Source organism: Eurosta solidaginis, chromosome 1, assembly GCF_040869045.1.
Source record: "Eurosta solidaginis isolate ZX-2024a chromosome 1, ASM4086904v1, whole genome shotgun sequence".
In the NCBI taxonomy this organism is placed as follows: Eukaryota; Metazoa; Arthropoda; class Insecta; order Diptera; family Tephritidae; genus Eurosta; species Eurosta solidaginis.
In genome coordinates, this window is record NC_090319.1 from 288,172,121 (window position 1) to 288,316,299 (window position 144,179).

Here is a 144,179-nt window from a genome sequence, read left to right on the forward strand (position 1 = left end):
TACAGTTGACAAAGCTAGACGGAGGGCCAAGAGACACGCATATAAACATAAATTCAGCGCGTCCCCAATTACCATCACCGCTAAATAGGTTGAGGATGCCATCGGTCAAGCTAAACCATCTAAAGCAGCGGGCCCAGACGGCATAGCCATACCGAAGCTTAAAAGCCTAGGAAAAGAGGATTACAAATATTTAGCATATGTCTTCAACCTGTCTCTGTCCACCTTTGCCATCCCCGAAAAATGGAAAATGGCCAAGGTGGTCCCACTACTAAAGCCTGGGAAACCAGCTAACATAGGAGAGTCATATCGCCTGATATCTCTCCTATCGCCAGTAGCCAAGACGCTTGAAACCATTTTGCTCCCCTACTTCAAAGCAAATTTGCAGCTAGCCTGTCATCAGCATGGCTTTAGAAAAATTCACAGCACAACCACCGCGCTAAATGCCATTAGCACCCAGATAAATTGCGGTTTAAATCAAAACCCCCACAACAGAACAGTACTCGTTGGGTTAGACCTATCAAAATCTTTTGATACGGTCAACCATGGCACGTTACTGCAAGACCTGGAAGGGTATACCCTTCCCCCATGTCTTAAAAGGTGGACCGCAAATTATCTGGGTGGTCGGCAGGCATCTGTGCAATTTCGAAACGCAACATCAAAACCAAAAAGAATTAAACAAGGGGTCTCACAGGGTGGTGCCCTATCCCCACTTTTATTTACCTTCTACCTATCAATGCTACCTTCGCCACCAGAAGGAGTTACTACCGTTTCCTACGCCGATGACTGCACAATAATGGCCACAGGCCCAGGCCCTCAGATCGGTGAGCTTTGTAACAAAATAAACGGCTACCTCCCTGATCTCTCCAGTTTTTTCCCCTCGCGAAATCTGACATTATCACCGAATAAATAATCGGCGACATTATTTACAACATGGACGTCCCAAATGTCGACCATTTTGAACATCCACGCTACCGAGTGTCTTCCCCCCAATATCTTGGGTGTGACGTTCGATCCAGAGTCGTAATAAAATCCTCAAATCTCTTACTTGAGAAAAAAAAAGAAACGCTCATTACCACTTACAAAGCAATTGGCCTACGCGTCCCCGATATGGTCGCCAAGCCTAAAGACTACTCACTGGAAGAAGATACAGGCCTGCCAAAATACTGCCCTCAGAACCGCCACGGGTTGTCTTATGTCCCCAGAACACCATCTACATAGCAGGTCCTCGGTGAACTCAATAAACAGGCGTCGGACCTCTATGTCAGGAATTGCCCGGTGAATCCCGTACTTGAGAACAATACCCCAAACTTGCAGAGGAGGAACGCACACTCCCTAGGGAAACGCGAGTCACTCTAGCTCAACTTCGATCTGGATTCTGTAACAGGTTAAACTCTTACCTATCCAGAATCAACCCCTACATACAAAATGTATACCCTGCTTGCAATGTGTCCCCAATGACACCAACCATCTCTACAATTGTAATGTGGGCCTCTAACACCCCTCTTATTATGGTCCACCCCTGTTAAAACAGCAAGTTTCCTTGGACTCCCGCTAGAGGATATTGATGATAATTTGTGATCGGTCACACCTATTGGATGAGGCGAAACACTGCTACAACAACAACAACAACAACCAACAACAACAACCAACAACAACAACCACATTAATCCTTCTAAGCCCTCCCACCCTATGGTTCCATGAGGAACTTCGGGTCGCCAGAGCCTCGCCTGCTAAATATGTGTATGATAGATTCATATTTGTAACAGGATTCCCCTCGCGTAGGTAAGGGTGACAATTGGGTTGCGGCAGCTTGGAGCTATAAAGCTGTGTATTGCTCTTAACAACCGCTTGAATCCCTGTAAATTCATTTGAAAAAGATAAACGCGTAAACGATTTAATTAATTACATGCTTGCCATTGTACACAATTTAAAATTTTAGATTGTGCTACTTTTTCTTTATACATATGTACAAAATACCTTCCAAATAAATAAACGACAGAATTTTTTTTTTTCTGTCGCCTGATTACTTTCTGAATTTTACTACTGAAATTTGACTTCTACAATTTGACGTCTGAGACTTCACTTCTGAATTTTGACCTCAGAACTTTGTCTTTCTGAAAAAAGGGTTTGACTAATGTTTTCTGAAAAAATGTGTTTCTGAATTTTTGTTTTCTGAATTTATGGGTGGCACCGGTACCCGCTACCACCGGCCGCCATTGTAGCAGCTCGCTTGATATCCTTACTGTCAGCGAAAGCTAGATGTGTGGGCCGGTGGCCGATGCTTCCTTTAGCTTCTGACTCCCTGCCTGCAGTTGGCCTCTGCGTCGAACTTGAGGGTGGGTGACAAAAAATAGATCTTCTTACATCAGATCATCTCAGGTTAACGGGTCAAATTCAGAACCTCCGTATATCATAAATTTTATAGACCTGTTTTGTTTTTTCGTCCTTCTATTGTGTGTGGTTTAATTTTTTTCACCCAAAATGTAATATAAAAAAAATTGCTATCGTTAATACTGCAGGAGAAGAGTTCTAAAACAATTCCAAAAATATCTGGAGATAGGATCCATCATCTTTTATTGCCGAACACTTATCTGAAACTTTTTTTTTTGACGATATAGCTTGGCCGTGTATTAACAGTCGACCACTGTCGTAGAGCATTACCTGTAAAATTTTTTCGTTCAAAGGAAATTGATAAACTACAAACGTTTCAAAATAGAATAAAGCATTCTTCATTTCATGATTTTTATCATAAAATAGCATTAAATTCAAGTTCCATACACTGCTTTCTGTATTCTATCATTATTGAAAACGTATGAATTTAAGTACTGTAATGCCGCTTTTACCTGCATTACAAGTATTTTCTACTTGCACCCCACTGTAACCAATGCACTGTCCCCATTACATACGCCACCACTGTAACAGCCGGCTGCAAGCGAATGACTGGCACTGACAAATGCAAGTAATAATGTGCAAGCATTTCATTCGGGCACCGATCATCTAGCTAAGACTGCGCTTAATTCTCAACTTCTTCATATCCACTTATACTTAAGTACAAATAATTTACATTTCATGATCATCGAGAGCTCAGACTTCAGCAAGGTAATATCCGCACCACATAGGGCTGATCACATTCAACACGGCGTCTACAGACCACAACCACGTTAAAGCAAAGCTTGACGACAACCGTAACCTAACCAAGCATTGGCTTCTTGATTACTTTGAAAGCGGCAGCCACCAATATAAATTACAGCAAACAGTAGCGAAAAGTTTAGAAAAAATATTAATTATATTTAAGAAATGTCCAAAATAATGATTTTAGCTTTTATTATCTGTTATTTACTTCTATTTTAGTTTTTATTGACAAAATAAAAAGGACGCCACTCACTGTCGCTTCCCAAAAATAGAATTAGGTTTAATCTGGGTACAACGGCTTTTGTGATTGATTGTCGTGCTGGTCTGTCGCGCCGGAAATAACAACGCTCATATGAACATGTGTAAAAATAATATGACAGATGTGGCGGCTACACCACCGCCGTGAATGTAGTCAGCCCTCATGCGTGTGAGCGGATACCATTACCTTGTCTGGTACTTTCAATCCTGTGTGCAGTAAGCGACCTTGGTCACTTTTTTTTTGTGTGTCAAGAGAATAGTGAGCGAGGAAATGCATTTTGCACCTCACAGTTTCCCCCGACACTGGTGCGTCGTCTCCCCACTTACGGGAAGAAACCACCGAATAAATTGGGTTTTTGCAACTAAATTCCGGTTCACCGGAATCCACCAACTGGTCAACTAGTGACGCGTATCGGTTTCACCAACCTCCGGTTGCTTGGAAATCGATCCAGCGATCCACCATCCGTCTTCACCAACTTGTCAACCAGTGACTTGTATCGATTTCACCAACCTTCGGTTGCTTGGAAATCGATCCAACGATACACCAGCCGTATCCGCCAGCTGGTCAACCAGTGACTTGTATCGGTTTCACCAACCTGCGGTTGCTTGGAAATCGATCCACCGTCCATATCCACCGTCCCGCCGTAATCCACCAGCTTGTCAACCAGTGACTTGTATCGGTTTCACCAACCTTCGGTTGCTTGGAAATCGATCCACCGTCCGTATTCACCGATGCGCCGTAATCCACCAGCTTGTCAACCAGAACTTGTATCGGTTGCATCAACCTTCGGTTGCTTGGAAATCGATCCGTCGTCCGTATTCACCGATTCGCCTTAATCCACCAACTTGTCAACCAGGGACTTCTATCGGTTTCACCAAACTTCGGTTGTTTGGAAACCGATCCAACGATCCACCTCCGTATTCACCGATCCAACGATCCACCTCCGTATGCACCGATCCGCCGTAATCCACCAGCTTGTCAACCAGGACTTATATCGGTTTCACCAACCTTCGGTTGCTTGGAAACGATCCACCGGCCCGCTGCAACCCACCAGCTACCCACTTGTGAAGTGCATCGATTCCACCGACCTCCGGTTGTTTGGGGAAATCGATCCACCGACTCACCAACTTTCGGTTACAGTCCAGCTTCCATTCCTCGGCCAGGTCTACCTCTCTGCTATGGTGTGTGTGTGCTTTACCAAAATACCAACAACAAATTGACGTGTGTTCATTTCAAAAGGAAATAGGTGCTGTTTTTCGAGGTGTCCAGCCTTCGATGAAACCCACCTAACAGTACTATTTTAAAGAGGGCCCTTCTCGTATACTTCCAAAATACAGCCTGGAGCCAAGGGCTGCCGATATGACAGCGGTCAAATTTTCCTCCACCTTCTATCATTACATTACGGGTACCAAGCATGTTCAATCCTAGGAAAATCAGAAGACCCAGTAAAATAAAACACTTATTAAATTTTGTATTAAAAATTTTACTTTATTGGGATTTTTTTCTATTAATTTAATATATGGAAATGAAAGAATAATGTTATCACGATATTTTTACACATTTCGATGATCGTCATAATAGCTACGCTATTAACACTCACCATGAAGTCGCGGTATCGAAAATACGCCCCAAAATAGTTTCAGATCATGTGGGCGCTACTGCCTGTACCTAAGGAACGATATTTCTACTTACCAACGATATTTTATGGTAGCCCCTTGTTGATATTTTCCTGCGTCAGGTGTCATCAACGATTAAATCAAAATTCGTCATGTCTCAGTAGTGCTTAAATTTTGTTCTCACGCTAGGACTAGGTTGTTTGTACGCTGAAGGCTTGAAGAGAAACATCAGAATTATGTATTACTATTTTTATTGACAACTATATATTTTCACCTAATATGCAAAAAGGTGCAATAAAGATCGTCACTGAAATGGTAAAGGCTCAATTCTGATGTGTAGACATCTTTGCTCACACTAAAGGGGAGTGCTGAATGTAAGCGTAAGCGTAGTCTTTGTAAGTGCTATGTTATGTGGGGGATATAGTATGAAGAATGTTAATGCAGACTTAGTGTGGGCTCTTGGTATACTGTCTGAAGTATTACATATATATTAGTGAAGGCGTAGTTTGGGGTATTGGTATGCTGTATGGAGTACTAGAGAATACGTAAGTGTAGTTACTACACTGCATCGCAATGCGGGAACAAGGTACGTGGTACAGTTGATATGAGCGAAATCACACAGCAACTCATGGCAAACACGTCACCTACATATAAATTAATACCTCGGAGCATATACACAATTTTTATGCATGCAACAAAATAAGAGATGTATACACTGCTGTTTCGTTGGAAATAAACAGCAAGAGATATAATGGCAAACATGAGCAAATGCGTAATACACAAGTGTTTACAAAAACAAGGCACGTGGAGGTATTCAGGTTTAAGGTGAAACTCATTTCTTTTAAGGATTGTGTTGGTTGTAACATCTTTGCATATTTAGAAATAACAAATTGCAAACAAGGTAAAAAAAAGAAAAAAAAACATAGTAAAATAAAATAAAAAAAGATAAATAAAAGTTAAATAAATAAAACTAAATCGATTTTTAATCGACGAGTTATTCGTTAGTTATCGAAAATTTTTGGATTTATCATCGATTACCGATATGTTATCGATTTCTTATCGGACTGCTACCAAATTCTTATTGGGGTGTTGTCGAAAAGTTCTCCAACTGTTATCGATTACTTACGGAAAGGTTATCGATATGTTATCAAAAGGATATCAATTTGTTTTCGAGAGCTTATAGATTCATTTTCTGAGTTGTTATCGGCGTTTTTTCGATTTGTTACCGAAAAGTTATCGACTTTGTAATCAAAAATGTATCAATTTGTTATAGAAAAGTTATCGATTTCTTATCGGAGTGTTACCAATTTGTTATCGGCATGTTATCGATTGGTTAAAGACGACTCAGCGTTTTGTTATGAAACCTATAAAATTTCAGAATAAAGTCGATGATACGCATGTAAACCTTTGATAGCAAGCCGACAATAAACCAATAACACGATGACAAGCTGATAACAAATCGAAAAATCGACGATAATAATTCGCTTTCAATAAAAACTGATGAAAACAAAAAAATGTAAGGCGCAATAACAACATCTGAAGAAATTTTAGGTCGAGCTCCGCTTCCAATCCAACTACCGAACGGCATCTGCAAGACTGAGAGCTTTTCGTGGCAGAAATACACTCGGAGTGCTTGCCAACCCCGCTTAGAAAAATTTTATTCTAAATGAAAAAACCTTGTTTCTAAAATTTTGATGTTGCTTTGCCTGGGGCGTCAACCCAGGTTCTTCGGTGTGGTAGGCGGAGCACGCTACCATCACACCACGGCGGCTGCAATCAATAAAAAACTGATAGTAAAACAATAAATTGTCGGTACCGGTTGTTACCGATAAGAAGCCGAGGAAGCGCTTCTCAAAAAGCATTGGGGACAGTTACCTCTGTTTTGGTCTCACTACAACCCCTGGGAGAGTCCTAGTTAACTTAAAAACATTAGTTTCCTAGACGTACATTTGTGATGATAATATTACGCCTTTTTGCATTTTGGATTATAACTTTAATGCATCAAACACTTAAAAGAAAATTCGTAATCGGATGTTTGTGAATATAATCAGGGCCTTTCAAAATGGAAGTTCTATCATATTTTTTTCATAATAAACGCAGAGCTACATAAATACTGAATATTTCTTCAGCGATTCTGGCAGCGAAAATTTCGTTTAAGTAATACCGTTTTCACACAGAAACTTAATCGAATCACAATTCTATTTAATGAAATAATTATGTGTCCATTTTCATACAGGGCCTTTTGCTCCATTAAGGGAACATCTGTCAGCAGCAAAAAATATTTCGTTTTTACAAAAAATAATTAAAATAGGAAGCAGCCGCTTCCTTCTTAACTATAAATACAATCAAAATAAAATGCGTGAGGAACTATCCATAGATAGAGCTGGGAAAGGGGTAAATACCCAAATGGTAAATACCAGGTAAATTGGTTATATGTATATTAGGGCGGGTCGATTTAAAAATCGCTCATTGCTCTGTGAAAATCGTATTCTAGGGATCAAAATAGGAAACTTTGCCGAAGGAACCATACCTCTAAAACGAATTCTGATGTCCCCCCCTTTGGGTCGAACTTTTGGGTAGGGGCAATTTCAATTCTACCTGCTGTGTCTTGTGGTGGCTTAAAAAAAACAACACAAGCAATTTTACGATCTGCAATTGTGTCACAGTGATACCTTCATTTTTTAAAACGGTTGAATAAAAAACCCACACAACTATGTTTACGACATGCAAATGCATCACAGTGATGCCTTGGTTTTAAAAGGGGGTTGTAAAAACGCTAATTTCTAATAATTTTTTTTAATTTCTTTTCTATTACTAAGTTAAATTCATTTTTTCATTTACATATGTTCTGACTAAATAAATTTCTAAAGAGAAAAATAAACTCCAAAAAGAAAAAACATAGGCATTTCAAAGTGGGATTTTTCAAAATTTGCCCCTACGACCCAAAGGGGGGGGAGGACATCAGAATTCGTTTTAGAGGTATGGTTCCTTCGGCAAAGTTTCTTATTTTGATCCCTAGAATATGATTTTCACAGAGCAATGGGCGATTTTTTTGCCTCCCCACAAATCGACCCGGCCTAATGTATATGGTAAAAATGGGTAAATACCCAAATATTTACCCAAAAGAAGTGTAAAAATAATCTTTTAGAAAATATGGGAAACAAACACACTAATTCAATCCAAACTGTACCCAATTTGTCCGATATTGGTGGATAGTTATCCATTACGCTATCGGTTGAATTAGTTTTAATCTGTAATCCAGCGTTTTTAAAAAATAATTAGCCAATAATGCATGCCGTTGCAAAAATTTAAGTTTACCCAGTAAACATTTTAAGTCAAAAAAGAGTCGGAAAAATATCTAAATTGGAGCGTTTGCAGTCGGTATGTGCTAATTTGGGAGGCCGAAACAAATGTATTTCCCTTCTTGAAATGGCAAAAATTAAATTTTCTTTTACCCTCCTAAGCGTTTCGACGCTTATCGGATTCCTACATTGCCCACTTATTTTGGATTCGTTTCGGATTCTTAAATTATGAGCGCCGTGAGCATGTTTGAGGGGTAGCTTTGTTTGCGTAAATATTGTATTCATTCTCTTACAGTTCTGGAGTTCAATATGGGTCCGAAAAATGTCGGCTTCAAAAATGGTATCACCTTAGAGCCTTTTATGACTCCAATTTGATGAAATTATGAACAAACGAAAAATATTAAAATCGGAAAACTAGGCAGCTCCGGAATAAAAACTCAGAAATTTTTCTGCGATAATTTATTCTAAATAAATAATTAATTCAACTAAGACTTATTTCATTTCTATCTTATCCTCATGGGAGTTTTATCACAACAATTTTCTCTCCTATGTTTTCCGCTTCGGATATATGTCAAAAATCCTTCCTAAAAGCTCTGAAGTAGTGTCATTAAAAGGCTCAAAATTAGCAGTATATGACGCCAATAAGGCTCATATATGATATCGGAAAGAGGCCTGTATAAGACTTATGTTAGAGGCAAAATATAAGCATATAGCATTCGCTTCAGGCTCCTAAATGAGCTAATAACGAGTGCAAACGATCCAAAGTTTGGACTCCTTTTAGACTAATTGTTGACTCCGAGTGTTTGCTGGGTTGTTTGTTTAAAATCAAAACGAAAATTTATTAATTTCAAATAACGTATAAATTTAATTGCTGAATTTTAATTCCAAGCAGCCTCGAATCAAATGATTTTTAAATACCCAAAAAAAGATACAAAAAGGAATATTCCGGGTATTTTCCTGGTATTTACCCATAAAAATGGTAAATACCCGGTAGAATGCCAACTCTATCCATAGATGTTGCACCTAACCAACTATGTGTCTATTTTCGAAAAAGCCATATTATCTTTTTCAGCAAATGCAGCGAAAATTAAATTTTGAATTTTTTCGTGTTTTTCTATTTTCTGTTACCAAGCAAAACCGACTGGATTTTTTACACGATTAGGCATTCAATAAAGCTGAAATGAAATAATTAAGAATTTGTATTTTGTATGGAAGATTGAGTTCAATTAGGGCTTTAATGTAGAAAACTTGACTAATTATTTCATTAAGCTTCTGTGTGAAATTGGCATAAGGTGTTTAGTTATTATCAGAAGCCTTTGAATTATTTGTAATTTTTAAGTATATAAACTTATAACCCATTAAAAGTTTTGATATAATAAAACAATGAAAATTGCATTGATTTTAAATATTTAAATTTAATTATTAGAAACTGGCGTCAGAATTCTAACCCTTTGTCGATATCGAGAACAAAGTCCCCTTTTTGTCGGGAATGCTATAATTCGCGCCAGTTTTCACAAATCTTACTAACCTTCTACCTTAGGGATATACTTGTACATTAAAGTTCGATTAGTTTTTTAATCTTTCTTCAACTTTTTGTAACTAACATTGGGATTATTCGTTCAAATGTACAAACATTTTTTTTGTAGCTCTTCGTTAGTCAAGGCCAATCCATACCATGTTCGTTAGTATTCATTTATTTCGTTGTTGAAAGCTTGAGTTCAGAAGTTTCTATATTTTAAAAAAATGCTTGAAACACAAATTCTAAAATAATTTTTTTAAAGCGTACTTTACAAGGCGAATTCAGTACCAAGTGTTGTTATCCCAACAGCTGATTGCTTTTTCTTGATTATTTTCCATACAGCGCCTTGTACTTTAATATGTCAGTTAATCGGAATCAAAACAAATTTTCTTTTGACTTGGCATTATTCTGCACGGTGAATTGGTTTGAATTCGCTTTGCCTCAACCTGGAAAAATTCGCCTTGGTACTTTGTCATTACTAAAAAACTTGTAGGGAGTTCTAAATTTACAGAACTTTCCATACCAGTCCAAAGTCGATTATCAAAAGCTCTCTTTCGAGCACACTTCAATATTAAGGCCGGTTTTATATTAGTTGATTAAGCTAAGCTTAAAATACGTTTACTTAGGCCCTAGTAAAATGTTAACTCCAGTAAAACTACAGAGCAGTTTTTCGGTCACACTTTAAGGCAGCCTACCCAAGCTTTTTGTGCATTGGTTTTTCATTATCTATATAATTTTTAGATACGGCGACAGATGTGTTTTGTTTACCCAACAAACATGGAAAAAATATTTTCACAGCCCCCCGGAAAAATATTATCTAGTTCTGAAGTTCATATTCCTTCAATCACTATCCAACCTTTGAGAATATTTGAAAAATGTATATTCTCGAGTTAAGCTCCAAAATCATTTTCAAAATTATTCCGCAACCTCGGAGAGATTTTGAGATGTTTATGTTTATAGTTCTCACATTAATACCCAGCACGTTTCTCCATGAAAGTATGTATTGCAGTATTGGAATCTTACATTTCCGTCCAATTGGAGAAACGCACTTGAACACTTTTTCTCAACTTGAGTAGCAGCATTTTTTGCTTTATAAAAATGACCTTTTTGTTGAGAAAGCTATTATTCTCAAGTTAAGCCACTTTTTAGAAACAATATTTGGGATTTAAGGGAAGTGTTTAAGTGACTTAAACTATGAACATTTTTCGTTCGTTTGCTTCACTAGCCATTGAGTGTGCTTGTAATTCTCAACTAAAATAAATAAATGAAAGGCGAGATAAACTCCGAAGAGATTTTAGGCCGAGCTTCTCTTCTAATTTGCGTCGTGCTCCTTTTTAATTTTTCAAACAAATTGGCGGGACGGGAACTACTTGTTTTATGTCGACTGCGGACGGCATCTGCGAGGCAGATGAATTTTCACTGAGAGCTTTTCATGGCAGAAACACACTCGGAGTGCTTTCCAAACACTACCGAGGGGCGACCCCGCTTAGAAAAATTTTCTTCTAATTGAAAAACCTTATTTCTAAAATTTTGATGTGGTAGGCGGAGCACGCTACCATCACACCACGGTGGCCGTAATTCTCAACTGGTTAGTGAAATATTCTAAAGACATAGTTTAAATTTTTTACCCCAAAGGGCGGTTTTTCAAAGCAAAACAAGGTGGCTCAACCCGCAGCCAATACCTTGGAGCCCCCAGTTCTCGCCTCCAATGAATACATACAAGGTGTAACAGGCGCATGGCGACCTCTCTCTAAATAAAATAATATACAGCCCACTTAAATAACAAATAATATAATAACAAAAAAACTATTCGCCCGTCGAATCGCAAAAGCTTAGACAGGAAGTATGCTAGTAATGCTGATGGATTGCCTACGGGGCTTTTCAAAGACGGCGGCGAGGGGCTGGTAAGGAGCATGCATCAGCTTCTTTACAAAGTATGGCTGGACGAGTGCATGCTTGACGATTGGAATCTAAGTGTTCTTTGTCCAGCCCATAAGAAGGGGAATCCTGCAAACTGTGTCAAATATCGCGGAACCATCCTTCTTAATATCGCATATAAGGTCCTGTCAAGCGTATTGCGCAAAATATTGAAGTCCACCGTGAATCGGCTTATAGGCCCCTATCCGTGTTGCTTCAAGCCTGGTAAATCGACCATCAACCATATTTTCACTATCCGCCAAATCTTGGAAAAAGCCTAAGCATTTTGACATCATGGGCCTGTTGTTGTTGTTGTAGCAGTGCTTCGCTCCACCAAATAGGTGCGACCGATCACAAATTGTCATCAATATCCTCTAACGGGAGTCCAAGGAAACTTGCTGTTTCAACAGGGGTGGAACATAATGAGAGGGGTGTTAGAGGCGTTGGTTCCACATTACAATTAAAGAAATGGTTGGTGTCATGTGGGGACATATTGCAAGCGGGGCATACTATGTCGGGGTTGATTCTGGATATGTAAGAGTTTAAACTGTTACAGTATCCAGAACGAAGTTCCGCTAGAGTGACTTGCGTTTCCCTGGGGATTATGCGTTCCTCTTCCGCAAGTTTTGGGTACTGTTCTTTGAGTACTGGATTCACCGGGCAATTCCTGGCACAAAGGTCCGACGCCTGTTTGTGGAGTTCACTGAGGGCCTGCTTGTGTTTTTTTGCTTCAGACGGCTGAGTTCTCAGGTGCCGTATTTCCTCATAATGCTTACGGAGATGACTCCTTAAGCCCCTGTGCGGTGTTGGCTCATCAATCAGATGTCTGTTGGGATGCCCAGGTTTCTGGGTATTCAACAGGAACTGTTTGATTAGCATCTCATTTCTCTCCCTGATGGGGAGTATTCTCGCCTCATTATGTAGATGGTGTTCTGGGGACATAAGAAGACAGCCCGTGGCGGTTCTGAGAGCAGTATTTTGGCAGGCCTGTAGCTTCTTCCAGTGGGTAGTTTTTAGGCTGGCCAATTGCTTTGTAAGTGGTAATGAGCGTTTATTTATCTTTTCTCCAAGTAACAGATTTGAGGATTTTATTAAGACTGGATTTTCGGTACAATTATGGATGTTCAAAGTGGGCGACATTTCGACGTCCATGTTGTAAATATATCATGGGCCTGAACAGCCGCACTGTAAGTTATGCTTTTTCCAAACAGAAAAAGAAGCGGAAAATATTGGTTTGATGGTGAATGAGGACAAAACGAAGTACCTGCTGTCATGAAGCAAAGAGTTGCGCGCATTTGCGCCCTGGCAACCAGGCCAGTGTTGGCAGCCATAATTTCGAAATAGTAAAAGACTTCGTTTATTTGGAAACAAGCAGTAATACAATAACAACACGAGCTTTAAAATCCAGCGAAGAGTCACTTTGCCAATAAACGCTACTTTAGACTAGGTAGGCAATTGAAATATACACCCCTATTCTGCATTTCGATTACGTTCCCGTTCTACGCTCCGCTTTAATCGAAGTTGGGTATTCTGCATTACGACGGAATCGTAACGGGAAGAGCAAATGATTTTTCGAAATCAGCTGTTTGTACGGAATGTGTGAACATTGGAACAAAATAAATTAAAGAAAATTTGTAAAAAGACACTAAAAAACGTTTATATTTTATTATCCACGCCATTTTGTACAAAAAAAAAAAAAAGCCGCAGTGTTATATTTTTTTGAGTGAACGTGCTTTCATAATTGTAAGTGTGTTTTTGTCGTTATTTTGGCCAATTCCCTTTCGTGGGCACCAAGTTTTGTTAAAATGGATTCCTGCACGAATGTAGTTGACATTTCGTGAATTTTATGGATGCTACTTTCATTGCACTGGCCTAAAATACTTTATAAAGATTTATTTATTCTTTCCGCAAGGATTGTTTACGTTTTCGCTTCACCTTCCTCTACTCCGGCAGCTTGCTTTGGCATATAACTGGACCCGACGAACAGACACAAATTATAGCTGTCTATTATAATGGAATCAATAGCCGGGGCATTATTTGTGGAGTTGGAAAGCAACGCATACGAAAATGGCCAGGCGAGTGACGAATTGTAAGAAATTGAACTTAAAAGTGATAAAGTTTAATGACTTATTTTCTTATTTAGGTCCAAAAAAAACTTTCGACTTAATATGTGTTAGGTACTTTTGCGGGGCAAATATGTCCAAGGACTTGGACATCGACATGTTGTTTTTGACCTGGAAACATATAAAAAATAATCACCATCTATCAATCTACGTTTCTTAACAAGTTTTACTTACATTTTTGTTAAAATTCTGTTATAAATTAATAAAAAAATAAAAAAAAAAATATTTTTCCGCCAACTAATTTGCAACTTAGGAAAACGAAACTACGATCGAAATGCAGAATACACAAAATCGAACCATTCAAAGTTGGATCTAAAGAGATTGGAACACAGAATACCAAAATTGCCAAATCGAAAAAATTCCAATCTAAGTCGAAATGCAGAATAGGGCTGATAAAGTCCTCTCTTGGCAAACGAAAAGTATGCTCTGTAAGTAACCTATCGTACCCATCATGCTATGTGGTGCAAAAGCATGAACAATGACAACATCAGATGAGGTGGTTCTGGAAGTGTTCGAGAGAAAATTTGTTGGAAAGATTTAGGCACGTCTACGAGTTGGCGACGGCGAGTACCGCAGAAGATTTAATGATGAGCTGTACGAGCATTACGCAGACACCAACATAGCCCAGCGAATTAAAACACAGCGGCCACGCTGGCTAGGCAATGTAATGCGAATGAAAGATGATGCTCCAGCTAAGAAAGTGTCCACTGGAAAGACCAGGTGGAAAACGATGTAAATTCCCTTGCTGTGACCAATTGGCGCCAATTAACCCAACGAAGTAAGTTAATGTAAAAATAGTGTAAACAAAAAACAAGAACACAAATAACTGTTACGTTAACTAGAGTTTACCCCTACCAGTAGTGGGATTCACTAACTTATAACGATGCGATTTGTCGAGATTTTAATTACCGATTTTGTCGCTTGCCTTATCGATTGTACTATTCACTAACTTAGTTTTAACGACTCGAAATAAATGACATTTAAATTACGTTTTCATAATAGAAATGTAGATTGGCAGCACAGCTTAACGAAAAATAAAAAAAGCGAAAAAAAAAACAAAAGGAATGCCAAAAATAAATAAATTCCGTATACTAACTGCTTTTAGGTCATTATTGTGCAAGTTTTTAACTATTTTAACAAAAGTGAGTAAAGGCGGTAATAATTTCCTTTTTCTCTGTTGATATCGCAGTTATTCTTGTACCCCGAAATTGACCATCAAGTTGAGAAATAATATCATGAGCGAGCCAAGTCTGGGGTTAGTCAGTACAGCTTTCCAAACTCCGTTGCATTCAAGTGGAATGGGTTATCTACTTCTCTAAGAAGGTGTCTGTCCACTGGCGATGGACTTAGTAATTCTTCATATTGTGATAAAACGTACGCCAAGTACTCAAATGCCATTTGATTTATAAATAAAGCAGCTTTTAGTGTTTGAAAGTATTTAATTAAAGTTCCGATTTTCTTTTTTAACTAAAACTGCCAGAAATATTAATTTCGTGATTTTTAACGCAGCCAATTTACTTGCCGTTTATTTAACAACACAGCTGATCGTCGATAAACAAGTATCGATACAAAATAGTTACTGAATAACGAAATCGTTATAGTTATCGATTCGCAAATAAAGCGATGGCAAATGTGGTTAAAAAAGTTAGTGAATTCCACTACAGATCGGCCACGTAAGCTCAATTTGGGCTTCAATTAAATTTGATTGAAAAACTGCATAATAAGTTTACTTGAGCGTAGTTTAACTGACAAACTGAGTTGAACTTGTACTGGAAAACCGGGCATAAAACATTTTTGGGAATTCATATACTCACACACACATATTCGGCTTCTATTTTTAAACTAGCATAGAAGTACAAGAAGCAAGGATGAAAGTTTTGAAAAAAATCCACAAATTCATCGCGACAGATGCAAAATAATTGATATGAAGCATTCGCCAACTGCACACTACTATTTAAGTGCTTGTAATTGTAAATATATAAATAAAATTGTACAATATACATAAACATATATGCTATTAAATAATTCATTGCAACATATATCTGTATATTATTTATACAACATGTTATTATTTATGTATTATAAGATGAAGAATATCTATATTATCTAAATGAATGTTTATATATCGAAAAATTCGTATACGAAATTGTTAGATATCCATACTAGGGCTGTGAACTGCATCCGAATTTTTCAACTATCCGAATAAACCGGATATTCGAATAACCGGATAGGTAAGCAAAAAATTCGGCTATCCGGATATCCGGATTCATAAATAGGAAATTCGGATATCCGCTGAACGGCTATCCGGACACGTCAACGGCAAATCCAGATATCCGTATGTCCGGATACTGGAATATAAAAGTTGAATATCTGCATATCAGAAATGAACGAAGCAAACATCGAAAAATTATTCACAAAATATGTTTGTAGATTATTAAATTAACGTCAAAAATTAAAAAGCTACAATTTTACAAACAAGTGAAAATAAGAACAGTGCCATTTATTTATATTGTGAAAAAACGCTGTTAATTGATTTAAATGCCCCACGAATTTATTGTTATTAATGTTAAATAAACATATATGGTACATCAATTTGTTGCTTTAACTTGATATACAAAAATACGGTTATTAACCGGATCTTCATAAATCCGGATATCCGGAGTTTCACAAATGAATATTAACCGGATATCCATACCATCCGGATTTTATCCGTGTCAACGGATATCCGTATGGACATCCGGATATTCGAATATGCAGTTAGTCCCAGCCCTAATCCATACCTGTACTTAAAAAAAGAGCAAGAGAGCTAAATATGTATGTAGTATTTATAAGGTGTTAAGTAAAAAATGCAATAATTAAACTTATGTATATACCATAGAAATGTATCGTATAGTATAGCATACTTTATTTGTAATTCAGCTTTAATGGCAATTATTATATAATAAAAATGTGGTAAATATTATATTTATATTCAATACAATACATAGACTGTAATATACATATACATAATTGTGATTAAAAAGTATAAAAATGCTTGCTTTGTCATTTAGATTCATTAAATATTTTAATTATATTGTATTTGTTTGTTAATAATTCACTTTTCAGTATATTCCAAATTCTACAGCATGTAAGTAGCATAAATAGATAATTATTTATATTTTGGAAATATTTAATAAACTTGTTGTTGTGTTTTTTTTTTGTTTTTTCTTTTTTTTTTTGCATGGAGAACACACATCAACCAACCTAACAGCTAACGAAGTGCATTCGACAATCCTGTTTTTATTAAACGGTTTTTTTTTAAGAATGTTTTTGTCATCAAGCGGAAACCACCAGAGGTAGTGTTTTTTTTTTATTGCTAATTTTTACTATAATTGTTCTGTCATAGATGTTAAACAAATAGTTCAGTACTATTGGTCCTTTACTCAAATAATAAAAAAAATAAAATAAAAGTCTATCCAATGACCACCTAGTTGGAGAGACATACGTTTGAAAAACTTAACGTGCGTATGAATTCTTGTTGTGATAGGGCGTTTTTGAACCGAATTCTGTTATAGGGGGTTCTTGAAATAAATTCTTAAAAACTCTGAGCCAAGGCGAATTCAGTACCAGCTGTTGTTGTCCGAACAGCTGATTGCTTCGTCTTGATTATTTTCCATACAGCGCCTTGTACTTTAATATGTCAGTTAATCGGAATCAATGAAATTTTTCTTTTGACTTGACATTCTTCTGCACGGCGAATTGGTTGAATTCGCTTTGCCACCACCTGGTATGGATTCGCCTTGCTCTGAGCTATGACATTTTAGAAATAAATTTTGAAATTGGGTACTATTCAAAATCTAAAATAAGGTGTTTTTAAAAATAAAATAAATAAATACCGAGATAGGGTCTTATTGCCTTCAGAAGTAATTAATTTCTGTCATCTAAATTAATTAATTTTTCATATTTTTTTTCCATAACAGTCAGTTTGTGACTACACATTGGCAACTCTAAAGAATTTTGAAAAATGCTCCTAAAATAACAAACGTCTTTTTACGTCTATGATATATAGAAACCAAATTTTAAAAAATCAGATAGAAATAAACAAACATTTTAACAAAATCGCTAAGTTGCGCCTAACTTTTCCGAAACCGACTGCTTTTCGAACTGGTTAAAAAAAAATTTTTTAGGGTTACATGGTGGTTAGGTTAGGTTAGAGTGGCCACCGGTGCGAGCACCAGTGCACTTAGGCCCAAAAGGTTCCATTGTGATACCACGTGGATCTCTCCCCTGCTTAAACCAACAGGTCGATTCAGCAAATGTCAGGAATTTCTTAGGTTCCAACTTAGCCAGATCGCAAAGATCGTCAAAGAAGGGAGATCCCAGAGATTTCTTCCTCTTGCGCCACAGCGCAGGACAGTCGCACAGAAAATGCCTGACTGTTTCTATCTCCTCTTCATCTTTGCAACTCCTGCAGTAATCATTATAAGGAGCACACAGCCGTTGTGCATGCTTCCCGATTGCTATGTGGCCGGTTATAAGTCCAACCACCAGAGATATGTCCCCCCTTCCAAGAAGAAGGAGACTTCTTGTACGTCTCGCGTCCCATTCAGGCCACACGAGCTTAAGGGAATGACATGACAAACACGTTAATTAATTGGTTCAGCAGTCATCCTCTACATCAAACTCGGCAATATTTAATTGCTTTCGGTTAAATAATTTTTTTTTTGCTTCTTAAAAACAAAATTTTGTTTAACTTTTTCTCCTGGCCAAATAGGTCTAATTCTTTAAGTAAAATCGAAAGACTTACTTTAAAAAGTTTGGAAGCTCTGCTTCTGTGGGAAGCTAGATTTTTAACTTACTTTGTTAGACTAAAATTGATTGCGCTACACCCAAAAAAATAAAAAATTCTGAAAAAAAACTAAATAAAATAAAACGATATTTTCATCAACATTTTTAAAACCTTAAAATTTTCTTTAACTTTTTTGAAATCGTTTTAGCTACTGATATTTCCTACCCCGGAATTTGTATGTGCGAGTTACAGTAGTTATGGCCAGAATGCATACTAGCCACTCAAGGGTTTTCGCTGCCGGGATGATACGACCATGATTGGCTTACATGTTCAACCAGCAGACTCGGTCAACAAAAATGCGAGAAAAGCGCTTAAAACGCTTTTTACTCGATTAACAATGGCATTTAGCGATGAGCGTTTGGAAATTTAAATTTTTTTACACTGTGATATGCATTGACAGTTGCAGATTTGCTTTTCCATGTACAAAAAATAAACAATAATGGATTTCAGAATTTTGTGTGTTTGATAAAAAATAATTTGAAAAAAATGCTAGGCAAGTTTGCAATTTAATGATGCTAGAGCATTTGTACAAAATCCTGGACTCCCTTAATATATTTTAATGTTGTGGTAGCATAGACGTGCATTTTGTTAGTGTATTGTAAAAAAGTATTCTATACAAAGGATACAAGTATGTAATGCAATGTTGCAAGGCCATTTGCACGTAACCCTGGATCTCCTTTATTTTACTTACAAAGCGATGCAACTCAAAAGTACCTCTATTAAATTTTCTAAGGAACTGGAAAAATTATTCATTACTATGAATTGGACTAAAATAATTAATTACTTTTGATAACTGTTGAGGAATGTGATTATAGCTGCCCATCTCTGTGCGGCATATGCTAGTAGTTTGGATTTAGCTCTGTATTGATTAATGTCTTCACAATTTCTGGTGCAACCGTGCTACTCTTTAATTTTTGTTTACTGTCATGTGTGTGTGTGTTTACCAGTCTAGACAAACTTTTATCCAATATAAAGTATCAATAAGTTATATAGATACTACTATAAATATGAATATTGCATGCCACATATGAAATGTTTAGGTATACATACATACATTTAGCCGTTCGTAATTTGGTTGCACTTTCGTTTTTAATGTTGCACTTTGCCAGTTAAAAGTGCGTGCACACTAGGCGACGCGACACGTACCGACACGTTCCACAAAATAATCGCGGCATTTTTGCCTAATGGCCAACTTGGCCGTTCCATAAGAATACATGCAAAGAATATTCTGTCGGTACGTGTCGCGTCGCCTAGTGTGCACGGACTTTAAGAGTAAAATGTATGTTTGTCTTAAAATTCCACTTCATTCTAATTGAATAAACTTTAAGACACGTACGTTATCCAATTATAGAAATCAGGTTTAATTTAAATTCACATTGTGATCTTTAATTAACATTTTATAAATGCAGCCTTATCATTAACTAAACTTTGCTTTAGCTTTAGCATTTTTAAAGCGATTTGTTAATTATTTGATGTGATTAAGCTTTAATATCACAACAAAAGAAACGTATGCTAGATTGTTTTAGATCTATTTTTAAAATAGATCACGATGTGAATTGAATTAGAGGCCTTTAATATTAAAAAAAGGATTTACGATCCAATAAATAGAACCATATGTGACCTGGAATCATGAAACGACCCTATTGTGCGAAAATAGCGTTGTTCACTTTTTGAGTGATTCTTATAGGAAATTTAACGCTCTTTCCAATGGAACAGCAATTTTCTATTTTTCTTAGTTTTTTCACAAATCGCATTTAAAGCCAAATCGGACCACAAATACGATTTTTCGAAATATTTCGCTCCATGCGCCACCTATCTATTATTGCATTGTCATCGGGTTCTGAACTATATTCCAAGTTTCAAGCTTGTAGCTTATCGCGAAGTTACTTAAATTTTAATTACAAAATTCGTACACTACGGCCGGCCGCTACACAGAGTCATGCTAAACAAAAACTTCAAACTCGTTTTTCTCAAAAACTTGTTTTCGCACAATAGGGTCGTTTCATGATTCCAGGTCACATATATTTTTGTAATACAACATAAAGATAAAAGAGTTTTCGATTTTTTCGCAAAATCTGAAAACTTCTTCGAGTTGTATTATTTAAGTATTCATTTGAAAACTTTGTGACAAAATAAATGACTATCTTCTAGGGCTGTGAACTGTATCCGGATTTTTCCACTATACGGATAAACCGGATATTCGAATAAACGGATAGCTAAGCAAAAAATCCGACTATCCGGATTCATAAATGGGAAATCCGGATATCCGGATACTGGAATATAAAAGTTGAATATCTGCATATCAGAACTGAATGAAGCAAACATCGAAAAATTATTCAAAAAATATGTTTGTAGATTATTAAATTAACGTCAAAAATTAAAAAGCTACAATTTTACAAACAAGTGAAAATAAGAACAGTGTCATTTGTTTATATTGTGAAAAAACGCTGTTAATTGATTTAAATGCCCCACGGATTTATTGTTATTAATGTTAAATAAACATATATGGTACATCAATTTGTTGCTTTAACTTGATATACAAAAATACGGTTATTAACCGGATCTTCATAAATCCGGATATCCGGATAGTTTCACAAACGAATATTAACCGGATATCCATACCGTCCGGATTTTATCCGTGTCAACGGATATCCGTATGGATATCCGGATATTCGAATATGCGGTTAGTCCCAGCCCTACTATAATCATTTTATGCAAAACGTCGGCTCTCTAAATTTATATGTTTAAAAAAATGTTCAAATACTTTTTTGTTAAAGAACGGTTTAGTATATATACATACATACATATGAACGTCGTTCACATCGTCTTCTTAATTCACAAAGGCCTTACCAACACTTTTTTCGAAACTACATACGTTTTACATATATATCTGCAAGCAGTGAAGGTGAAATCGTAAATTTTTTTAGAGTTCCTGTAGATTGATTTGGGGTATTTGCGAATTAAGGCAACGTATTGTATATGACCAGAATTTCAAATATTTTGTTATTTAGTTTAATAATACATATTAATCTGTTATATTTTACATATATGTATATATACATAGGAATACATATATATTGTATCTATAAATATTGAAATTCAACTTTAAATAAGTGCGATTTCACTAATCGTGTTTGTTGCTTTTCCACTTTTCTTGCTTAATTTTTTTCGTTTTTCTTTGTCTTGCTCTACTATATGCAATGTATGTATGTACGCAGTGCATATTTTGTATGATAAATAATATTTTTTCATGGGCTCGATTTGAATTGTTACGTGTTTAATTGTTTTCTTAAAATAATTCTGGTTATCTACTATATGTGGTAGTAGTAGTAGTAGTACTTTTAATGTATAATGTATAAGCATACATCTTAAATTCCTATATGGGAAATAAAGAAAGATAATTTGTATAATTTATATAAAGTAGTAATATTGATAACTTTTATATATGCAATTGAAATTATGTATGTAGAATAAAAATCAACAACGAAATAGAAACAAATAAGAACAACAGAAAAAGTAAAATTTTAACTGAAATTATAAATTAACATTTAAACAGTACACTCACACATACAGGTTTGTTCGCATCTATAAGAAATACTAAATTGATTACAAAAGCTACACAAACACAGCACACACTTTGTATGTTTTGAAAGAGCTCATAACAACTCACGGACAACACACCGATATAAAAAACGACCTGTACATGATTTGAAACCAATGAACAAATCTGTATATGTGACCCGGTCTATGAAAAGGTGGCTTATGACTCAAAAAAGAAATTGCGGGAAACAGCTGTTAACAGCTGTTTTTTTTTGTAATCATAAGCCACCTTTTCATAGCCGTGGTCACATACATATGAAGAAATATACATACAGTTATGTGAAATATAATAAGGACAGTATCATGCTCCTTATGATTCTGATGAAGATTCAAAAAGGTGAAAAATTCAAAGGGTGTTAACTCAACTAATTTATTGCGAATAAATTGGAAAACAGGTTTTTGTATAGTTGTATCCAGATTTGGCAACCTGATGCTTTTTATTTTAATTTTTAATGCAACTTGCAATTTTAACTTGAGAAAAAAAGTAAGGACATTTCTTGTTTGGGGTAAAAAGTAACGACATGAGGGCAAAAAAAATAAAACAATTTATATTCAGTTGTTTAAAAATTAGTTTCTACTTAGTTTAATACTTTGTTGAAAAGCTACTGTTGTTTATAACTGACCGGCATCGTTTCGGCATGGAATCAACTAATTTTTGGGCAGACCGAAACGGGCATTGCATTCCATGAATACTTAATAACTTCCCAAAGACCATCATTGTTACTTGGATACTTTCCTCTTATTAATGTTTTTTACGGTATTCTACAAATTTTAGATCTGGGGACTATGGTGGCCACTACATAACACTGTTATTGTTGATTCTGAACTACTCTTTTGTCACTTTGCGGTGTGTTTTGAATCATTGTCCTGCTGATATATCCACCTTAGTGGCATATTATCTTCAACGTACGGGAGCATGCATTCTTGAAGAGTTGCAACATAATTGGTTGGTTTCATAGTGCCCTGTATATGATGGAGCGGTCCCACACCATATTATAAAAATGCTTCCCAGACCATAATGGTTCGACCACCTTGTTTTGTGGTCTTTATGGTATATTTAGAATGATATGCTGCGTTTGGCGGGCATCTTACATGATGAATACCTTGGTCTGAGTTAAACATATTTTTGTTTCGTCAGACCAAAGAACGTTACGCCACTTTACTTCAGACCAAAACACATGTTCCTCCGGAAAGTTTAGTCTTTGTTGCACGTTATTTTTGGACAACACAGACACTTTTCTGGAGGTACTGGACTTCACAGTTTCTTTAAAAAGATTTTTGCGAATCTTTGACGATTTGGCATCAATATTTAACTCACTTTTATTTTGTTTGGATGAAATAAAAGGATACTTCTTTTTTATAATAGGTGTGATTTTTGGTTTTCTGCCACGCATTTCATATACCACAGGGAATCCACTCAACTGAGTTTTCCACCATTGTTTTTGAAATATTAAGTAAATCTGTCACTTTTTTGTACGATTTGCCCTGTTTCACCAGTAGTATGTTCTCGCGTTTTCGGATCGGAATGCTTGCCCTTTCCCATATCTACTATCTACGAAAAATTCCAAATTGTAGTAGACATTAATATCAACCTGCAAGCATTATTCTTACCATATCTATTAAAAAATATACGTTTAAGTATAAATATTTACGTCAAGGCTATGAAATGATACACTGTCCTTATTAAAGCGCACAACCGTTTACTGACTTTGTTGAAGACGGAATAATTTGCTTTTAAATGTGTTAAAATAACTTGGATTTTTTAACCGGTATTTATTTCTGTTAAGACTGAGTAAACATAATATGCAGTTAGTTGAAAACAATTTGCTCGGCATACTTGGAATCTACTGAAATGAAGTTTTGTTGCAGCTCTGTCCCTATTATTTTTCACATAACTGTGTATTACTATGCAACATTCGATCTACAATTTTATTTATCCTTTGAGAAATTTTGTTATGGTCCGCAATGCAAACGTACATCAGTACAGTGTGTAACCGAATAACTTAGCAACTTTTTCACTTTCTAGGACTACTTAGCGTATTACCAACTTATATAATTCGATTATCAAAGCATCAACGAGTCGTAGGACGTTTCTTATAAAAATATATTAATATAAAAGTAGAAGATAATGAGTTGAGTTGCGACAGTTTTTCGTTATCACCATTGCTAGTTTAACAAAATTATTTCACAAGTCATGTTTTGTAAGTTATGTGGCGCAATTTACCTAATCAAAAAAAAAAAAATGGTTTGGTAACTGAAGTTCAGATACTGGCAATCACATAATTTACAAACATTCAGAGTACGTACGGTTACTAACAAAAGTAAGTACACACTGGGTTAATGCTGAAAAAATTCAAATGCAGTGGCTGACAGCTTGATTGATAATTTTAATCTAAAATATCGCAAATATCGAAAATAACAGAAACCCCATTCAAAAAAATGTCAAAGGTCAGGAGAATTAATCAAAATTTTCAAATTTGTTTTCAGAATTTCTAGAAAATTTTGGGTATGCAGTTTTGTAGCACAATAAATTTTAGTATAATAATGTGCAAGTTAGAAATAGCTCAAAATTTTTCCTGAATTTTCAGAATTTTTTTTCGCGAGGGTGTAGAGCAATTTCGCATTACAAAATGCGATGTATGTGGGAAATTGTTCAACACCCTCGCCAAAAAAAAATTCTGAAAATTCAGAAAAAATTTTGAGGTCTTTCTAACTTGCACATTATTATACTAAAATTTATTAGGCTACAAAACTGCATACTCAAAAATTTTCTAGAAATTCTGAAAAAAAATTTTTTTAATTTTAATGGTAATTTTTGAAATTTTGATTAATTCTTCTTACCTTTGAATAACCTTTGTCATTTTTTTTAATGTTGTTTCTGTTATGGAATTTGCGATAATTTATATGAAAATTATCAATTAAGCTGTGAGCCACTGCATTTGAGTTTTTTTCAGCATAAACCAAGTGTGTACTTACTTTTGTGAGTAACTGTATGTATATGTTATTCATGCGGATTTAAGAATACACATTAATTTCGAAACAAACTAGCTTCCTACTAATATGCAAGTCTTTATAAATAATTATTTCTGTAATTATTTCAATAAAACGTACCTGCTGCTACATGAAGCATTTAAGCATATTAAAGTATATTGATTTTTAAGAAATGTCCCTGCGGTAATTTTATATTTTGAAAGTATGAATATTTTGTTTTAGCTTGAATGTGTGTATTTAATAGGAGCGCTTTGTCTGTGTTATATAATATGACTTTGTTTTGTAATCTGAATTCAGGTAGCCGGCATAAGCGGACGAAACTGTGAATAATAAATTTATTTAAACTTAATTGTTAAAATGCGACAATTAAACAAAAACTGCATTAAGTGAAAGCTTATAATTAACAGTTTTCACTGATTATTTGCAAAAAATAAAAAAAAAATCTTAACTATGTATGTGTGAAGAAAATATTATTAAATTTAATTGTTCAAACTAATAGTTACAAATAAAAAAATAAAAAATATTTAAATAATACTGAAGTCAAAGTACAATATTTTTAATTATATAATACTTTTTTTTAACTCATCATCCCTAGCAGATTCGAATTCTAGGGCGTTTTATACACACAAAGTTAAGAAAGAAACAAGTAAAGGTGTCTAAGTTCGGGTGTAACCGAACATTATATACTCAGCGTGAGCTTCAATTGTACAATTAATTTCAAATAAATTAATTTTTTACATAACACGTAGTACCGCCCATTTCAAAAAAAAAATTTCTCCAAATTTCCTCTTACAATAAAACTTGGCAAGTGAAATATCATTGATACAATATATAATTTTTCGCAAAGACATAGCTTATTATTCTAGTCTACGACCTTTTTAAACTTCTTTTATATAAAATTAAGCGTGGTATTTAACCGATCCCGTTCATTTTTACTAGAAATATTTCCTGCTATAAGGAAAAAATGTGTACCCAATTTTATAACGATATGTTAATTTTTCTTCGAGTCATGGCTCCTGAAACATAGAAAATTGCTTAATCAAAAAAGGGGCAGTGCCCATTTTACAAAATTTTAATATTTTCTAACTCTTTGTTATAATTCCATTTAGAAAGTAAAATACCATTAATATTAATATCTTTTAAAAGCCCTTTATATAAATGTGGGTTGTCCCTAACCGACCTTCTGCATTTTTTCTAGAAATATTTCCAGCTTTAAAGAAAATATGTGCACCAAATCTTATCCCGATGGCTCCCGAAACATAGAAATGCTTAGTCATAAAAGGAGCGGTGCCACGCCCATTTTCAAAAATTTGTATTTTTGCTATTTATTGTTATAACTCCACCTTGGGAAATAAATATAATTGATATCAAGCTTTTTTTTGCAAAGATATAGCTTATTTTATTCGTCTACGACCAATTGAAAAATCTTTTATATAAAAGTGGGCTTTTATTATTTTATTTAACCGATTTCATTAATTTTTCTTCGAAACCTTCCTTATAGTAAAGGCAAAGTGAATATTGTTATGATAGGTTTAAAGGCTTTTGATTTATGATTTATATTTGTAAAATTGATTTTATCACAAGTGGGCGGTACCACGCCCATTTTCAAAAATGTTTTCAAATTTTTATCAAGTCTCAATATTAGTCCACACATCAAATGTCAACATTTTAGGTGTATTATTTACTAAATAATCAGGTTTTTTGTGTTTTCCAAATGTTATACATACATATATATAAAAAGTGGACGTGGTTATCATCCAATTTCGCTCATTTTCAATATCTATTCTGGTTTCAGATAAGCCCGTATACTTAAAGTCATCTACGCATACTGATATTGACGGCTTATGTCTTATCTATTGAAATATTGCTTGGCTCTAGCGTTCCCCCTCCTTACAATTTTCATAAAATCCCTCGAATGTGGTGAATTCAATGATGATTGGAAGATAACCTATATTACCCCAACTTTCAGGAGTGGCAATAAAAATAACGTCGCCAATTATAGGCCCAATGCAAAGTTGTCAACGGTATCAAAATTATCTGAGTATATCGTTGAACAGAAAATGTATTTTTCCGTTAGGCGCCTAATCAATGAAAATCAGCATGGCTTCATGTCCGGTAGGTCCACTGTGACTAACCTTTAAATTATCTCTGATTTCTGCGTATCCGCTTCAACAGCCGTCTTCTTGATATGGTTAGTCACTCAATTTTGATCTCTAAGCTAGGGTGTCGGGGTTTCACTCAAAATTCTTATCTTGATTAAGATCATACCTTAGCCAAAGGAGCTGTGTGGTTGCGATTGACAACACCTACTCAAATTCTTTTATGACCACCTCTGGCGTCCCACAAGTAGTATCCTGGGGCCATTGCTGTTCGTCATTTTTATAAACGACATTTCTTCTTGCTTCGAGTATCTAAGTTTCGCTGACGACTTAAAAATTTTCAATACAATATTACATTCTTCTGATGTCAGAGATGGACAATGTTGCAGTATGGCGTAAAGCAAATAACCTACCACTGAATGTCAAGAAATGCTTTCATGTAACCTTCGCTAAATCGCGTAGCCACATTCCCACCACGTATTCCATTGATGGTGCTCGTCTATCAACTCTTAAAGAGATTAAGGATTTAGGGGTAGTTCTCGATTCTAAATTCTCATTTACGACTCATTTAAATACTACTATTGCTAAATCATATTCAGTTTTCGCTTTCATTCGGCGTTGTAGTTCAGATTTCACTGATCCTAATACTCTTAAAATACTGTTCACATCGCTCGTTCATTCTAATCTGGAATATGCTTGGTTCATTTGGCGACCGTATCATGAGTGCCATATTATTAGGCTCAAACGGGCGCAAAAAACTTTTCTTCGCTTTGCGTTGCGGTCGCTGAAATTTTCTGATCCGATTCCCTCATATGAAGCTAGATGTGCACTCATAAACCTTCAGTCACTTCAATGCAGAAGAACCATCCTTTCTCTTTTGTTTTTGACATTATTAGAGGTGCGATTGATGCTCCATATCTTCTTGAAAGCATCCGCTTCCATGTCCCTAACAGGACTCTTCGTAGTAGAGATATCTTTTATAGGGATTTTTGCTAGAAACCTTATTGCCTGTTGTTGTTGTTGTAGCCATAAGGTTGCTCCCCGAAGGCTTTGGGGAGTGTTATCGATGTGATGGTCCTATGCCCGATACAGATCCAGTACGCTCCGGTACCATAGCACCATTAAGGTGCTAGCCCGACCATCTCGGGAACGATTAATTTGGCCACATTAAACCTTCAGGGCTTGCCTCCCTCCCCACCCCCCAGTTCCATGAGGAGCTTGGGGTCGCCAGAGCCTCGTCTGTTAGTGAAACAGGATTCGCCGCGTATAGGTGATGTTGACAATTGGGTTTGGAGAAGCTATATATTGCGCTGGCAACCTGAAGGGTTGCGCTACACAGCCCCTTGAATCTGGTATTTTAGTCGCCTCTTACGACAGGCATACCTACCGCGGGTATATTATTATTATTTATTTATTATTACGGCGTTTTAAGCCTAAAACTTAGATTATTACAAATTATGAATACATTTTAATAATAATAGGATTTCTAGCGCTTGGGGTGTCGGAATGTATGAGATTCCGATCAGTAAGGGAACTGGTGGTCCCAACGGGCGAGTCTTGGAGTCATCTCATTGGGAGGTTGGAAGGACGTGTTCTCAATCCTGCCCTACTCCAACCCGCTGGGGGAAACCTTATTGCCTCTAATGCACGAATGTTTAGGGCAATGACAGAATTTAATATTATCTCAAGTTTTTCAGCCATTGATTTCTCTTTGCCAAAACCAATGTTCAAAACACTTTTAACCGATATATTTTTATAGTGAGTAAAGTTTTTGGTACACTTTCTATGTAGTCTGTTAATTTATTGAAACTAGAACAGTTAATGTTTCAAGTTTAAGTAATCCAAATCATTATATCTCCAACGAGCCGTGCCCGTGCGCATCTTGCGCAACCAATCCAAAAGTCTCTTGCCAAATATCAACAGAAATCAGCTGTTCTATCAATCAATTAAAACTTACAGCTTGCGCTGCCATCTGGCGTATGAGAGCAACTGTCGGTAATGCAGTGCAAATATTCACAATAGCTCCATAGTACAAATAGATTTCTTTGCGTACTCACAATCGTTTATTTTTAGCAAATTATTTTAATAAAATATAGCTAAACAAAAGCACTACGACCAAAATTGCCGAAAGCTCGCTAATATCCCAAATCTCCATCTTTACAACCAAAACTTTGTTTATACATTTGGATTCCAAATAAGAGCGAAAAAGGGACCCCTACATAAAAACAGCAATTAAAAATAATATATATGATTGTTATCTAGTCTGAAAGGTTTGTAATACCATAGACTGAACTAAAGTAATGAATATAAATATACCGAATTTGGTGAAGATATCTCAATTGCTCAAGTTATCATGTTGACGGACGAACAGATCGACTAAGTGAATATACTATGTATGCAAAGCACGCTGAGTATAAGAAATAATATCTGATATCACCATACAAAGAACCCAGATGGTCACATTTTAAAATCAACAGACTAGAACTTGACTTAAGAGCCATGCTCTATTTGGAGTTTTTCTTAGAACTTGATGTAAAATTCGTTTCGACTACTAAAGAAATCGAAAAGATCACTCCTTACAACTGACCCACTCTAAAAATATACATACATACATACTATTTCTAGAAAAAAGATTGGCGTTTCGATGTGCTATTTAAGCGATAATATTAGTGATTTCGTTCCCAAATAATGGGTGATAATTTTTTTGGATTCATCGCACAACACGAGATTTTAGTTTCAAAAATGTTCGCGTAAAAAAATTTAAATAGCTGAATTTAAGTATATACAATATTATTATGTTTGCGCTATTGCTATTAATTAAAGAAGTATGAAAAGGGGCCCGTAGATATGATTACTCTGAAGTTTTTTCTTTCAAAAACGTTCGTAATTAAACTTGAAATCGTTTATTGCTTACCATAACTAGGCGCTGCAGACACACTGTATGGATTCATTCGATTTCCCTGTAAACTGTTGGCTTTTTGTGGTCCACCATTATATGATTGTTGATAATCACCGAAGTTGTGTGTAACTCCAGGTACAGCAGCAGCTGCAGTATGCCAACTATTTACCGTTGGCGCGGGTGTAGCTGCTGGTACAGGTGCAGTAGCAGGCGGTGCTGCTGCGTAGCCAGTTTGAGGCCAAGCTGCTGGCGCAGCATAGGCAGCAGGAGCACCCCAACCGGGTGCGGCACCATTTTGTGGCGGTGCTGCATAAGCGCCATAACCAGCAACCGGAGCAGGTGGTGGTTGTTGATAAGCTGCCGGGGGTGCAGCCTGTGGATAAGCTCCCCATCCGTTATATGCTGAAGCCATTTGGGGCGGATAGCCATATGCGGGTTGGGCGTATGGTAACGCAGGTTGCTGATAGCCATTTATTGGCACCGCACCCGGCACCAGACCTGCTTGCGCCTGTGTGGCACGTTTTTTAGCCAATTCTTGTTTGTAAACTGATTTTTTTACATCGACTAGCACGTACTTAACTGTATGATTTTTATGCACTGCAACAAATGAAACATTTACTTATCTATTCAACTTATAACAGAACATATTAACTTACGACACGCCTTATCAACAGAATCATAATCATCGAATTCTACAAAAGCGAATCCACGCTTCCGTCCAGTAGTTTTGTCAGTTAAAATTTTAACACCCACTACATTGCCAAACTGTGAAAAATGCTCTTGCAAACATTGTTCATCGTGATTTTCTTTTAAACCACCAACAAATATTTTTTTTACTGTGGTACTTGCTTCTGGTTTCCCAAGTTCAGGTTTAGGTAATGCCCGCTTCGAGTCTACTTGTCTGTTTTGATATATATGAAAAACAAATTTTTTTTAGTATTTCAGTGAGTAATTATATAGGCAATTGTGTTTAAAGCTATGGTAACGTTTTACAAGACTGGGCACCACCTAATTGTTATCAAAAATTATCAAAGGTGGTATCAAAAGCCGCGTCTCCACCTCCGTTTTTAGAATCCGAAAGCGAAAATTTAAATTTTTATTTGTGGATATAAGCAAAAAATCGGTTCAAATTTTTATCTGGTTTTTGTTTTTGCCAGATTTGTTGTACACAACTAATGCAGAAAGGTGTTTTGCGCGCATTTAGTTTTGGATCCCCAAAACGGTGTCGGACCCACCTAGGTTAATTTTTTATAAGGCCGAAGGCCGCCAACGCAGATAGGTGTTCTATGAAAAAAAAACTATGGATATTTCGGACCCTCTCGGGGTCATTTTACGTTTTTTTGTGAATAACTTTCGACAGAAAAATGTTTTTTATTTCCGTTTTCGGATTCTTAAAATGGAGGTCGAGACGCGGCTTTTGATACCACCTTTGATTTTTGATAAAAATTAGGTGGTGCACCGTCTTGTAAAACATTACCGAAACTATCTTTAAAATGAATACTTACTTGCCGTCGATGACATGTGGACGAGCAGCTTGTGCACGGTCTACCCCTAGAGTGTCGGAATATGTAATGAAGCCAAATCCCCTGGAACGTTTTGTTGCCGGATCACGCATCACTATCGCATCCACTACTTCACCCCATTGCTTATAAAAAGCACGAAGAGATTCCTCTGTTGTTATTGCCGATAATCCACCAATGAACATTTTTCTTAGATGGTCAGCTTCCACCATTTCACCTCCATTCTGATGCTCCTAATTTATATATGTAAATGAATTTGTCATACAAAATTTAATACAATTTCCACAGTAGAATTGCCAATTATTTTCACTTACCTCTGTCTTTATATTAGTCTGATACATATTTTATTTATTTCAAACGTTAGCACAGATCTTCTCGCTCAGCTTAAGAGGTTTTTATTTTAGAAATCCAAATTGTTAAAGTAAAATACCACCATTTGAAATTTTCACTTGAGTCAAATGTCATCAGTGAGTAAAATGGTGGCAATTAAAATATTCATCGGATGGTGTATGTATGCATTTGACGATATTCAAGCATGAACCAATAAACAGATCTCGCATTAAAAAATGAGAGAGCAAAAAAATCATAGTTAGCTGGGAAATAAATTTTATCGGCGTGACGTCACGCTATTGACAACATGTTTCATTGCTAACGCAGTGTTCAGACTTTATTCCAATCGGAGTATTTTGGTCCGCTCATACCTCCTACTACATTTTTTATCTCAAAGGTTTATTTGGGTCGAGTTGAAAACGAAATAGTTTCACTACCTAAATATTATACTACTAATACGTAGTAAAAGCTGATTGTGTATAAGTGATGATTGGATGAAATGCCGTGAATTCATTGTTCGTGTCTTAAGACATGTTTGTTCAAATTTTACTCACAGTTTTTGTACTTTTTTCGTACGGAATGATAAAATAAGGAGTAAAATTGTTTTTGTTTTTATCGGCCTATTGATAAATGATTCAAGGTCCGAATCGAGCTCAAGGCCAGAACAATAATTTTTTTCTAATTATAATTATTGTTATTTTTTAATTTTTCTACTTACTATTCCAAAAACAAAATACAATTTTTCAAATTTAGAAAAATTAAGAAATAACAATAATTATCATTAGAAAAAAATTATTGTTCTGGCCTTGAGCTCGAATCGAACCTTGAAGGAGTAAAATGTAAGCAAAAAATGTGTCCGGAAGGGATCTGTAAATCCTGCCAAAATTCCACATACAGCACTTTTTGAAGTTTTATATAAAAATGATGTACGTTGAGTCAGTAAGGTCAGCTAATCCTGTTTTGCGATAACAATTGGGAGCACCAGGCGAGGTCAAATCTTCCTCCAACTGTCTCTCCTAAGTCGGTAAAGATCTTCCCTTTCCTCTATTTACAAACTGCCGCAGCGTACTAGTTCATCCGCATAACATGACCTAGCTAGCGAACTTTCTGTTTTTATTCGCTACACTATCGTCATATCTGCGAAAAGCTCATATAACTCATCATTATACCTCCTTCGATACCCGCCGTCGACATCACGGATAGGATTATAAATCCTCCGCCAGGAGTTATTCTCCATTCGATTTCCAGGCCGACATTGTTTTTGCTTTTAATGCTGCTTCCCAAATAGACGGAATCCTTCACAGTCTCGAATTTATATTCGGCAACAGTGTCGTGACTACAAGGTCACGATGACAGAAAGTACTTCGTCTTGTCCACATTTACTGCAAGACCCACTTTTTTTGCTTCTTTATTTTATACCAACTCTTCGCCTCCATGTCCGTGATATTGTTATTTTCACTTCACCATTGTCGGATGTCGGAGCGTATTTTTCATCATCGGCGATCGGGGTATCGGGTTCGTCTTCCCCCACAATCTGTACGTCATTTATCATGTCACCATTATCGTTCCTACAGAAATTTGCCCCGGTCTTGAAACCGACTCCATGTGCACCTGATAAGGCAGATAACTTTTTGCTGAGAAACATTTCATGGTAAAAACACAATCGAAGGATTTACCAAGCCACCAAATCAATTTGATGCCAGTTGTTCGCCCGCTTTCAAAAAGGAAAAAAAATATAGTCCGAAAATTTAATTTATACTCCGGCGTAGTCATTTACTGAGGTAACAGTTTTAAATACTCCGAACACTGGTAGAGAAATATGAGAGAAATGTAATAAAACGAAAAACTTCAAAAAGCTATGTCACCAATTTTTTTTTTCAAATTCGATTACAAATACAACAATTCTGGAATGCGGGATCTTGGCTCTTTTCTTTATGATATTCAAGAGCAAAGATGACTTGATACGAAACTCTCTCATTTTTTGCGCTTTGCGCCAGCTGAAGCGGGTGCCAGAACATAAAATGTGCCAGCTAAAACGAAAAACGAGCCAAAAATTTCGGGAAACTTTAGTTTGACCTACAACTGTAGAATAGCCAAAGAGGATAAATACAATAAGAGCCGTCACTCGTTATTTTTTTGGCATTTACTCGATGTATACCGAGAGGTAGTCGCTACTTTTTTTTTTGGGCGAGATGTTTATAAATGTCTTCTATACATTTTCGTTGGGTATTTGTGTTTATTTTTCGACTGTATTTAATTAATTTATTTAATTCTCTTTCCAAGAATCACAGTTGCACAAGGGGCCTACAAGGCATGGATAAATGCGAGACAATTAAAAATGTCCCTCTCAGAAAATATTCGGCATCAATTTTTTCAATTTCCAGCGAGATACTCGCCACAAAATAACGAGTGACGGCTCTTATTGTATTTATCCTCTTTGGAATAGCGTTCAAATATTATGGGAAAAAGGATAAAAATACTTGTTTTAGTATAAATATTATTAGTTCGAAGGCGAAGGGTAAATATTATTTCCCATTCAAAAGTTATCACTAAAAACAGGTTTTGTAAATATGAAGTCCCGATGCAACCAGTCGATTTTGATCACAGAACCTGGAACCTCAGACATGTAGGATAAGCCCTATCCATTAAATGATGTTAAATATTGTATCATAGGTCCGATTTACTGAAATTTCAAGAGTATATGGTTTTCACTGCGAGTTAAATGCGTTACAATATTTGACTAATTAATTTAATCAAAACGTAAATTTTGCTTAGATTTGTTTATATTGTAACGAATTTTCTGCAAATCCTCTTATTTGCCCTTTTGCTAGGTTCGTATCGCTAAACTGTTGAATAAATAACTCCAATATTGAATAATGGAAAAATGGCCTTTATTAAAATACTTCACAATAACACTCAAACTGTGCAACGAATAGCTTAATAACCAAACTGATAGCTTAAATGAACTGACTTTTAAAATAATACTGCTATTGCTCGCTAGATATCGTCTTAGTCGAAACTGCTTGACAACTCAAATCAAACTGAATTCCAGCGCATCTACATCTGCGGCCTTTTATACTCTCTGGTTTCCTCGTTCGCATCTTCTAGAATCTACTAGCATTGCCCATGAGCTCTCAAACTTCTCAGCTGTAACTACAATTGCACAATTTTATAGTTTTTCTCATTGCATACTTATAGGAGTATTTCAGATATATGCATGTGTTAGTGCATTGACTCTCCGCTGCTCGTATAAGTACATAGTACATATATGTAGACGCAGTTATTGTTTCGTTTATATAGATACATAATGATTGAATTATTGATGTGCATTCACGTCACTGCTTAGCATCGGCTTAGAGCTGGCAGCACTCCTTAGTTTTGCTAATATTCGTAACAATATTTAACTCTACTAGTCGTATTATTATAAAATAAGTTTAAAGAAATAAATATTTTACGACTATCATTTTATTAAATGATTGAAACTATAATCGCCGAAATGTATGTCAAAAATCCCCATATTCAGATCTATTCATTTTTGTTTGGACTGCCATCGTTAGCTATCATCCGGTGGCAAAATCCTGAGCCAGATAAATAATTTTGCATGTAAATGCAACAACAACGATTTGAGCCAGATAAATCCAGATAGAAGTCTGGTTCAATTTGTGAGCCAGATAGTTTGTTAATTACTTCTTTTTAGGTTGGCAACGTGGCCTTTAATATACCCACTTTTTCAAAAATAGATGTCGCTGCTTAGCCTTTCGCTGTATGAGTTAAATGAAAAACAGCGGCGACATCTGCCTATCACATTTCACGTGTGCGAACATTTCACGACATCTGCTTTTCAAGTCTCTCAATGATCCAGAGCAAACCCGTGAGAATTGAGCGCGAGCCGGAGCTGTAAAACTCACTGAAAGACGGCAATTGATAAATGTTATAAAAAATGTGCATTTTGACAGCGCTCTCTCGAAACAAAGAGTTGCAAATCAATTCTTCTATGTTTAAGAGTATCAAAAAAAAAAAGGCCCGAAGATATACGATTTTCTATGCAGCATCGTTCGTTGACAGCTGAGTTGATCGCATTTCCTCATGGCGGAACGATACAAGGTGGCAGCATGGGACAGCTGATTATACATTTTTTTAACTCCAGCGCAGTATGATTTTGACATTTGTCCATCGAATTTAAACAAAAGGGGGACTCATATAACCTTATAAATGCCTTATAAAGTGTGTAAACGTATAAATTTATCTAGTGCGTAAACGAGCTGTCAAATTTTGTATGAAAAATCATTTACACAATTTGTATAAATTTACGCGCACATTTCATTGTGTAAACGCGGTAAACTCAAAGGAATGCAACCTTGCAGACATTACAGCAGGCTAGTGATGGACGATATGGCGATTTTGAGCTATCAGTGAAAATAGATATGGCTATTTTTGAATCGCGGCTCTTTTTTATAGCTATAGCGATCGCTTTATTTTAACAAGCGAAAAGAAAAAAATATGTACTTTTTATTGTAAACTGATGTAATGTGAAATTCTAATTTTCTGAGATGTTATGATATATATTATTAACTGGCTGACGACAATATGTTCAGACTCGTATTACACTCAATGAGATGAAACTAGCTGAAATAGATGTCTATGCATCTTTGTTTTATAAATTTTGCTAATTGAAAATGGTTTGATTTTTAAGATGAATCAACCCGAAATAAATCTGTATATGTAACACCATAAAAATATGATTTATTTACTAAATTATACTACACTGATATATTCAGGAATACTCCGTATGAATTTATTCTGAAAGTTGTATTTGGCTGCATAATATTTGAATAGTAAAGTGAATAAAGTTTTAATGAAAAATACAGAGAGCAAAATATAGCAAATTCTTCAAACTATTATAAAAATATTCTTTAGCAGAAAATTAGCCACCCACTTCAGTGCCCTAGAAATTAACCGGAGAATTCAAACAAACCATTTAACAAACTTGAATTGCATTCTCCCAAAAAACTTAAATTTTGAGTTAATCTGTTTACAATAAGACGACTGATATATGTTTCTATAATTCTTTTATTTTTCCATCAAAAACACAAATTTTATAAAACTGTTAACGGCTACAGCCTAGAAGTATTAACTTATGAGTAACACATGCATTAGTTTCGGTAACGTTTTACAAGACGGTGCACCACCTAATTTTTATCGAAATTTAACAAAGGTCGTATCAAAAGACACGTCTCGACCTCCGTTTTAAGAATCCGAAAGCGAAAATTCAATTTTTATTTCTGTCAAAAGATATATGCAAAAATCGGTTCAAATTTCCATGCGGTTGTAGTTTTTTGCCACATTTGATGTACACACACACACACTAATGCAGAAAGGTGTTCTGCGCGCATTTAGTTTTGATCCCGAAACTGGTGTCGGATCCACCCAGGGTAATTTTTTATAAGCGCGGCCACAGGCCGCCAACGCAGAAAGGTGTTCTATATTTCGGAACCTCTAGGGGTCATTTTACGGTTTTTTGTAAATAACTTTCGACAGAAATAAAATTTTTGATTTCCGATTCTTAAAACGGAGGTCGAGACGCGTCTTTTGATACCACCTTTGATAATTTTCGATAAAAATTTGGTGGTGCACCGTCTTGTAAAACGTTACCTATATTTTTTTTTCCAATTTTCGAGAAAATTGTTCCTTTTTGTATCCAATAAACTTTTTTACTCAGTCGTAAAGTAAAGCACACAGATGAGTAGTAATGAACGATATTTCACTATCGATGATTGCATCGCCGCTATCACTATTAGTATTAGAATTTCACGCTGAAGGGAAATCGCAATCGCTATTACCGTTATTCTGCCAGAGGTGATTGTCATTCAAAAGAATCGAAGAAGGAAAATCGCCAATCACTGATATATTTGGATTGCAATGGCTACAGCTATTAGCGATTTGTCCATAGATTAGATTGATACGAATCTTTTGCTTAAGCTCTCATATTTTCGATCTCACGAGGGATTTATCTTCTAGTTGTTGCTGGCAACAATCACAGATAAATCCCTCGCGCCAGCTGAAGCGGGTGCCAGAACAAAAAATGTGCCAGCCAAAACGAAAAACGTGCCAAAAATTTTGGTAAACTTTAGTTTGACCTACAACTGTAGAATAGCGTTCAAAAATTATGGGAACAAGGATAAAAATACTTGTTTTAGTGTAAGTATTGTTAGTTCGAGGCCGGAGGGTAAATATTATTTCCCATTCAAAAGTTATCACTAAAAACAAGTTTTGTAAATATGAACTCCCTATGCAACCAGTCCATTTTGATCACAGAACCTGGAACGCCAGACATGTAGGATAAGCCCTATCCATTAAATAATGTTAGCTATTATATCATAGGTCCGATTTACTGAAATTTCAAAAGAATATATGGTTTTCACTGTGAGTTAAATGCGTTACAATATTTGACTAATTAATTTAATCGAAATGATAGTTTACTTAGATTTGTTTATATTTAACTCTAACTAGTCGTATTATTGTAAAATAACTTTAAGGAAATATATATTTTACGACTATCATTTTATTAAATGATTGAAACTATAATCGCCGAAATGTATGTCAAAAATCCCCATTTCCAGATCTATTCATTTTTGTTTGGAGTGGCATCATTGGTAAATGTTATAAAAAATGTGCATTTTGACAGCGCTCTCTCGAAACAAAGAGTTGCAAATCCATTCATCTATGCAGCCCCCAATAGCGAAATTTCGTTCCATTACTACAGCAGGCATGTTCATCAGAAATCTCCAACATCAGCAAGTCATTTACAAGAATATCATAGTGTACAAGTACAAGTGTGTTGACTTATCTGTCAAGCATTCTGACAGGCACTCGCTGGATTCGGAATGACAGCGAATTCAAAATGGATACCATTACCGAGTGCGCCGAATGATTGAAAAATTGAAAAAGTCGATACGATTGGTAGTCAAAAATGTTGTCGTTGAGACCAAAAATGCGACTCTAGACCTGAGATTTCCATCAGGTGAGCGAGGCTGTTTGTATTTTTGACGTTTATCGCTTAGTGAACACACTTGGTATAGGTACACTATGAAGAATATCTTAGTAAAGACTTTTAGTTTTGATTTTTCATTTAATTTTGGCATTTTTTAATTTGTAAACAATCAAAAAAATTTTGTTTGGCAATAATACATCTGATAAACAATCAAGTTTATCAAGAATATTACTAGGTGCGTTTATATAACAGTGTGTGTAAATGGATATAATTTTACACCTTGTAAGTTTATAAGCTTTCATGAGTCCCCCTAAAGTACATCGAAATTGTATTTATGATTGTTGGTATGTCACCACCCTTCAAAAAACGAGATTACTCTATAAATAATGTAAGGAATACTCCTTTAGGAGTATAGGACTGCTCCAAATCTAATCTGTATTCATACAAAAAATGTGCTCCAATTAACATTGCGATGTCCTAGGAGAGGAGTAGGTGATCCCACTCTCGCTTCGTTTGTTAGTATTCCATAGAGTACATACAAGAGAGTACTTTCCAAAGTACTTTCACTGTAGTACTCCATGGAGCACCCACAGGGGATCATATGCCAAAGTACTAAAGAGGAATTGTGTCGGAAAGAATTATCGAAGTGAATTTAATTTAAAATGAAAGTAAATGAAGAGGGGCAATACAACTTTTATATTTTATACTACGAATAATCTTATGTTATTTGGCATTTGCGTGAATAAAGAAACTAATATTTCTCTCTACATACTTTAGTATGTATACATAAAAGCAGTGCGCTGTTGCATTTTATCAGAGTTGCCAAAGTAAAATTTTATTATAAGTTATTTGCATGAAATATTTTACTTTTGGCAACTCTGTTCGATCGTCATCGTGTCGTGATCACTGTCGTTAAAAAACGAGCAATGATCGGCTGATGGTGGTCCGCAAACGCATTGCAAAGGGATATTGTTAGAGTACTCCAACATGAAGAAAATGGAACACGTAATCCAACAATTTTTGCAGGGCATGCCACCTTTTATTGTTCCGTCATGCATGAATTCATCTCAAATTCATCATTTGGCGTTCCCTTTTGTGCTTTCTTTTCGCACCTAATTTTATCAATGTGTGAAATACCTCGGGTTCCAATGAAACATGAACCAGATACGGTTAGAGATTTTTATTTATTTATTTAAAGTCGACAGAAAACGGTCGACTGCTAAAGTATAAAATTGGAACAAAAATTATTAAACTTTTTTTACACTCGTATACGTTTCGTTTGCGCGCGAAAAGGTGGCAGCAATGTGACATACCTACAAACTTAAATAAAAGTTCCACGTACTTTGTTTTGTAAAGCTGGAGACATTGGTGCTTTATCGGTAACCGTATCGGTAACCCTTTAGCAGCTGATTCGACCAACCTTATGAGAATCAATGCAATCGATTATTGGCGCCGCTAAGGTCGTAACCGTATCGTAGCCAACCAATTGGGTTTTGGTTTACCGTCGTAACGATAAACAGCTGAATACGTTAAGCTGGAGTCATTTGTGCCGTATGTCGTATCGCTGTATCCGTATCCCTAACGTAATCAGCTGTTTATCGTTACGACGGTAAACCAAAACCCAATTGGTTGGCTACGATACGGTTACGACCTTAGCGGCACCAATAATCGATTGCATTGATTCTCATAAGGTTGGTCGAATCAGCTGTTATAAGGTTACCGATACGTTTACCGATAAAGCACCAATGTCTCCAGCTTTAGGGATACGGATACAGCGATACGACATACGGCACCAATGACTCCAGCTTAAATTCGATGGACTTATGTCAAAATCGTACTCCGCCGGAAGTTGATGTATCCAATCAACTTAAAAATATACAAATCAGCTGTCCGTGCTGCCACTTTGTATAGTTCCGCCATGGACTTCACGGTACGGATCATGGCGAAACTAGAAATGGCTGACCGCCGGAATTTCAACTTCCGGCACAGTACGATTTTGACGTGAGTACATCCATTTATAAGAACAAAGTAAATGGAATTTGTATTAAGATTTATATGTATTTCACCGTGCTAATGATGTCACAGACTTGAATTCAAGAATTGTATAGTATGAAAGGGTACCATGCGTTTGGCGAGTGTCACATGATGAGGCAATCTTGTCAATACTGGGTCACTATAGGTTAGGTTAGGTCAGAGTGGCTGCCTCCGCTGTCCGAGCGGAGACTCACGTAGGTCGTTGTGGCCCGTTGTGCTACCAGGCGGGGGGCCCCTATTTCCTATTACCCTACTTTCGAAGAAGAGGAGAGTTTAGACCCCAGTGAGGCTAAACCAGCGCGTTTGCCTAATGAAACGCAAGATATCGTTTGGGTTTATATATTCAAGCTCCGCAAGGCACCCAAAAGTGTCTGTGGAGGCATTGGTACCTGGTTTTTGACAGTGCGGGACAGTGGCACAGATAGTACTCAACGCTTTCTATCTCCTCCTCGTCCCTACAGCTGCGGCAGAAGTCATTTGTCTGCAGGCCCATATAGGCACCGTGAGGGCCCATTACACAGTGACCTGTAAGAAGGCCCACTAGTGGGCTTATAGAGATACGGTTTAATAATATCACCGATCGCGATCTCTTTTCATCCAGCTTAGGCCAGATTTGCTTGGATATACTACGTGTAGGTTCCCTCGCCCATCTGGCGTTTGTCTGATCCGTGAAAAGAGATCGCAGGTGGTATTTGCAAGTGTTTAGAGGAGGGCTGGCCCAATCAGCGGAGGTTGTTGTTTGCAAGTTGGTGCCTTCCCTAGCTAGCTCATCTGCAGCGCAGTTTCCTGAGATGTCACAGTGGCCAGGAACCCATATTATGCTTAGGTTGCAATTTTCAGCTAGTTTGTTGAGGGTTTCTCTGCACTTCAATGCCACTAGTGACGAGGTGTTACTGCATTGCAGGGATTTTATGGCAGCTTGGCTGTCAGAGAAAATTGAAATAGAATTGGTTACCTGCAGGTTAGCAAGATAGCGGGCTGCTTCCCAGATAGCTATGAGTTCAGCCTGAAAAACACTGCAGTGATCAGGTAGGCGAAAGCTCTCGCTTAGATTGAGCTTCTCCGAGAATATCCCGCTGCCGACTCTGTTGTTTAGTTTAGAGCCATCTGTAAAAACGGAGATTTCGTGTGATCCCGCCTCTACGCCGTTTGGCCACTCGTTCCTCTCTGGGATTCTTGTGGAAAATTTGTTGTCCCAGCAAGGGGGCGATGTTGTATGGTCCAATTTCAAGAAGGTTTAAGGGACTTGCTTCAGGATCCGGGTGTGACCAAACCTGCAATCCCTCCATGGTTCGATAGCGTTGAGCCTCGTCCCGTTGCAGGGGGCACAGTATCTACCATATAGATCAGTTGGGAGAAGGAATAATATGGTTTCAAGAGCTTTGGTGGGAGTGGAGGGAAGGGCACCGCTGGTGAGCATTGCCGCCATCTTCTGCACTCTCCTTACTTTACTCCTGTTAGATTCGATATCGAGTGCCGTCCACCATACGGTGACGGCGTAGAAGAGTATGGGTCTCACCACTGCCGTATAGATCCAATGGACTATGCGTGGCTGGAGACCCCACCTTTTTCCGATTGCCGACTTACAAGCGTAGAGAGCCATTGTGGCTTTCCTGGATCGTTCCTCCACATTTCGCTTCCAGTCAAGCTTCCTGTTTAGAATAACTCCAAGATATTTAACCTCGGTAGAGAGTTTGATTTCCTTCCCGTTTAGGGATGGGAGGGTAAATTCCGGTATACTGCGTTTGCGGGTAAAAAGCACCATCTCAGTTTTTTCACTGCTGATGCTGAGTCCGCATTCCATAGACCATGTGTTTGTTAGATTAAGAGCATTTTGCAGGAGTTCGCCAAGCACCGGAAGGTGTTTGCCGGTAACTGTCAAGGCTATGTCGTCGGCATATGCAATGACTTGGCATCCGGTGGGCTGTAGTATAGATAACAGAGCGTTCACCGTCAGGTTCCATAGTAGAGGAGAAAGAACGCCCCCCTGGGGGGTTCCTCTGTTGGTATACCTTATTAACGATGAGCTGCCCAGCTCAGAGATAATGATTCTCTTGTTTAGGAGGAGCTCGACGAACTTCACAAGAGGCTCTTCCACCCCTAAAGAACGTTGAGATTTTGTGACCGCTGTTGGGAGAACGTTGTTTAAGGCTCCTTCTATGTCGAGAAAGATACCTGGCGTAAATTCTTTAAAGGCAAGACCCTTCTCTATCTTAGTAGTGATAGCATGTAGAGCTGTCTCTACGGATTTGCCCTTAGAGTAGGCGTGTTGGTTGTTGGAGATGAGTGCCTTATTTGCCGATCGTCTAATGTAGACGTCCAGCAATCGTTCTAGAACTTTTAGGAGGAAGGAGGTCAGACTTATTGGTCTGAAATCCTTTGGACTGTTGCCCGATATCCTGCCTCCTTTGGGCATGAAGACTGCCTTTGCCTTGGTCCATTCCGTGGGGATATAGACCAGGTTGAGGCAAGCCTTGTAGATTTTAGCTAGCAGCGGGCTTATAAGATCGCTTGCGGCTTGCAATTCAGCGGGAAATATTCCATCCGTTCCCGGAGATTTCAAGGGTTTAAAGGACTTGATTGCCCAGATAACTCCTTTTTCACTTACAATGTGGTCCAGGGGTTGAAATGGCCCTGGATTAGATTGCGTGGTTAAGATGTATGGTTGAAATCTGCAGCCCGGAAAGTGAGTGCTGATCAGGGTTTCGAGAATTTCCGTACTAGAAGTGGCCCATTCTCCGCTCGTTGTGCGAATGCAGCTTGGAGGTATGGGGTTTTTGGAGAGGACCTTTCGTAGGCGATTGGCCTCTGGGACTTCTTCGATGTCATTAGTGAAGCTCTTCCAGGAGTCCCTTTTGGCCTTCTGGATTAACTTCTTAAAAGATTTTAGGGCGTCCCTATAATGGGACCAGATTCCCGTGCGCTTAGCCTCGTTAAAAAGTTTTCTGCTGTTTTTAATCTGCTCGGAGATTTCTTGGTTCCACCAATAGGGTTTCTTCTTACCCCTCACCTTAATCTCCCGGCAGGCTACTGTGAAGGCAGCGTTACAAGATTTGGTGATAAGATCTACTGCTTCTTCTATTTTTGACGATGAGTTTAGCTCACCGAGAGAAGCAAATGTTGTGTCTAAAGGAGGCGCTTCATCAGTTGTTAGCGGTAGGCTCGGCCTACCGTGAGAAGCGTTCTTTAGGAGAGTAGAGGATAGGACTTTTTTTATAAAGGTTCCAGTCCGTACGTCTCCTATTCCTGCAAGGAAGGCGGTGTACGCAAGAGCAGAGTGAAAACGATATACATATGATCAGAGTAGGAGTTTTCGTTGGAAACTCTCCAATTTTTGACAATGTCAGAGAATGCCCCAGAAACTAGAGTAACATCTAGAACCTCCTTCCTATTTGAGGTGATGAAAGTTGGTTTGTCTCCAGAGTTGCATATACTTAGATTGTTACTTATAATAGAATCAAAAAGAGACTCACCCCTACTGTTAATGTCGGTAGAGCCCCAAGCAGTGTGATGTGCATTGGCATCGGCCCCAATTATTATCGGGAACCCTTTACTGTGAGCCTCCCGTACCGCTTTGCAGAGCCGGTCCTGCACAGAAGTTGGGCGATCGTGCGATAGATATGCGGACATCAGCCAGATTGTTTGCCCCTGTAGCTCGAGGCTAATACAGGTAAAGTCCTCGTCGCTAAAAAGAGATAGTAAAATAAATACTAGATTTTTCTTTACTAGAATACAAGATCTGATTCTACCTGTCACGGGCGGTGTCACCAGCCGGTAGTCCTTAGAAAAGAGTCCACAGACCTTGCTGCCAACGACCTAAGGCTCCTGGACTAGAACGACGTCCTCATGCGTAGTGCTGAGGCGTAATATTAGGGCAGCCGAGGCTGCCTTAGAATGGTGCAGGTTTATCTGTAGTACCTGTGCGCCCGTTACGATTCGTTTGTGGCATCGACGTCCATCCTCTGCTGATCCGCATCGTCGAATGCCTCCTCTACGATAGTATCGTCGAATTCGGCATCCGACGGGTCGGATTCCAGCAAAAGCTGCTCGTCCATGCCCGTAAAGAACTGGCCCGCAAACTCAGATACCGAGAGTGTATCGCTCTCGGCATCCGGAGTGCTGCGTGCCAGTTCGATATCGGCCCCATGTCCACTCAAGGTGTTGCATGGGTCCGTGAGATTCATTGTGGCGATTGCGGATTCGCTCGAGGCGGTATCCCCGATCACCAGATCCTCCGGAGCGGTGGCGGTCCCTTCCCCAGTGCCATGGGCAGCAGATCCACTCGGGGTGTTTCTGTCTGACCCCTCGCCCTGCGGTACAGGCTCACCCTCGTCCGGTGTTTCCTCCTTCGCACCATCCCGTCCAATTTTCAACGTGATGGAGTAGAAGCCGTAGCTTAATACTCCACCACATTCGTCAAGCTAAGGGAGAGAAGCCTCGTTTATGATGAAACCAACATAACGCTGCTTCGCCCTTGTCTCGCCGACCCGGACTATCCTAAAATCGCTCGAAGGTAGCCCCGGATTCGACTCCGTGATGGTATCAAGGATCTCGCCAGGATCCGCTAGGCCGTCCGGGACCCAGGCCCAGGCTCTCGGTCTGTTCGGAATTTCTTCCACACCGACCGCATCCAACCTGGCCCCAGACCACAGCTGTCCTAGCGAAGCTATGGCGAGTTTGTAGAGCTTGCACGAGCGCTCATCGGCGCAAGAAACAAGCTTGACCCTACCCTGGCACCAGCCGGCATCACGGATAGTGGGAGCCGGCCCCGGATGCTTGGTCATGATGTCCTTAAAGATCTTGAGAAGGCTGTTAAGGACATCCTTCCAGTTATCCGGGGTCATGTTCCCATCCGGGTGACCGCGGTTCAAAACCGCCAGCGTAAAGTTGGCCTTAGCCGCCTCGCTGAAGGTTTTGGTCAGGGCAGGGGGAGTAGAGGCCGAAGGCCGGTGACTTTTGGGATCGCTCGAGGCATTTCCCATAGACCTTTGTCTCTTAAGGGCCGGCATCTTCGGGTCACAAGTTAGTTTGGTGGCAGAAGGGGAAGGGGTGGGGTTGTTGTTGCTGCTCTTCTTGGCAGCAATAATCTTCCTGGCCCAGGCCAGAGAACTTTTTTGCTCTGCCGTCAACTTGTCGCTGGGAGAGTTGCCAAGTTTCTCAACGATTTTGACGGCATTGCGAATTTTCCGCTGATTGCGGACCAAAGTCGGGATTCGCTTATTTGCCTTGGAACCCTCAAGGGGTTCAGCCGGCTTGCGAGGTAACTTTGCAGCGGTGGAGGCAGTACTTTTGTCCGTGGAGGATTTAGTGCTGTTACCAGCCACCTGCTGAAAAGAGGTGCCCGGTACGGGCGTGGGACGGCCTCCTGTGCTTGCTCAGTCGGACGTTGCTTTCCCTCTTTGGGGCTAGCTTTGCCGGCTGCTGCGGAATTGGACTTGCCCTCAAGGTGTTTAGTTCTTCCGCTAGCTTACACAGGTGGCCGAAGATTTTTTTGTTGCCGTGAAGGACTGTGGACTTTTTTAATGCCTAGTCCAAGGGCGGCATCTTTACCCGAGGATCCGAGGCCAGGTTTTTGTTACTCATTACAAATCTTGTTCTTTAGCTGCCTACTAAGGTGAGACCGTTCGGCAGCCTGAAGTTAAAGGGATAGGGGAAACAATGCGGTCGACTGCGGTAGAGCCCCATACCGCAGCAAGTCGCCGTTACTCCCGGATGTGGACCGGTATCCGGGAGGCTTCGTAAGAATACAGTCGGATGCCCCTGACTTCAAACCATCCAATGGGCATGGAATCGCATAACACCCTGGATTAGGGGTGGACCACCTTTTCAACTGGGCGTGGTCCAGTTCCCACCTTGAGGCCACGTTTTAAAACCATTTCCATATGCCTAAGCTATTAAGGAGCTGGGGCACAAATGGAGATGATTCCTAAACTTAGCTAGCACTCGCCTGGAAGGGGAAACTGTTGTGCATATTACCAGCCGGCACCCTCTGGGAGGGTTCAGTCCAAGGATTTGCGCCAGCCCTGGGTCACGATATATATTGAACGTTTAGCATGAAGTATTGCCGTGTTTTTTTGCCCGTATATACGTCTACGTTTGTTCGTAAACAAACGCTTATCCTCACATATAATACCTAGGAGACCCATCTAGCGGCAACTAGCTACAGAATATGTTGTACCGAAAAGTGGAGACACAATCCTCTGTTGACCATAGTGTATAAGTTAAAGCTGAATCGGTTGCGGTGAATTGTGGACACACACTATTTGTAGAGGTAATACATATAAGTGAAACATAGAACACAATAACAATAAAAGCAATGGCTCATATTCAGAGTCAAAATAAAATAGGTTTTAAATTTAGTTGCAGCTTTTTGACATAATTTGCTATGAGCTATCTGTCAAAAAAGCTGCATCTAAATATAAAACCTATTTTATTCTGACTATGACTATGCGCCAATGTGAACAATACTTTAAAGAATCGCATGAAAATTTAAAATGTGCAAATGAGTTTTCTATAAGTATACATATTTTAGTTTTCCACAGTTAGGGAGTTGAGCAACAGGTCAAGGACGCCTGTTATTTTTTTTTTGTAATTTTTTTTCCCGAATCGCTCCATAAAGTTCGAACAAATTATCGAACTAATATTATTATTTCTTTAAACCCTGCCACAAGTACCCTTTCCATTAAAAATGTATGGGATTCCGCACTTAATAAAATAAGGTTTCATCGGAACGCAAATGTTGAAAGTTTTGCCTCATCGTGTAATAGACAATTAGGCTATTTGTCACTGCCCTTACAAACACAAGCAATCTACTTATCTGTTAGCGCATGATGCGGCAACAAAATGTTATGTGTTCGAGCTTTTAGTTTTACCAAATAGTCCGCCAACTACGCTTGCAATTAGAACGAGAAGGCAACAGGGGACAACTATAGTTGTACAAATTCAGCACGTGATATCCACATTCAGCAAGCGTGTACGAACAATAACTTTTCGTGTTTGTCTCTTCCGGCCATTATAGAAGTCACTACAGCTAGCCACGAGTCTGCTAATTTTTTAATAATTCATAGAAAACTTGAAAAGTTGTAATATTTTAAATTTTTTCTTATTTAAAGTACGCCCGCCCAGTAGCTATTGTTAAAAATATATAAAATGGCTGATTCGAAGAATAACGACGTTGATATGAACGGTGAGGATTTCTCCAAAGACGTTACCATAAAAGATGAGAATGGTACCGGCACCAATGGCACAAATGGTGCCGAATCAAATGCACGGGATGATGATAGGTAAGTCTATTTAAAGCTGATTAATTTTTCGGAAAAAGGCGATATTATATAATATGTATGCATATGTCTGAACGTTAATTTCAGTATTTTCTAAAGGTTTAAGAAGCTTTAAAAATCGTGGATATATGTATTTAAAGTGTTACGTAAATGTTTGCTAAGTTTAGGGGAGCAGACGTTAAGATACCCCATTTAATTACGTTATGTCTATTTTATGGATTTGTGTCTGTCATCTGGGAAGTATTTTTACGAGAATGTGTGAATCTTGTCCCCTGTTTTTGCTCGTGTCTGACTGTACTTTGTTGGGACGTCTCAGCATTTCTATGGCTACTTGAATTTTTTTATATTGAGTACGTGTTTAGTGCCTTGTTAATTAGGTTGAAAATGCTTTAAAATAGATGAAAACCTGGTTGCAAGCGCGCAGCATTTGTTTGAAACTATTTTATCTGCATGCGTCGCTACATCTTGCCAATTCTGTATGTATAAGGCAGAAATATGTGTATCATATTGTAATTTGTACATTTTTCTATACATTGTATGTACATGGTCACATTTTCCATTATCATTCAATTTCACCAAAAAGTGAGGTTAAGTAGAGTACTTTTTGCGCATATCTACATGTGTAGAATTGCAGAAACGCGGTCTATCTGACACTTATATGTGCTTATTTTATCTACTTTGTTATAGACCCAAATTCACTTAATCCTATCCCTATAATTTCTTTGCATAGACGGTGTTATTGAAAAAATGGCGGCATAAAAGAAAATGTTATATTTATTCTGCATGTAATTTTTTTGAGCGCGGCCGGTGTTGGCATAACTTTTGGTTCACATCGTCGTGAGTGCGTGTGTGGTAACGTTAATAGCAAAATTGTTGCAAGTGTTTCTTAGTTGAAAAAAACCCACCAGGGTTATTTTTTTTAAATCGCGTCCGAAACCGCCAACGCAGAAATGTGGTCTATGAAAAAAAAAATAAACTATGGATCGGGCCCCATATTTCCAACCTTCCCGGGCTTATTTTACGGTTTTTTTGTAAATATCTTTCGAAAGAAAAAAATTTTTGGTTTCCTCTTTCGGATTCTGAAAACTGATACCTCCTTTGATCACTTTTGACAAAAATTAGGTGGTACATCGTCTTTTAAAACGTTACCGAAAAAAATAGCGACGTCGGTGTTATTGAGGGAAGATGGAATTACTGTTTTATCGAGATGTCGATCTGGTACCAAGTGAAAGGAGAGTTAGTGCCAACTCTGAATATTTGAAATTAGATTTTATTATTTATTAAGGGCAATCTTGTTGTTGATCCGACACGTTCCGGTAACAAAGCACCATTAAGGTACTATCCCGGCCATCTCGGGAATCTTGTCCCGGTACGTCCCGGTAACAAGCACCATTGTGGTACAAACGCTATCATCTTGGGAACAATAAAGTATGGCCACATTGAAACTTCTAGGTCATTCACCCCTCCAGGCGAGGATCTGGCGACTCCAAGTTATTCATGGAACTAGTGGAGATGGTGGACAGGGGGCGGGGTACGGCCTAGAAAGTTCAATATGGGCATACTAAGTCCTTCCTGAGATGGTCGGAATAGTACCAATGCTGCTTGGTACACGAACGTACCGGATCTATATACGAAAAAGGAACGTCAAAATCGATAACACTACCTTCGGAGAATCTTGATCGTTACAATAACAACAACAACAACGTAAATGCGGTTGAGATTGACTAAATTGTGATGTTCTACATTCCTCTGTTCTATACATTAATTTCTGCTCGATTGCTGATTTACGTCTATCACTTCCCTATGAAACTTTCTATTTTTACCTAAGTGAAATTCGAATTTGGTTTAACTTATTCCAAACATGCGCAAGTTGTGTGGACTACAAAGTTTTAGTGGTCATAAAGTTCCAAACTACTACCCACATTCGTGAAGCTTCCTTAAATGTAATAAAAGTGTTGTAATTTTATACAACAGCATGCCACTCTTAATACATGCCCAAAGAATGGACCCGGGGTCGCGACTCTGCAAGCGGAAACAAATTTTTTTAGGTCAAGAGGTGATGACGAACTTTTGCAAATATAGCTTGACAGAATTGGAATTTTAATTTTTTGATTCGCAGTCGTGGGCCGAAAACTCGTTTTTTGACACCTTTCCCAAAATTCTTGGACTTGTCTTAAGAGCAATCCTTAAATTTTGGTCGTTTTTTGAATTGCTCTTATTAAATTTTAATGCCAATATATTTTAACTATATCACGCAAGACTGCATGAGGGGTCAAAATTTAAAATTAATAAGAAATTAATAAAATGGATGCTCCTCCAAAACAAAATTTCAATTATTTTTGCCAAGATAGCTTCGCCCCTCATCCCAACGGATTTTGCGCGCTGGCTACTCCTTTAATTTGCTTTTACTCCTAACTCTTGATCAAGCTGGACCTGAACCATGGACATGGGCAGTTTTTTTATTTTCCATCGGGTGATGAAAATGCATCAATTTTAACAATTTCTTAAGGTAGTATAATTTATAATTTAAAGGGAGTGATAAATAAAATTCCTTTAACGAACCGCCTACTAATTATCCACAAAATTTATATAAAACAGTCATATTTCACTCGGAATGGTCAGTGGTGCATAAACTATTTATTTATTTATTTATTTATTTATTTATTTATTTATATATTTTTTTTTGTTTTTTTGTTTTTTGTTTAACAAATTGAAAGATTTGTTATTGTTGTGAATTTGTTTAAAATGTAGAAGTAAAAAATAAATAAACCATAATATTGCATTTCATATTGACTGAAATGAGTAACGAATTGGGGCCCAGCTGGTTAGGGGCTTAGAATATACCAGCGGTAGGTATTCCTGTCGTAAAAGGCGACTAAAATACCGGATACAAGGGGTTTGTGTAGCGCAGCCCTTTCAGGTTGCCAGCGTAATACATAGCTTCTCCAAACCCAATTGTCAACCTCAACTATCCGCGGCGAATCCTGTTCCATTAACAGACGAGGCATTGGCGACCCCGAAGTCCTCATGGATCTAGGGGGTGGGAGGGCGGTGTGGCCTAGAAGGTCGCATGTGGTCATAACAAATCGTTTCCGATATGGTCGGGCTTGGTACCGGAACGTACCGGAACGTACCGGATCTGCATCCGGCAAAGGACCATCAACTCGATAACACTCCCCAAGGCCTTCGGGGAGTGTCCTTATCGCTACAACAACAGTAACGAATTGGTGTCATACCAACACCAACAGAGGATCATAAGAAGAAGATTGCGCGATAACACAAATCCACTGGAGTTGGCTGTTTCCATTCAGCAAAACAATTTTCTGTCGGCCATGCAGATTTGAATACCTCTTTCGTCATATGCTAAAATCAATAGAAGCGTTCTGCGCAATTTCTGGATGGCGGCTTCAAATTTACTAAGAACTCTTCCGTTGCTTATTTATATACTTTTGGCCAAAAAAAAAGAGTTTTATGGTAAAACGTTAATGTATTTTAGCATAAATTTGTACAAGTTATTCCTTTTTAATAAAAGAAAAAGTAAACTTAAACTATTTTGATACATTCCTCGCAAGGAAGTTTTGTTTAGAATTGGGCTGATTATAAAGGTATGGCTTGGCTTGTCTTAATTTAAGTATGGACCTTAAACCGGATGGATTTGTCCCGTATCAACGATGCATGCACTATTAAGTGTGTCGGTGTGTGTTAGAGCCACCAAATTATAACAGCAGTAATATTAAAATATTACTAAATTGAAAACTGTTACTTATTTGCTGATATAGCGCAGCGAAAATATTAATGTTGCCTTTGATTTGTTTGTGATAATCAATAAATTGTCATCATTTTATTCAACGAACACGCGATAGAGCTGCCACAGGTGTTCAAACTTTTCCGAAGAATAAAACTGCAACAACTGCAGCTCGAACACACAATGTCATGCTGTCGTATAAAATAACCAAGTCTTTCTGCGGTAACAATATATAACAACAAAATGGGTAATTAAAAAGTTTTTCAACATTCGCCGAGATAGACCGCTTTTTAACAATTTCTGAAGTAGGTGCTTCCACTCAGCTGTTGTTGTAGTTATCAACTTTTAATGAATCCTTTGAATATTAATACTTTTTGAAGAAAGATAAGTTTGTTATATGACGCTTGAGGTGTGCTTGTGATATTACTTAACATAGTTACTTGCTACATTATGCCCTGCAGGGAAATCAAAACTATTAACTTTTTTCTATTATAAATCTAAAAAACTCTAAACCCGTATAACATATTAACGAGCCAAAAATGCTACATTAACCGAGCATTTTTGATATTGTTTTAATTTATCTCACTGAAATTCGAGTAAACTTTGATTTAATTAGCATTATAAATGGTCTCTATTATTGAAGTCGGCTACAAAACTCCCTGCAGGGTGTATACTTATGTATATATTGTTTTTCTTTATTTAATACATACACACATCCAAAACATATTGTGCTCAGAAAAATATCTTTGGTTTTGTTGTATTATAATTCGATTTTGCAAATGACATAAGTGCGCTTCTTTATATGTACATATCAAATAGTTGGATCTCTGGCAAAATTTTGTTAGATATTACTAAATCTAGTATAATAATTAAAAAAATAAAAATAAACTGTCACATCATCTCCATAGAATTGTTAATTATATATCTTACTACAGTATACTCTATCATTTTTATGCATACCTTTATAAAGAAAAATTTAGGAAAAATAGTTAGTAATATATAAGTATTTGAAGTAAATTTTACTCTCCCAGCTGTATTGGTAACTGTTTTTATTAACGTTATTGTAAGTGCTTATAAAATCAAGATGGCAATGAGATCAATACGCTTTTACGATTTATACTTTTATTATACTTTATTATACATTTACATACATAATAAATCTTCTGAGCCATGTTGTCCGTTAAAATGAATAACCGAGAAAAATTATCATGTATATTATTTCTAATTGCTGTTTTTATGTACGGGTCTCTTTTTCGCTCTTACTTGGAATCCACATCTATAAAAAAAAAGTTTTGGTTGTAAAGGTGGAGATTCGGGCTATTAGCTAGCTTTGAGAAATTTTGGTCGTAGTGCTTTTCTTTAGCTATATTTATTAAAATAATTTGTTAAAAATAAACGATTGTGGGCACACAAAGAAATCTATTTGTACTATGGCACTATTGTGAATATTTGCACTGCATTACCGGCAGTTGCTCTCATGTGCCAGATGGCAGCACAAGCTGTAAGTTTTAATTGATTTATAGAACAGCTGATTTCTGTTGATATTTAATACGATATTTTTATATTGGTTGCGCAAAATGCGCACGGACAAGACTCGTAAATAAAAATAAAGGTATCTAAAACAAACACTTAAGCTATAGCTTGATTATAGAACCGTTGCATATCAACGAAATCGTTTCGAATAAGACCGATCAAGCCGCGGCAGAAATACTTCTTGCAAAAGAACTATGCAAGCAAACATGAAGCGACTCGATGACCCCCAGCGGGTAAGAGGGTCAGAATATACCCACGGTAGGTATGCCTGTGGTAAGAGGCGACTAAAATAGCAGATTTAAGGGGTTGTTTAGCGCAACCCTTTCAGGGTTCCAACGCAATATATTACTTCTCCAAACTCAATTATCAACCTCACCTATCCGTGGGGAAACCTGTTTCATTAACAGCCGAGCCTCTGTCGACCCCGTACTCCTCATGGATCTAGGGGATGGCGGTATGGCCAAGAAGGTCGCAAATCATTCCCGAGATGGTCGGGCTTGGTACCGGAACGTACCGGATCTGCATCCGGCAAAGGACCATCAACATAGATAACACTCCCTAAGGCCTTCGGGGAGTGTCCTTATCGCTACAAAAACAACAAGCGACTCGATGTTTTCCGGCAAATGCAGAAACTATTTCTCAGGACCGGGGTCAGCAGACAGACCCGGATGGGGTTCGATACCTTCCCGGAGCAAGAGAATATGGTGCAGTCCCACTTCAAGGAGCTGCTGGGAGGATGACAATTTGTGGGAGCGACGCATCAAATTAAATGGGGTTACACTGAAATGACAGTCTTTGGTCGGGAAAAATCCTTTATGCCAGGAATTGCCCAGTACTCAAAGAACAGTACCCAAAACTTGCGGAAGAGGAACGCATACTCCCCAGGGAAACGCGAGTCACTCTAGCTCAACTTCGTTCTGGATACTGTAACAGGTTAAACTCTTACCTATCCAGAATCAACCCCGACATACAAAATATATGCCCTGCTTGCAATGTGTCCCCACATGACACCAACCATCTCTTTAATTGTAATGTGGAACCAACGCCTCTTAACACCCCTCTCATTATGGTCCATCCCTGATGGAACAAGATTCCTCGGACACCCGTTCGAGGATATTGATGACAATTAGTGATCGGTCGCACCTATTAGATGGGGCGAATCACTGCTCCAACAACAGCAACAACAACAACTCGATGTTTTCATCTCATCATCCAATATATAATGACGTATCGCGTAGGTTACTATAGTTCGGATACCAGTGAGAGCCCCAAATTACGGCTGGTCAAATGATAAGCGCATACAATTTGTCCATAAGATTTAAAATAACAAAAATAATTTTTGCAGCCTTTTAATCTGGACAATGCTCCAAATGGCTGTAATATAAATATGTAAAAAAATAGTGAAAAAGAACAGCTGGGTACCAAATGTTCGGTTTTAACCGAACTCCCATTTTCTTAAATGCTATATAAATTTGAATTAAATTGTGTAAAGAGATATGTAAATAAAATAGATTTTTAAAATTTTGTAAAATGTTTGTGTTTTAATTTAATTTAACGGAAAAAGCCAATTAATTGTAAGATTTAAATAATATTTGCCAGAGACCAATTAAATGTTGCCACCAAAACTTATCGGGTTTTTGGGCGAAATTAATTATAATGTTTTAACGTGTTTCAATTTAGCTGATTATTTTAAGAGCTGTACGACTCATGGAAAAAAAACTTATTCACTTTTTCAAAATGTAAAATGAACTTCATAACTTCTAAATAATAAATTCAAATGTGAATTTTGAACACCATCGGATGACCTTCAAAGTAAAGTAACACGATAATAAATGGATTGCAAAAAATTAACGAGAAACGTGAAAGTAAAATGTAACGTAACGTAATTGTAACAACGTAAAAGTAACGTAACGTCAATGTTAACGTAAGCAAAAAAGAGCACGTAGCAAGGTTGTTGCGTTAGGATAAAAAGAACAAAAACAAACCCTATTTACCATCATAACTTTCCTGTTGTGTGTTGAGAGAACTAATCTTGTTCCTCTCCGGCAGGTATTGAGTGATGGATCCTAAAGCAGGCCAATTACAGTTACGCTTATGGAGCAATTTGCAGTACGCAGCAGCATCATCCTCTACAACTACCAACCTACAACAAATTCTTTTACAAGGATCTCCTTTAAAACGAGTACAACATACGTGGCTTGGAAAAGTAAGCACAGAGACTGTATAAAGAGTGCGGCGTTAACTGGAAGTCTTTGTTTGGAAGTATGAATATGATACGTTTCTACGGGGAATGGTGTTCGGGCATAAACATCGACAACACCCGCACCATTTACGAGACACTTGTCGATGGTATTTATATGAAAAAAAAAAATTATCAATAAAAAATTGAGGAAACAAGATACACAAAATTGATATTAAACTTGAAAAAATTGGACTATCATAATTCAGCTGTTGTTAATTTTAAAACATTTATTTAAAAATAAATCCTTTTCCATAGCTGATCGCAGTATTAAATCAAAATTTCTGCGCTTATTCGTATATACAAGGTTTTCTTTTTTTTGGAGCATAAGTCCGTTTTAATAAAAAAAATTTCAAAACTGTAAGAAACAAGTATGATTTATATTGTAATTTTCTCTTGTTGTGTTTGTATTTTCTACATCAGTGTGCACAATAATCGTGATTAAAAGTAGATATTATTTTTAATTACCGGTTGTCTCTTTTAGTATCAAAAGGGGTCGGTTGTTTTCATATAAAATTTGTTCGTCTGAAATTTTTCGGCCTTTTAATAGCATACATTTTTGCGATATAATTTGTTTGCTTCGTGGATCCTAAATGATAAGATCATCGATTTATTGTGAACGCTTTCCAACTTTCTTTTCAATAGATTTTAATATTTCGCAGAATTTGTTCGTATTCCATTCATTTAAACATTTCAAATAAAGAATTTTAAGAAACCCTTGCAAGAAGATTTAATATGAATAGCTGCATTTTTCAAGTGCAGTTTTGGTGAGTTTGTTGTTGTATTATCGAAGGGTTTATATGCATTTATTAATGATATAAATTATAAATCAAAGAATTTCAGGTATCGATCGTAGTTTTAAAAATCAGCAAAGCATAAACTAAACCTAAATTTCATTTTCCAAATTTTCTGTTAAAATATAGTATTTTATGACGGCCGCGACACACCATTTAGTTTCGAGTTATTATTTACATATGTACAAGGCTAAGAACTGCCAACGGTTTATTTACACATTTCAATCTAATTCCTTTTATATGGAAATGGCCAATGACAATCCTTTCTGCTTGAAATATTTTTTGAAATACGAATATGAAGTCATAATGTAAGATATTACAGTTGTTTCCTGGTATATCCAAACCAAAGGTCTTCTGTTCTATTTCGCCATTGATATGATTATTGCAGGAACACATCTTAAGAAATTCAAATATTTTTGCTCAAACACATCAACGATTCCCATAAACTGTATACTTACAAAAAAAAAAAAAAAAAAACGGTTCCTAAATTTGTTAATTGTTTCCCGTGAATATTTTTTTCAATATCAAAACCATATCAAATTTCCGTAAGAATATATATAATCCTAATTCTCAATTTAATTTAAGACGTTACTTATCAATTCGTTGCAACTTTTCTCAAATTGATGGTGATGTTGAGAAACAAGTAAAAAAACATTTTTTTAATTTTTTCATGATTAGTTAGAGATGAAATGGGTTTTAGGCGATGATGTGTAAACAAATTCTCTAGCTAACCTAGCATAGCATGCATACAGGATTAGCATTATGATATAAAATTATTGAAAAGCTTTACTAGAACTGCCGTACTTATCGGGATATTACCTATTTTAAGCGGCCCGCCGGGACAGTAAACCATATTTTCGCCAGTTAAATTATAAACTGTCAAAAAGACCATTTCCCATTTCAACGTCCTTTCGTTTCGTTTTGATCTAAATTTTAATTGGTTTATTGGGACGTCAAAGTAGAATTAACAGTTCTAACCTGATCTTACATTTATTTGGTGTATTGAAAGCCGTTGTCAGCTCTTGGACTAAAGTTTTTCCAATACTCAGATCTAATTCTTTGCCTTTTCGTCTTTACAGAAAACTATTTGTTGGTGGTCTTAGCTGGGAGACATCGGAGAGTAAGTTACTTTAATAATACATTTTTTTTTGTATTTTTATATTTCGCAAGCAAATTTGCAAATTATATTTATGTATATATTTTTTGCGATTTTAACTAATCTTTTAAGAGGAACTCCGCGAACATTTTGGCAAATATGGCGAAATTGAAAGTATAAATGTAAAAACAGATCCACAAACTGGACGATCACGCGGTTTCGCTTTTATTGTTTTCACCGCCACCGACGCTATTGATAAAGTTCATGCTGCTGGTGAACATGTTATCAACAATAAGAAGGTAGATCCCAAAAAGGCCAAGGCGCGCCATGGCAAAATCTTTGTCGGCGGTCTTACCAATGAAATTAGTGATGATGAGATCAAAACCTACTTCAGCCAGTTTGGCAATGTAAGTACATAATATTTTTGTAATTTATTAACATTCATAAGTATGAATGCGCCTTATCTTTGTATATGTATGTATAACAAAATTCTTACTCTTTATTTTATTTAATTTTATTTTTTTTCGACTTGTAGATTGTTGATGTTGAATTACCATTTGACAAGCAAAAGTCTCAGCGTAAGGGTTTCTGTTTTATTACATTCGACTCGGAACAAGTCGTAAATGAATTGTTAAAAACACCTAAACAGAAAATTTCCGGCAAAGAGGTTGATGTGAAACGTGCGACGCCGAAACCAGAAAATCCAATGATGGCTATGCGTGGGGGTCGCGGGGGAATACGTGGAGGTCGCGGCGGTTTCGGACGTGGTGGTGAGTTTATTATGTAATACAAAATGGTTGATAGGATGTTGAGAATATTTCATGTAAAGAGAAAATTTAAATACCTAAAATTATAACGTAAGACCCATATTTGATAGGTTTGATTCTCAAGATTATATAAAATAACTTAAAAAAAAATAAAAAGAACTGTACAAAATTTTATAAAAACAAAAAACTTAATGAAGTACCACTATAAAAATAAATAAAAAGCAAAATTGGATGAAAGAAATTAAATAAATAAGATATTGAAAATTTATCAGTAAAAAAATTTATGAAAGAATAAAATAATGTAAAAAATTAAAAAAAAAAAATTACTTGAAGGAAACAAAAAAATTTACGATTAAAAAATTTATAAAAATAAGTAAATAATAAAAGAAAATATTAAAATGAATAACGAAAAATAAATTGAAAAAACGGAGACGCTTCGTAAAGTAAGTAATAAAGGGGGAAAAAATTTAATAAACAATTTATAAAACTTAAATAAGAAAAATTTATAAAACTTAAATAAGAAAAAGCTTTAGTAACAAAAAAATTACATAAAAAATATTAAATCAAACAACAACAAATAATTATTAATTGAATAAATTTATATATAATGAATAGCAGTGACTCACAATGGTTTAGTTTAATTTTCATTGAAACACTAAAATGAAGCCATTCGACTTTTTATAACCATGTCAGTCACTGGAAGCCAGAATATATGCATAAGTATTTAGACATATGTACATACATACATAATATGTTTACTAACGTATATATAATTTCTTTAGGCTATCCACAATGGCCTGGCCAAGGCGGTTATGCTCCCTACGGCGGTTATGGCGGTGGTTATGATCCTGGCTATGGTGATTACTACAGCGGTGGTTATTACAATGGCTATGACTATGGATACGGTAAATACACAGCACATAGCAATTTACAATCAAACCCTAATTATAGTTATAATAATCCCACGGGTGGTTATCATCATAAAAATAGTAATAGCTACCAACAATATAAGTAAGATTATAAACAAATATATATTTCATCGCTACTTGAGTTATCAAAAATGGTGAACGATGTGCAAATAGTATTTTTAATTTAGAGTAGGAATATATGATTGCATAATCAAATTGACTATAACAAAGTCTATTTACTATGAACACCGTCAACTCTATAAACAAGCGATGATTTATATAATATACACACAATATTGTTTCCAAACGTCCTGATGCTAGTTACGTAAAATTTTACTTTCAATTGTGAAAAAGAAAAACAAAAACAAAAACGAAATTACATAAACTAATTCATACTATAATTATATATTAAAGTAAGATATATTTTTTTTAATATTGCATTTTATGTATATAAATATAAATATATATATATATACGTATTTACATAAGTATATGCATACATACATATGCAGACAATTGTATATTGACCGATTTGGCATTCACAATTAATTTAACAAGGTCCCCCTTGTAAATTAAAATATTATGATGCAAAACTTTTATTGTTATTATATTAACTAACCGTTAACATTCAGATTTGAAAAAGAAAAAAGGTGATTTAACGAAGAAGAAAACAAACGTTTACAATCAAATATAGGTTACGCCATCAGCGGGCCGTTTGGATTGAGTGTATTTGTTGTAATTACCAAGAAGGAGGAAATAAAACTGGCGAAGAGTGTATTTATAAACGAACGCAATTGCTTTGTATGTTTCCATACATACAATCAAGATAATAAAAAAGTATTGTTTTGTTGGCTTAGCCAAAGTCAAAACATACAAAAATTACATTCATACATATGTATATGTATGCATATGTAACACAACTAAAGAAAATGCGAACTTTTCAAGCAACAAATCAATACCTCTAATTTGCCTTAATAGCTAGAGATAATGAAATAAATATAAAAATTAATGAATGTCACCGAAACGTGCCAAAAAAGTTATCAACAAAACCGAGTCGCAGGGGAACAAGATTAACATCAACAAAGATAGAATCATTTGAACTATTAATTAAAAAAGGTTTCGTTATGCTCTACCTGCTTGTTTTTGAGTCGGTTAACGACTAAATGATATACGCAATAATCGTGTGGTACCTGCAATCAATTCTACACAAATATACCACTTTTATATGCAAAATTTAATGCGCCGATCAGTATCTGCGCATTAAATTGATTCATTTAAAAGTAGATAATTGAAAGGAGTGTTGGCTATATTACTGGAAATACGCATATGTACGTAACAAATTAACTAAGTTAAATATGCATGTGTATTGAACTATTTTTGCGTCCGTCAAACGACATAGAGACATGAAATATTTTATAAATATAGGTAGTTAAAAACTAATGACTTTCTATTGACTTTAAGTCAGAATCAAAACAAAGCAGATTTAGCGCCGTTTGCTCTGTTATCTTTTAACAATATCAGCTCGGTACATACCATATATATTCATGTATTATCGGGCTTATTAATCTTTTTAAAGCTTAATGAGAAAACGACTGTGAGCAGAACCAATTTGCTAATTTATGTCATGGTTCAATTATTTGGTTGGCTCATCTCTACAGCAACAACTTACATTTGTTCAGATTGTCAAAATCTGCGTGTTGGTGTTAGGCGAACGAAATGAAGAGAAAACATAAAACTTTGCAATTCTTGTGTGTTATGGGAAAAGAATGCGCTAAATTAGAAGCATTTACTAACAAAATAACTTAAAGTGATGGGAAACTATCTTTTTATAAAAAGTGTACCAGTACGGCAGTAAATAATTGTCAATGTGTTGGTTACATTTTGCGGTCGTCATCTCCCTTTGACAATCCCTATACCAGTGAAATTAAAAAATATCAAATCAGCTGATGAGATGAGCCAACCATATAATTGAGCCATGATTTATGTTGAACAATTACTGTCAATTTAGGCAAAAGCATTAGAGTACATTAGAGTAGTCGGTGAAAATACAACCTTTTCAATCAATCGCATAAAAGCTTTCTTATTTTTGTAGATTCGTTAAAAATGAATCTTTCATTGCTCATTTTCTTGATGAAAAGGGAGCTTTTTAGAGGATGGATTGAAGCAATTTTAGTTCGAACGACCGACTACTCCAGTGTACTTAGCGTTTACTATGTCCTAGGACAGTGATGTATATATATGTATTTTTTTTTAACGCATATATTTTCGTATGCAACTATATACATATAAGTAAACATTTTTTTTGAGTATTTATGTACATACAAAAATATATGATATACATATATGTATAATTTTAATTAGCATGCTTATATCTATATGATTTTATGTAGATTGGTATGCATAAACGAAGAGAAATTATTCAAACGCTACAAACATACAAATATATCCGTGTATGCAAATATAAGAGCGTATTTAAATCACTAAAGACCTAGACCCACTGCGTATGGATAAGTTCAGTGGTTTGTAACATGATTAGTTGCTATGCAACAAACCAAACCTTTTTGAATTTTATTATGTTGCTTATAATTTTTTTGCAAAACTAAATGGTGATATACACACTAAGTATGTATGTTCTCTCGTATCAAAAAACAAAAGTAAAATGTATATAAATGAATAGGTCGGAATAAATATTTGTTTTAGAAATCGCCTACAAGTACTTTTGTTATGGGTGGTGCACTGGGAACTTTTGTTTTTGATACGACTTAATGTGCATGTATACATATTAGGGTAGATCAAAGAAATGTTGCATAGTTCCCCGGTGGAAATAGGTTGTGCTCATGCAAGAGGAAAAGTTACAAAAAATTCAGGATCAGCTTCTTTGAAAATGACTAGCACATAAAAGTGTTTTAAATCAAAACCAAGGCTATGGCTGTAAAAATATAATAAATGTTCTTTTGTGCAATTCTAAGTGAACATGCATACCAGTGTGCACAACAAAAAGTGCTTTGCAGCAAATGATATCACAATAAATTAGTAAATTTTCTTTTATTTGCTATATTCAAACAATTTTTTATTTGTTCTAAATAATGAGTAGTAACCAAATGCGAATATAAAGTCAAACGCGGTCAAAAAAAACTGTTGAAATTTTAAAAATACCTATTAATATTTAAATAAACATTTCAACATGCTTTTATTAAATAAAAAAAAAACATTTTCCTTGCATATTTGAGAATTCAACAAAAACAGTTTCACATCTTTTAATTCATAAGAACGCGCGATGGCGGTGTTGTTTTTAACTAAAAACTTGTAAAGACAAGGAGAATAAATTATATAATATTGTTACAATTTATCATGCACTTTTCCTCCTTGGCTTAACTTAAATAAATCAAAAAAATCGGAATCAAATAAATTATACTAAATTTTACTTAAAACTTAATAATTTGAAAAAAGCCCCGAATACACACACTTCGTCAATTTTAATGTAAACATAGTTTTTATAAGTTTTCGTTTGAGCAAACCAAAAATACAAAGCCAACCAGATTACCGTAGTGTACCCGTTTTTTTAACCTAACTAAAAAGCGTATAAGTTTTTTTTAATATTTTCATGGCAAATTATGCAAATTCGAAACGACTATCACCAATGGAGAAAACCGAGTATAAAGTTCAAAACATTTTTTCTTTTTCAAAAAATATGTATATTTATCTTTTTATGAAAAAAAAAAACTTTTTAAATAAGTAATTGCTAAGTAAGTAAACCCTTCAAAGAACTATGAAAAAAAGTTTGCTAATATTAAAAAAACTGAACCGTGGGTGTTAAAGTCAAAACAAGATTTATCTTTGAAAAGTGGTAGGCCAAGTTTATAATTCACCTCAAACAGATACAATTTCCCAATTTAATTGCAATTTCGAAATTTAGAAACTTTGTTGAACCAGCTGACAGCTGCATTTTTAAAACTTGTGCAACTTTCGTTATTCGTAGGAAAAAAATGTTACTTCAGTAAAAAAATTATAAACGACACTTATGTATAATCAGCTTTGTTTTGCCTATGCCCATTCAGTAGCATCCTTTTTTTTAAGTTACCTTTGTTTATCTTCTTTTTCAAGTTACCTACATATTTTAATACATTATTTGTATAACAAAAAACTGTAAAGATACCAGAGAAAAATAATAACATATTTGCATGTTTTTCAGTGTTATCTTTTGGAATTATTTTATATTTGAGAGTAAAAAAAAATATATTTTATTATTAGTTATCCTATTCGCATACGCTAATAAATACATATATACATTCGCCTGACTTTTATCAAATTAAAATTTAAACAAATTGAAAGCAAAAAATCAGTTGCTGAAAAAGTTGACTTTTTAAATGTAAGGCTCTTTTTCTCAGTGTGAGTTTAAACTTCAATCAATGTTGATTAGAATCGCTTAATCGACCGATGTGGCAATAATTAAATCTAGTCAACATTAACTGAAGCTTAAACTCGCACTGAACAAGTGGGCCTAAGTTGCGAAAAAAAATGAACACAAAACCGCACGTACATTTTTTGCCTTCATCTTTTCTTGCATGTTTTGATTTTTTTTCCAATTAGTTTATAAATCTTTATATTTGTTTGATATGTTCTTATTTTACATAAACTTTGTTGTTGCATTTACTATTGAAGCTGTTGATTGCAAAAATTTATGCATATGAATAAACTACATTTATTTATTTATAAAAAATATTAGGAAAATAATAGTATATGCAAATATTATTGTAATACCGAATTTTCTGATGTTTCGCCTCACACCACAAACCTTAAAAACAAACAAAATTATTAAAGTACCACGAATACTGTTACGGAAACTTAACATTTTTGTTTACTCTTTTACTGTAAATACAATACTCTTTCATTTCTTACGCTAAACTATGCAACTCGTTTGTACATTCTGTTAAAATGAAATTACGGACAACGGAAAACACAGACAAATGGCACAAAGCTTGGAAAAGGCTTACATAAAAAAAACATAATCAGCACGTTAATAATTCCTGCTCACTATTTTCAAAATTGTATAAAATTTTATTTTTCAAGAATTAAATTTTTTACTTTTTAGCAGTAAAGATTTTTTTTTGTTTTGTATAAATATAAATTTTAGAGCCACATTTGCGCATTAAACTTAGCGCAATATTTGAGTATTTAAAAACTGAAAACAAAAATATGATTTTCAACATTTCTTTTTAGCCCGAATTTCGGATTAACCCTAAAGTTGACATCATTTTGAATCTGTTTTTTTTGTTGTTGTGTATGCTTTATAATTACATAGATGAAATTGAGCAGTTCTACAATTAACTTTTTTTAACGTAAATTTTCCACTGAGATTTAAAAATTTTTTTATTTCCACCTTAATTTTTACTTGGTACTAATTCAATCTGTTTTATGTTTCCCTGACAGTTATTCGGAACGGATCAGAAAATATATATATATTTATTTTAAAGAATTTCTTAACTTTTTTTAATACTTATACTTTTATACTTAATAAGTCACTTCAATCAAGCACTCTTATTAGTTAATTTTTTTTTTATTTTGGTGTAGTTCACATATTAATAACTAAATGTTAAAGAATAAAACAACAACCAACATACATATTTCTTTTATTGATACAATTAAATTTAAATTAGTACTAATTTACTCGTAGTAATGAAAAATAACTCTTTGAAACTATCTTAAAAATTTGTAAAAAATTTACGTGCGAATATGAAATAAGCATTAAATTTATTACATAGTTATTCAATTATTAATAATATAAAATAAAACGTATAAAAAATCAACACTTGTGAAGAAAAACAATAATTAATTACTATATTACATCTATAAAATACAAGTTTTGCGTTTGCGTTTTTGTTTTTCTCGTAAAATTTTACCACTAGTAACATAACATAATCATTTTAAATACAAATATTTTAAAAGTCTTTTGAAACTATAAAATTATTAATATTTTATTATAAAAATTTTGAATTTCCCACAAATAACGTATATGTATGAACTTTAATAATTAACGTTAATTCCGACAAGAATGCTTTTATTTTTCTAAATGCCAACGACGACAGCGACGAAGATGAAAAGAAGAAAGCGAGAAATGAAGTGAATTATTAAAAGTACTATGTAAAAGAGAAAAAAAAAAACGTTTTTGGTGAGGTGAGACATTAAAAAAGAGCACAGAAACTCAAGCAATATTTCTAAACCTACAAGTTTTCGTGTCGATGGCAAGATGTTAGCATAAACTTTTGGTTTAAAAGGTTACAAACAAATTAGAATTGCCCTCATTTTCACTTGTCGTTGACAAAAACATGCGAACATAAATGAACATCACAAACTTGTTTGTTGTGTAAACTGTGTAGAGAAGAAAATGAGGTACGTTTAAATCGAAAAAAAAACCAAGGCATTTGTATACAACGATGATAAATAAAGCGAAAAGGCATTGTGAAACATGCGATGCATATGCAATATAATGCATACAAAGAAAAATTGTTCAAAAGAAAAGGAAACAAGACCACTAAAATATATAAGCAAAAGTCTTATATTGAATTGCATTCAAAACAAATTGTTGAATGTACCCGCTACATTTTAAAAATTTTTAAATACACAACGCTGCAATTTAAAGGATTAGATATTCGAAAGCATGTCAAAGCAAAACTTTCCAACTCAGCAAATAAAATAAATTTTTAAAATGGTTGCAACAACTTTTAAACAACGCCGTTAAAGATCAGAGACATAGCGAAAAAAACTGATTGCTTCTTTATGAATCGAATTCCTTTAAAATGGACAGAAAACAAAAAGTTTTATGAACGTAATTTCTCTTGCTGAAAAAAATTATTTGTCATTAGACAATTTTCATCAATTTGTTTAAAAGTTTTTTTTTTCAACCTAAAATAAAGTTTATTTTTTTAATATTTAGTACATACCATATATATCTCTATATAATTATATAAAATCGCAACAATTATTATTCAAATCGAAGAGCAAATAAAAGAAAAAAAGCAACAAAAACTGCCTTTTTTATTATTTGTGAATTGCGAGTGCTTTTAGCTATTGCCACTTCCTGTATGCTGCAAAGCTTAGAACTTGAGGCGCAGACTAAGATCACATCAAAAACTTCATTTTTCATTCGCTTTTCTTCTTCGCATCGTTGGGTGGTAAGTTTGGCATACTATTGTTTGTATTTAGGTGTTTATTTTCGAAGTTTAAAAGTAAAACGCATATTCATAGTCAAAATACAGTAGGTGCAAAAGTAAGTTGCTGCTTTTTGGATAAATAGCTTATATTTATGTCAAAAAAGTGCACTAACTTTTTAATCAATCAATTAAGTGAAAATTTATGCTTAAGGTATTTAGAATTCAATACCATAAAAAAAAAAATAAATTATTAATAATTTTGGCACTTCTCAATCGGTTTATGATAGCTTTTTTTATCGAACTATTTATGTAGGCTCATTCCATTTCAAAACACCCGGTCCGCGCAGGACATGATTTTTGATTTTGATGAAATTTTAATATGTTGTACTTTGGTCAAACTAATGAAACACATGTTTTTTTTTGCCTCCAAAATTTTCTTGTTCGGATTTATCAGCAATTGAATTCCATAAAATGCAATCGATATTTTATTCACCAATTTTTTCAACTTTGTCAAAAATTAACCGATTCCCATGTTTTTCCTTTGAAATGTTCGCTATTACCTTTAATTTTATTCAAATTTATAAACAATAGCATAAAGTTAAAAAACATTTTTTTTAGTATTTAGTAAAATTTTTTTTTTACCAAAATTAATATTTCAAAAAAAGTAATTTTTTCTTTTTTGTATATTTCAACTTGGGTAAATATCTATTAGCCACAACTCGTTGTTTTCTAAATGTGAATTTTTGAATATTAAAATTTTTTTTCGCTATATGTTGATGCAGCTACTATATGCTATTGTTTATAAATTTATCTAAAAGTAAATGTAATAACGAACATTTCAAAAAAAAAAAAACAATCATGAGAATCGGTTAATTTTTGACAAAGTTATTGACAGTTGAAAAAATGGGTTAATAAAATATTTATTGTATTTTATGGAATTCAATTGCCGATAAATCCGAAAAAAATTTTTTGGAGGCAAAAAAAAACACGTGTTTCATTATTTTGACCAAAGAACAACATATTAAAATTTCATCAAAATCAAAAATCATGTCCTGCGCGGACCGGGTGTCTTGAAATGGAATGAGCCTGTAATAATTCCATAAAAGATTTCGAGCAGTATTTTGTTTTTAAAATGTGCAAGCTATTCAAAATTTATTGGACATCAATTAAAATCAAATCAAACACTGCAAATTTTTCAAGTCGTATTTTTTTGCCGCGCAAAAAATAAGTAATAGTTTATTGGGATAAAGTTGCTTTACGTCATGACGTGACTTTGGTCGAGTGTGTTCGCCAACAAATCGATCATAGCAGGATTGCGGGTTCAAATCCCACTCCCGTAGGTCTTACATACGTCTTAAAATATGTATGTTTACATAATACATTAAACAATAGCGTTCCTCCCGCTTAAACAATAAATACTAAATGAGGAGTGATAAAACAAAAGGTCGTACCTCCATAGGAATTCTAAATGGAAAGACGGCCTTTTGTTAAACCACTCTTTAAATAATGGTAAAACTAATAGCGGGGTGAGTTTCTGTTTAGTATTTTTCCGGCCTCTAACACACAGTTTTTAAATATCGAACAATGCTCTCAAACCTTGCCTTGATAAAATGCGAACTTCGAAAACTTTTCGAATGTATATAAATCTATAGACATTGGACAAAACGAATTTCTTAGTATAGACTGAGCTATAAGAGAAAAATTGTATCGCCGTTTTTTGAAGATAGCGTCGAATACACAGATATGGGTTTTCGAGGTATTATAAAGGGCAAAAGTCAGAACTTCGAACAAACTAAAGGCGATTAGATATATAGTTACAAAAAGGAGGATTTGGTAATGTGTTACCTGTATTTCCAAGCATTAGGAATACTGCATTCGCATTCAACGCATAAAAATACTTTGGAGTACATTTGTAGCGGTTGATGTGCTGAGTAGAATGACATGGACTCATGGCTGGGCCCTGATTGATTGTTTTAGATCCTACGGCCAAACTGGATTCGCTAGTCAATTCTGACAAAACAGTACATATTTCGCCTAACCAGGTCCTCCAATTTTTAGTTGTACAACTCGCTTTTTTTACAAAACCTATCAAAATAGATTTGGATGTATCCAAATTCAAACCTCGAAAACCAATATCTATGACTTCGAAATACAGAAAAATTGCTTATTTTTCTTATAGATCAGTCTCTAGAAAAACTTTGTTTGGTAAAATACCCTGAAGCATTTTGGATTTTTGTTTTGGTATAGGTAGTGTAATCTTTAACAATCACATTCAGCATTATAAACAACCAAACATTTATTTATCCCGCCAATTTGTAGGAAAAAAATGGGAGCACGACACAAATTGTAAGAGAAGCTCGGCCTTAGATCTCTTCGGAGGTTATCGCGCCTTACATTTATTTTATTTTTAAACATTTATTTATTTAAATAAAATATAACATGTCTTACGTTCCATATATATTTTATTAGAATTTATATAAAATCATTTAGAATTGTTTTTGAGACTCGTAGATTTTGAAACTTTAAATGCTGTCACAAATTTTATAGTAGAATACTAAAATCTATTAATTTTTTAAATATTCTTTTTGTCTCAAAATATATTTATATAAATGAAAATGATAAACAAATAAAACTGCACTCACCGGCGGCCAACAACACTAACTATACTTGAAAATGTAAACACTCATTCACCGCAAATATTATCGTCAATACTTTTAAATGAATGCCATTTTTTAAAACCAAATGGAATCAAATGAAATGTAAATGAATTTTAAAGATTACGGCTACGGAGGTGGTTATGATGGCGGCTATGGTGGTGGCAGCGGCGGTGGTGGCCGAGGTGCCGGTGGTCCACGTGGCGGTCCAAAAGGTATTAATAAAAAAATTTAATATACAACCAGTTGAAAGTTGTGAATTATTATCAAATTTAGTTGCTTTGAGTTTTGTAATTCTTAGATGTTTGTACACATATTTACTTACCTACCTATCTACAAACATGTTTGTATTAATCCAACAAAATTTTGTGCAAAATTCTTATATTAATAAAATTTAATAAAAAAAAAAATGCAAAATTGTTGACGGCTTGTAATTATTTGGTAATATTTGTCGAACATCAGTGCGTCGAACATTTGCGTTAAATTTAAAAAAAATTTAGAACTTCGAAATATATTTGGTTAATGTTTGGCATATATTTGGTTTAATTTATTATGATTCTATTATAAATTACATATTAAGATTTTTATGATATTAAGTATATACATACGTAGTAGTTATATTATAACTACCATTTCCTTCCCTTTAATTTTTTTAATCAAATTTCATCGTTCATTTATCGTACTCGAAACCAAAAAAAAAAAAAAACACCAGTCAAATAAGTTGAAAATGTTTTTGGCACATCATGAAATAAGAAGCCTTTTCCCAAAAATATTAATCTTACACTGAAAAGCGATCGTCAAATCCCGTTTTGTATATATTTAGTTACTTTTGTTCTTTAAAATAAAGTTATGTGCCAGACCAATTGCCCAAGTTTATTTTACCACTGAAGCCTAGTGAAGTTCTTCGTTCATATGTGGAGTAAGTTGGTTCTAATTAATATGAAATGAGGTGGTCATTTGTATTTTAAATTAATATGGACCTTTGACGACAGCGTGGAAGCGTTGCTTCAGTAAAAAGATATTTGTGATATTTGTAAAATATATGAAATTAAAAATTGCTCGTCGCCCACTTATAGCGAACCACTCTGTCGCCGGCCTTAACCAGTAGAAGCTATTTAATACAAAAAAAAAAAAAAATGCAAAACTTAGTATCCAGATCCGTGGTATTAGTAGTAAGAAAACAATGCAAATTTAGACTTCTGTTTCAAAGCGTTGAAAAACAGTAATTTGTAGCTGATGCCTTCAAATCTACGTACGGCTTGAGTTAATTTTTTCGCTTCCCGATTTGATATTACATATATAGAATTTTTTTTTTCAAATTTTGGAAGTATTGAGTTTTGGTGCGGATCTCCACAGTTTAGGTGTAGGTTACGTACGTATGAGATCCATCAAAACTAAAACTATTGCCGATATAACTGTTACATCCATTTCTACCAGCCGCTGATGTAGAGGCATTGTATTGATCGAAGTTTCCCGACTCAAGCTACGGACAGCTAATATGAAATTACTTTTTGAGTGCTCCTAGAGCATCGAACCGCAAACTACTACTCGAATGAATTACCAGAGAGATCGGCCATAACTTTACGTAGGGACAAAAATATGTACTAAGAGCGAGCCATCCTACTAAGATGATGTGTACATTACAACAAATTTCGTTGGTATGGTTCCGACAGGACAAACAGAATTCGCCTCTCCCGTTTTGTAGGAACATTGACAACATTATATCTTATTCCTCGTTTTTTTTTTTTTTTGGTCTAATAAGTAAAAACTCTTCGAAAATTTGCAACATGATGTATTCCTGCTAGCCTCGAAATTTTCATGCAGTATTGGTACAAGGCATTTTACGAAATGTCGAAAATTAAAGTGTAGAAACTAAAAATGTCAAATTGTATTTTGGAACAAATTTTATGAATTGTGTGCAATTTCAAGAACGTTTTCGAAAAAGTTTCGAAAAGTGCGCAAAAATCTGTATGAATATTTCCACATTCGAATAAAAAAAAAATTATGCGCTCGTCGTATGGAATAAAATCTAAGACACAATCCGTAAAAAAAAAACATTTTCAAAAATCTGTGCGAATCTTCCAGAAACTTTGTTAACCTAAAATTGATTGGGCTATAGAAGTGCATATTGTTCCAATGTATGAAAATTTCTGCGAGTTGCACAATATGCTTTCGAGCGAGTCTCTGCCTTGCCAGGGCGAAGCAGTCGCAGAGAATGTGAACCGACGTTTCGTGCTCAAGTTCACAGAAGCGCCAAATAGATTTAATTGGCTTAGCTGGTATCGTAGACTACAGTGTCCAGTATAGTCTCTAGTAAAAGTTCGTAGGTCTTCTCTGCATAGATTAATGAATTTAGCTGATACGCTCGTTGCTGTTAGTATAAACAATTTAGCCTGCCTTTTCTCTGGGTATTCAATCCAGTTTGTCTGAACTGCTATGTTTCCGCAGTTTCTAATGGTGTGACTTTGGTAGTCCATAGAAGACATCTGTACTATAGAATGTTGCAAAAGCCTCGTGCTTGGCTGGATAGTCTCCTTGTACATTACATTCATGTCCATAAGAAGTAATTGTTTAAGACTGCAAGGCACGTTAGACTGTCTGACTGTCTGACAACATACTCGAGGATAGCTCTCTTCGTATACTCTACCTGAAACTTCTATAGCATGGATTTCTGCCTGAAGAATAGGCACCCCAGTAGTTAACGTCAACTGAATGTTCTCGAAATTTGTATTAAGTATTTGGGAGCTTCGTTCATACACCTTACCTTTCCACATACATTTATTACATGAAAATCAGAAAGGTCTGTATCTATCTAGAAATTAAATTATGTAACTTACGGACGTTGGGTTTGTTTTTATTTCTGTTTTGGATGTTTTTTTTTTATACCAAGGAAAAAAATATGTATTCGGGAAGAATAGATACCTCGTAACAAAAAAAAAAAAGAAGTTCCCTGTACCTTGCCAAGTTGTTTATTTCCTAATATTTCCTTAAACACATATAGCGCATGTAGAACTCTTTTATATAGTTTTGTGATGTTGAATTTTTAATACCGTGATCTAATTTTTGATGTTTTTTTATTTTTCCTCAGGTGCCGGTGGCTTTCCTGCGGGCAAACAAAGAGGGGCGGGACGTCAGCCCAGACATCAACCTTATTAATCATTTTAATTGCAATAAGTTGATAGTAATAGACAAGCGCCGATAACATAAAATAACAATACAAACAAAAAATAATAATCTAAATTTAAATATTAGCCTACAGTTTAATTAAGTTTTAACTGATCGCTTGGAATTTTATGAGGAAAAATTCAATCCAAATTTGTTGTGGTAAGTAAAAAAATTAAGCTATTCCTCTATTTGTGTTTAATAATTACTGTCAAATGTAATAATAAGGGCTGGTATAGAAAATTCTGCAAATTGGAACTCCCTGGAAGTTTTTTTAGTACTGATAAAGTACGCTTTGGATAAATTATGTACATATATTTCAAACATCTCTGACTGATTTCTCTGATTATTGTTTTGAAAAACTTGAACAACTCAAACGATAATCAGCCCTATTCTGCATTTCGACTTGGATTGGAATTTTTTCGATTTGGCGATTTTGGTATTCTGTGTTCCAATCTCTTTCGATCCAACTTCGAATCGTTCGATTTTGTGTATTCTGCATTTCGATCGTAGTTCCGTTTTTCTAAGTTGAAAATTGGTTGGCGGAAAAATATTTTCTTTTTATTTTTTTTATTAATTTATAACAGAATTTTAGCAAAAATATAAGTAAAACTTGTTGAGAAACGTAAAAGGTTTGATTATGATTTTTTTTTATGTTTCCAAGTCAAAAACAACATGTCGATGTCGAAGTCCTTGGACGTATTTGCCCCGCAAATGTATTTAACACATACTTGAAAGCATCCTTATTGAGTCGAACGTTTTTTTGAACCTAAATAAGAAAATAAGTCATTAAACTTTACCGCTTTTAAGTTAAATATCTTACAATTCACTCCTCTCAAATAGATTACACAAATCTCGCAATATTTGCCTTTCCATTCTCGCTTGGCCATTTTCGTATGCGTTGCTTTCCAACTCCACAAATAATGCCGAGGCTGTTGCTTCCATTATAATAGACAGCTATAATTTGTCTGTTTGTTGGGTCCAGTTATATGCCAAAGCATGCTGCCGGAGTAGAGGAAGTTGAAGCGAAAACGTAAACAATCCTTGCGGAAAGAATAAATAAATCTTCATAAAGTATTTTAGGCCACTGCAATGAAATTAGCATCCATAAAATTCAGAAAATGTCAACTATATTCGTGCAGGAATCCGTTTTAACAAAACTTGGTGGCCACGGCAGGGAATTGGACAAAAGAACAACAAAAACACACTTACAATTATGTAAGCTCTTCACTCAAAAAAATATAACTCGGCGGCAATATATTCTATTCCTTTTCTTTGTACAAAATGGCTTGGATAATAAAATATTAACGTTTTTCAGTGTTTTTTACAAATTTTCTTTAATTTATTTTGTTCCATTGTTCACACATTCCGTACTAACAGCTGATTTCGAAAAATCATTTGCTCTTCCTCTTCTCGTTACGATTCCGTCGTAATGCAGAATACAGAACTTCGATTTAAGCGGAGCGTAGAACGGGAACGTAATCGAAATGCAGAATAGGGGTGAATATTATAGAAAATAAGCTGCTTAAATATCACGTAAATACAGTATGGGTAGGAATAGGGTTGCAGCAAACAATGCCATTAGAGATGTTTCCCAATATAACGAGGAAGAAAAAAAGTCGAATGTAAAATGTGCAAAAGTAAATTGGCGGGCGAACATTTGACAAATTTGAAACGCCACATAATAACGAAGCACTGAAGTTTTCTAGACGGTTTCAGGGCTAATTTAGAAAATAGCGATCCACAAAAAAAGAAAATAAAAATTTCATATTCTATGCAACCAGTCTTAAGAATTTGTGAATAAAAATTATAACAAAAGATGGGCGGCCGTTGTCGCAATTGGACAGTGAAGGGTTCAGGGGAAATCGTGGATCCCTTCTTCAAATCCCTTAATATGAAGCCAATCAAATCCCACAATTTTATGGAGTTATAAGTAATCGTGCTATAGAAATAAAAAATATGGTTGGAAAAAAATTAGTGCCAATTAAAATTGATGCTGATACTTTGCTTAACCGTTCAATATTAGGCACAGTATATTGAAATTCAATATTATTAGTAGTTGTAAGAACTCTCGGAATTAGGCCATTGTCACACCCACACACTGGTGGCAAAATAAAACGAACGGCATTGGAAACTCTTGAAGAATATGATATTGAGCTGAAGCAAATTTATAGGTATTGTATACCTCAGGGCGCTGAAAAAAATTGCTAAAATATGCCTCTAAAAACTGAGGCTCCAACATGTATCGTGCTTATTACGGTATCCGACGGAAGCTTTGGGGTGGAAGTACAGATATACAAAATCAATTTGAACTATTTTTGAAATTTTAAAACCCATGACCGGGAGCTCATAAACGCTCACCAAAGCTTGAAACTCAGTATCTTTCTGGATGAGATGGCTCAAAATATAGTAGCTGGAGTTCCTCATCATGAAGTTTCCGAACTTACTAATATATTTGAAATTGACAATTTTGAAAGCCTTCATACACGCTCGGCGGTATATGAAGACATTTTTACTTATTATTAAAATATCCGCTTTACATCTCCTGGGCTGTTTGAATTAGCCTTACTCATTCTTGGTGTCGCTGCTACGCGAGTATCTGTAGAAATATCTTCTTCTTTGAATTTCATTTTGGATGAAAGGAGGTACAACTTAAGCGACGAAACGCTTGAAAAAATAGCACTTGTAAAGCTTAACTCATAAGCTCTTGTTCACTTTATTATGTCAAAAAATAAAATTTTTGTGTTGCTGAAAGACAAAAAAGGTTTCAAAATCAACTTTTTTGTTAATGTAGGTTTTCTTGCTTTACTTTTTTTCCATTAGGTTAGGTTGAACTGGCCGGTCCTCACATAGACTGATTGAGTCCGTAGTGTTACCAGAAGTTTGTTTTAACGACCAAACTGAAAAACCCTATCAAAAACCAGGACCTATGTTATAAAATAACCGTCCTCTTAGCAAATACTAGAAGCTTCCTAGGACTTAAGCCACTTGCTGCTTCTAGATCTGACAGCTGTATCACTCCTAATAGCTGGAGTCTTAGCCTGGCAAGTGCAGGGCACGAGCACAGAACGTGCTCGATCGTTTCCTCCTCCAACCCGCACTTCCTACATCTGCTATCACTGACCAAGCCTAATTTAAAGGCATGTGACGCCAAAAGGCAGTGTCCAGAATACCAGTCCTCTCTTTTTAATGACAGAAGCAACTGTGTTAGTCTAAGGTTGTAATACCTACATATAATCTGCGACACTTTACATCCCCGCGCTTGAACCCACGCATTTCCCGCTTGGTCGATCATGTGCACCTCTCGCCTTCGCTTAATCTCGCCCAATCTAATTAGGACGTCTACGGAGCAAGCTGTCAGGAACGAACCTATCATCGGTTCAGGAACACATACAATCGATTCACAATACACATTCCTATTATATACATATTACTACACAACCACTTTTATTGTACACACTTTGAATATACATATTATTGAAGATTGTGCTAGACACGAACTATAATAAAACACGTGCCTTCTCAATCGTTCTATTTTATTTAACAAAAGTAATTTGTACCAAAGTTAAGGTACATTACATGGTGCCGAAACCTGAATTAAAGCGAAAAAATGCCAGAATCAGCAACTAATAGCGTAAAACCGGACCACAATATTAGACCACCAAAAAGTTTTATCATCAACAATTACCAAAATGTGACAAACGAGTGGAAATTGTGGCTTCAACAATTCGAGTGGTACGCGATCGCGACAGAACTGGATACTAAGAAACCAGAAGTGCAAGTCGCAGTATTCATGTCGTCGGTAGGAAATGACGCAGCAGTAATTTACAAAACTTTTAATTTAACAGAAAGTGATAAAAAAAGCGTCAGCACAATCAAAAGGCGATTTACGGAATATTTTACACCCCAAATCAACGAAACGTGCGAAAGATATGTATTCAACACCATCTTACAAAAGGAGTGTCAAACATTTGATTAATTCGTTACAGATCTAAGAAGCAAAATTAAAAATTGTGGTTACGGGACGTTAGAAGACACTTACATTCGCGACAGAATAGTGGTGGGTATAACAACTGACACAACAAGAGAAAAACTACTAGCGGAAAGCAAATTAACCCTGGAAAAAGCAATAGATATATGTCACTCTGCAGAGCAAGTTAAGATGCAGGTAACAACAATGAAGCAAGCGGCCACAGTTGACGCAGTTACGTGGAACAAAAATCAAACTAAAAGAGACATCAAAGAAACTAACAAAAAAGATGAACCCTTTCACTGCAATAGGTGCGATACCACACACGGTCGCCGTTACTGTCCGGCCTTTAAAAAGGTTTGCCAAAAATGCAAAAGAAAAGGCCACCTTACCAAATGTTGCAAAAGCAAAACGGTCAACGAACTGGCTGGTCCAAGACCGAGAAAGCAACGATTACAGTTTTTTAGTGTCTACGGTAGGTGCGGATTTAGACAGTGTGGACGTCGAAGTTAAAGTTCAAGCTTGACACAGGTAGCCAGTGCAACGTTTTAAACTACGAAATAATAAAGAAAATAGACGTTCACATCAGTCCATCGCCAACAAAGCAATTAACATCGTTTTCAAACCATAAAATCCCCGTACTGGGTGAAGTGGTCATAGACACGCTTATTAAAAATCAAGAGGTACCCATAAAATACTTAGTTGTCAAAGCGGATGTTACAGCAGTGCTTGGTAAGTCAACATGTGAGAAATTGAAATTAGTGAAGCGTATTGAAACTTTAACTGTTGATAAAAACTTGTTTGAAGGAATTGGTTGCCTTAAACAATACAAATACGACATAGAAAATCCGAAACTAAGCATATGCCCTGCGCGAAAAATCCCGCATACTATTAGATGAGCTTGATAGTATGGTAGCGCAAAAAATAATTAAATCCACAACCAAGCCGACACCGGTTGTGTCACCCATGGTCGTAGTAAAAAAAAATAATAAAATTAGGCTGTTTAGATCCATCGGAGATAAATAAAAATCTCAAAAGACGTTATTATCTACTTACTACGTTAGAAGAAATTACAGCCCACATCCACGGCTCTAAGTGGTTCACGTTACTCGATTGTAAAAAAGGCTTTTGGCAACTGCAAGTAACACCCCGTACTTCAGAATATCTAACATTCAGTGCCCTATTCGGAAGATACTCTTGCTTAAGAATGCCATTTGGCTTAGCATCGGCTCCGGAAGTTTTCCAACAAGTAATGAGTTCGTTGATAGAGGACGTAAAGAACGCGGAGGTGTCTATGGATGATGTTCTCTTGCATGCCACCAGCAAACTAGAACTAGAGAGGATCACTCAAGAAGTACTTGACAAATTCAGAAAAGCAGGTCTTAAGCTTAATAAAGAAAAATGCGTTTTTAATACACAAGAAGTGAAGTTTCTGGGTCATATAGTCTCCGCTGAAGGGGTAAAACCTGATATCGAAAAAATAAAAATTATAAGGAAAATTAAGCATCCGGAAAACGTGAAAGAGTTGCAAAGATTCTTGGGTATGGTAACATACGTGTCGAAATTCATAAAAAATTTGGCAGATATCACCCACTAAGACAATTATTGCGAAAAGATGTTGAGTGGGTGTGGGATACGCAACACAATGAAGCATTCAATAAATTGAAAAATCTGTTAAAGAATCCATCAGTACTAGAGCATTTTGACACGAAAGCGCCAATTTTGTTGTCAGTAGATGCCAGTAGTTATGCATGTGGCGGAGTACTAATACAAAAACAGAAGCCGATCGCTTACTGTGCGAAATCGTTCACAAAAACCGAACAGGGCTATAGCCAATTAGAAAAAGCAAACGCCATTCTAGTAGGATGTAAAAAATTTCACATGTACATTTGGGGTTGCAAAGATTTAACGATCGAATCAAACCATAAGCCTCTTGAGACTATTTATACATCCAATTACAGATGCATCACCGAGATTGCAAAGAATCATGTATCAAATCCTGCCTTATAATCCAAAAGTTACTTATAAAAAAGGTACGGAATTGTATGTAGCAGATTTACTGAGTAGAGACTGCGAAAACTTAGATAGTGAAGATTTAAATACAGAAAATTTACAAATATGTGCTATTGTGCCATTCACGAAAACGCGAAAAGACGAACTTAAAGCAGAGACCTCAAAAAGTAAAGAACTTAATGATTTAAAGTCAACCATATTAAAAGGATGGCCACAGACCATCAATAAAGTCCCGGTAAATCTCAAAAAATATTGGTACAACAGAGAGGCTCTCAGCGTTTACGAGGACATAATTTTTAAAGATCACAGAGTATTGGTTCCAAACTCAATGGTGCCATTAGTAATGAAACATTGCCACCTTAGTCATAAGGGACTACAAGCGACGCTAAAACTGGCCCGTGACAATGTATTCTGGCCAACAATGACCAAAGATTTAACTGAGTACATAAAAACTTGCAGTGCATGCAGCAAAATACAAAAAGATAATCAGATGGAACAAATACATTTACAAGCAGCACCGAGACGGCCATGGAGTATTGTCGCTTCGGACATATTCCACTTAAGAGGAAAGGATTATATCCTCATTGCAGACAGCTACTCAGGATACTTTGACTTTAAACAACTAAACAATATCACCAGCTTCACCGTCATTAAAGAACTTAAGACATGGTTTGCTACCTTCGGCATCCCGGAAGTACTATTATCAGATGGTGGTAAACAATTTGATTGCAGCGACTTCAGGGCTTTTCAGAAGGAATGGAACTTTGAACATAGAATTTCGAGCCCTCATCTTCCACGTTCAAATGGTCTACCCGAACGCTATGTACAAGAGGCAAAAAACCTGATGAAAAAGTGCCTCGAAGACAACACGGACATACAGCTAGCGCTGCTACATCATCGGAGTACTCCACGCATGGACCTAGGGTCTCCAGTTCAACGGCTAATGAACAGAAGAACCAGAACGCTATTACCTACCAATGAAAAGCTACTCAATCCAAAAATAATAAAAAACGTAAGCAAAAAACTAACAAAACTCAAGGAAGGTGAGAAAGGAACAGCAGATAGAAATAAAAAACAGAGTAGAGAATACACTACGCAAGAGAAAGTACTACTTAGACAAAGCCATAATAACTGGGTTCCTGCTTATATAGTGAGACCAGAAGGACACCGCTCGTACAGAGTGCAAACCGAGGATGGCGCCATATACAGAAGAAACACATGGAATCTTAAGCCAGCCACTTCATCCCTCGACGTTGATCCTAACTCGTCCACAGATCGTCCTACTGTTGAACCAAAAAAACGTACCTCGTAAAGCTGAACCTTCCACGCCTGCTACACCACAGGATGCAGCTAGCCTCAATCATCCACCACGCACTCGCTCTGGACGGGTAATTAAAACACCCGCAAGGTACCGCTGAAAAGGAGGGATGTCAGGAACGAACCTATCATCGGTTCAGGAACACACATACAATCGATTCACAATACACATTCCTATATATACATATTACTGCAAAACCACTTTTATTGTACACACTTTGAATATACATATTATTGAAGATTGTTCTAGACACGAACAATAATAAAACACGTGCCTTCTCAATCGTTCTATTTTATTTAACAAAAGTAATTTGTACCAAAGTTAAGGTACATTACACAAGCTTCAAGGGATGTGCCCTTTTTAGCTAGTTCGTCCACTTTTTCATTCCCATCTATTCCCATATGCCCTGTGACCCAATATAGATGTATGCTTCTCCCGGTCCCGATTCTCTCCAGAAACTCCTTACACTCTTAACACGCATTTAGATGCTTTGCGATGCGATATTATTGTCTTAATTGCTGGTTGCCTGTCAATATAAAAGTTAACACGGTTGCAGCTTAAGCTATTCTCTTCCAGGGTTTCTATTGCTTTGGTTACGGCTAATATTTCCACTTGGAAAACGCTACAGTAATCCGGCAGCCTGTAGGATCTGCTTATTTCCGGAACAGCGCAGTATACCGCAGGCCCTACTCCCTTCCACCTTTGCGCCAACCGTCCACCTCTATTGTGGTCTTAAGATCTCCCTCGAAGCGCAGATAGTTAATCAGGTAGTCTGTTCGTCTTGTGATTGATGACGCCATACTACTATGGCCATATGGTCGGCGCTCAATCTGCCCCGAAGCACCGAGCCTGGTTGCGGTCGTTAATGCTTTGTTCTTTGCTACCAGGTCTACAGGTGGAATGTGCAGAATAGCATACAGTGCAGTCGTCGGGTTGTTTTCAGGGCTCCCGTAATGTTAAGCATCGATAGTCTGCATACCCCCTCTAATTGTTTGAGGCAGGGATGCACCTTAACGTTAAGCTAATCGTTTATCAAAAAATTTCCACCGTTTCCGTTGAAACACTTCGAAATATTATCGATAAAGAAATTATCAAGATAAATTGTATCTCGTTTTTAACCGAAACGAAAAGCTTTCGTTAACGTTAAAAACGTTAACAAAAACGTGATACTTTATGTTTGAATTGTGCTGGCAATGCTATAGCCATGGTGAAGCCGTAAGGTGGCAACAACGAGCGCACATACACACACAAACTCTATGTAATTTCCCACTAAACCAAAGCTTCCGATTTTTTCGGAAATCAGTCTTTTCTAAACAAAGTCGAAAGTCTACCACTCTAGCTTAACGAATTCGCAACGATTGGCCAAACCAGAATCTCCGAAATTGTCGGATATCAGACTTGTCTGAAGAAAATCTAATATTTTCCGATTTTACTTAACAACTTCTTATCTATTTCGAAAAGAGAAAAACGTAAATAGATTTTTAAACTCAGTAGGCGTTGAAACATTTTTAAATTTCAGATCTTTTCAGATTGTGAGTAGCAAAAAAAGTGTTGTGCATAAAAATTAAATAATAAAATTTATACATATATTTGCTGCAGTGAGTGAAATACAAAAGTAAGTGTGAGTAAAATCATGTCGCGTCAAGCTCAACACAAAAGCATTAAACGAGAAACAAAAAAAATACTGGACTCCATTTTTAACAATGAAACTGAAAATCGCGCTGAAAATGCGCAGAAATGTAGCACAGACATTTTTGAAGGCGTGCAAGTCGAAAGTGCAAACAAAATGGACATTGATAGTGATTTTGACTTGCTATCTGTTTGCCAGAGTTCTTCGCAAGTCAAAGAACCAGAACCAGGAAACGAACCTGAGAGTCTAAAGAGTTTCCTCAAGTCTTGGACAATCAGACACGGTATTTCGCAAATAGCCGGCAACGAACTTCTCAGTAGACTTCATAAAGTCGAAGGGCATGATGTGCCATGCGATGTACGCACCTTGAGAGGAACTTCCAGAGAAACTCAAATTGCAAGCATGGGTAGCGGATCATATTACCATTACGGATTAAAGAATTCTCTCACCGATTTCTTATACAAAATATAAAATTGCGCAATTCGAATACAGACACTTTAGAGTTAAACTTCGGTATCGACGGATTACAGATATTTAAGTCATCAAAGCAAACTGCTTGGCCTATAATGATGAGTGTTTCTAATTATGAAGACGTTTTTTTGGTTGAGATAATTATTTCTGCGTTAATAAAAGGGTCTATATTTTAACAAAAATAACAGCGATCAATAATGACATATGCATCTTCGCAAAAGAAGTTAAAAACCTCCAACGTAATGACTTTGAATCCAGAAGTTGGGTTCTGAATATTTACGAGACAAATTGGTTGCTAATTTCTGACAACGAAGAGAAGTTTAATCTAACTAACATCGACTGTAAATATCTTTATTTTTATATAGAAGGGTATTCAAAACACTGCTTTATACCACTGCTGAAAAATGAGTAGCCATTACACAAATGTCCCCGTAGAAGGTGAAGAAAGTGGTATTGAAATATATTGTTACAAATATTAGTAAAACTAAGGAGTGCTGCCAGCTCTAAGCCGATGCTAAGTAGTGACGTGAATGCATATCAATAATTCAATCATCATGTATCTACATAAATGAAACAATAACTGCGTCTACATATATGTACCATGTACGTATACGAGCAGCGGAGAGTCAATGCACAAATACATGCATATATCTGAGATACTCGTATAAGTATGCAATGAGAAAAACTATAAAATTGTGCAATTGTAGTTACAGCTGAGATGTTTGAGAGCTAATGGACTACTAGATTCTGGAAGCGCCTAGAAGATGCGAATGTTAAAATCAAAGAATATAAAAGGCGACAGATGTAGAGGCGCTGGAATTCAGTTTGATTTGAGCTGTCAAGCAGTTTCGATTAAGCGCTATCTAGCGAGCTATAGCAGTATTATTTTGAATAGTAGAGTTTCATTTGAGCTATCAATCAGTTTGGTTGTTAAGCAAAGTATAAGTGTTATTGTGAAGTACTTTAATAAAGGCCATTTTTCCATTATTCAATATTGGAGTTATTTATTCAACAGTTTAGTGATTCGAACTTAGCAGAGGATTGCAAATAAGAGGATTTGCAAGTAAATTCGTTACAATAAATTTATTGACGATTATTTGGCAAGCAAATTTTCATGGACAAATGTCAATAACAATATTTCTGTGAAGGATTTTATATGTATTAAACTTCTTAAAGGTACGTTATTAAACTTATTCAGCAAATTCCTAATTCATTTATGTACTAATTATAGAGTCGGCTATGGAAAACATATCCCAAACAAACTACACTAAAATAGACGAGACTTTGAAAAACTTTTTTAATAGTGCCAAGGACCGGTTCGCAAAATTATCGAAAAGAACAAGTACACAACTTGAGGGAGATAAAAGCCAAAAAATGTAGCTAAAGAATTTTAGCCATTTATCTTTTTTATTTTATTAATTTTTATTATATTTTGGCTTAAACTTGGGTTTAAAAATATCGCTTAATATGAGGAGTTCCTTCGAAGCTAAAAGCTAAAAAAAAGTATTAACGCAGCTAAAGAATTTTTGCCATTTATCTTTTTTATTTTATTTTATATGCAATTTTTGAATGGTTAGGAAATCTCTGATTTTTTTTCTCAATATTGAATTCTTATACATATATATTTATATGTAATTTAATTTAAACTATTTAAACATAATAAATTAAATAAAAAAAAAATTGTTTTTAATTGGATATTTAGATAGATTTCTTTAGGAAATTTCTTCAAGATTATGTAAGCACAAAGCTTTACGAACTCGTTGAGACATTTCTTAAAGATTTCGTAACGATCGTACTTTACGAAATCGGTATGACATTTCTTAAAGATTTCGTGAAAATATTACTTTGCGAAATCGTTAAGGCTTTTCTAAAAGATTTCGTAAAGAAAGTTCTTAACAAAATCGTTACGACGTTTCTTTGCGAAGTCGCGTCAACCCTGTCATACAAATTTCTTTACTACTTCCAAAGAAAATCGGTTCCGATTTCGGCAAATTCTTTAGACACAACTTAACGATTTCGAAAAAAAGTCGAAACAATTTGTTTAGTGGGTTGTTTGTGTAATTCGTTGGTGGTAATGTCAAAAATACTCTGAGAAATGTTCGTACTGTCAAAATTCATGAGAAAAGTTGCAATCAGCTTGGCTAATGCTTTCACCTTTAATGACTCCGCCATCAATCAGCTTTGCCAGCATAGTTTGAAATTAATAATCAACATAAACGATTTGATTTCGTTTTGATATGGCAGAAAACGAAACGAAATCATTTCGTTAATTTGACGATTTTAACGTTTAATAAACGTTGATTATCGTAACGAAATGATATCGTTTCGTTGGTTAAGCATGCCTGGTTTGAGGTATGTTGTTTTTTGTGTGGCTTTCCACCAAACAAGAACTCCATAGTATAGAATAGGGCTTACAATCGCTGTAAAAACCCAATGAGAAAGAGAGGGCGATAGGCCCCACGTACACCCCAGCATTCTTTTACATACATAGAGTGCCGTTGAGGCCTTCTTGACCCTCTCCTCCACGTTGAGCTTCCATGACAGCTTACTGTATAGGATGATTCCTAGATATTTTGTGCAAGGTTTCCCCTGTAAGGTCACCCCTCCTAACTTAGGCCTGGTCCAATTTGGGACCTTGTACCTCTTTGTAAGCAAGACCATATCCGTCTTCTCTGCATTGACTTTCAACCCGACATTAGATGCCCAGGTATGAATATCCCGAAGCGCCCGATCCATCAAAGAACTAATCGTTGGAAGGCACTTTCCACTTATGACAATTGCAACATCATCTGCGTAAGCCGTAAGTTTTACGGGTCCCTCATCGAATTGCCTGAGCAGTTGGTTGATGACCAGCGTCCAAAGAAGAGGTGATAGCACCCCTCCCTGCGGCGTGCCCCTGTCCACTGATTTCGTGGCCTCGTACAATCCCCATTGTGATGTAATCTTTCTGCAATTTAACATGCAGCCGATCCATCTGATTAAGGCAGGATGTACTTTAATGTAATTAAGACCATCCATAATCGCCCATTTTGCAACATTATTGAAAGCCCCAGCAATGTCCAAGAAGACTCCTAGAGCATACTCCTTATATTCCAGGGATTTCTCTGTGCTTATTACCACCCTATGCAATGCGGTGTCTACCGACTTGCCTTTGGTGTACGCATGCTGTGTTGTGGAGAGCAGCTTTTCATCCACGTTGGACTTTATGTACACATCTATCAGCCTCTCAAAGGTTTTGAGCAGAAATGATGTTAAGCTAATGGGTCTATAGTCTTAGGGATACACGTGACCGATCTTCTCCGCCTTTGGTAGAAAAGCTACACGAGCAGTTCTCCAAGAGTGCGGTACATGATTCAGTCTTATGCACCCATCGAATATTATTTTAAGCCATCCCATCCCAACCTCCCTACTTGAGACTTGTAGCATGGCCGGGAATATACCATCTGGGCCCGGCGATTTAAACTTAGAAAACGTCTTCACTGCCCACTCGATCTTGGTATCGGTCACCAAGCCCGGCACTACTAGCTCCGTGTGAGTGATATCTGCTGGCTATTCTAAACCGCCTCCCGATGGGAAATGTGTATCGAGAAGCACCTCAAGGGATTCCTCACTATTACGTGACCATTCCCCGTTGTCTTTCTTTATTAGTCCCTGGACTATGTTTCCCTTTGCTAGTACTTTTTTCAACCGTGCTGTTTCGCTGGAGCACTCTATGTCCGTACAAAAACTTTTCCAAGAGTTTCATTGAAATACAAAAAAATAATATTTGTTAACAATTATTTTCAATCTCTGGTATATTTGAATTTGTGTTTCAAGACAGTTTTAAGAATATATAAGCTTCTGAAGTCAAGCCCTCAACAACAAGAAAAATGATGACTAACGAAGGTCTACTTAAAAAAATATTGTACATTTATTTGAACGAATAATCCCAATATTAGTTAAAAAAAGTTGGCGATAGTCAGAAGGTTCATCCTATGACAAAGAACGGACTTGCGCTTCAACAAAAGTGTCCTCGTGAGGACAAACCAAGAAGTGGCCGCCCACAGCGATCAGCAGACGCCCAGTTGGAGAATAATGTTACATCTGTAATTAGGAGCACCCGATTCATGTGAATAAGAGATGTAGCCCAAATAGTCAAAATCACATACATACATATGTGCAAGTCACAGACCAAATAGGCATACACAAATTTTGTGTGATTATATACGACGAAAAGTCCGTAGAGAACATTCTCAATTCGGAAAAAGCCATCCAGACAGAAAACATGGAGAAAACAGCTTCTGTTTTGGAAAGTTATTTGTGAATGCGGGCTTAAATCCACACCGATCTTTACGCCTGTCGTAAGAGGTGACTAAAATACCAATTTGATTCAAGGGGTTGTGTAGCGCAACCCTCTCAAGGGGTTGCCAGCGCAATATATAGCTTCTCCAACCCAATTGTTAATCTCACCTACCCGTGGCGAATCCAATTAATTTCATTAACAGCCGAGGCTCTGGCGATCCCGAACTCCTGATGGATGTAGGGGGTGGGAGGGCGGTATGGCCTAGAAGGTTTCATGTGGTCATACCACATCGTTCCCGAGATGGTCGTTCTAGTACTTTTATCGTGCCTGTTACCGGAACGTACCGGATATGCATCCGGCAAAGGACCATCAACATTGATAACACTGCCCAAGGCCTTCGGGGAGTGTCCTTATCGCTACAACAACAACAACATGGGAATCATCGACACAGAAGTTCACTTGAACGAGTGTCTTCAAAAACGTCTTCTGCCATTCCTACCTCGTCAGAGTGGCTCAACTATCTTTTTACAGGACTTGGATCCAGCACATTACGCTTGTGTTACCCCAAATTGGTACGATGATTAAATTGTGCATTATGTTAGCAAAAACTTGAATCTACACAAAGGGCGACCTCGGTTGCGGCCAATTAAGCGATATTTTATCTGATTGAAAATAGGGAAATCAACAAAAACCATTACAGAAGTAAAGTGGCTACAACAACAAAAACCACAGGTTCATTCCATTTCAAGACAATCGGTCCGCGCAGGACATAATTTTTGATTTCGATGAAATTTTAATATGTTGTTCTTTGGTCAAAATAATGAAAAACGTGTTTTTTTTGCCTGATACAATTTTTTTGTTCGGATTTATCGGCAGTTGAATTCGATAAAATGTAATCGATATTTTATTCACCTATTTTTTCAACTGTCAATAACTTTGTCAAAAATTAACCGATTCTCATAATTTTTCTTTGAAATGTTCTTTATTCCATTTACTTTTATATAAATTTATAAACAATAGCATATAGTTAGAAAAACAAATAGCATTTAGCTAAGTTGAAATATATGGTGTTCACTCAGTATGGAAAAAGTTTAGGCAAAAAAAAAAAAAATAACTTTTTTTTTGAAATATTAATTATTGAAAAAAAGTCATAAATTTTTACTAAATACTAAAAAAATTTTTAACTATATGCTATTGTTTATAAATTTATGTATATAAAATTAAAAGTAATATCGAACATAGACAAAAACAATTGGTAATATCGAACATTTCAAAGAAAAAATAATGAGAATCGGTAAATTTTTTACAAAGCAATTATATGCTGATATGAATTGCATCAATATATGGGGGAAAAAATGTTTAATATTCAAAAATTCATATCTCGAAAACAAGGAGTTTTGGCTAATAGGCATTTAGCCAAGTTGAAACTCATTAAATATAGAAAAAGTTTAAACAAAAATAAAATAACTGACTTATCTTGTTTTGTTGATTTTCCGACAGGATGGATATATGATGTAAATATATTGGAACGATTTTCCGAACGCCGAAACTGGTTTGTCTCAAAACCAAATTTGACAAGGGATGACGGAAAATCGTTCCAACATACAAAAAAAAAAACCTTTTCTGAGATATTAATTTTTGAAAAAAGTCATAAATTTTTACAAAATACTAAAAAAAAAATTTTTTTTAAGCTATATGCTTTAGTTTATTAATTTATATAAAAGTAAATGGAAAACGAACATTTCAAAGAAAAAATCATGAGAATCGGTTAATTTTTGACAACGTTATTGACAGTTGAAAAAATAGGTGAATAAAATATCGATTGCATTTTATCGAATTCAATTGCCGATAAATCCGAAACAAAATTTGTATGAGGAAAAAAAACACGTGTTTCGTTATTTTGACCAGAGAAATCTGGTCATATGGACAGCAACGAATGCATTCATAAAATTTCTTTACATGTCATTGATATAGGGTACCTGGGCGACGAACTTTGCTCGGCAACGTTTTGTTGTGCTGAGAAATCTTTCTAATAGTAATCTGTGAGAAATTGCAATTATTCATTTAAAAGAAAATTATTTAAAATTAAGTCGAATCATGTGTAAGATTTTTTACGAAGACTTTTAACTTTAATGTTCTCCTTTAAAGCTTTAATAGAATATGAGTAAGTAGAGTACTATTTCGTCTAACTACCCCAACCCTAAATGGCAACCCTACTCAAAAATATCCCTATTGCAATGCGGAGTGAAATACCTTTTGTTCGATACCCATATCGGCATATCTCATGCAATTTTTTTTAATTTCGAATAGGTGGCAACCCTAAAAGGCAACCGTACTCAAAATGCGGAGTGAAATACCTTTCGTTTGATACCCATATCGGCATATCTCATGCAATTTTTAAATTTCGAATAGGTGGCAACCCTAAATGGCAGCCCTGCTCAAAAATGTCCCTATTGCAATGCGGAGTGAAATACCTTTCGTTTGATACCCATATCGGCATATCACGCAATTTTTTTAAATTTCGAATAGGTGGCAACCCTAAATGGCAACCTTAACCAAAATGCCCCTATTGTAATGCGGAGTGAAATACCTTTCGTTTGATACCCATATCGGCATATCTCATGCAATTTTTTTTTTAATTTCGAATAGGTGGCAACCCTAAATGGCAACCCTAACCAAAAATGTCCCTATTGTAATGCGAAGTGAAATACCTTTCGTTTGATACCCATATCGGCATATCTCAAACCATTTTTTTAATTTCGAATAGGTGGCAACCCTAAATGGAAACCCTACTCAAACATGTCCCTATTGTAATGCGGAGTGAAATACCTTTCGTTTGATACCCATATCGGCGTATCAAGTCATTTTTTTAATTGCGAATAGGTGGCAACCCTAAATGGAAACCCTACTCAAAAATTTCCCTATTGTAATGCGGAGTGAAATACCTTTCTTTTGATACCCATATCGGCATATCTCATGAAATTTTTTTTTAAATTATGTGGCAACCCTAAATGGCAACCCTACTCAAAAATGTCCCTATTGTAATGCGGAGGGAAATACCTTTCGTTTGAAACCCATATCGGCATATCTCATGCAATTTTTTTTTAATTTCGAATAGGTGGCAACCCTAACCAAAAATGCCCCTATTTTAATGCGGAGTGAAATACCTTTCGTTTGATACCCATATAGGCTTATCTCATGCAATTTTTTTTTTTAATTTCGAATAGGTTGCAACCCTAAATGGCACCCCTACTCAAAAATGTCCCTATTGTAATGCGGAGTGAAATACCTTTCGTTTGATACCCATATCGGCATATCTCATGCAATTTTTTTTAAATTTCGAAAAGGTGGCAACCTTAATTATTTTTCTGCTATGTTAAAAGAAAATCTCTCGTATGTTACATGCACGGAATAATTTCTACATACAAGTACATTTTAGGATGTAATTAAATCGTAACCGCTTATCGAGGCAAATATATTGTAACGAATTTGCTGCAAATCCTCTTATTTGCAATCCTCAGCTAAGTTCGAATCACTAAACTGTTGAATAAATAACTCCAATTTGTAATAATGCAAAATGGCCTTTATTAAAGTACTTCACAATAACAAACTGTGCAACGAATAGCTTGCTTAATAACCACACTGATTGATAGCTCAATGAAACTCTACTATTCAAAATAATACTGCTATTGCTCGCTAGATATCGTCTTAATCAAACTGCTTGACAACTCAAATCAAACTGAATTACTTCTTACTCGCCTGCCCCGCTTTACGTTTATATACGCTGCATACTTCTAGGCTCTTCGATTTCCAGAACTTACTAGTTTCGGCTACAAAATCGCCAGCCACAACTACGTGCACAAATTATTGCTCTCTCTTGTGACAACTCAGATAAGATATATGCATGTGTTTGTGCATTGCCGCTCCGCTGCTCGTATACGTACATATGTGTAGACGCAATTATTTATTCGTTTATGTAGATACATAATGATTGAATTATTGATGTGAATGTTTGTAGTTTACAGTCTCTCGCGCATCCATAGGCGTATAAGTAAATGCATCTGTGTGTGACATCTTTCGGCTGCCTTATATATGTGTATACCTGATTTGATTATTGACGTAAATACTGCTTATCGTGGCCTTAGCATCGCCTTAGTGATGGTATAACTTAGTGATGTTAATATCCGTGACAATATACATGCAACATATAGGGCGAATGGTATATGAGCGTTGATCTAAACATATTCTCTGGTAAGTATATACACGTGCAAAATTTGCTACACTCATTATATAAAAAAATAACGATCATTTATGGTTCATCCTTCAATGTTCTCCAACAAAAGGTGGGCTGAAAAATTTGGTACGAAATGAGCTGTATACCTGTCTGAGTGATTCATGTACTAGCATGGACATTTGGAAAACACGAAGTGTGTTGAAAGAAACCGCAAAACTCTTCAACACGCCTTTAGCTTCCTCTGCTCCTGTTGAGCGACTATTTTCCTTTGCAGGAATTATAAATGCTCCAAGGCGTCTGTCTTTGTCGGACGTTTCATTCGAAACCTTAACTTTATTGAAAGCAAATGAAAATTTGCTATAATGACTAAAACAACTTTTAGATAATGAATATACCTAAATACCTCTTATTTTACTTTCTTTTAAGTTTTGATTTCCATCCATATATCGTTATTTTGGCAATGTTAATTTAATGAAACAATTTTTAATTGATGCAAATAATTATTAATTAGATACACATTTCATAACATCATTACTTCCTTGTAAAACATCAACTTGTGCAATTTTTATGTTTACAAAAACACATATATATAAAATTAATAAAAAATAACATGAAATTACTAAGGCTTACATTTTCTAACTGTACCATTGAGCAAGTACATTAGATTGGGAGAAAACCTCACTTTTCTGTAATTTCCGTTGTTAATACTCAAAATATGGCTCACTATGCAAAACTTAAGATTTTATAGAAAATATATGTTCAACAATTGTTTTTGTTTTTATCGGCCTATTGATAAATGATTCAAGGTTGGATTCGAGCTCAAGGCCAGAACAATAATTTTTTTCTAATGATTATTGTTATTTTTTAATTTTTCTAAATTTGAAAAATTGTATTTTGTTTTTCGAATAGTAAGTAGAAAATTTTTCAGACAACCTGCCATAGCTGCGCAGATAGATCCATTTTGGGGGTGCTAAGCCTTCATCATCAGTACGCTTTAGGCATGCTGCGCTAACCATTTAGCTATACAGAGGTGGTTTGTTTGACTGGCAAATTTGCTACTTCTATTCCTTTTTACCAACTATATTTATTCAGTATTGCGCCATCTGGTGCAAATCACTGATAATGCTGGATTTTTGTTTATTTTCAATTATTTTGTATGCCATTCCCAAGTGCTCATGGTTTATTAACAATTGTTTTTGTTTTTATCGGCCTATTGATAAATGATTCAAGGTTCGATTCGAGCTCAAGGCTAGAACAATATCATTTATCAATAGGCCGATAAAAACCAAAACAATTGTTAATAAACCATGAGCACTTGGGAATGTCAAACAAAGTAATTGACAATAAACAAAAATCCAGCATTATCAGTGATTTGCACCAGATGGCGCAACACTGAATAAATATAGTTGGTAAAAAGGAAAAGAAGTAGCAAATTTCCCAGTCAAACAAACCACCGCTGTATAGCTAAATGGTTAGCGCAGCATGCCTAAAGCGTACTGATGATGAAGGCTTAGCACACTTCGAAATGGATCTATCTGCGCAGCTATGGCAGGTTGTCTGAAAAATTTTCTACTTACTATTCCAAAAACAAAATACAATTTTTCAAATGTAGAAAAATAAAAAAATAATAATTATCATTAGAAAAAAATTCAAGGTCTGGACAACGAGAACGACAAAGAAATAGCCCGAACCAAATTAAGCAACAAAATACTTCAATTTAAGAGACACATAAACACAATTCGGCCGAGAAATTTATAACAGAAACATACAACAAAACTAAAGCATTTTTAAAACTACACGAAGAAGACGTGATTGTGACAGACGCGGACAAAGGAAACAGAACCGTCGTCTTATACAAAAGAGACTATGATGAAAAGGTTGAACAGTTACTAGACGACAAGAACACGTATAAAGTGATTAGAGCCGACCCAACAAATACACTACAAAGAAGAAACAACAATATCGTGGACGAGCTTTACAAAGGAAAACACATAACTCTAAAAGAGAAGTACCAACTTACTAGCTCAGCGGCAACCGCCCCTAGACTGTATGGGCTACCAAAAACTCATAAGCCAGACTTCCCCTTACGTCCCATTGCGTGCTCAGTAAGCGTCCCGTGCTACCAATTAGCCAAGCACGTAGGAAAAATTCTAAAAACATTAATTTCAGAAGATTACAACATAAAAAACGTATTTGAGTTAAAAGAAAGAACAAAAGATATGAATATAAGCGAAGAAGATGTTTAGTATCTTTTGATGTTGTCTCACTTTTTACAAACATACCGACTGCCCTTGCCATTAAGATTATAATGAAAAAATGGGATAAAATCCAGCATCACACAAGCATACCTAGGAGCAAATTTCAAAATATTTTAGAATTTTGCTTAAAAGATAATAATTATTTTATATGCAATAACAAAGTATATTCACAATCCTTCGGAATGCCTATGGGTAACCCCCTTTCCCCCACGATCGCAGACTTTATAATGGATGATCTTTTAAATAATACATACTCGGAGCTCAGCAAACATCACAACGGCATTACATTCTTGGTGAAGTATGTGGACGATATACTTGCCATTATCAAAAGAAACGACGCAACTTCAACACACTAAACCAATACCACAGCAGACTTCAATTCACTATGGAAATGGAAGAAAACGACAGCATTCCTTTCCTAGATGCACGCATACATAAAGTTAATAAAGGCCTCATATTTGATTGGTACTCCAAACCATCAGCTTCTGGGCGCCTAATCAATTTCCTATCAGCGCAACCACGAAAATACAAAATTAATACTGCCAAAAATTTTATAAACAAAGTTTTGACAATAAGCCATAGCCAATTTCATGACGCTAATATACAGAAAATAAGAATGACGCTGAAAAGAAATAATTACCCAAACCACCTCATATCGGACCTAATACAATACAAATTACATGAAATGCAACAGACCTCAAATCAATCACCAACAACTACCAATAAAGAAACAAAGCAATACCATAGTGTCACTCACATTCCCAGGCTAACAGAAAATCTAGCACAAGACATAATTAAACAGCAAAATATCACAATAGCCTACCGATCTAACTACACGTTATCGAGATGCTTCACAAAAACAAAAACCCCACTCAACATAGAACAACAAAACAACGTGGTTTATAAAATAGAATGCAAAGGAAGCAACGATGAAAATTTACATAGGCACAACTAAGCGCGCATTGGGCACGCGAATAGCCAAACATGAAGCTGATATTAGGAAGCAAAAACAAAACACAGCTCTCTCGCAACACGCAACAACACACAAGCATATGATTGATTTTGCAAACACGAAAATTATCGACAAGGAAGCCAAAGAAAAAACACGATACACATTAGAGAGCTTACGGATTTTGCAAAACAGAGATAAAACGATGAATAAGAAAGAGGACACAGACGGTATCGCGGCTAGCTACCTATTATGCTTATGAGCTTTAATATTACTTAGTTAGTTTTAGTATGACAAGTGTACCACATTAGATAGTATCGTTTTTAATTGTAAAAATCAGTTTTTTAGTTTAATGACAACAATCAATGTCTAAATTCGTATTTTAGTTTCAATGTTTAAATACCAATTTAAGTGAATGTTTTCAATTTATTGGTGTATGAAACTATGTTCTTCTAGGGATTATTTTAAATCATTAACTGTTGTTGTTTGGTATGTTTTATTGTTAAAAATATAGATCCGCCCCTGAATATGCCAAGGAAAGTTGGCGAAACGTTGGGCCGTAAGGTGAAATAACTCGTTTTATTTGCACTCAACCCATTTAGATCGAACGAGCTTAAAAATACACAAAAAACAATAATTATCATTAGAAAAAAATTATTGTTCTGGCCTTGAGCTCGAATCGAACCTTGAACCGAAAATATATGTTAATAAATTTATTTGGGATATAACAATCTTTGGTTAGACAACTAATCATGATGATGAATGACAACTTAGAGCATCGGTCCAGTTGGAAGTGAAGCTATCAACCATCAACCTAAGTAGTATTACTCATACATATTGTTTGAGCATATTTTTTTGTCATAAAACAATACGCACTCCCCAGGTATTCATCGGAAACACTTATACACACGATAATTTGTAGGTGGGTATGTACATACATATGTACCCATATGCCTAGATAAGCGCTCACGATATACCGGTACATCCTCCAATGTACTTGTATGTACAAAACAATCAGTGCATAGCCATAACGTAATCCAAAATAGTGGATATATTAATTTTGTATACAAAACAAAATTGGCTTGACTTAAAGATGAACCATAGAGGATCGTTATTATTTTATAAAATGAGTGTAGCAAAGCACGTGTATATACTTACCGGAGAATATGTTTATATACCATGTTATATACCATGTTATATACCATTCGCCCTATATGTTGCATGTATATATTTGCCTCGATAAGCGGTTACTATTTAATATTGCATCCTAAAATTTACTTGTATGTAGAAATTATTCCGTGCATGCAACAAACGAAAATTTTTCTTTCAACAGAGCGGAAAAATGATAAAAAAATTAAAAAAAATCGAAAAAATCAAAACTAATCAAGAGTAATCAAAAAGGTCTTTTTTCATTATTTTTGATTATTTTTGATTTTTTTTGATTTTTTTCAATAATCGTAAAAAATCATAATTTTTTTTGATCATTTTTGTAATTAATTGAAAAGTAATCATTAAAAATAGAAAATAATGGCAAGTAATAATTAAATGGCGTTTAAAGAAAATAATCAATGGAACTGTGTCTTCTTTCTTTATTTGTCAAATACTATTCAATCTATAACCAGCCAAAGGTTATCATCATACTGCTGTCTTTTAATATTTATTAATTACTTTTCTTTAGTTTTAAGATTTACATTAACATACATAAATATTTCACTATTGTCCGTTATATTTAATTTAATTTGATTAATCTAATTTATTATTATTATAAATGTTCAATTTTTATAGCTCATGCTATTCATGACTAGCACTGTTAAATAATTTGTCAAAATTGTTGTGCTAAGAACAAATTTTCAAATAAATACATACATACATACATACGTACATACATACATACATACATACGGCTAATCATTACCATTTGTAATCATTATTTAACAGGTCTGGTTCATAGTTTTTTTTCTCTTGCAGTTGAATATTTTTTAGAAATGTAAGTAGTTATAAAAATAAATGTAAATTTACATATATTTTCATTCTTAATAAGGGAAAGCATAAAAATTCAACGCAAAACATTATTTTGATTCAATTTATGGAGAAACATCCAAATATTGCGAAGGGCTTCACGAAGCACATCATCTAAAATCGTTGACACTGTGCTTCTACCTACACTTATGCTATAGTCCTTGCCAACTGATCTTTGATAGAATCCTTCAGATAAAAATCGTAACGTAGTTGCTAGTTGGAGCACTGGCAGAACTCTCGAGCGAGTTAAGGGCCAATTAACGGTGACTTATAACCATAACCAGATAAAACAGCTGATCGAACCTACCTTATGGAAATCAATGTAATCGATTAATGGTGCCATACCATAACGCTAACGCCATAACCATACCATAGCCAACCAATTGGTTTTTGGTTTCTCGCCATATCCATAAACTAAAAATATTTGAGTTGGTGAATTTAATACATTTTTGTAGATTTTAATCATTGTTTTGGATACGTTATGACTAAGAAACTTATTTTATGTGGAATATGTTTGTAATTATTTGCGTTTTCTTCATTTTTATGAAATTTTCACGATTTTTAGGTTAAGGCACAATTAATCGATCAAATTGGAGATGATTATGGATATGGGTATGGTTACGACTATGGCGTTAGGGTTAAGGAAGTTTAATTGGCCCTTTAAGCGTCCTTCAATGGTGTCCAATACCATTCGGAAAGCCTCTGTTTCTGCGATAGTATGCAATGAAACTGCAAATAAACTATAAATATTTAGAAACCCACATTAAGAAATATTTTTAATTACGCTGTCTGTGGCAACTCAAATGGATTGTTGCTGTCTAAGCTTTGGGCAATTGAGGGCGAGCAGTTTAATAAGAGTTATAAATGAGTAATTGTATGTGCTTGTAAGCGTATGAGTCGTGGCACAGTGGCTGACGTACCCGACCAAACGCCCGGGGTTGCGGGTTCAACTCCCACCAAGCATTCCTTTTTTTTTAATTTATAAATTATTATTATTAATGGACTGTATTGAGTTTATGGGGTTTTTGATTTAATGTATTCCATTTATTGAGTTGGGTAGTTTTAGTGTTATTGGTGTATTTAAGTCATGGGAGGATGCATAGCATCAGTACACCTTTATTTATTTATTTGTGTTTATTTTAAGGGATTCAGTTTATTAAGTTGGGTAGTTTTAGTGTTATTGGTGTGTTTAAGTCATGGGAGGATGCATAGCATCAGTACACCTTTTATTTATTTAATTTGGGGGCGAGCACTGGGGGCTCTGAGGCTTCGCTCTACTGAGCCACCTCATCCTCTATTTGAAGAACCTTTTAAAATGTGATATGGAGGCGAGCACGGGACGGCTCTGAGGTATTGGCACCCCATTTTCTACAAGAAAAACCTCTATTTATTTAATTTGGGGCGAGCGTTGGGCACTCTGAGGTTTCGCTCTAATGAGCCACCTCATCTATTTGAAGAACCCCTTCAAAGTGTGATATGGAGGCGAGCACTGGGCTCTGATGTATTAGCACACCATCCGAAGAACCTCTATTTATTTATTTAATTTGGGGCGAGCGTTGGGCACTCTGAGGTTTCGCTCTAATGAGCCACCTCATCTTCTATTTGAAGAACCCTTTAAAATGTGATATGGAGGCGAGCACGGGACGGCTCTGAGGTATTGGCACCCCATTTTCTACAAGAAAAACCTCTATTTAATTTGGGGCGATCGTTGGGCACTCTGAGGTTTCGCTCTAATGAGCCACCTCATCTTCTATTTGAAGAACCCCTTCAAAGTGTGATATGGAGGCGAGCACTGGGCTCTGATGTATTAGCACACCATCCGAAGAACCTCGCTTTTAATTAAAAAACTCAAACTATGTCTTTAGAATATTTCACTAACCAGTTGAGAATTACAAGCACACTCAATGGCTACTGAAACAAACGAACGAAAAATGTTCATAGTTTAAGTCGCTTAAACAGTTGCGAACTCTCAAAATTTTCCTTTTGACCTTCTCGCAACTTTCCTCTTCCAATAACATAAATGCTACAACTGCTGATGCCATTTTGATCTCTGTTTAGATGCACAAAACAATTTGATGAAATTTTGCCAAAAAAATTAACATCAAAATTGCCGGCGCACCGATAACACTGCAAAACAACTGATTCGAACATCGCTTTTATTTACATTCGAAAAGAGCAAAACCAATACGGTTTTATGACACCAGTTTAAATCAATATTGGTGTGCATGATACAAAAAATGGAGGTTGTTCCATTTAGTGTGACGTTAGCCACTTGGCTTTTGCGGGGACAATGACAATTTCACCAAAAACAAGCTACCAGATTGAACAATGTTACGAATTTTTATAATTTTGATGGATTTCATATTAACGAATACGACTAAACTACTTTCATAGTTATTTTAAATAAAAAAGAAAAAAATAAGCTGGAAATATTTTAATACGAAATATCAGCCTAGAAAAGAAGGTTTTTAATAAGTTTTTCAAGCTCCCGAAAATTGCTTTGATGGAGGAAACATGGCTCGAAGTATACAAAGCAACAAGGGAATATAGCCTTCTTAAGTGTCCGTACGTTTGCCAAGAACATGTTGACAAAACATACACGTTTGTCAGTTGATTGCCCAAAGGAGGTCCTTACAAACCGAAATCGAAATTTCTAAAGAGTTTATCATACTTAAACGCAATTTACATGAAATTGAATGGTGATAAATTGGCTACAAGTCCACATGCCCTGTAGCTCTGCAGGTTAACCACTAGTTATGAGAACTCTTTTGCCCGTTGTACCAGAGGTAACCTTGGGGCAAGCCCCGCCTATACAAATTCTGTGCCCTTTTAGCATTGACATGGATGTGGCGTCCCACAAACGTAACAAATTAAACACCTACCACTCACTGCAGACTTTGGAGGTACACTTTTTCTCAACATGCCTTGTGAAATATCCACTGTAGAGGCATGATAATAGGCCCTGCTAGAACAACAGGATTTTTCGAGTATTTTTTCTGTCTAGGGGTCAAGTTGCCATAAAGATATGAGTCATTAACCAATGTATGAATAAATATCCACTATTTTTCAATAAAATTGATTGTTTTACTGATTATCAATAGATATGCATGCACATAAATCGTGCTAAACCATATTATAATTGTCTCAAATGACCATTGCGTTATCATCCTAAAGGAAATTTCCATCCGGAAAAACCACAATTTCGTTTTAAACGCTTCTGGCAAAACAACAAACATTATGAAACTTCAAAAATCCCCAAATACGTCAAAAAATTTTGAGTGGAACTACCTTCGTTTTTGTATCATGATTGGTTTTTAATACCGACAAAACGCAAAACCGACTTGATTCCTTGACAGCCCTAATTATACTCGAGAGTGCTTTGCACTCAGAGTATATTAACTTTGATTGGATAACGGTTGGTTGTACATGTATAAAGGAATCGAGATAGATATAGACTTCCATATATCAAAATCATCAGTATCGAAAACAAATCTGATTGAGCCACGTCCTTCCGTCTGTCCGTTAACACGATAACTTGAGTAAATATTGAGATATCTTCACCAAATTTGGTACACGAGCTTATCTGGACCCAGAATAGATTGGTATTGAAAATGAGTGAAATCGGATGATAACCACGCCCACTCTTTATATATATAACATTTTGGAAAACACAAAAAAACTGATTATTTAGTAAATAATACACCGAGAATGTTGAAATTTGACGTGTGGACTGATATTGAGACTCTTGATAAAAATTCAAAAAAAAAAAAAGTTTTAAATGGGCGTGGCACCGCCCAGTTGTGATAAAATCAATTTTACAAATATTATTAATCATAAATCAAAAATCGTGAAACCTCTTAACAAAATTCGGCAGAGGTTGCATTTACTATAAGGAATGCTTTGAAGAAAAATTAAGAAATCGGTTTAGGACCACGCCCACTTTTATATAAACGATTTTTAAAAGGGTCGTGGACGAATAAAATAAGCTATATCTTTGCAAAAAACAGCTTTATATCAATGGTATTTCATTTCCCAAGAGTATTTATGACAATAATTAGGAAAAACTTCAAATTTAAAAAAATGGGCGTGACACGCCCCTTTTATGACTAAGCAATTTTCTATGTTTCGGGAGCCATAACTCGAAGAAAAATTAACGGATCGTAATAAAATTTGGTAAACAAATTTTCTCTATAGCAGGAAATATTTCTAGAAAAAATGGACGAGATCCGTTAAAGACCACGCCCACTTTTATATAAAAGATTTTTAAAAGGGTCGTAGACGAAAATAATAAGCTACATCTTAGCGAAAAAAAGCTTTGTATCAATAGAATTTTACTTTCTAAATTGAATTGTAACATTAAATTGGAAAACACTAAAATTTTTTAAAATGGGCAATATTTCTAGTGAAAATGGACGGGATCGGTTAAAGACCACGGCAACTTAGATATAAGACAAGTTTAAAGGGGTCGTAGATTAGAATAATAAGCTATAACTTAGCAAAAAATAGTTTTGAATCAATGATTTGCACTTATCAAGTTTTATTGTAAGAGGAAATGGGGAGAAATTTTATTTAAACGGGTGGTGCAACGTGTTATGTAGAAAAGTAATTTATCTGATATGAAATGTACAATTGAACTTAGACACCTTTACTTGTTTTTGTATGACGTCTGTTATTATAAAAATTATGTATAACGAATATCATTTATTTTGTATTTCAGCAAAGAATTTGGCAGCACAACCACAGCACAGTACAATATTTTGCCACCAAAAAAAAAAAAAAAGAAAAAAAAGGATGATTGCAGTTAAATTATATGAACAGTTCATACACGAGATCCATGATTTGAATACTTCTAGCTACCACTACAAGAAAGAGCATGCAACCAAATATAATTTTAAAAAATACAGGAGACGGCTGTATTGCTACACACCATTCCAAAAAAAAAAAAAAAAAAAATTGTATGCTATAGCATATGATGTCAAGTCTCCGTGCTAAGGACATGGTCTTACCATTCACATATAAGTCAGTGTGTGTATGAAGTTTGCGGCAAGCAAAAATAAAAATCTGAACATGGGGCGTATAAGCGCCTTGAACTTTTTTTTTTATAAACAAATGCAGAATACAAGCAGGAAGGTCTCCAAAAATTCAAAAATGCAATTTAACATACTTGCAATTTCAACTTAACAACAACTATCCAGCAATCAATAGTCTATTAGTAATTAATTTTCATTATTAGTACATACATTCATATTTACTTTACTATATCTACATACTATAATATAATTACACTTAAACTTATGTTATTGGTAATTTTTCTATGAGCTTAAGTAATAGTTTTGGTATAATATCTGTTTGTCTACAGTTTATAATTACACACAAATCATACATCGATATCCTAATTTTTCAAGGAGTTTGTTCATATTTTCGTTTTATTTTACGTACAATAAGCCCATGTACGCATATATACGTGACCCGGCCTATGAAAAGGTGGCTTTTGACTGTTAACAACTGTTTCTAGCAATTTCTTTTTTGAGTCATAAGCCACCTTTTCATAGGCCGGGTCACATATGTATAAACCCGTATTAGGTATGTACGTATTTATTTGTCAATTCACTTTCATCAATATATAAACATTCAAAATATTGTCGCTCAATACGCAATAAAATGTCATATAAAATATTTATTATTGACAGTCTACTTTATTTTTATTTTTGCTAGTATATCGTAATGTATACGTTATGTAGCAATTTTCTTTATACTTACATACTATGTATTAATTAAAACCAACATAATAATAAGCGCATAACTGCAAATTCAAAATAACAAAAAAAAAAAAAAAACGGAAATAATAAATTTAAATTAGCCACCAGGTAATATGCTTGAACCAACAAATTGTGTATAACAGAAAGAATGAAAACGAGAGCGAGCGAAGGAGTATTATAATAAGCCTAGTGAGAAATTATAAAAACTTCATAAAACTAAAGACATAAGGAAATATGAGATCAGCAGAACCAGTAATGAAACAAGCAGCAACAGCAAAAACTAAAATAAGAAACTTTCAACAACACAACTAAAACCAATCCACCAAATTATTAGACAACACTTACAGATTTCAACTAAAAATATGTATGTAGTATGTACATATATATGACTGCATACACCATATACATGCCTACATATATATTTGTTCTCTTAGTATATAATATAAAAAAATATATATATACATATATATATAATGCAGACATATTAACAACGGAAACATACAGAATTTATATTTTATTAAATATATAAAAAGGGAATAATAATAAAAGAAAGAGACGATAAGAAAATTATGGTTTGCAGTGGAGCGACAGTCATCAAGTAAATTAAAAAAAAAATCTTTAAAAGGCAGTAAATTGTATATGCCACAAAAAACTAGTTTTTAATAAACAATGATACATTGCAAATTGCAAAGAAATTAAACTTAAAAATAAATACAAAAACAATTTAAAACATAAAAAAGTTTTTATGTTTTTTAATAATCGGGGATTGCCCATATTGCTTTTTTTTTTTTTTTTTTAAATGTATGAAAACATTTATTTGAAGCAATTTTTTAATTTTATAATTTATTTAATAATTTGGGAAAAATTTAAACAACGTGACATCAGGACGGACAAGGCGACAGCTGTTTCGATTATACCTTGTAAATCTCTTCAAAGCCTTTTCTCCCGGGAGTGGGAGTCGAACTCGCACCCCTACGATAGTTGAAATGGTTGTAAACGCATTCAGCTACGTCATGCCTGTTATGAAGTCTTTCCCAATTGCCTTCTTTATGCATATTTTAATCTTTTACACATTGCATACTTCGTATGCAATTATGTGTTAAAGCTATGCTTGGTACGGCGGTTTTCAAAGAAACTTTGGTTTTTGTTGCTGTTTTCGTTCTATTTATAGAACTACAACGAATTAACCAATTTTGTCTGTTTACAAGGTATAATCGAAACAGCTGTCGCCTTGTCCGTCCTGATGTCACGTTGTTTAAATTTTTCCCAAATTATTAAATAAAATAAAAAAGTTTTATTTCTTACCTGCGAACATTGTAAAGGTTTACAAGTAGGATATGTAGCAGCACGCACATACACATCCACGCTCACCTAACAAAATGCTTGTTCTAGTTCGCTTTTTTGTGGATGCAAAAAAAGTGTTGTTGTTGTTGTTGTTGTTGTTGTTGTTGTTGTTGTTGTTGTAGCGATTAGGTTACTCCCCGAAGGCTTTGGGGAGTGTTATCGATGTGATGGTCCTTTGTCGGATACAGATCCGATACGCTCCGGTAACACAGCACCATTAAGGTGCTGGCCCGACCATCTCGGGAACGACTTATATGGCCACATTGAACCTTCAGGCCATCCTTCCCTCCCCACCCCCAAGTTCCATGACGAGCTTGGGGTCGCCAGAGCCTCGTCTGTTAGTGAAACGGGATTCGCCGCTCGAAGGTGAGGTTGACAATTGGGTTGGAGAAGCTATATATTGCGCTACACAACCCCTTGAATCCCGCAAAAAAAGAAAAAGTATAGTAGTTGCTAACGAAAAGTGTAAAAATTTAATTGTAAATTACAATGAATGAAATACCCTTATTTACTTTCAAACGAGCACTTAATTACGTCACTTTAAAATCCATTTGTTTTGGACAATTTTAGTTGTCAAATTGTGATACTTTACTAGCGGGGACGATTGCTAAATCACGACCAAAACCGTCGGGGGAGGCATTAAAAGACGCGTTTTGGCCACGGTTTCAATAACACGTTTTCGCCTTTGGATTATCGATACTAGAACAAAACGCGTCTTTTCATACTTCTTTCCACATTTTTGGGCGGGTTATTGCAGTCCACCACGGTTTCAAACTGTTTTTCGCGGAGAACTTTTGAACCGGTAGAAAAACTTAGCACCCGTGTTTGTATTCTTAACTACGCGTCTTCAGATACCCCAATTGAAGACTTTTATAATTTTCTGTAGGACCCATATAGGTGCACTACATTTTCATACTAAATTCGGTCAAACAAATTTTCCATCACATCAACCCATATCTGATATTCCGCTCCTTTTTTGTTTCCCCGCGTCGCTTTCGACGACAGCAACGCCGGTAATTTTGGCACTTCGTTCAGTGTCAAAATCATGTTCCACGCAGGGTCCACTGGGTTCCACGCTAGTTTGACACTGACCGAAGTGTCAAATGGCAGTGTGTTAGAAAGAGGAAAGAATTGTTTCCTTCTCAAACATATCCTACTTGTAACCTTGGACAATGGTCAGCGCATTAATGGACTTTGAATCGGGATTTTTGAGCTATAGTTTTTGGAGTTTTTTCGCTACATTTTTTTATTTGCAATTTTTATTACTTTATACTTTATTTGAAACTAGGTCTACATGGATTTACAAATTCAGGTATGGTTGAAGTAGATTAGTGACCTTTTGAAGCCACAAGGATGCTCCCCTTTGCTTTTGGTACATTTTATCGATGTTGATGGTCCTTTGCCGGATATTGATCCTATACGTTACGGAAAATAGCACCGTAAAGGTATTAGCTCAACTTGACATGACCGCGTTGAATCTTCTAGGCCATCAAACTCCCTCCTCCAGTGAGGAACTTGAGGTCGCCAGAGCTTAACCTGCTAAATACACAGCATTCGCTACGGATAGGCGAGGTTAACAAATGGGTGGAAGCTATCAATAGACCAGGGTGCCTTGCACTCACCGGCGTCACCCCAAACCGTCGACTCTTAGGTGTTTTTACACCCTCCCTCCCTCATGTAGGGGCGGAGCCTCCTCGTGGTGGCACCTGGTAACGCTTCGGCGGCTAATTCGAGCGGCGACCTCTCTTCCCACTCCCCTTAAACCCTATTTTCCCTTCTTCCTTTTCCTTTTTCTCTCCCCTCCTTAATGGGCTGGATCAAGGTGTTATACGACCCGTGCCGAGGATCAGCCTGGCGCTTCCCAAGGCAGTCGGTTCTATGGACCGGAGCGACTCGGGATTTTTCCCGACCAAGGACTGTCATTTCAGTGTGACTCCATCTAATTTGTTTCGTCCCTCCCACAAATTGTCATCCTTCCAACAGCTCCTTGCAGCAGGACTGCTCCATATTCTCTTACTCCGGGAAGGCATCGAATCCAATCCGGGTCTGTCTCCTGACCCCGGTCCTGAGAAATGGTTTTGCTGCATCTGCCGGAAAAGAATCTTTTTAGGACGGTCATACTCTGTTCAATGAGTCTCGTGCAAGGGATGGTTGCATCGGACAGGTTGTTCTGGGCTTGATCCCAAAACCCGACGTCCACGTAACTTTTATAAATCTTTTGTGGCTCCTTGCTGTTCACGCCCAAGGGCGTCCCGTAGTCTACGTCAAAAGCTTTTGATACGGTCAACCATGGCTCGTTACTGCAGGACCTGGAAGGGTCTACCCTTCTTCCCCCATGTCTTAAAAGGTGGACCGCAAATTATCTGGGTGGTCGGCAGGCATCGGTGCAATTTAGAACGAAACATCAAAACCAAGGAGAATTAAACAGGGGGTGCCACAGGGTGGTGTCCTATCCCCACTTTTGTTTAATTTCTACATATCTAAGCTACCTTCACCACCGGAAGGAGTCACAATCGTTTCCTACGCCGATGACTGCACAATAATGGCCACAGGCCCAGGCCCAAAGATCGATGCGCTATGCAATAAAATAAACGGCCACCTCCCTGATCTCTCCAGTTTTTTCGCCTCGCGAAACCTGGCATCATCACCGACTAAATCTTCCGCGACCTTATTTACAACATGGACGCCCCAAATGTCGACCATTTTGAACATCCACGTCGATGGCACTACGCTATCGACTGTCCTACACCCCAAAATCTTGGGTGTGACGTTTGATCAGGATCTACATTTTGGTGAGCACACAGCCGCAATTGTTCCGAGAATTCAGAGCCGTAACAAAATCCTCAAATCCCTCGCTGGCAGTACTTGGGGAAAAGATAAAGAAACGCTCATGACTACATACAAAGCAATTAGCCAGCCGATTACGTGCTACGCGTCACTCATATGGTCGCCAAGCCTAAAAATCACCCACTGGAAGAAACTACAGGCCTGCCAAAATACTGCTCTCAGAATCGCCAAGGGCTGTCTTCTTATGTCCCCAGAACACCATCTGCATAATGAGGCGAGAATACTCCCCATCAGGGAGAGAAATGAGATGCTGACCAAGAAACCTGGGCATCCCAACAGACATCTGATTGATGAACCAGCACCGCCTAGGGGCTTAAGGAGTCATCTCCGTAAGCATTTTGAGGAAATACGGCACCTGAGAACCCAGCCGTACGAAGTGAAAAAACACAAGCAGGTCCTTGGTGAACTCCATAAACAGGCGTCGGACCTTTATGCCGGGAATTGCCCGGTGAATCCAGTACTTAACGAAAATTATCCAAAACTTGCGGAAGAAGAACGCATACTCCCCAGGGAAACCCGTCTCACTCTTGCTCAACTTCGTTCTGGATACTGTAACAGGTTAAACTCTTACCTATCCCGAATCAACCCCGACATACAAAATGTATGCCCCGCTTGCAATGTGTCCCCACATGACACCAACCATCTCTTCAATTGTAATGTGGAACCAACGCCTCTTAAGGGGTGTTTCCTTATGGTCCACCCCTGTTGAAACGGCAAGTTTCCTTGGACTCCCGTTAGAGGATATTGATGAAAATTTGTGATCGGTCGCGGCTATTAGGTGGGGCGAGCATTGCTACAACAACAACAACAACAGGATCAGCCTGGCTGGGGGCCCAAAAATAGCCCAGTCGTTAACGGAGTGCATCGCATACCGGACGACCTTCGATGCTATTAAGCCTTACCCGGACATCGCGGATCTCTGTCCGGGTGGACCTTTCCCCTTCTCCGCTACTCGTGGGTTTTAAGTATGGAGGAAAATTTTTTAAAAATTGGTAAGGAGGGCGACTCCAATAAAGAAGTCGTTAGGAGCTTGCTCCGCAAAGGCTACGGCTCAGCCGGGCCTAAAATTAGCTGAGAGAACTCCTCAGAGGTTCGCTACTGCAGCGGCAGATAGGCAGAAAAGGGCTGAGAGTTTATCCGGTTCGAGCAGTCCGATGGCCAGTACCTCTCATGGAGGGGGTACTGACCGGGAGGCCATCAGTGCCACTACCGCCCCTCCCTTGGGCCCCACCAGCAAACCCTCCACCCAGCGACAAGCGTCTGGTGGGTCAACTGCTGGGGGCCTCAGGGTGAGGGGAGGGGTCGGCTATAGGGCCAATCTAGGCAGGAAAGGGCTGAGGAAAAATCCAGCCAGGGTATTCCAAAGGCCGGTACCTCTCGGGGAGGGGCCACCGACCTGGAGGCCCTTGGGGAAGCTGCCGCCCATCTCGTAGCCACCAGCACGGCTGCCACTCAGCGTCAAGCGTCTGGCGGTTTGGCTGCTGGGGGCTCCAGGGGTGTGGGGGCCGGCTCTAGGGTCAAGGGATTCAAAAAGCCCAGTCATCAGGACAAGCGCTGGGCTGCCCGGATCCTGCGTAGGAATGCCTCCTCGCCGATAAGGGAGGGGGAAGTTTCCGTGGAGGACTGGGCGAAGGCTCAGCGCGATCTTGATTGGGCGAAGCAAATGTTGCCGGGGTTCAGGCCGGACTGAGTCGAGAGCGATGAAGCCTCGAAGCGCCAGCGGTCTATAGATGAATCCAACCCTGCGGCGCCGAAAAGGGCCAAGGTGCAGGGAGGCTGGACTCGGTCATTCGCCGAAATAGCCAAGGATCGGCAGATCATTGGTGTTATGGACGAGAGCAGCGAAGATGGCAGAATCCCGAAACAGCAGTGGAAGTGGATTGAGGCAGCGCTCGCTACTGTGGCCGTTAAGGTCAAAAAAGATAACCCTGGTCCGCCGCCTTCTTATGCCGATGCGGGGTGGTTCCAGGGCAATATAAAACTAATTGCGTGTGACGACGCCAGGTCGGCGAAGCTTTATAAAGCCGCCGTTTCGCTGATAGGGGAGGTATATCCGGGCGCGCGCCTCAAGGTAGTGGAGGCGTGTGATATCCCCTCACGACCAAGGGCGAGAGCCTGGGTTCCAGTGACGCCAACGGACCCCGCTGATATCCTGGAACTGCTCCAGGAGTACAACCCGGATCTATCGACCCAAAAATGGAAGGTGGTTAACGTGGAGAAGACTGAACGGGCCACGATGCAAATAGTCCTGCTGCTCGACAGCGCAAGCGTCGAAGCGTTGAAAAGGCAGGATTTCAGGGTAAGCTACGGCTTCAAAAATATAAGCCTTAAGGTTTATAAGGCTGATGTCGAAGCCTTGGTAAACCTTGCATCTCGTACGGAGGTGGCTGAACTCCCCCCCAGTGAAGACAAGATGGAGGTAGACGAGGGCGAAGAAGCTGGTGGCTATGCTTCGTCAGATTCGAGCGGAAGCTTGGCTCTCAGAGGGTTGTACTCTGAGGGTCAGCTTCTGGAGGATGGCGATTCCGACGCGACGCTCACGGAGGAGAGCACAAACTAGCAGTGATCCGGGTCCTCCAAATAAACCTGCATCACCACAAAGCAGCATTAGCTGCACCTGTCTTCAGGTGCGGTAGACATCGTTCTAGTCCAGGAGCCGTGGATCACTGGCAATAGGATCTGTGGCCTGCGGACACCAGCGTATAAGCTTTATAGCGCTCAGGAAAAGGGTAAGCCTCGCACATGTATATTGGCTAAGTCTACTCTTAATGTTTTTCTTCTACCCAATTATAGCGATAGGGATTTGACAGCGGTCAGCGTCGAGGTGCTAGGGAGGAGCTTTAAACTTGCCTCCTTCTACCTAGCGCACGATCACCAAGGCTTATTACCACCGGATAATTTCATGGAGTTCGTGAGAGCGGCAAATCCACGAAACGATTTTATCCTGCTCGGAGGCGACGCCAATGCTCATCACGCCCAGTGGGGGCAGCAGAGATACAAATGACCGAGGTGAGTCTCTATTCAACTATCTGTTAGGCACTAATCTGAGTATATGTAATAGGGTAAATGATCCCATTTTCATTACGAGGAACCGCAAAGAGGTTCTTGACATAACACTGGTCACAGACTCTTTCAGTGACCTGATCGTTTCATGGAGGGTTCTAAAGGAGCACTCCTTTTCTGACCATAGATATATAAGTTTTTCTATATCGCAGGCACACGCAAGTCCTAAGTATAAACAAAATATTAGAAGAACAAACTGGGGCTACTATAAGAAGATTATAGGTAAAAAGCTATCTGAGGAGGTACGAGTCCTAGAAAGCGAGGAGGAGCTGGACGTGTTTGTAAATAATTTCAGTCAAAATTGCAGGAATGCTTTAGATAGGGCTTGCCCGACTAAAAAGGTTTTGGAAACTCACAAACCACCATGGTGGTCGTCTGATAATCTTAGAAAGGCATGTAGCGCGGCCTTCAATAAAGCAAAGCATGATGGAGATGAATCCTCATGGGCTGCTTATAAAGCGAAGATAAATATATATAAAAAAGCAATCCGGAAAGGGAAGCGATCCTCCTGGAGGGATTTCTGCGGCAGGATTGAATCCGCATCCGCTGCCTCCCGGTTAAGGAAGGTGCTATCGAAATCTCCAACTCAGCTAAGTTACGTCCAAAAGCCGGATGGGCACTGGACGGACTCGAGCGCTGAAACCATAAACTTGCTAATGGATACGCACTTCCCAGCAAGAACGGGCGTGTCTTCAAGTATTGTCAGCGGAGGGTCACCTAATGATCAGCTGATAAGCGAAATCACAGATGATAAAAGGATAGATTGGGCTTTACAGACCTTCAAGCCCTATAAATCGCCGGGGCCGGATGGAATTTTTCCGGCTCAGCTCCAGTATACTGCCGAACTTATAAGGCCCTGGATTAAAGGGATGTTTATAGGTTGTCTTAGGCTCAATTACGTACCAGTATCGTGGAGGGAAGTCAACGTGGTCTTTATCCCCAAGGCAGGAAATCCTCCCACTCTAAACCAAATGATTATATGCCTATAAGCTTATCTTCTTTTCTGCTTAAAGCGCTTGAAAGACTTCTAGAGGCCCACATCAGGAGGAGGATTGAGCCGTCGCTTCTTTCGCAAGCACAGCATGCCTATACTAAGGGCAGGTCAACTGACACGGCCTTGCACTCACTGGTATCCGCTATCGAAAGGTCACTAGACCTCAAGGAATACACATTGGTGGCATTTCTAGATATAGCGGGTGCCTTCAACAACGTTCCCCCGGAGGCCATCACCTCGGCGCTGACCGATATGGGGGTGGACGCGTGCCTGGTGGAGTTTATATACAATCTGCTTACGCGTAGGCAGATTAAAACTGAGCTAGGTGGATGCGTGATCCGCAGACCGGTCGGCAGAGGCACTCCGCAGGGAGGTGTTCTCTCTCCGCTACTTTGGGTGGTTACCGTCAACCAACTACTCCGTCTCATGGAATCGGAAGGTCACCAAGTGATCGCGTATGCAGATGACATCTGCGTCACCATGCGGGGGAAATTTCCGCAAACTCTTTGCAACCTAATGGAAGGGGCATTATCCAAAATCTCGCACTGGGCCACAGCCACAGGCTTGGAAGTCAACCCGGATAAAACCGAGCTTGTCCTCTTCACGAGGAGGTATAAGGTTCCAAATCTAACACCGCCAAGAATTGGGGGAAAGTTTTTAGCGTTTAGCGATCGAGTCAAGTATTTGGGAATAATTCTGGATAGGAAGCTATTATGGAGTGACCATATAGTGGAGCGATGCAAGAAGGCAGCAGCAGCGCTGTTCACCTGCAAGAGGGCAATTGGCACCTCTTGGGGATTCTCCCCCAAGGTGACATACTGGATTTATACAGCCATTGTGCGCCCGATTCTTCTTTATGGTGCCTTGGTCTGGTGGACTGCACTAGCTAAAACTACCTATCTTAAGACGCTTCAAAAGGTGCAACGGAGTTCGGAGCTCTGCATCACCGGGGCTCTCGGCTCCACTCCATCTGAACAACTCAACTCAATGCTATACCTTCCACCTCTTGACCAGGTGGCGAAGGAAATAGCGGTCATCGCCACTCTACGCATAAGGGAAACAGGTCTCTGGTCAAATGGATCTAGTGGACGCGACAATCCTGGGCACGAACGCCCCAGTCCCAATACCGGTGCGCACTGACTACTGCACGCCAAATAACGTCTTCGTTAAAAATTATAGTATATATATACCATCGCGACAGGACTGGAATACCAGACAACATACGGTACCGGGTGCCATCAACATATTCACGGATGGTTCTAAGCTTGACGGGAAGGTGGGAGCAGGCCTTTTTTCGCCGGATTTGGGTCTAGAGGTCTCTTTTCGCCTACCAGATCACTGTAGTGTTTACAAAGCGGAAATGCTGGCAATACACAGGGCTGTGAACCATCTCGGGTCTATGCCTAAGGATGGTAAACGGGTGTTTATTTTCTCAGACAGCCAGGCCGCATTAAAGGCCCTGGACTCATTCGTCGACAACGCAAAGTCGGTCACTGAATGCCGCAGATCTCTTAACGAGATGGCTCAGCACTTCAGTATCAGCCTTATATGGGTACCTGGGCACAGGGATATTGAGGGCAATTGCAGAGCAGGCGAGCTGGCCAGAAGAGGCACCACCGACCATATCTTTCCGGGAAATGATTCGGTAGGCATACCCATGGCCACTTTCAGGCTTCGTGTGAACACAAGCACTATAAGAATCGCAAATGGACTATGGTCAGCCATATCATCGTGTGAGACATCCAGGCAAACCTGGCCCTCATATGACAAGGGGCGCACAGAAGCGCTTCTGATTTTAAACAAATCAGCTCTATCGTCCCTGATAAGGGTTCTAACAGGGCATTGCTTAATAGGCACGCACGGTGATAGAATGGGGGTAACGACCTTCGACTATTGTCGCAGCTGCAGATGTACAGAAGAGGAAGAGAGCGTCCAGCACCTCTGTCACTGTCCAGCGCTTAGTAGGCGTAGAATGGCTATCCTCGGTAAACCTTTTCTACAAGACCTCGCTGAGGTCTCTTGCTATGAAGTAAAGGCTCTGGCAAAATTTATAATTTCCACGAGGTGGTTTGACCCGCTTTAGGCAGGGTAGGGGTCCTCTTTTGAGACCGTATAGGGTATTACAATGGGCCCATTGGTGGCCTAAGTAGTGAGCTGTTACCATAGTGTTCAGCTCAGCCCTTGCAACCTAACCTAACCTAACCTATCAACAGACCAAGCGCAATAATTGACTAAAAGCAAGATCGTAGATGAATGAGAAAAACTGCACAGTCTTAAATAGAGCCACATTTTCAAAAGAAACTTAGTGAAAAAGTGAGAAACATTGACCGAAAATATTTCAAGTTTTTAAGTTTTTTAACCTTTTATTCGAAACTTATATTTGTTTGCCGTAATACGTCTCACGTAAGCATTGCAGAGAAGAGGAATTCAGGGGCTTATCCAATGATGGATAGACGCTCCATTTCGGACGAGAATCGCTGAAGCCCAGGTAGTTTTAGGGAACAGCATATTTCAGTTCAATACCACGAGGGCTGTTCACAATTTTATAATTATTATTTTTTATTTATTTATTTAAAGTCGACGCAAATACAAAGCGATCGACTAACTTGTATAATATAACAGATATGCATGAATTACAAAGCCACAATTAAAGAATTAAAATGAGATACGTAGAAATTAATCACCCTTATCGCGAAGTTCACGCGGGAAAGTGTTCGACTTCACTTCTTTTGTTCGGGTGAAGTTTTTCCGCCTATCGGCAATTCCCGGCGAACAAAAGTTCACTTCGAAACAGCTGATGCTCTATTGTGAATTAGCAGTGAACAAATAATTTACATGCAATTGTGTGAATTTTGTAACCAAGCATGTTTAGTATTGCACTTAGGTTGATATTCACCCTTATCGCGAAGTTCACGCGGAAAAGTGTTCGCCTTCACTTCTTTTGTTCGGGTGAACTTTTTCCGCTTATCGGCAATTTAGGGCGAACAAAAGTTCACTTCGAAACAGCTGATGCTCTATTGTGAATTGGCAGTGAACAAATAATTTACTTACAATTGTGTAAATTTTGTAACCAAGCATATATTTCCTTAAAATACAAAAAAAAAATAGAAATAAAAAATTTATAAAATAATGTTTAGTATTGAAATTAGGTTGGTATTGATTGAGCGCGAGGAGAATATAAATGCGAAAGCGATTCGGAGGCAATTAAGGGACAGTTCTAACCATTTGAAGCTAAGTGATTCACTGTAAGCCAAAAATTACTATTTTCAGCACTTTTGAATAACAAGTTAATTTGTTTGCAATTAGCTTTCGCCAATATTACATGCTAAACAAGCCGGCATTCTAATATTCGATAGATATTCTTACCAACTCTTTGCCACCATTGAAGCAAAAATTTGGAGTTTCAGCAATTGTAAAGCTGAGTATATACATATCTTCGTTTTTTCGCATAAGGAAAAGGCGTTGGAAAGGACTATGAAGTGGGTCTCAGCCAATCTTGTTTCAGTAACATGCTCAACATTTTGGAACCTTTGCTTTGTCCACAATGGATAACTTGGCCGACTGATACGTTGTTATAAAAAGTAGAATTTACATACTTAGCAATAAAGGAATTTCACTTTTTCCACTCAGCTTCCGATTGTCCATTATTTATTGATTTATTTATTATAATAAAATTACATATAATTATAAGATTATCAAAGTTCAAAACAAAAAATTACTTACATTTTGTTTTCCTCTCGTTCGCCTGTAAAATATAAGTGAACAGATTTGGGTTTCCCCGCTGTTCATTTCGCCCGAACAAAGAGTTGCCAATAAGGCGAAATCTTTTTCGAACACGAAACATTTTTTCGCCACCCTCTGCGATAGGGTGAACAAAAACTGAATAATTTCGGGTGAAAATAAAACTCGCGATAAGGGTGAATATGTTTTACAAATTTGATATCGCATTGCGTAAGAAAAACAAGTAAGGAAGGAAATGTAGGAAAACAACCTAGGGTAACCCTGGAATGTGTTTGTATGACATGGGTATCAAATGAAAGGTGTTAATGAGTATTTTAAAAGGGATTGAGCCTTAGTTCTATATGTGGACGTCATTTCGGGATATCGCCATAGAATGTGTTTGTACGATATGGGTATCAAATGAAAGATGTTAACGAGTATTTTAAAAAGGAGTAGCCCTAAGTTGTATATGTGAAGGCGTTTTCGATATATCGACCAAAATGTGAACCAGGGTGACCCAGAACATCATCTGTCGGGTACCGCTAATTTATTTATATATCTTCGGTACAATGCCAAAGTCACGAATGTGTAATTTTTGTTTAAATGAAATATATATGTCAAATTTTGTAAAGCCAAAACAACAAATGTCAATTTTTTTGAAAAAAAAAATTAAAAAATCATTTTCCAATTAACATTACTCAGTGGTTTACAAAAGTAAACCTTCCAATAGTGGTTGAAAAATACAAGATTAAATCTCCATGAATTAAATATCTATTTTTAACAATGTCTTACGCGTTTTACTCAACATATCAAATATGCACATTCATGCCTTTGGCATTGGAACGACGATATGTAATACCACTAACAGTATTCCTGCCATGATTCCAAGGTCTTTTGATTTCGCCCTGCAGACCTTTTTCATTTTCTTCTACTTAATATGCTAGGTGTCACACCCATTCGCATCAAAAAACCAATCCAATCACAATTTTTCATCCCTTTTTTCGTATTTGGTATAGAATTATGACATTTTTTTTAATTTTTCGAAATTTTAGATATCGAAAAAGTGGGCGTGGTCATAGTCGGATTTCGGCCATTTTTTATACCAAGATAAAGTCATTTCAGATAAGTGCGTGAACTAAGTTCAGTACAGATATGTCGATTTTTGCTCAAGGTATCGTGTTAACGGCCGAGCGGAAGGACAGACGGTCGACTGTGTATAAAAACTGGGCGTGGCTTCAACCGATTTCGCCCATTTGCACAGAAAACAGTTATAGAATCTATGCCCCTACCAAATTTCACAAGGATGGTAAATTTTTGTTCGACTTATGGCATTAAAAGTATTCTATACAAATTAAATGAAAAAGGGCGGAGCCACGCCCATTTTGAAATTTTCTTTTATTTTTGTATTTTGTTACACAATATCAATACTGGAGATGAATGTTGACATAATTTACTTATCTAATATATAAAATTCTCCTGTCACGGTTTTAGAGGCTTAACTCCTCCGAAACGGCTTAACCGATTCTCATGAAATTTTGTGAGCATATTGGGTAGGTCTGAGAATCGGCCAACGTCTACCTTTTTTTTCGCTACGTGCCTCGGGTCTTGAGATCAAAACGTGGACCCGGGTACCCCTAGAATGTGTTTATACAATATGGATATCAAATGAAAGCTGTTGATGAGTGCTATAGTACAGGATAATCTTCATACAACTGGGAGGCTAGGGTCTTGAGATATAGCCCAAAACGTGGACCCGGATACACCTAGAATGTGTTTTTACATTATGGGTATCAAATTGAAGCTGTTGATGTATGCTTTAGTACAGAGTAAGTTTACACCGCTGGGTGACTACGGTCTCGAGATATAGGCCAAAACATGGACCCGGATACACCTAGAATGTGTTTTTATATTATGTGTATCAAATTGAAGCTGTTGATATGTTCTCGAATACAGAGCAAGTTTTACACCGCTGAGTGACTAGGGTCTCGAGATATAGGCCAAAACATGGACCCGGATATCCTTAGAATGTGTGTGTATTATGGATATCAAATGAAAGCTGTTGCTGAGAGCTCTAAAGTTCATTTTGATATTCAATTTAGTCGCATCAACCTGGCAAAACTGATAAATATGCATGCGAAGCCGACATAAAGACCAGAATTAATAATACCCACATACCTATTTACATACGTCCTATTCGATTTGCCTGAAATTTCGTATATATATTTGCCTATATTAGTATTTACGATGCTTTTTTCCGGGAAGTATACCAGAGACGGACTGGAACTGGGATTAAGACTAGGACTGGGACTGAGACTGAGACTCGGAATAGGACAGGAACAAAATACATACCACCCTCTGGGACTGACAATAAGAGATGAAGAAGGAGGAGAAAAGAGAGAAGGAGACTGAGAAAGAGATAGAATGAGACGAGGATGGAGATGAAGCGAAAAAGACGGAGGGAGCAGTGAATAAAAAGATTACGAAAAAGTGTAGAGAGTAGGGCAGAGTTAGACGGAAAAAGCTTATTAAAATGTATGCCGATAGGCCAAATTTAGGCAGAACAACGTCTTCCGGGTCTGCTAGTATACTGTAAAGATATTAAATTTTTTGTTAAAATTTGACTTAAAATTTTTTTTTTTTAAAGTGGGCGTGTTCGTCATCCGATTTTGCTAATTCTTATATGGCACACATATAGTAATAAGAGTAACGCTCCTGCCAAATTTCATAATGATATCCTCAACGACTGCCAAATTGCGGCTTGCAATTAAATTACCTTCTTTTAAAAGTGGGCGGTGCCACGCCCATTGTCCAAAATTTTAAAAATTTTCTATTCTGCGTCATAAGGTCAACCTACCTACCAAGTTTCATCGCTTTAGCCGTCTTTGGTAATGAATTATCGCACTTTTTCGATTTTTCGAAATTTTCGATATCGAAAAAGTGGGTGTGGTTATACTCCGATTTCGTTCATTTTAAAAGCGATCTGAGATGAGTGCCCAGGAACGTACATACCAAATTTCATCAAGATACCTCAAAATTTACTCAAGTTATCGTGTTTACGGACGGACGGACGGACGGACGGACATGGCTAAATGAATTTCTTTTTTCGCCCAGATCATTTTGATATATCGAAGTCTATATCTTTACCGTTATGCGAACAAAGTTAATATACTCTGTGAGCTCTGCTCAGCTGAGTATAAAAATATCAGGCAAAACATAAGAGTATGTAAAGCAGCAAACGAAAATACAAAGCTAATGCAGTTATACAAATCATTGCAACGTGAGCAGCAATGACCCTGGGGACTATTTCTGGCAAAATTTTGCCTGCATAGAGGTAAATGACAAGGCACAAATTGTCTGAAGGTCCTAGCAGGAACTAGAAAGTTTAGTAGGCCGATCAAGTTAGGGGAGCCAATTTCGCCAATAAATAATATTAATAAAAGCGAGGAAGGCGTAGGGAAACCTAGTAGATCAGAATATTTGTGAACTAAGAGCTCATGATTAACAGAGTCAAAAGGTTTTAGTCAGTGTAAATGATATCCGTTTGTTTGCAATGTAAAAAGCCATCCATAAATAAAGACGTACACCCTTATCGCGAGTTTTATTTTCACCCGAAAATATTCACAGTTTTTGTTCACCCTATCGCAGAGGGTGGCGAAAAAATTTTTCGTGTTCGAAAAAGATTTCACCTTATCGGCAACTCTTTGTTCGGGTGAAATGAATAGCGGGGAAACCCAAATTTGTTCACTTATATTTTACAGGCGAACGAGAGGAAAACAAAATTTAAGTAATTTTTTGTTTTGAAATTTGATACTATTATACATATGTTCTTTTTTTTAAAGAAATAAATCAATAAATAATGCACAATCGGAAGCTGAGAGGAAGAAGTGAAATTCCTGTATTGCTGTAAATTCTATTTTTTATGCAACGTATCAGTCGGCCAAGTTATCCATTGTGGACAAAGCAACTGTTCCAAAATGTTGAGCACCTCACTGAAACAAGATTGGCTAAGACCCACTTCATGGTCCTTTCCGACGCCTTTTCCCTATGCGAAAAAACGAAGGCATGTGCACAATTTTACAATTGGTGGAACTCCAAATTTTTGCTTCAATGGTGGCAAGGAGTGGTAAGAACAACTAGCAAATATTAGAATACCGACTTCTTTAGCCTGTAATATTGGCGAAAACTAATTGAAAAAAATTAACTTGTTATTCAAATGTGCTGAAAATAGTAATTTTTAGCTTACAGTGAATCATTAGTTCCAAAGGGTTAGAACTGTCCTTTAATTGCCTCCGAACCGCTTCCACATTTACGTATTTTTTCACGCTCAATCAATACCAACCTAAGTGCAATACTAAACATTATTTTAAAAATTTTATATTTCTATTTTTGTTGTATTTTACTTGATGCCACCGTGGTGTGATGGTAGCGTGCTCCGCCTATCACACCGTATGCCCTGGGTTCGCACTCCGGGCCAAGCAACATCAAAATTTTAGAAATAAGGTTTTTCAATTAGAAGACAATTTTTCTAAGCGGGGTCGCCCCTCGGCAGTGTTTGGCAAACGCCCCGGGTGTATTTCTGCCATGAAAAGCTCTCAGTGAAAACTCATCTGCCTTGCAGATGCCGTTCGGAGTCGGCATAAAACATGTAGGTCTCGTTCGGCCAATTTGTAGGGAAAATCAAGAGGAGCACGACGCAAATTGGAAGAGAAGCTCGGCCTTAGATCTCTTCGGAGGTTATCTCGCCTTACATTTATTTATTTTTTTTTTTTATATACTTGGTTACAAAATTTACACAATTGTAAGTAAATTATTTGTTCACTGCCAATTCGCAATAGAGCATCAGCTGTTTCGAAGTGAACTTTTGTTCGCCCGAAATTGCCGATAGGCGGAAAAAGTTCACCCGAACAAAAGAAGTGAAGGCGAACACTTTTCCGCGTGAACTTCGCGATAAGGGTGGTAAATTCAAGCAAGTTGGTAGTTGTTGATCTCCGACCCACGAAACCTTGCCACGGTGATTATAAAGAATTACACAGATATTGAACCTGGCATGTAATTATCAGTCTTATTGTAAACTTCATGTGAATAAATCAATCCCATGAATTTTTTATTTCCCATGAACAAAAAATTCGTATCGTTAATTTCAAGTGAATCAATCTTTATATTCTATATATCCTTATATTCGAATTTCGAATATGCTATTGTGAACATCACTCATGTTTTGTTTACAAATTTTTGCAGAAAAAATTGCTGTTGTGTAGTCAAACATTTTTATTTTTGCGTTAAATATTAAAATTGTAATGATTAGTGCTTACTTGCGCCTTTGTTTAATTGAAGAAGAAACTAAAACCAGTCAGCAATTGGCTGAACGAGTATCCAGGAGGATATTAGGCGACAAGTGTAATCCCCTTGAATTACCCAATGCAAGGTAAACATGCAAATAATTATACTCGTAAACCAAATAATAATATATAAATAAATAAAAATAAATAAAATAAATGCAAGGCCCTCCACCGGTCTTTTTCCTATTTTTGGTATTTTCGACAGTTTTGTTTCGTACGTATCGTTTTTGATCAAACCAAACCTGTAAGCAATGGCTATATAAATTATGGCACATTCCATAGCCACATTGCTTTTTCCATTCGGAGATTGATTTTGATGGTGGGCCCATGCTATTGAGGGAATTGTTCAATTTCTTCCAAAAACCCAGCACTTTATCTTTATTTTTTTTTGGAAGCCCTTTCCTATTTCAGTATTTTCGGCCATAGTGCTTACCTAGAAAGTCAACTGAGTTTTGTTTATAGACCTAATGTGATATAAAATAATTCTTAACTAAGTTTAATAAGCAATAAACAATCCTTACATTTTATCGAGTGTTGTTCCCCACTTTCAGTTTTGCGAACAAATTCTATACATTTACGTGGAAAAAAATTTGTTGACGGTTAGGGTAATTTTTCGAAAATGGGAAATTTTTCACATGTGAAGTTCACAATGAGAACAGAACAAATGTGGGAATTTTTACATTGGGAATTGCATTCACGCGAAGTTTACAATAAGGCTGTATGTGTTTAAAACAATGGTCGGCGAGCCATAGCTCAATTGAGTCAGACTTGGTTCACACATATATATTCTTATTCTCCATCGCCAGTCGTTAGCGAGACAGCAACGAATAAACACTGCGCACTGCTGTCGCAAAAATTTTAAGGTTCCCTGTGAGAAATATAACGCAACTGGTGTGACGGCCTTTCCATTTGTAGCTCATCTTCCAAACATGTTTAGGTTTGGGTTTTTACCTTTTTGGGTATGTTATATTAAATAACTTCAATACATTATGATTTTTTTTTTTAATTATTTTAACAAAAGTGTAACAATTTCATTCTGGGCTCCTTTTTTCCTACGCCAAAAAGAATTGAACTTCTTCACTGCAAAAAACTACTATAGAATATTTAAAAAACTTAGCGAAATAGTAAAGTGTCGAAGATTATGTTTAGGTCTTACAACCTTAGACTAACAAGGTTGCTTCTATCATTAAAAAGAGAAGATTGTAGACTCATGACGGGTATTCTGACTGGACACTGCCTTATGGCGTCACATGCCTTTAAATTAGGCTTGATCAGTGATAGCAGATGTAGGAAGTGCGGGTTGGAGGAGGAAAGGATCGAGCACGTTCTGTGCTCGTGCCCTGCTCTTGCCAGGAAGATTCCAAATATTAGGAGTGATACAGCTGTCAGATCTAGAAGCAGCAAGTGGCTTAAGTCCTAGGAAGCTTCTAGTATTTGCCAAGAGGACGGAGTTATTTTATAACATAGGACCTGGTTTTTGATAGGGTTTTTCAGTTTGGTCGTTAAAACAAACTTCTGGTAACGCTACGGACTCGAATCAGTTTATGTGAGGTCCTCATGGACCGGCCAGTTTAACTTATAAATAAATAAATGTAAGGCGCGATAACCTCCGAAGAGATCTAAGGCCGAGCTTCTCTTCCAATTTGCGTCATGCTCCTCTTGATTTTCCCTAAAAATTGGCCGGACGGGACCTACATGATTTTATGCCGACTCCGAACGGCATCTGCAAGGCAGATGAGTTTTCACTGAGAGCTTTTCATGGCAGAAATACACCCGGAGCGCTTGCCAAACACTGCCGAGGGGCGACCCCGCCTAGAAGAATTTTCTTCTAATTGAAAAACCTTATTTCTAAAATTTTTGATGTTGCTTTGCCCGGGGTTTGAACCCAGGGCATCCGGTGTGGTAGGCGGAGCACGCTACCAACACACCACGGTGGGCGCCAATTACAGTTTAACTTAACCTAGCGAAATATTAAGAACATTGTCATGAATGTATCTTTATGTTTTTATATATAGCTGAGCAGAGCTCACAGAGTATATTAACTTTGTTCGCATAACGGTAATCCGTAACGGCATAAACTAATCGAGATATTTATAGACTTCATTTAGCCATGTCCGTCCGTCCCTCCGTCCGTAAACACGATAACTTGAGTAAATTTTGAGGTATCTTGATAAAATTTGGTATGTAGGTTCCTCGGCACCCATCTCAGATTGCTATTAAAAATGAACGAAATCGGACCATAACACCGAAAAAGTGCGATAATTCATTACCAAAGACGGCTAAAGCGATGAAACTTGGTAGGTGGGTTGACCTTATGACACAGAATAGAAAATTAGTAAAATATATATATAAAAATATACAATAGGCGTGGCACCGCCCACTTTTAAAAGAAGGTAATTTCAAAGTTTTGCAAGCTGTAATTTGGCAGTCCTTGAAGATATGATGATACTATTTGGCAGGAACGTTACTCCTATTACTATATGTGTGCTAAGGAAAAATTAGCAAAATCGGATGACGAACACGCCCACTTAAAAAAGAAATTTGTTTAAAAGTCAAATTTTAACAAACAATTGAATATCTTTACAGTATATAAGTAAATTATGTCAACATTCAACTCCAGTAATGATATGGTGCAACAAAATACAAAACTAAAAGAAAACTTCAAAATGGGCGTGGTTCCGCCCTTTTTCTTTTAATTCGTCCAGAATACTTTTAATGCCATAAATCGAACAAAAATTTACCAATCCTTTTGAAATTTGGTAGGGGCATAGATTTTATGACGTTAACTTTTTTCTGTGAAATAGGCGAAATCGGTTGAAGCCACGCCCAGTTTTTATACACAGTCGGCCGTCTGTCCTCCGCTCGGCCGTTAACACGATAACTTGAGCAAAAATCGACATATCTTTACTAAACTTAGTGCACGTACTTACCTGAACTCACTTTATCTTGGTATAAAAAATGACCGAAATCCGACTATGACCATGCCCACTTTTTCGATATCGAAAATTACGAAAAATGAAAAAAAAATGCCATAATTCTATACCAAATATGAAAAAAGAGATGAAACATGGTAATTGGATTGGTTTATTGACGCAAAATATAACTTTAGAAAAAAACTTTCTAAAATGGGTGTGACACCTACCATATTAAGTAGAAGAGGCAGGAATACTGTTTGTGGTATTACATATATAAATAAATTAGCGGTACCCGACAGATGATGTTCTGTATCACCCTGGTCCACATTTTGGTCGATATCTCGAAAACACCTTCACATATACAACTAAGGGTCACTCCCTTTTAAAACCCTCATTAATACCTTTAATTTGATACCCATATCGTACAAACACATTCTAGAGTCACTTCTGGTCCACATTTATGGCGATATCTCGAAAAGGCGTCCGTCCACCTATAGAACTAAGGCCCACTCCCTTTTAGAATACTCATTAACACCTTTCATTTGATACCCATATCGTACAAACACATTCTAAAGCACCCCTGGTCCACCTTTATGGCGATATCTCGAAAAGGCGTCCACCTATAGAACTAAGGCCCACTCCCTTTTAAAATACTCATTAACACCTTTCATTTGATACCCATATCGTACAAACACATTCTAGAGTCACTTCTGGTCCACCTTTATGGCGATATCTCGGAAAGGCGTCCACCTATAGCACTAAGGCCCACTCCCTTTTAAAACACTCATTAACACCTTTCATTTGATACCCATATCGTTCAAACATATTCTAGTGTCACCTCTGGTCCACCTTTATGGCGATATCTCGAAAAGGCGTCCACCTATAGAACTAAGGCCCACTCCCTTTTAGAATACTCATTATCACCTTTCATCTCATACCCATATCGTACAACACATATTCTAGAGTCACCCCTGGTCCACCTTTATGGCGATATCCTGAAATGGCGTCCACCTATAGAACTATGGCCCACTCCCTTTTAAAATACTCTTTAACACCTTCCATTTGAAACCCATGCCATACAAACACATTCCAGGGTTAGCCTAGGTTAATTTTGCTAAATGGTGATTTTCCCTTATTTTGTCTCCAAAGCTCTCAGCTGAGTATGTAATGTTCGGCTACTTGTGGTTTTTTAAATCAGCTACATATTTTTAAACATTTTGTGTATCCCCGGTTGCGGCAAATGTATTAGTCTCGGAAATATGATTTTTTAAGCGAGTGATCGCCTCTATTTTTGCGATATTTGAGGGACTTGAAAATATTTCAAACTATTTCTGAATCAAAAATGAAAATTTCCAAAGTTTTGATATAAATGCATCCTCTGCATGTTGTAATTCTAACTTTAGTTTCCTGCTGGGTTGCTTGTGCTCTCGCTCTCACTAATACACTTACATTTTAAGTTTTGCCGACCACTGGTTTAAAAGTTAAATTAATAGCTCAGAGTTTAAGTATGCCCCTGTAGTTCTCAATATTAGACCTACTACCTTTTTTATGCAAAGGTTTAATAAACGATTGTTTTCAAATAAATGAGAGTAATGTGCATTCTTGAGATAGTTGGAATAACTTAAAGATATGCTCGGATACGCTTATAGCACAGTACTTAAGTGCACAACTAGGAAAACCATCTGGAGCCGGTGAGGCTATCGGTTCCAATGCAAGAAAACTATGAGAAGAGCGGTATCTTTATCAATAAAAGGGTTTTAAATAGTATTAGAACTTTCCAAGTTTTATGGATAAACGCCGGACCAAACACATAGGGATGAATATTGAAAATTGGAGCGAACCACTAAATATTTTAAAACAGACTATGCATACATGCCTTAAAACAGCGTTAGTGGCTATTCCCGACCTAACACCGCTAAACCCAGCGAAGAGCGGTCGGCAAGTGTACCCTGCTGAATATCGCAAAGGGCTCGGACAAAGGAAAGGTTATTTCATACCGAAACAGAGAAACTGAGAAACATCTTATTCTTTTAACTTTCGATATTATTACCTCAATAACGTAGTATTTCAGAAAAGATATGAAGTAGAGTTGGGAGACCAGATTATATGGAATGCAGCTAGACTAGAGCATGCAATGCCAGAAGGGATTGGAGCCGGTGTTCGGACCCAGAGCCACTGAAGCACTGCTACTAGTACAACAATTTCAAGTATATGCTAGAAGTCAGCGTGCTAAGCTGAAGTGACTAGGAACGTCGGCATGGATGCGATGCTGTGGTTATGAGAGCACAATAGACCAATGATCCCAATGCAATCCTCAACAGTTATCCATCTTGTTATTATTGTATAGCATCGATAAAATACTACCCAAATTAGGGGTTCAAGTGGTTGTGTAGCGCAATATATAGCTTTTCCAACCCAATTGTCAACCTCACCTTCGAGCGGCGAATCACGTTTAACTAACAGGCGAGTGGAGAGAGGGATGGCCTGAAGGTTTAATGTGGCCATATCAATCGTTCGCGAGATGGTCGGGCTAGTACCATAATGGTGCTGTCTTACCTGAGCGTACCGGATCTGTATCCGGCAAAGGACCATCACATCGAGAACACTCCCCAAAGCCTCCGGGGAGTAACCTTATTGCTATAACAACAACAACTACCAAAATTAGTTGGGAAAAATACTTATACCTTTTCGTTGGCAAAATAATAAGCAGGTTTATATGTATGTATTGCAATACACATGTCACAGCAAATCGACAATTTGTGTAGGGTCGGCCACAGGTCACCTTTTATCGGCTAGTTCGAAAACGATCTATCTCAACAAACAATAGAAAGAAGTCATCTATCAGAAAGCGACTGGAGAGCGCCTTTCAAAGCGAATTTTTAATGAATTCGCCTAGGCGCTCTCTCACAGAAATTGTTTCCTAAACGAGCTGATCCATTGAACTGAGAACTTGAGTGCCACTTAATTTACATGTATTCACAATTTTTATTGAAAACAATCTTTTTACAAATAAGTCTTTTTGATACATACACACATACGAGTAGAAAAGGTCAAGAGTAGATGCAAACAAATTTTACAACAAACTGAGATTCATAAAACATATCGAGTGAGTTTGATATATTTCTCCATGATGGTATAATCGTCTAGTAGTTGCGCTTCACTTGTCCCGTCCGGAAGAGAATATCCAAAGTATTTAGGAAATCGCGATAGTTAAATTCCAATTGCAGACCTACATGTGTTCGAATGAAGATATAATCATTTACCAGCATCCTAGCTTATTGTCAGACACTACTTACCGCGTTGTGCGCCGAAACACTTGCATACCGCATCCAACTCGCGGCTACTAACCATATTATGCATTTCACGTACAGTCAACGCACGCAGTAGCTGATTTCGTCTTATTGTGCCACAATTCTCACGATCAAAGTCCTGGAAGACTTGTTTCAAATTAGAAATTTCGTCTGGTTTGCGAGCCAACTTCATAAGAGCTTGTGAGCAAAGTGTTCGCTCTTCAAAATTAAGGAAACACTCGAAACAATCTAGGTTGGCTAAATGTATTAGAGGCACGGCTGTAACCTGTTTATCGCCCATAGAAGTTTCAATTTCAATAAAAACTTCATCCAATGCATGACAGAAATCACGATAAAGCATGCAACAAGCACGTTTTGGAGATCGGAAGCTGGAAATTAAAAACGTTATAATATTTTTTCACGATTCACGAGTGGCATCTACATTGGTCTGAATTTAAGTTCCCTGCAAAGTTAACAAGGGTCTGCCAAATGACGTTGAACAACACCACCAGATCCGTAAGGATTTTGAAGGACTTCTCCGAGCCATTCGAAATAAGAGGCGACTTCAGACCTAATGCTGGAGAAGAAAATTCTTCCTGCTGCTGATATTGATATCATTGTCCTTAACAAACGCGACATGAGTTCTGCTCTCTCTGGATTAGATAGAGAGGCAAAAAAGTGGGTCTTGCGGTAAATAAGGACACGACGAAGTATTTGTTGTCATCCAAAAAATAATGGGCCCTGGACTACCACGTCACTGTCCTCTCTCAACGACCGAAAGTAACGCTCTACAAGTTGTTCATCATATCCGACCTGATGTATGGTTTGGAATCATGGATGGTGTCGAGAGAAGATGAGATGGTTCTTGGAGTGTTGGAGATAACAGTTTTCCGGAAGATGTATGACTATGTCCGTGATGCCGGCGACGAGCACCAAAATTGGTATAATGATGAGCTGTATGAGCTTTACGCACATATGAAGAAAGTGCAATGAATAAAAGCCTAAAAGCTTTGCTGACTAGTTCATGTTATACGAATACGCGAAGACGCTCCGTCAAAGAAACTATTTCAATCGCTACCACAGTTTGGGAGCAGAGGAGGGGGGAGCCCTCCACTGACTTGGGAGAGGCAGGATGAAGACTTCATCTCCCTTGGTCCTCATGATTGGCGTCAGTTATCGCGTAACAAGGATAGCATTGTTACGAAACGGATAAAATTGCTTAGGCGGTTAAGCGTCAATTAATGGTGAAAATGGTTTACATAGGTCAGCGTCTTAAGCTGTAGAGCGTGAATGAGAAATATCCTATTAGGAGGAAGCCTTTGCTTCTGCCTGTAGCACTCAGTCTCTTATCTCATAAGTGCTAAATAAGGAGTATTCACGTTCTTCGTGGATGTTTGAGCAGTTGCGGGTTCGCTAAATGAAATGTTGAAAGTCTATTGATCATAACTAGCAAATGAAAGGTAACGTTGGCGAGGGCTGGGACTAAATCCACTTATGCCGAAACTATTCGTAATCCTTTTACTATGGTTCTCAAACTTCACGTTCTGCGCAAGTTACATCCATGACAACCTCAAGGTCTTCTATATTGACTTCGAGTAATACCGAGACCGCGTCAACATCGGCAACTCTGTCGAATACCTTGAATAATTCCCAACAATAAGCACCGGAAATTGTTGGGGGATCACCTCCTAGAGATCTCACCGTGGTACCGCCGAACAAGTCGACGCTTATCGATTGAGACTACGATTGGTAATATTATTTCCTTCACAACGTGTTATATATATATGTATAACATGTTAAATTTTAGGAAGTTCAAGTTTTTTGAAGAAGGCAGCATCTCGTCTTTTAAAACTGAAACGTCTAGTAAGTTTTTCGAACAACTTATAGACAAACCCTTCTGGCCAGGTAGGATAATGGCTCACGAGTTTGAATATAGACATTGAGAACGGATCCAAAATGTAGCACAAATCCCTCAACCTGACACCGCTTCAAAAACTGAAGAACAAAACCTGCTTCACTGTCTATTACCAAAACGTAAGGGGTTTGAAGACTCAATTTGTTGATCTACTTCTAATAAGTCTCGACCTTACTTACAATACCATCGATTTTACCGAGACCTGGCTAAAATCGCATGTATTCAGCACTAAAATTCTGTTTAGTTAGTAAAGTGAATCCAGACATTCAGTTTCAAGAATTTAATAAACGCTCGATGGAAGGGGGGGGGGGATCTATTAAGAGGATATATCGCCTCCCATATTGTATTGGATGCATCACATCTCAAAGCAAGTACGCCGTCTCCCAGTGTTGTTATTGTTGTTGTAGCAATAAGGTTACTCCCCCGAAGGCTTTTTTTTGATAGTCCTTTGCCGGATAAAGATCCGGTACGCTCAGGTAACACAGCACCATTAAGGTGCTAGCCCGACCATCTCGGGAACGATTTATATGGCCACATTAAACCTTCAGGCCATCCCTCCCTCCCCACCCCCAGGTTCCATGAGGAGCTTGGGGTCGCCAGAGCCTCGTCTGTTAGTGAAACAGGATTCGCCGCGGATAGGTGATGTTGACAATTGGGTTTGGAGAAGCTATATATTGTGCTGGCTGCCTGAAGGCCCTCGAATCTGGTATTTTAGTCGCCTCTTACGACAGGCATACCTACCGCGGATAAATTCTGACCCCCTCACCCGCTGGGGGGGCCGTCTCCCAGTCGCAATTTTTTTTTAATCCTGACCTGCCTATGAAGCTACATGTAGTGGTGATTATGTTTGGTCAATCGTGCCATGACAAATGCAAAGTAGTATATGTGTTTTTTGCCTAAATATGTGTTCTCGAATTCTCAACCCTGACAAATCTACTTACATATTGCATATAGCTGTTGCCTCTTCTGGTGTTAGATTGATGCGGGCATTACTCAAACCGCGCTTGAAATCAATTTCCAAAATATCACCCTCACGATGTCGATCATAATCTTGCAGGAAATCAATAATATTAATGCTACGGGTTATAGCTTGTCGCTTTATGTTCGATAGTAATTTAATGATGTATTCCTCGCTATAATTGTTACCACTATCTTTGCTAATTGCCGGACAATCAGCTTTAAGAGCTTCCGGATGTGGTTTCAATTTTGGTAGAGCATATTCCGCAGGATCGGCGTGTTCAAGGAATTTTGTATAATTGAAGCCTAGCTCATTGCCATACCGAGCCAGCAGCGCGTTCAGCTCATTGTTGGACAACAAAATACCGTTAGTGAGGAATACTTGATTGGCCTGATTGCAGTTGACATGACCACAATTCAATCTAAGCAGAAAATTAGTGTTTGCATGTGGGGTTAACAAAGTTGAGATAAGCTTCAGCGACGAAAACTCACTTGTCATAGTTGCGGAAGAATGGATGTAAATGAAGTCGACGATTTCGTATGCGAATTTGTATGCGCTGTAAAGCCTCCTCACAATAATTACGCATGCCCTCTTCAGCTTGATCCCAGTCCAATGCGCCGTCACGAGGCATAAACTTAATGTAGTCGGGTGGCGATTGTACTTCCAGAAGTGGTGTCTTCTCCAAGTGTTTAACGGTAAAAACTATTGCAAAAAGAGATGAGGAAGGGTTAAGGGCTGGCATGATTTGAAAAAGTGCAAACCCTAAAATAAAACGTTTATTTTCATATTTGCTTTATTTGTATTTGACGTAATCGGACTTTGCGAGCTCGAGCTGTTTTTAAAGCACACATTTAAAGGGCTTTCTTATGTTGGATTTGTAGCTGAGCGCATAGTTCCAAGGCCAGTATCTCTACAGACGTAGCCAGTAATGTGACCAATTCGTATACCAAGACGTCCACCAATACACTTTTCACTCAGTGTTCAGCATCTGATAAATTAGGGGCTCCAAGAGTATGGGAGGGGCCCCACTATAGGACTTCCAAAGAAACAACCCGAGAAGACCATAATGCCACCTCATCGATAAGAACAGACAAGGTATTTGCAGAAGATAAGGTCAAGGTGCAGATAATTAAGGTCGCGTTCTCTTAGCTTGCACCCAGATCCAGTGATGAACCCTGAACCATCATGAATATGTGGGATGGTTAAGTTGATCGCCTGTGCACACGGATGTAATGAGCTGTAAATGACAGTGGTAGAAGTTGTTGAGAAGCGTGGGAGCGCGACCCATATGGGTTTCAGTAACCCCAACGGAGCCAGCAGAAATATTCACCCTTATCGCGAAGTTCACGCGGAAAAGTGTTCGCCTTCACTTCTTTTGTTCGGGTGAAATTTTTCCGCCTATCGGCAATTTCGGGCGAACAAAAGTTCACTTCGAAACAGCTGATGCTCTATTGTGAATTGGCAGTGAACAAATAATTTACTTACAATTGTGTAAATTTTGTAACCAAGCATATATTTCCTTAAAATACAACAAAAATAGAAATAAAAAATTTATAAAATAATGTTTAGTATTGAAATTAGGTTGGTATTGATTGAGGGCGGGGAGAATATAAATGTGAAAGCGATTCGGAGGCAATTAAGGGACAGTTCTAACCCTTTGGAGCTGAATGATTCACTGTAAGCTAAAAATTACTTTTTTCAGCACTTTTGAATAACAAGTTAATTGTTTTTTAATTTGCTTTCGCCAATATTACAGGCTAAACAAGCCGGCATTCCAATATTTGCTAGATATTCTTACCAACTCCTTGCCTCCATTGAAGCAAAAATTTGGAGTTACACCAATTGTAAAGTTCAGTACATATTTTCGTTTTTTCGCATAGGGAAAATGCGTTGGAAAGGACTATGAAGTGAGTCTTAGCCAATCTTGTTTCAGTAACATGCTCAACATTTTGGAACCTTTGCTTTGTCCACAATGGATAACTTGGCCGACTGATACGTTGTTATAAAAAGTAGAATTTACATACTTAGCAATATAGGAATTTCACTTTTTTCCACTCAGCTTCCGATTATGCATTATTTATTGATTTATTTCTAATAATAAAAGTACATATAATTATAAGAGTATCAAATTTCAAAACAAAAAATTATTTACATTTTGTTTTTCTCTCGTTCGCCTGTAAATTATAAGTGAACAAATTTGGGTTTCCCCGCTGTTCATTTCGCCCGAATAAAGAGTTGCCGATAAGGTGGAATCTTTTTCGAACACGAAAAATTGTTTCGCCACCCTCTGCGATAGGCACCCTTATCGCGAGTTTTGTTTTCACCCGAAAATATTCACAGTTTTTGTTCACCCTATCGGAGAGGATGGCGAAAAAATTTTTCGTGTTCGAAAAAGATTTCACCTTATCGGCAACTCTTTGTTCCGGCGAAATGAACAGCGGGGAAGCCCAAATTTGTTCACTTATATTTTACAGGCGAACGAGAGGAAAAGAAAATGCTAAGTCAAGGCGAATTCATTACAGGTGGTGTTATGCCATCAGCTGATTGCTTCTTCTTGATAACTTTCCATACAAAGCCTTGTACAACAAAATGTCAGTTAATCGAAATCTATGAAAATTTTCTTTTGACTTGACATTCATCTGCACGGCGAATTGATTGAATTCGCTTTGCCACCACCTGGTATAGATTCGCCTTGATGCTAAGTAATTTTTTGTTTTGAAATTTGATACTCTTATGATTATATGTACTTTTATTATTAGAAATACATCAATAACTAATGCACAATCGGAAGCTGAGTGGAAAAAAGTGAAATTCCTGTATTCCTAAGTATGTAAATTCTATTTTTTATGACAACGTATCAGTCGGCCAAGTTATCCATTGTGGACAAAGCGACGGTTCCAAAATGTTGAACACCACACTGAAACAAGATTGGCTAAGACTCACTTATAGTCCTTTCCAACGCATTTTCCCTATGCGAAAAAGCGAATACATGTACTCAACTTTACAATTGGTGGAACCCCAAATTTTTGTGTCAATGGTGGCAAGGAGTTGGTAAGAATATCTAGCCAATATTAGAATGCCGGCTTGTTTAGCCTGTAATATTGGCGAACGCTAATTGAATAAAAATTAACTTGTTATTCAAAAGTGCTGACAATAGTAATTTTTAGTTTACAGTGAATCAATTAGCTCCAAAGGGTTAGAACTGCCCCTTTATTGTTCCGAATTGCTTTCACATTTATATTCTCCTCGCGCTCAATCAATACCAACCTAATTGCAATACTCAACATTATTTTATAAATTTTGTATTTCTTTTTTTTTGTTGTATTTTAAGGAAATATATAATTTGTTACAAAATTTATACAATTGTAAGTAAATTATTTGTTCACTGCTAATTCACAATAGAGAATCAGCTGTTTCGAAGTGAACTTTTGTTCGCCCGAAATTGCCGATAGGCGGAAAAAGTTCACCCGAACAAAAGAAGTGAAGGCGAACACTTTTCCGCGTGAACTTCGCGATAAGTGTGAGGGTGAACGAAAACTGTGAATATTTTCGGGTGAAAATAAAACTCGCGATAAGGGTGATTGGGTCCGTTCCGCAAACTCAACCCTGTTCTCTCGGCAAAGAATTTATAGGTTGGCAACGTTCATACAACGCTGGTAGTCTTAAGGCCATGGCCTTGTAAATCTATATGGCTTTGAAGAGCTAAACTCATGATATACAAACTAGATACGTAAGCTTTCAACCTGACGTCACTTGAAGAGAGAATAAGCCTCCCAGCTTACATGGGTTAGAGGTGGACGACAGCAACGCGGGAAACTAAGTGGTTAGGCTTCGTCAAGGTAAGAAGAAAATTATACACCGAGAGCAAGGTTATTAGCGAAGACAAAGGTCACGCGACTCTCACAGAGTAAAGCTTAAAACAAAGGTGATTAGGCTCCTCTAAAGCAAATATTAGAAATACGAACTGGAGACAACCAAGCTACTCTAAAAGCCTTTTATGTGAGTAACACCAAGTCATTACCTGAATGCCGGGAATATCTCGATGAGAGGGATATTGAAGAAAACTTTAGAGTTGATGAGCTGGCCAGATGGGGTTCGACCGTCCAGATATATATTCGAAAGCTAAACATACCAACCAAAAAAACTATAAAGTTTTCAAATGATCTCAAAAAGGGGCTGAAACAATCCGGAAATCATTCCGAATAAACGATATAGCACCGAAAATAGTTCGGAAACATTCTGTTTCTTCTTTCTCTTTACCGATTAGGAGACACACCGAAGCTTTTGGAGTTTTATCGATGACGATGGTCCTTTTCAGATTAAGATACTACCCTACCATTTCGGGAACGATTTGGTAAAACCACGTTGTACCCTTTAGTTCATCCAATCCCTTCTTTCCGTGAGAAATTGAAGGTCGTCAGAGCCTCATCTGCTAAAAAAAGAAGATTCGCCACAGGTAGCGGACGTTGACTAAATGGCTGGAGAAGTTATAAATTGCGCTGGCAACGTACTGAAAGGTTGCGCTACAAATTCTTAAAACTCTCCAAAACGATCGCAACATTATCCTGAACTAAACCATGTACAAGGTTAAGGGAGTGTTCAAAGATGAGTTGTTGTTAAAAGATGAGTTCTTTTCACTAATCACAGGTGGTCGGCCATCATAGTCGCTATATGGTGGCTATTCGTCACCCTCAATGACAGCTACCAGTTAAATTTTCCAGTCTTTTCCATATCAAAGAACTAAAACTGTGATAGATCATTTACCAATAATTTTTCTTGCAGAGTACTTACCTCGATCGATTTCATCCTGAAATGGGCGCCAGATAACGCGATTCGAATCGATTGGATCGATGTAGCGGCTAATTAGTAAATTCATCTCACGTTGTGTTAGATGCTTATGTACACCCATATTATCTAAGGCACGTTCGAATTGATTCTTTGTTATTGTACCAGTATTTAAGTGATCGAAACATTCCAGAAACTCTTTAACCCGTACGCGGCGTTTAAAAATATAATTTTGTATACAAAATATAAGATCGCATACATCCTTATTCTCTTTCGGATGATTACATAGATCGGGAAATGCTTTAACTGCCATTCGTGTACCGCTCACTGTTGGCAGCTCAGAAAACTCGAGGTCTACCAACCGGCCTGGAAAGTCTTTGATGATTAACTGTAATGGTTCGGCAGATAAATAGCACAAATGTTTAAGAATATGGGATTAGTCCTCACTTTTGTCTCGGACTCACCATGTCGTCACCTAATAAATTATTTTCTTTCAAATAATCCAATATATTTTGTATGTGCTTTACAAAGGCTACATAATTAACAGTAAATGAATCCTTCATATAACGTTTGAGCAGCAGCAGGAAATCATCATCTGATATAGGGATCTTCATGAAGTGTAGTACCCGAGAGAAATGAGCAATTGTTACGACACCAACATTTTGAGATACCTTAAATTTAGTTTGATATAATTTTGCTTAATTTGATGAAGCATTTTTTTTGATTGTATGAGCTCGCCTCGGCATCCAAGAAGCATAGAAAATTTAATTACGTTTGGATTTACGATATTGTCAATCGAATATGTGAATATGATGCAAGAGAGGTTTCAGAAATAACAGACGGGGCGAATGGAGTATAGGAGAGTGGAGTATACTAGAGAAAAAAGATTGGGCTACGTCCTTCTGCCACACTTCAGTATCGTACCTAATAACCTTTGCCTAGGTTAGGCTGGCAATAAAGACCTTACATATACTGAATATGTGCCCCAAACGGAAAAACGTAATCCAGAACCAGGATCTTTTCTATAAAATAATTTTGTTATCTTGGGGAATGCTAGAAGTTTTATAGGACATAACATAATTCCTGCCTTGAGACCTCTGCCGCCCAAGGTAGCCTGAGCCTTGACGTCGCGTGTGCAGGAGAAGAAAACATATTGCGGGCATTTCCTACAACTGATGAAATTGACGAGGCCTAGTTTCACAAGTATAGATCCTCAATAGATCTCTAAACGACGAGCATTTGCAGCCTTTCGCAATATCTCCTTTATTTGCTTTCTATCTAAGAAGACTTAGCTCACTCTTAGCTTCAAGTTTCATATTTCCGTAATTTGCTCCAGTCCATTGTCCTAGGGTTTCTAAATTTCCTTTCCATTTCAACCACATTTGAGGGAATGCTTAAGTGCATGCTATGAGAAGGATGACCTCTCAAGGAGCCTCTTCAGAATTCAATGTAGTGCAGTAGACTACGCGTCTATATCACCACTTCACCACAAATTGTAGTTCGATTTCGCATTCGCGCCTATGGGAAACCGTATTTTGCGCCTCTCCTAATCTACTAGCCTCCTAAACTCTTCTGGTGGCCTTCCGCGTAGTGTACGATGTAGCACTATGATAGCACTAGGACTTCCTCTTTTATCCTTCCTTTGGCCATCAACGCTAAGTATCCAGTTCTGAAGTTTGACACCATACATAGGCGTCCAAAAATTGTGTGCGCGTGGAGTCCATACATTTAGCGCAATGCGTGAGTCGATATACTCGAGTTACCTTAAAATTGCGTGTCTGTTTATTCAGGTGCAGCTCATCCTTCGCCTTTACCAAACATGAGATTATACCTTGACGTTTGGTATCGTGGGTACTTAAGCTTTTTCCACCACTTCAAACTGTGCTACGTGACTTAACCCACCCCATTGTACCTCCCGTTGAATTGGGGGATGGATACGGAGTATTTCATTCGCTCCGCATCATATTAAGGAGATCCCTTTCTAGTGATCACTACTTAAGGGATTGCTGTGATTTTCAGAACAATTAATTTGTCTTAGCAGATTCGGAGACGGTTTAAAATATGTTAGTCCCAACAATATGTAAAAAAAAATTAAAAATAGTGGACACTTTAATAGGATAGGTTAGGTTAGGTTGAACCGGCCGGTCAATAAAGACTTCACATAGACTGAATGTGTCCATAATGTTACTAGCATTCGTTTCACGACCAAACCGAAGAACCCCAATAAGGTACCAGGACCTATGTTATAGAATAACTCCGTCCTCTTGGCAAATACTATAAGTTTTCTAGGACCTAGCTTAATTGCAGCCTCGAGATCTGTCGCCCTAATAACTGAAGCCTTGGCCTGGCGATATTTTCCCTATTTATTAGTCGTAGCACCTGGTTAATGTATTGATCTGATGGGATTTATTTCAGGTCACTCAGTGTCTAACGTCTGAATGGAGATGTAGCGATACACAAATTATTGAACTTACTATTTCATAGTCTTGAAAGTATGGAAGCAATGGCAAATTGATGCACTGAGAAATTTTTATGAGTAACAAACATAAACGACGCCGATCTTCAGGTCGCGCTATAACATTAATATGCATAGGATCATTCCATTCCAAACCGGTGACCAAGTCTTTTTTGTTGGTTGATGTAGCTGTAGAGAAAATAAAGTTTTGGAAATATTTCAGAAATGTTTCAAGCTTAATAAAAATATGAATAACTCACGTTCCTGGCAGACAACTTTACAAAATTGTTGGTAGGCAACACGGCCATCACGCAAACGGAAATAGTCGGTTACTTCACAAAGTTCAAAGTCCGATAGACCAACAATATTCTTATATTTGCCTAAAACGCTGATGAAAAGCGAGTCTAAGGATGAAAAAATAGTAAAAATGTAATAAACTAGTCATATGATTTATACTTAAAAATGGGTTCATTGGATTTAGCGGGTCACAACAAGCTCAACGAAAATTTTGTTTAGATGGACAACTATGATATTTTAAGGGAACGGATGGAGGCTTTCCAATGATGTACATATGTTACTTCGATTGATCATATATGGTAGGGGATGATTTATCGTGAGAGCAAGAATCCAGATGATATTAATGGAGATCGACCGCTTAAGTCAATAGTGGCTTGAAGGTCCATTCCTCGTTATGCCAAAAGGACGTTCCGGAGCTAACAGAACGCTGGTAATACATACATAACTAGCGATAATTCTAAACGATGTTTATTATTTTCTGTCTAATATATGTGTGGTCACAAACCATAATCGCCTAACTCCAGTTAGGACAAAATTTAGTTATTAGTGCCAGCATGTTCAGCGTAATCAATTCTATGGGTCATCCACTTTTTATGTCTGTATCTTTTTTTAGAAAAAAGTTATTAAAAAAAAACCTAACAGCTGAAATTATTTTTTCCCTTGGTTGTTTTGGCATAAAAGCCTAACTCATAAACTCTCCGTCAAAGTATCCTAGCTCAAGTTAAGCATTTTCATAATTTAGTTCCTTTGTGTGGCACAACAGCCTATTTCAACTTAAGATTGTAACTTATTTTTTCCATTACGACATATATAAATTTAAGTCGTTATTACAAAACGTAGCGCCAAATATATTTTTTTTGTATCTTGAGTTAGGCTGTTATTCCGAATTACAATAACCGCCATTGGCTAGCATAAAATAAGTTAAATTATTTTTCCATAGGAAAATTTGAAAATATACATACGTTCTTATTTCAAATTTTATTTCAAAAAAACCTGTACCTAAGTAGACATAGGTTTTTGTATTCAATAATATATTTTTTTAAACAAATCATTAAGTTGAGTTAAGTTGTGTCAGAGAGTTGTGCAGCTTATATAGCAATTATTTAAGGGATATTTCTTGTGAAAAGTGATAAAAAAATGTCCGACAGAGCAGCAAAAATGGTTGAATGGCTAGGTCATTGGCAGAGCGTCGAAACAACGAAGGTAAGTTAATAAAATTAATTAAATGAAATAAGGTTGTCCTTGTTATTTTGCAAATCAAAATTATTTGCATGTAATTTGAAAATTGAAAGAGTGACATAACCCCAAGGCCAAACATTTTTATTATGGCACAACCAACCTTATTTCTAGTGTCGTTTTTAATATTTTAAATTAAAACGTTTAAGCACCCTCGGAATTTTAAACATTTTCGTATTTAAATTGCAATGTTGTATTTATCTATAACCCAAACAAAAAACTAAACAATTGTTTTCAATTTTACTATTTTCACTATTGGTACAATTGGAACATCTCATGTCGAAAATGCCAGCTCCAACATTCAAAAATACCGAGATGCTAACGAACCAGAAAACTTTATTCCTGAAAGGCCTTGCGATGGGTGATTCCAAAATTATTACTCCAATTTTGTGCCATGTGTACAAAATGAAACAATGCCATCAATCCACGGAATCGAGCTTAATTTAGCGGTTATTGAAAGTAAGCATTTTATGCAGATTATGCCAGAGTTTAAAATATTTATTACTAAAATTTACGAGGGTAACTTTTATTTTAACTAGGTTTGCATAATCCAAAAGAAATTAGTCATGAGGAACATGAAGACGTCCTTCCTCAAAGTGCAGAATTTGACTCAGACAACTCCATAAGGGATCCGGACTTTAATTTATCACGATCTGCTACTAGTATGGATTGCTCATCAAATGACGAAGAAACTTCTCACCAGCCTGATAATTTAAACGGCCTTGCGAAACCAAAATCAAAGTCAAAGAAAAGGCTTCGCTGTGACCTTAGAAATAGGGGAAAATCATACACAACGCGTTCAGGTAGGATAGTTAAAACCAGGGTCTGCAATCCAACGTTTGATTTATGTAGAAACAAATGCAAAGAGAAATTTACAACTGAACAAATAGAATCTCTATTTAAACATTACTGGTCTCTGGGAAGTTATGACCAAAGAATTTGATACATTGGTTCATTAGTAGCTGTTGGAGATAAAAAATGTGATACCCTATGCAAAACAGCAGAACGCAAACGAAATCGAGAAAATTCAACGCAATATTCATTCCAGATTAATAGTAATACAATCAAAGTATGCAAAAAACAGTTTAGGCAATGTTTCGATGAAAGTGATAGCTTTATTAAATCGGTCGTTAAAAAAAAAATTAGTTGTCCGTCTATGCAATTCAGTGATCATGAGGCAAGCATACTTCTACATCTAAGATTGATGCTTCGATGGAAAATGAAATTAAAGAACACATTTTAAGTTTTCCCGCATACGAAAGTCATTAAAACCGGCGCGATACTTCTCAAAAATATTTACCTGCTAGTCTCAAGTATTGTCTATGCACCGCCTTTACAAGGAAAAAGTAAGCAATCCAGTAAGCCTATCTAAATACTCTGAAATTTTCAAAACTGTTGGTCTTAAGTTTAAAGAACCTAAGGTAGACACTTGTAGCACCTGCGACACCTACGTTGCAAGATAAAAATCGCTCTAACCGAGGATGAAAAAGCTTCATTGATTGAGCAAAAAGGAATTCATATAGCTAAAGCTGAATTGGCTTATGAATCTAAACGACCAGATAAAAAGCGCTCGGTGGAATCGAACACTATTAAAAGTTTTGCATTCGATTACCAACACCTTTTCTTCGAAATTCTATAAGTTTCTACAAAAGACAACTATGGACGTTTAATTTAACGGTTCACGATCTTGCAACTAATGCAGCAAAATGCTTCATGTGGCACGAAGCTATGGCTAGACGTGGTGGAAATGAAATTTCCTCGTGTCTTTTTAAATTGTTAAAAATATTGCCAGCAGAAACGAAAACAGTTACATTTTATAGCGATTCGTGCGCATGGCAAAATACAAATTCGTTTGTTTCTGCCATGCTCATTTCATTTATTTCCAATGCGTCTACATTGGATCACATTGACCACAAATTCCTGGAACCCGGCCATACACATATGGAGTGCGATAGTGATCACGCCCTTATTGAGCGAAAGAAAAAAAAAAAACAAATGTCGAAATTGAGACCCCAAGAGATTGGTACCAATTCGTAAATACTATTGGACCCAAATTGCAAACTATTGAAATGCAGCCAAATGATTTTTATAACTTTTCGGACTTATCCAAATCAAAACTTTCTTGGAAACGTTTCAATGAGGATGACCAAAAATTTGTATGGCACGATATTCGATGGCTTCGTTATACCAAGATGTCCAACAAAATCCAATACAAAACTTTATTAGATAATGAAGAACCATTTAAAATCTTAAGAGGGTGTTCTATAAAAGGATTTGGAGAAATACAAAATATAAAGAACTTACCATGCATTTCTAAAGAAAAAAAGAAAGATCTTATGAACTTGAAGTAGTTTATAAAACTAGAATTTCACTCATTTTATGACAGCATTCCCACAAATATGGAGCAGCTTAATGCCCATCCCGATTTGACGGAGTGTGACAGCGACGAAGATTTTTGAAATAATATTTTTATGTATTTATAATAAAAATATGTACATGTGAATTTTTAACTGAATTGAATAAAATGGATCGTTAATATTGATAAAAATTTTTAACTGTAGTTCTAGAAACAATGGGGCATAGTTATAGTTGAAAAAGAATATGATTTTAGGTTAGTTAAAGCTTTTTGACACAATTTTATATGTGCTATCTGTCAAAAGTGCTCCAACTAACTTAAAATTACTATAAATATGCCCTTATATGTCTGTATTCCAGTATTTTTGGAAATAATAAATAAACTTACTGTGAGTCATATCGCATTTCAAGATTTACTATATAAAACTGACTTAAGTGAATAAAATTAATAAATTAAAAGTAAGGAATAATAGCATAACTACACATAAGATTTCAACTTTACGCACTTCTAAACATTTTTTTATTCGGAATAACAGCCCAACTCAAACTAAGACATTTTAAATTTTTTCATTCAATAAGTCATAACAGCCTAACTGATTTTTTCCCTTATATCTTTCAAATTAAGCAAAAACATAACAGTTTGCTTGCAAAGTTAAAAAGAATACCGATGCACCTTGTGTATTTATTAAACGATTAGCAATAAATATCATACTCTGATTTGCAGTAATGATTTGAAATTTTAAATTGGTATCCTAAAACAATTGAAAAACAGACTTAGGCGGTTATGACTTGTGACCACAGATATATTTAATGTAAATTAACAAAAAAAACAGTCACAAAACATTCCGTTATTGGTTAGTTTTGGATGATTTTAGGAGTCCATTTTAAGAAGTCCTAAAGGTGCACTGTTTTACAACATTTTTAAAACCATTTTTTTCCGTGGAGTGCGCTCCGTTGGATGCCTTTTCGGAGCCGTTCTAGGAGAGTGAGTTCACCACGCAGGGAGATCCTTACGGGAAAAACACTGCATCCAAACAGTATACCAGAGTTTAACTTAGCGAATCACATGGTCGAAAATGAATGTTCCCCAGCAAACATCAATAAAACAGTTAGTGTCCTTGATATATAAGGAAAAGGCCGACGTCTCAACGTACTCGAAAACATGGAAATCTACAAACAGAAAACATTGGACGGTAGAATAATAAACGAACAGATAAGCACAAATTCTGACACAATATTTCAGCCTTTAAAACTTGTTTACAAGTAACGAAGAAATCACACAGCTACAACAGACAAACACAAAACAATAAATGCACCATAGCAACAAACCCACAAAGAAGGTCAAACGACTAGAATTACTTACTTTTACCTGCCTCAGTCAGTCACATAAATCGATCAGCAAAAACAACCCTTGGTTCTGAGCGAACACACAGCACATACACATAAATATACACATAAATTTGGCCAATACCTGCTCATGTACCTACGAACTATAAATACAAGACAAACGACAACAACAGATCAGAACGAAAATCGACACTGATGATGGTACAATGCCGAAACCAGTTTGTCTCGAAACCAAATTTGACAAGGGATGACGGAAAATCGTTCCAATATACATCATTTATCCACGCTGTCGGAAAATCAAAATAAGTCAGTCACAAAACATTCCGTTATTAGTTAGTTTTGGATGATTTTAGGAGTTCATTTTGTTGGATGTGGCAAGGACTGTCAATACGAAGTCCTTGAGGGACTATCTGAAGCAAAATATTTAAGAAGTCCCAAAGGTGCACTGTTTTAAAACATTTACAAAATCAGTTTTTTTCGTGGAGTGCGTTCTATTGGATGTCCCTTCGGAGCCGCTCTGGAAGTGTGAGTTCGCCACGCAGGGATTTATGGTCCTATCCGTGATGCCGACGACGAGTATCAAAGTGGTTATAAGGAGGGGGTTGGAGAACTTTAGGTATATATAAGGATATTGCGACGAATAGACGCACCAAGGATTTACAGGCTAGCTTATGTGATGCATATGAGCGAAGCCACACCGGCCTAGAATAATCGCCACCGCAGTTTGGAAGCAGAGGAAGGGGCACCTCCACTGAATTGGGAGGCATGTATGTGAAGACTTGACGTATAATGGTGCTTCCAATTGGCGTCAGATGTCGTGAAACAAGGATAGCTGGTGTGACTTGTTACGGTAGTTAGGCGCCAATTAATGATGATGATGACAAAGTTGTAGACCATTACATTCTCAACAAGTACTGGCTGAAAAATTCTTGCATAGGGTCAACAGTTTCTGCGGTAAAGCGCTTTTTTCAAATTTTCTTAGTTGAGACTCTTATGTTAGTACAAATTGAAAATAAGATCGAATTGGCTTCATAAATAACGGTTCTGGCATAATCGAAGATCTAATTTGAGGTCGCGGTTCGGGGACTGTAATGCAGAAATAGTTGAACTCATGAAAAAACATTTCAGACAAGATGTGAAGAGAATATAATAAGCAAAAACTGGTGTAAAGTTTTAGAAAACGAAGTTTTTGGGTAAAACTGATTTTCATGTCCTTTGAACTTGATTATCTGTAAATGGAAACACGGGCTAAGATACCGGATACGCATGCATTTGTAGTGTAAACCAACACTAAAACACTCCCTAAAACACTCTTTGTAGTTCTATACAACATAACGGCATTCTTAATATTTGTACGTTCAAGCAATATTTTCAATTTCCGATTTCGAAATCGGGATCCGCGACTTTTGATAACTCTCTCGATGTTAGAGTGTCATGCTGTCGTATAGAATACCCGAGATTACTAGTATGAAATTTACTGAGCTATAAAGAGAAACATTTGCTCTAATATTTTGACAAACATTACCTGATATCAAACCGGTACACTTAGGATCGTGTTGCACAAAATCCGCGCGAAGATTGAAACCATAACGGAAAATTGTTGCCTGAATTTTGCGACAAGCACGCCATATTTCATTTAGATTTAAGTCTTCCTAAATATTTATTAAAAAAATAGTGGAATTAAATATAAATTTTTGGAAAAATTTCAAATTTTTTTTACCCTTTCATCGTTTTCCATTTTGAATTTTTTTACACTTTTTTTGGTTTTGAAAATTACAATATTTAGTTCTTAATTAAGTTCGGAAGTCTAATGCTTAATTTTAAGTTTAAATTGTTCAAATTTTCAAACATAAAATGTAAATACAACAAAAAAGAGTTGCACGAAAATTTATTTGTCGTAAATTATTTGTGGACAATTTTTCGTTTGAATGAAATTGACTGCAAAGATTTTCAAAAGTGTTTTTATGCTTGAACGAGTTAGAGAAAGTGAAGGGTTTCAGATATCGAGATTGTTTTTGGAGCTCAAGCATTTGAATTCTTGGAGATTAATGTTATTTTACTACATTTCCACTGGCTTCAAATACGTACTTACAAATGAGTAGTTTTAGGCTCGGTTTTTCAGTAGTTGGTTATGCTAAGCTTAAACTAAGATCGCTTAAACTCTAGTCAAATTTAAACTCCAGTTTAACTACTGAGCAGTTTTCAGTCACAGTTTAAGGCCGCCTTTGGGGCACAATTGTTTGTGCGATAACATTGGTTTTTTAAACGGTTTTATTTAGGTTGACTTGACAGGCTGCACGGCCAGCGCGAATTTTGTAATTAAAATTTAAGTAACTTCCCGATAAGCTACAAGCTTGAAACTTGGAATATAGTTCAGAACCCGATGACAATGCAATAATAAAAAAAATCGCCGCTAGGTGGCGCAAGGTTCGAGATATTCACAAAAATCATATTTGTTGTCCGATTTCTCTCATATTTGGAACACATAATACACAAAAGAATAGAAAGCGACCTATGAAAAAAAATCGCCGCTAGGAGGCGCAAGGATCGAGATATTCACAAAAATCGTATTTGTGGTCCGATTTGGCTCATATTTGGAAATCATATTTGACATACAGAAATAGTAACCGCTTTAGTAAAAAAATTCACGCTAGGTGTCGCAAAAATTGAGATATTCAAAAAACTCGTACTTGTCTGTCCGATTTGGCTCTTTGAACAAATATTATATACAGTCCGGTAGAAGTGACATCAAAATACTTTGGAGCACATAAGTTCAAATTTTGTTTGTGAAACTTCTGTAAAAAATTCATTTCCCGGTAGAAGTGACGTCAAAAAACTTTGGAGCACATAAGTTCAAATTTTGCTAGTGAAATTTTAGTATAAAAACTCTAGTCCCATTAGAAGAGACGTCAAAATACTTTGCAGTTCAAATTTTGTTAGTGAAATTTCATTACAAAAATTCATTTCCCGGTAGAAGTGACGTCAGAATACTTTGGAGCACATAAATTCAAATTTTGCTTGTGAAATTTCAGTACAATAAAATAAATAGAAAAAATTTTAAGTTAAACGGTTTTATTGAAAGCAATACTTATATTAAGTAATAATAATACTAAAAGTCCCATTGCGTAAACTTAGCAACTTAGCCACGATTATACTCCACTTAGCGCATACAATCTGGCATCATAATCAATAAATGTCAATTAGTATGACAAAATGTCAAAATGACATGGAAACAAACAAATGGCATCTCACAATGTATACGTCACTTAGAACTTACATAGAAAATCAAAATTCAACAGACTTCTAAAGGGCCCATTACTGATACTTAGCATATACTCGACTTGACTTGGCGTAAACTTGGCAACTTAGCCACGATTATACTCCACTTAGCGCATACAATCTGGCATCATAATTAATAAATGTCAATTTGTATAACAAAATGTCAAAATGAAATGGAAACAAACAAATGGTATCTCAAAATGTAAACTTCACTTAGAACTTACATAGAAAATCAAAGATCAACAGACTTCTAAGTCAAGTTAAGTGTTGCTAAGTTTTGAGTAATCAGTAACAAGCAATGTTCATTTAACAGAACTGTAAGTGACAGTCAAGTCTATGCTAAGTATCAGTAATGGACCCTTAAGTCAAGTTAAGTGTTGCTAAGTTTTGAGTAATCAGTAACATGCAATGTTCATTTAACAGAACTGTAAGTGACAGTTCTCAAGTCAAGTCAAGTCTATGCTAAGTAACAGTAATTGGCCCTTAAAACATAGAAAAAAAATTTTTTTTAAATTTTTAATATTAGTTGTAGCCGGTCAATAAATTATTGTAAATATTTTTGTGTTATGATAGGCTTTTCTTGACCATAATGTTGATTTTAGTGCAAGTAAAACTCCACTATTACGTCCCAACGTTTAGCTAAGCACC

General features: G+C 36.8%; 3 protein-coding genes across 7 annotated transcripts; 1 reads left to right on the plus strand and 2 right to left on the minus strand.

The window, feature by feature from the left end:
* Positions 1–4,868: 4,868 nt before the first annotated feature.
* On the minus strand, positions 4,869–32,342 carry LOC137237453 (ribonucleoprotein RB97D-like). Of its 4 annotated transcripts, XM_067761084.1 has the most exons (7): positions 32,120–32,342; positions 31,791–32,038; positions 30,942–31,186; positions 30,301–30,882; positions 25,408–25,607; positions 20,826–22,072; positions 16,769–20,317 (listed from the first exon to the last, which is right to left on the minus strand). In XM_067761084.1, the coding sequence occupies exons 1-5, from the start codon at positions 32,144–32,146 to the stop codon at positions 25,525–25,527; spliced, it is 1,185 nt and encodes a 394-aa protein (XP_067617185.1). In that variant the 5' UTR covers positions 32,147–32,342; the 3' UTR covers positions 16,769–20,317; positions 20,826–22,072; positions 25,408–25,524. The 4 variants fall into 4 exon arrangements, with proteins under 4 accessions (XP_067617186.1, XP_067617185.1, XP_067617184.1 ...); XM_067761083.1 differs by having other exon boundaries at positions 16,769–22,072; XM_067761085.1 differs by lacking the exons at positions 16,769–20,317; positions 20,826–22,072; positions 25,408–25,607 and adding an exon at positions 4,869–5,221.
* A 15,813-nt stretch (positions 32,343–48,155) lies between these two features.
* On the plus strand, positions 48,156–102,131 carry sqd (RNA-binding protein squid). 2 transcript variants are annotated; one of them, XM_067761088.1, is made up of 8 exons: positions 48,156–48,443; positions 57,831–57,871; positions 57,980–58,254; positions 58,383–58,617; positions 59,397–59,519; positions 69,450–69,542; positions 72,416–72,651; positions 100,351–102,131. In XM_067761088.1, the coding sequence occupies exons 1-7, from the start codon at positions 48,310–48,312 to the stop codon at positions 72,481–72,483; spliced, it is 969 nt and encodes a 322-aa protein (XP_067617189.1). In that variant the 5' UTR covers positions 48,156–48,309; the 3' UTR covers positions 72,484–72,651; positions 100,351–102,131. The 2 variants fall into 2 exon arrangements, with proteins under 2 accessions (XP_067617189.1, XP_067617190.1); XM_067761089.1 differs by lacking the exon at positions 69,450–69,542.
* Positions 102,132–124,708: 22,577 nt separating this feature from the next.
* LOC137243441 (uncharacterized) lies at positions 124,709–142,097 on the minus strand. The gene is made up of 10 exons (XM_067771220.1): positions 141,973–142,097; positions 141,778–141,904; positions 135,278–135,421; positions 135,037–135,206; positions 133,027–133,233; positions 132,569–132,950; positions 128,269–128,479; positions 127,761–128,198; positions 124,911–125,293; positions 124,709–124,843 (listed from the first exon to the last, which is right to left on the minus strand). Exons 1-10 carry the CDS (start codon positions 141,988–141,990, stop codon positions 124,758–124,760), a joined length of 2,166 nt encoding a protein of 721 aa, XP_067627321.1. The 5' UTR covers positions 141,991–142,097; the 3' UTR covers positions 124,709–124,757.
* Positions 142,098–144,179: the final 2,082 nt, after the last annotated feature.

Excerpts from the sequence above, each read along its gene's own strand:
- LOC137237453 (XM_067761084.1), bottom strand. The coding sequence starts at position 32,146 with ATGTATCAGACTAATATAAAGACAGAG. Across the intron at positions 30,883-30,941 it reads TTCTGTTGATAAGGCGTGTC|TGCATAAAAATCATACAGTT; the intron begins GTAAGTTAATAT and ends CATTTGTTGCAG. Across the intron at positions 25,608-30,300 it reads GTCTGCAGCGCCTAGTTATG|TTTCGTCCGCTTATGCCGGC; the intron begins GTAAGCAATAAA and ends TATTATTCACAG.
- sqd (XM_067761088.1), top strand. The coding sequence starts at position 48,310 with ATGGCTGATTCGAAGAATAACGACGTTGATATGAACGGTGAGGATTTC. Across the intron at positions 48,444-57,830 it reads AATGCACGGGATGATGATAG|AAAACTATTTGTTGGTGGTC; the intron begins GTAAGTCTATTT and ends TCGTCTTTACAG. Across the intron at positions 58,618-59,396 it reads CGGCGGTTTCGGACGTGGTG|GCTATCCACAATGGCCTGGC; the intron begins GTGAGTTTATTA and ends TAATTTCTTTAG.
- LOC137243441 (XM_067771220.1), bottom strand. Across the intron at positions 132,951-133,026 it reads ATTTATTAGGTGACGACATG|TTAATCATCAAAGACTTTCC; the intron begins GTGAGTCCGAGA and ends GAACCATTACAG. Across the intron at positions 124,844-124,910 it reads GTGTTTCGGCGCACAACGCG|GTCTGCAATTGGAATTTAAC; the intron begins GTAAGTAGTGTC and ends GAACACATGTAG.